The sequence below is a fragment of the Passer domesticus genome, chromosome 6 (assembly GCF_036417665.1).
Source record: "Passer domesticus isolate bPasDom1 chromosome 6, bPasDom1.hap1, whole genome shotgun sequence".
NCBI lineage: Eukaryota > Metazoa > Chordata > Aves > Passeriformes > Passeridae > Passer > Passer domesticus.
Window position 1 is genome coordinate 71,564,465 of NC_087479.1, and position 140,227 is coordinate 71,704,691.

At 50.0% G+C, this 140,227-nt stretch overlaps 2 protein-coding genes and 5 long non-coding RNA genes across 7 annotated transcripts in view; 3 read left to right on the top strand and 4 right to left on the bottom strand.

Moving 5' to 3' along the window:
- Positions 1 to 52,140: 52,140 nt before the first annotated feature.
- On the bottom strand, positions 52,141 to 53,038 carry LOC135302249 (uncharacterized). The gene is made up of 3 exons (XR_010363952.1): positions 52,929 to 53,038; positions 52,629 to 52,818; positions 52,141 to 52,366 (listed from the first exon to the last, which is right to left on the bottom strand). It is a non-coding gene; the product is annotated as an uncharacterized LOC135302249 (long non-coding RNA).
- Positions 53,039 to 58,069: 5,031 nt separating this feature from the next.
- LOC135302250 (uncharacterized) lies at positions 58,070 to 58,927 on the bottom strand. The gene is made up of 3 exons (XR_010363953.1): positions 58,808 to 58,927; positions 58,508 to 58,697; positions 58,070 to 58,245 (listed from the first exon to the last, which is right to left on the bottom strand). It is a non-coding gene; the product is annotated as an uncharacterized LOC135302250 (long non-coding RNA).
- A 5,021-nt stretch (positions 58,928 to 63,948) lies between these two features.
- Positions 63,949 to 64,798, bottom strand: LOC135302251 (uncharacterized). Its single transcript, XR_010363954.1, has 3 exons — positions 64,687 to 64,798; positions 64,387 to 64,576; positions 63,949 to 64,124 (listed from the first exon to the last, which is right to left on the bottom strand). It is a non-coding gene; the product is annotated as an uncharacterized LOC135302251 (long non-coding RNA).
- A 167-nt stretch (positions 64,799 to 64,965) lies between these two features.
- Positions 64,966 to 94,438, top strand: LOC135302359 (hydrocephalus-inducing protein-like). Its single transcript, XM_064422729.1, has 16 exons — positions 64,966 to 65,075; positions 71,965 to 72,081; positions 73,595 to 73,714; positions 75,719 to 75,838; positions 77,602 to 77,735; positions 79,327 to 79,526; positions 83,117 to 83,300; positions 84,380 to 84,479; positions 85,710 to 85,828; positions 86,957 to 87,180; positions 89,107 to 89,174; positions 91,312 to 91,544; positions 92,342 to 92,442; positions 93,688 to 93,823; positions 94,270 to 94,387; positions 94,425 to 94,438. Exons 7-16 carry the CDS (start codon positions 83,166 to 83,168, stop codon positions 94,436 to 94,438), a joined length of 1,248 nt encoding a protein of 415 aa, XP_064278799.1. The 5' UTR covers positions 64,966 to 65,075; positions 71,965 to 72,081; positions 73,595 to 73,714; positions 75,719 to 75,838; positions 77,602 to 77,735; positions 79,327 to 79,526; positions 83,117 to 83,165.
- Positions 94,439 to 94,526: 88 nt separating this feature from the next.
- Positions 94,527 to 97,475, top strand: LOC135302252 (uncharacterized). The gene is made up of 3 exons (XR_010363955.1): positions 94,527 to 95,403; positions 95,909 to 96,071; positions 97,356 to 97,475. It is a non-coding gene; the product is annotated as an uncharacterized LOC135302252 (long non-coding RNA).
- Positions 97,476 to 97,526: 51 nt separating this feature from the next.
- On the top strand, positions 97,527 to 100,573 carry LOC135302253 (neurofilament heavy polypeptide-like). The gene is made up of 2 exons (XM_064422661.1): positions 97,527 to 97,582; positions 99,454 to 100,573. The coding sequence occupies exon 2, from the start codon at positions 99,668 to 99,670 to the stop codon at positions 100,385 to 100,387; it is 720 nt and encodes a 239-aa protein (XP_064278731.1). The 5' UTR covers positions 97,527 to 97,582; positions 99,454 to 99,667; the 3' UTR covers positions 100,388 to 100,573.
- Positions 100,574 to 139,481: 38,908 nt separating this feature from the next.
- Positions 139,482 to 140,227, bottom strand: part of LOC135302254 (uncharacterized) — a 3,903-nt gene continuing 3,157 nt past the window's right edge. Inside the window, exons 2-3 of the long non-coding RNA XR_010363957.1 lie at positions 140,001 to 140,134; positions 139,482 to 139,723 (exon numbers count right to left, since the gene is read on the bottom strand). This is a non-coding gene — a long non-coding RNA (uncharacterized LOC135302254). The remainder of the gene's footprint in view (positions 139,724 to 140,000; positions 140,135 to 140,227) is intronic.

Below are 140,227 nucleotides of genomic sequence, written 5' to 3' on the forward strand. Positions count from 1 at the left end.
ACCTCCACTGGCGCAGCAGTGCTCATCCTGCTGGGATTGGTGCTCCAGAGCAGGCAGCAGGAAAAGGCCAGGCAGCAGCAGCAACAGCTGAGTGCTGACGGGCAGAGCGCAGAGCGAGCGCCAACTGAGCGCTGGCAGCAGGCAGAGTGTCTGCTGTGGTGGTTTCCAGGTGCTGGACGTTCCACCTGGAACGCTGTGGGAGCTGTGATGTCACAGAAGTTTCAGGGCCGCTCCACACTGGGAGATGGGCATGGTGGAATGATGAAATCCTTGAATGGTTTGGCCTGGAAGGGACCCTAAGGATCATCTGGTTCCAAGCTGAGCAGCCTCCCAGCACAGCAGGTTGCTGCGGCCCCTGTCCAAGCTGGCCTTGGATGTTGGTGGGCATGGGGTATGCACAGCCTCTCTGCGCTGGTCCCTGTGTCAGGGACAAGCACCCTGACAGGAAAGAACTTCTTGCCATCATGGAATGGATTCCAGCTCTTGCAGTTTCATCCCATTCCCCCTTGTTCTGTGACTTCAGTTGCTGACAAAGAGTCCTCTCCCACTTCCCTGTGGGTCAGGCTGTTCCTGCAGTGTCACACATGTGGCTGAAGCTGCAGCCAGGAGAGAGAGAAGCCAAGCTGGCAGAGAGAGGAAATGGGGAAAGTGACATGAGAGATGAGAGGAGAAGGAAAAAGTAGAGACATGCAAGGCATTGGGTTGGGTGATTTGTGGCATTCATGCCTTTTATTAGAGGCCAGGTTCTCTGGTGCACTCAATGACTGTGTGATTGCGGCGTGTCCACAGTGAGCCCGTGTGAGCGAGCTGCACTCCCAGAGGCCGGAGCACACTTGCTTCAAGTGCTGATGAATGAGGCCAGAGATGGGTCTTTGTGTGGAACTCCAAACGCTGTGCATTGCCATGAAGAGGGTCCAGGGCCAGAGAGAAAATGAGGCTGGGGTCTGAGGGTTTCATTCGGGGGGGAGAAGGGGTGAAGCCAGGACCAGCAGGGGAGAAGAGAGAGGAGAACATTCTCTGGAGAGTAGATATAAGGAAAAAATGGCAGTTGAAGTGGGTGATAGCAACAAAACCTGCGGATTGCAAGAGGCTGCAAGTGGCCATGGGTGAGAGCCTTGCATTCAGAGGGGTTTCTCTGTTTCACCTTGGTCCCCTTTGCCCTAAGGTATTACAGTTGCAATGAGAGGCCCCTGGGCCTCCACAAGTGCCCCCTTTTTGTTTTCAAGAATGAAGGCTTCTGCCATGGACTTTTGCAAGCGTTGAGCAAAACTGGATAGAATAACCAAGACAATGAATACAAGAAACAAAGCCCACAAAACAGTCTTGACTAAATCACAGAATCACAGAATCATAAGTTTGGAAGAGACCCCTAAGATCATCAAGTCCAACCTATGCCCTAACATCTCAACTAGACTATAGCACCAAGTGGCATGTCCAGTCTTTTTTTAAACACATCCAGTGATGGTGATTCCACCACCTCCCTGGGAAGACAGTTCCAGTGCTTTATTATTCTTTCAGTGAAAATTTTTTTCCTAATATCTAACCTATACCTTCCCTGACGTAGCTTGAGACTGTGTCCCCTTGTTCTGTCAGTTGCTGCCCGGTGGAAGAGACCGACCCCCACCTGTCTACAACCTCCCTTCAGGAAGTTGTAGAGAGCAATAAGGTCACCTCTAAGCCTCCTCTTCTCCAGGCTAAACAACCCCAGCTCCCTCAAATGTTCCTCGTAGGGCTTGTTTTCCAAGCCCCTCACCAGCCTCGTTGCTCTCCTCTGGACACGCTCAAGTATCTCAATATCCTTCCTAAATTGAGGGGCCCAGAACTGGACACAGTACTCAAGATGTGGCCTCACCAGTGCCGAGTACAGGGGGAGAATGACCTCCCTGCTCCTGCTGCTCACACAAGTCCTAATGCAGGCCAGGATGCCGTTGGCCTTCTTGGCCACCAAGGCACATTGCTGGCTCATATCCAATCGGCTGTCAACCAGCACCCCCAGGTCCCTTTCTGCCTGAACACTATCCAGCCACACCGTCCCCAGCCTGTAACGCTGTAGGGGATTTTTGTGGCCAAAATGCAGAACACGGCACTTAGACTTATTAGACTTCATATTGTTGGACGTAAAGATGAAAGCCAGCCTTTCATGCCCCAGTCTTTCAACAGTCCAGTGAGCCAGTCGTTGTTGCCTTTTGTCTGGATCTTATTGATTTGATCTGTGAGCAGCTGGCCGCTCTGGTATACTGAGTCCCTATGTGAGAAGAGGTTGACATGTGTGGCCATGGGCAAGAAATTGTGGCTTGGCTGTGGAACCACCCATGCGAAGGCATGCGGCATAGTTAGGAGCATCCAGCTTCCTGCTGCAGTGGCAAGAAAGGACAGCATCCTTTGACTTTAGCTAATTTACTAGTGGGTGGAGGCTTGGGTGGCCTGAAAGTAAAGAGATAGGGAGATTGCAATGTGAAACTTAAATTCTGGTCCCACTAAACTTTCTCTTCTGTAAGGCAAGGGTTTGAAGTCAGCTTATTAGAAGAATCAAATATCAAGGCTAGAATACAGTTTTTCCAATTGTTAAGCGGTATATCGCAGTTAGTGGTGTCTGAGCTCTCTTGGTGTTGGTCTGTGCGGTCCACACTGCTTAGGAGATCTTCTTCTGTCCTTCTTCTTCTTCTTCTTTTGCAGGCTGCTGCTGTCTCTCTTAGGCTTTTGTTCTGTTTTTCTGATGGTGGCTGTGGTGTTTGCCTGGCCATTGGCAGAAGAGTTTTATGTTTTTTGCTGGGATGCGTCTTGGGCGTGCTGCTGTAGAGACACAAGCATATCCTCCCTCCCAAGTAATGAATGGGAAAGGGCCCATAATTTGTTTGGATTCAGGGTCTTTGATCAAGACAGGTGGCTTTTCTTTTTATTGGGCTGCCAATTAAATATAAAATGCCTGATGACTGGGGGAGTTGTTGAAAAAGTTGAGCACATCAAGGGCCTTGGCCAGGCTCTCAATGGGAGATACTATGTGGACTCCCTGTCTCTGTTGATCAAGGATCCTTTGGATGGAAGAGTGGGCCCTCTGGACTATGGACTGTCCTGTGGCAGAGTGTGGTATGGCTGTGACATGTTTTGTAGCCCACTGGTCAGAAAACGGTTGGAATCAGTGGGAGGTATAAGCAGGACCATGATCAGTTTTAATTTCCTGTGGAACAGGGGAGGTGGAAAAGGCTAAAAAGGAACGTTTTATAGCATCTTTTGATTTTTCAGCAGCATGGGCAGGGGCAGAAACCGCAGCGTTGTCGGTGTGGATTGAGACGGGGATGTATTTTAGTCTCCCAAAAGGGGCTTGGTGTGTGATGTGAGATTGCCCGATCTGGAGAGTCTTTAGTCCTCTTGGATTGAGTGCAGCTCTGACAGAAGCAAAGGCACGTTGCTGACAATTTGGGCAGGTGGCTGCCATGAATCTTGCCTGATCTTGGGTAATTTTAAAGATGCTGAGCGGTGCAGGAATGTTTTGATGGTAGAAGTGGTGGCGGATCCTAGCCTGGTCAGAAAGATTCCGTAGGGAGGTTTGGAGAAGCATTGCTGAGGCATCTGCTCTAGCATTGCCTACTATAAATGCAGGAAGGGTGGTATGAGACCTTGTGTGCATGATATAGTGTGGGTGTTGTCTGTGGGACAGAAGAGAAATGAAAGGGGAAAGCAAATGCTCTAGTTGGGGTTAGAAATGTCTTTGAAAATGGAATTTTCGGCCCGCTGCACTAGGTCATAGACATGTGCCGAATCAGTGATCAAAGGAAGAGGTTCTTTGAAAGTGGAGAAGGTCCTAAGGACTGCAGTCAATTCAGCAATTTGGGCAGGGTGAGGATCCCCTGGCTTGGCTTTTGTCTCTTGAGCAATGCGGGCCCAGGGCAGTGCAGAGCAGGGTGGGAAGCAGAGCCCGGAGCCTTTGGAGGCTGCAAGCCTTAAACATCAGCCCCTGCAGCAGCCCAGATGCAGGTGCCACAGTTGCCAAGGCTGTCAAGGCCTTGAGAGCGGGCAGGTGGATTTTGCATCCCTGTGGGCTGATGGCGGCTCTGGAGCCAGGAGTGGCTGTGGCTGCAGCAGGAAGGGTGGCTGAAAGTTTCCTGCCTTGCTTTGGTGGCATGGCTGCAGGGGCCAGTGCAGTGAGAGCCCCCTCTGTGCTGGTGAGAGCTCAGCTCTTGGGGACGCGGCTGTGCCCCAGCCCAGGAGCAGCAGCAGTGGCCAGCGGCAGCAGTGGTGTCAGTGGGACCCCCTGTGCACAGGGAGCCCCAGCCGCGGGGTGGCCGTGGCAGCAGCCCCAGGGAGCTCCAGCCCCGGGATCCCGGAACAAGTGGAAATCCCAACTGTGCAAACGCTGCCTGTGCCTCTTGGGTTTTCTTTGGTTGAGGGGATTTCGAGGTACGTTAGAAGTCTCTTTTTCTCTAACTTAGCTGTCGAAGGAAGAGTTGAGAAGTATGTGCTTCACTCTCTTAAGGTTGATTTTTATATTTTGTCTAAAACATTTTTTTGCTGGCCTGCTGAGGTTTGTTCAGCAGGTTAGCTTAAGGTACTCTTTTTGCCTCTTGGGTTGGTGTTATCTTTTATATTAAAACCTGACTATACTATGTTTACAAGAATGTTTTAATAGCTATTACTTAAGTTAGATAGTGACTTTCTACTTGAAACCAATATGTGAATGGTAATATCGTCTTTCATATGGATGCTAGCGAGAAGAAAGAGGAAGGACTGGGTACACCCAAATTTTTCTATCTATGTAGATAATACCAAACTCTTTCGTACAAGGTTCAAAACCTCTGTCTACAGTGCTCTAAATGTTTTCCGTTCACTTTGTGATTACTATTACTAGACTATCTAAATTGTTGTGACTTTTAATTCTTGACATAAAGGTGGTAACATGCTTTATGGGTTAAATTCAAAGGCCCAGGGGTCTTTGGCTACATGCCAGGGTCTCTGAACCCCCTGCCAGGGATTTAAAGCCCCCTGGCTGGGGCTGGAATCATTTAGGATGGTCAGGGGGAGGTCCGGGCTTCTGACAGTGCCCAAAGGAATGAGAAAGAGAAGTGAAGTTTTATAAAGAATCATTATTTATTTGCTGAACATCGGCAAACACGAGGATTTACAGAACACATTTCATTACAACAATCCTCATAACAACAACAACAACAATCTACTGCACATATTTCCATGGGATCCTATGGAGTAACAATCTTCAAAACATATTTACAAAGAACTACTAACCTAAGAACATATTTACAAAAATATCCTAACTTTTCAAACATATATACACCGCCGTAATATCTACAGCCATCATCTGCATCAGTCCTGGAAGGAAGAAAGAAGCAAAGCTGGAGTCAGCTGCCAGCACTGGGCCCAGCTGGGCCCCAGGAGCTGGGACAGGGCTGGCAGGGCTGGTGTGGCCCCAGGCAAGTGCAGGGCAGGCCAGGGCTGGTGCTTGTGGCAGCACAATCCAGGCCCCCTGCGGGCAGCGTGTCCCTGAGCGGGGCCATCCAGCCCAGCCCCAGCCTGGCGCCAGGGCAGCCACTGTGTCTGTGGGCAGGGCATGGGGAGCATCTGCCTGTCTTACTTGTGGGGCTCCATCTTCATCCAAGGACCATGGGCTCCTCCTCATCCTTCTCATCCACTTCCATCGCCTCGATGTCATCCTCCTCATCAACTTCCATCTCCTCAACCTGGTCTTCCACGTCCACCTCCATCATCTCTTCCTCATTCAGCACCATGTCCACTTCCATCGCCACCACAGTGTCTCTGTTAGTCTGCAAGAGACAGCACAATCTCACAGTGGGGTTCCTGTCCCACACCATCCATTCCCACATGGCTGCAGCCTGCTCAAGCAGGCTGCCTCCTCCCTGGAATGGCACAGTACCTCCACTGGCGCAGCAGTGCTCATCCTGCTGGGATTGGTGCTCCAGAGCAGGCAGCAGGAAAAGGCCAGGCAGCAGCAGCAACAGCTGAGTGCTGACGGGCAGAGCGCAGAGCGAGCGCCAAATGAGCGCTGGCAGCAGGCAGAGTGTCTGCTGTGGTGGTTTCCAGGTGCTGGACGTTCCACCTGGAACACTGTGGGAGCTGTGATGTCACAGAAGTTTCAGGGCCGCTCCACACTGGGAGGTGGGCATGGTGGAATGATGAAATCCTTGAATGGTTTGGCTTGGAAGGGACCCTAAAGATCATCTGGTTGCAAGCTGAGCAGCCTCCCAGCACAGCAGGTTGCTGCGGCCCCTGTCCAAGCTGGCCTTGGATGTTGGTGGGCATGGGGTATGCACAGCCTCTCTGCGCTGGTCCCTGTGCCAGGGACAAGCACCCTGACAGGAAAGAACTTCTTGCCATCATGGAATGGATTCCAGCTCTTGCAGTTTCATCCCATTCCCCCTTGTTCTGTGACTTCAGTTGCTGACAAAGAGTCCTCTCCCACTTCCCTGTGGGTCAGGCTGTTCCTGCAGTGTCACACATGTGGCTGAAGCTGCAGCCAGGAGAGAGAGAAGCCAAGCTGGCAGAGAGAGGAAATGGGGAAAGTGACATGAGAGATGAGAGGAGAAGGAAAAAGTAGAGACATGCAAGGCATTGGGTTGGGTGATTTGTGGCATTCATGCCTTTTATTAGAGGCCAGGTTCTCTGGTGCACTCAATGACTGTGTGATTGCGGCGTGTCCACAGTGAGCCCGTGTGAGCGAGCTGCACTCCCAGAGGCCGGAGCACACTTGCTTCAAGTGCTGATGAATGAGGCCAGAGATGGGTCTTTGTGTGGAACTCCAAACGCTGTGCATTGCCATGAAGAGGGTCCAGGGCCAGAGAGAAAATGAGACGGGGGTCTGAGGGTTTCATTCGGGGGGGAGAAGGGGTGAAGCCAGGACCAGCAGGGGAGAAGAGAGAGGAGAACATTCTCTGGAGAGTAGATATAAGGAAAAAATGGCAGTTGAAGTGGGTGATAGCAACAAAACCTGCAGATTGCAAGAGGCTGCAAGTGGCCATGGGTGAGAGCCTTGCATTCAGAGGGGTTTCTCTGTTTCACCTTGGTCCCCTTTGCCCTAAGGTATTACAGTTGCAATGAGAGGCCCCTGGGCCTCCACAAGTGCCCCCTTTTTGTTTTCAAGAATGAAGGCTTCTGCCATGGACTTTTGCAAGCGTTGAGCAAAACTGGATAGAATAACCAAGACAATGAATACAAGAAACAAAGCCCACAAAACAGTCTTGACTAAATCACAGAATCACAGAATCATGAGTTTGGAAGAGACCCCTAAGATCATCAAGTCCAACCTATGCCCTAACATCTCAACTAGACTATAGCACCAAGTGGCATGTCCAGTCTTTTTTTAAACACATCCAGTGATGGTGATTCCACCACCTCCCTGGGAAGACAGTTCCAGTGCTTTATTATTCTTTCAGTGAAAATTTTTTTCCTAATATCTAACCTATACCTTCCCTGACGTAGCTTGAGACTGTGTCCCCTTGTTCTGTCAGTTGCTGCCCGGTGGAAGAGACCGACCCCCACCTGTCTACAACCTCCCTTCAGGAAGTTGTAGAGAGCAATAAGGTCACCTCTAAGCCTCCTCTTCTCCAGGCTAAACAACCCCAGCTCCCTCAAATGTTCCTCGTAGGGCTTGTTTTCCAAGCCCCTCACCAGCCTCGTTGCTCTCCTCTGGACACGCTCAAGTATCTCAATATCCTTCCTAAATTGAGGGGCCCAGAACTGGACACAGTACTCAAGATGTGGCCTCACCAGTGCCGAGTACAGGGGGAGAATGACCTCCCTGCTCCTGCTGCTCACACAAGTCCTAATGCAGGCCAGGATGCCGTTGGCCTTCTTGGCCACCAAGGCACATTGCTGGCTCATATCCAATCGGCTGTCAACCAGCACCCCCAGGTCCCTTTCTGCCTGAACACTATCCAGCCACACCGTCCCCAGCCTGTAACGCTGTAGGGGATTTTTGTGGCCAAAATGCAGAACACGGCACTTAGACTTATTAGACTTCATATTGTTGGACGTAAAGATGAAAGCCAGCCTTTCATGCCCCAGTCTTTCAACAGTCCAGTGAGCCAGTCGTTGTTGCCTTTTGTCTGGATCTTATTGATTTGATCTGTGAGCAGCTGGCCGCTCTGGTATACTGAGTCCCTATGTGAGAAGAGGTTGACATGTATGGCCATGGGCAAGAAATTGTGGCTTGGCTGTGGAACCACCCATGCGAAGGCATGCGGCATAGTTAGGAGCATCCAGCTTCCTGCTGCAGTGGCAAGAAAGGACAGCATCCTTTGACTTTAGCTAATTTACTAGTGGGTGGAGGCTTGGGTGGCCTGAAAGTAAAGAGATAGGGAGATTGCAATGTGAAACTTAAATTCTGGTCCCACTAAACTTTCTCTTCTGTAAGGCAAGGGTTTGAAGTCAGCTTATTAGAAGAATCAAATATCAAGGCTAGAATACAGTTTTTCCAATTGTTAAGCGGTATATCGCAGTTAGTGGTGTCTGAGCTCTCTTGGTGTTGGTCTGTGCGGTCCACACTGCTTAGGAGATCTTCTTCTGTCCTTCTTCTTCTTCTTCTTTTGCAGGCTGCTGCTGTCTCTCTTAGGCTTTTGTTCTGTTTTTCTGATGGTGGCTGTGGTGTTTGCCTGGCCATTGGCAGAAGAGTTTTATGTTTTTTGCTGGGATGCGTCTTGGGCGTGCTGCTGTAGAGACACAAGCATATCCTCCCTCCCAAGTAATGAATGGGAAAGGGCCCATAATTTGTTTGGATTCAGGGTCTTTGATCAAGACAGGTGGCTTTTCTTTTTATTGGGCTGCCAATTAAATATAAAATGCCTGATGACTGGGGGAGTTGTTGAAAAAGTTGAGCACATCAAGGGCCTTGGCCAGGCTCTCAATGGGAGATACTATGTGGACTCCCTGTCTCTGTTGATCAAGGATCCTTTGGATGGAAGAGTGGGCCCTCTGGACTATGGACTGTCCTGTGGCAGAGTGTGGTATGGCTGTGACATGTTTTGTAGCCCACTGGTCAGAAAACGGTTGGAATCAGTGGGAGGTATAAGCAGGACCATGATCAGTTTTAATTTCCTGTGGAACAGGGGAGGTGGAAAAGGCTAAAAAGGAACGTTTTATAGCATCTTTTGATTTTTCAGCAGCATGGGCAGGGGCAGAAACCGCAGCGTTGTCGGTGTGGATTGAGACGGGGATGTATTTTAGTCTCCCAAAAGGGGCTTGGTGTGTGATGTGAGATTGCCCGATCTGGAGAGTCTTTAGTCCTCTTGGATTGAGTGCAGCTCTGACAGAAGCAAAGGCACGTTGCTGACAATTTGGGCAGGTGGCTGCCATGAATCTTGCCTGATCTTGGGTAATTTTAAAGATGCTGAGCGGTGCAGGAATGTTTTGATGGTAGAAGTGGTGGCGGATCCTAGCCTGGTCAGAAAGATTCCGTAGGGAGGTTTGGAGAAGCATTGCTGAGGCATCTGCTCTAGCATTGCCTACTATAAATGCAGGAAGGGTGGTATGAGACCTTGTGTGCATGATATAGTGTGGGTGTTGTCTGTGGGACAGAAGAGAAATGAAAGGGGAAAGCAAATGCTCTAGTTGGGGTTAGAAATGTCTTTGAAAATGGAATTTTCGGCCCGCTGCACTAGGTCATAGACATGTGCCGAATCAGTGATCAAAGGAAGAGGTTCTTTGAAAGTGGAGAAGGTCCTAAGGACTGCAGTCAATTCAGCAATTTGGGCAGGGTGAGGATCCCCTGGCTTGGCTTTTGTCTCTTGAGCAATGCGGGCCCAGGGCAGTGCAGAGCAGGGTGGGAAGCAGAGCCCGGAGCCTTTGGAGGCTGCAAGCCTTAAACATCAGCCCCTGCAGCAGCCCAGATGCAGGTGCCACAGTTGCCAAGGCTGTCAAGGCCTTGAGAGCGGGCAGGTGGATTTTGCATCCCTGTGGGCTGATGGCGGCTCTGGAGCCAGGAGTGGCTGTGGCTGCAGCAGGAAGGGTGGCTGAAAGTTTCCTGCCTTGCTTTGGTGGCATGGCTGCAGGGGCCAGTGCAGTGAGAGCCCCCTCTGTGCTGGTGAGAGCTCAGCTCTTGGGGACGCGGCTGTGCCCCAGCCCAGGAGCAGCAGCAGTGGCCAGCGGCAGCAGTGGTGTCAGTGGGACCCCCTGTGCACAGGGAGCCCCAGCCGCGGGGTGGCCGTGGCAGCAGCCCCAGGGAGCTCCAGCCCCGGGATCCCGGAACAAGTGGAAATCCCAACTGTGCAAACGCTGCCTGTGCCTCTTGGGTTTTCTTTGGTTGAGGGGATTTCGAGGTACGTTAGAAGTCTCTTTTTCTCTAACTTAGCTGTCGAAGGAAGAGTTGAGAAGTATGTGCTTCACTCTCTTAAGGTTGATTTTTATATTTTGTCTAAAACATTTTTTTGCTGGCCTGCTGAGGTTTGTTCAGCAGGTCAGCTTAAGGTACTCTTTTTGCCTCTTGGGTTGGTGTTATCTTTTATATTAAAACCTGACTATACTATGTTTACAAGAATGTTTTAATAGCTATTACTTAAGTTAGATAGTGACTTTCTACTTGAAACCAATATGTGAATGGTAATATCGTCTTTCATATGGATGCTAGCGAGAAGAAAGAGGAAGGACTGGGTACACCCAAATTTTTCTATCTATGTAGATAATACCAAACTCTTTCGTACAAGGTTCAAAACCTCTGTCTACAGTGCTCTAAATGTTTTCCGTTCACTTTGTGATTACTATTACTAGACTATCTAAATTGTTGTGACTTTTAATTCTTGACATAAAGGTGGTAACATGCTTTATGGGTTAAATTCAAAGGCCCAGGGGTCTTTGGCTACATGCCAGGGTCTCTGAACCCCCTGCCAGGGATTTAAAGCCCCCTGGCTGGGGCTGGAATCATTTAGGATGGTCAGGGGGAGGTCCGGGCTTCTGACAGTGCCCAAAGGAATGAGAAAGAGAAGTGAAGTTTTATAAAGAATCATTATTTATTTGCTGAACATCGGCAAACACGAGGATTTACAGAACACATTTCATTACAACAATCCTCATAACAACAACAACAACAATCTACTGCACATATTTCCATGGGATCCTATGGAGTAACAATCTTCAAAACATATTTACAAAGAACTACTAACCTAAGAACATATTTACAAAAATATCCTAACTTTTCAAACATATATACACCGCCGTAATATCTACAGCCATCATCTGCATCAGTCCTGGAAGGAAGAAAGAAGCAAAGCTGGAGTCAGCTGCCAGCACTGGGCCCAGCTGGGCCCCAGGAGCTGGGACAGGGCTGGCAGGGCTGGTGTGGCCCCAGGCAAGTGCAGGGCAGGCCAGGGCTGGTGCTTGTGGCAGCACAATCCAGGCCCCCTGCGGGCAGCGTGTCCCTGAGCGGGGCCATCCAGCCCAGCCCCAGCCTGGCGCCAGGGCAGCCACTGTGTCTGTGGGCAGGGCATGGGGAGCATCTGCCTGTCTTACTTGTGGGGCTCCATCTTCATCCAAGGACCATGGGCTCCTCCTCATCCTTCTCATCCACTTCCATCGCCTCGATGTCATCCTCCTCATCAACTTCCATCTCCTCAACCTGGTCTTCCACGTCCACCTCCATCATCTCTTCCTCATTCAGCACCATGTCCACTTCCATCGCCACCACAGTGTCTCTGTTAGTCTGCAAGAGACAGCACAATCTCACAGTGGGGTTCCTGTCCCACACCATCCATTCCCACATGGCTGCAGCCTGCTCAAGCAGGCTGCCTCCTCCCTGGAATGGCACAGTACCTCCACTGGCGCAGCAGTGCTCATCCTGCTGGGATTGGTGCTCCAGAGCAGGCAGCAGGAAAAGGCCAGGCAGCAGCAGCAACAGCTGAGTGCTGACGGGCAGAGCGCAGAGCGAGCGCCAAATGAGCGCTGGCAGCAGGCAGAGTGTCTGCTGTGGTGGTTTCCAGGTGCTGGACGTTCCACCTGGAACACTGTGGGAGCTGTGATGTCACAGAAGTTTCAGGGCCGCTCCACACTGGGAGGTGGGCATGGTGGAATGATGAAATCCTTGAATGGTTTGGCTTGGAAGGGACCCTAAAGATCATCTGGTTGCAAGCTGAGCAGCCTCCCAGCACAGCAGGTTGCTGCGGCCCCTGTCCAAGCTGGCCTTGGATGTTGGTGGGCATGGGGTATGCACAGCCTCTCTGCGCTGGTCCCTGTGCCAGGGACAAGCACCCTGACAGGAAAGAACTTCTTGCCATCATGGAATGGATTCCAGCTCTTGCAGTTTCATCCCATTCCCCCTTGTTCTGTGACTTCAGTTGCTGACAAAGAGTCCTCTCCCACTTCCCTGTGGGTCAGGCTGTTCCTGCAGTGTCACACATGTGGCTGAAGCTGCAGCCAGGAGAGAGAGAAGCCAAGCTGGCAGAGAGAGGAAATGGGGAAAGTGACATGAGAGATGAGAGGAGAAGGAAAAAGTAGAGACATGCAAGGCATTGGGTTGGGTGATTTGTGGCATTCATGCCTTTTATTAGAGGCCAGGTTCTCTGGTGCACTCAATGACTGTGTGATTGCGGCGTGTCCACAGTGAGCCCGTGTGAGCGAGCTGCACTCCCAGAGGCCGGAGCACACTTGCTTCAAGTGCTGATGAATGAGGCCAGAGATGGGTCTTTGTGTGGAACTCCAAACGCTGTGCATTGCCATGAAGAGGGTCCAGGGCCAGAGAGAAAATGAGACGGGGGTCTGAGGGTTTCATTCGGGGGGGAGAAGGGGTGAAGCCAGGACCAGCAGGGGAGAAGAGAGAGGAGAACATTCTCTGGAGAGTAGATATAAGGAAAAAATGGCAGTTGAAGTGGGTGATAGCAACAAAACCTGCAGATTGCAAGAGGCTGCAAGTGGCCATGGGTGAGAGCCTTGCATTCAGAGGGGTTTCTCTGTTTCACCTTGGTCCCCTTTGCCCTAAGGTATTACAGTTGCAATGAGAGGCCCCTGGGCCTCCACAAGTGCCCCCTTTTTGTTTTCAAGAATGAAGGCTTCTGCCATGGACTTTTGCAAGCGTTGAGCAAAACTGGATAGAATAACCAAGACAATGAATACAAGAAACAAAGCCCACAAAACAGTCTTGACTAAATCACAGAATCACAGAATCATGAGTTTGGAAGAGACCCCTAAGATCATCAAGTCCAACCTATGCCCTAACATCTCAACTAGACTATAGCACCAAGTGGCATGTCCAGTCTTTTTTTAAACACATCCAGTGATGGTGATTCCACCACCTCCCTGGGAAGACAGTTCCAGTGCTTTATTATTCTTTCAGTGAAAATTTTTTTCCTAATATCTAACCTATACCTTCCCTGACGTAGCTTGAGACTGTGTCCCCTTGTTCTGTCAGTTGCTGCCCGGTGGAAGAGACCGACCCCCACCTGTCTACAACCTCCCTTCAGGAAGTTGTAGAGAGCAATAAGGTCACCTCTAAGCCTCCTCTTCTCCAGGCTAAACAACCCCAGCTCCCTCAAATGTTCCTCGTAGGGCTTGTTTTCCAAGCCCCTCACCAGCCTCGTTGCTCTCCTCTGGACACGCTCAAGTATCTCAATATCCTTCCTAAATTGAGGGGCCCAGAACTGGACACAGTACTCAAGATGTGGCCTCACCAGTGCCGAGTACAGGGGGAGAATGACCTCCCTGCTCCTGCTGCTCACACAAGTCCTAATGCAGGCCAGGATGCCGTTGGCCTTCTTGGCCACCAAGGCACATTGCTGGCTCATATCCAATCGGCTGTCAACCAGCACCCCCAGGTCCCTTTCTGCCTGAACACTATCCAGCCACACCGTCCCCAGCCTGTAACGCTGTAGGGGATTTTTGTGGCCAAAATGCAGAACACGGCACTTAGACTTATTAGACTTCATATTGTTGGACGTAAAGATGAAAGCCAGCCTTTCATGCCCCAGTCTTTCAACAGTCCAGTGAGCCAGTCGTTGTTGCCTTTTGTCTGGATCTTATTGATTTGATCTGTGAGCAGCTGGCCGCTCTGGTATACTGAGTCCCTATGTGAGAAGAGGTTGACATGTATGGCCATGGGCAAGAAATTGTGGCTTGGCTGTGGAACCACCCATGCGAAGGCATGCGGCATAGTTAGGAGCATCCAGCTTCCTGCTGCAGTGGCAAGAAAGGACAGCATCCTTTGACTTTAGCTAATTTACTAGTGGGTGGAGGCTTGGGTGGCCTGAAAGTAAAGAGATAGGGAGATTGCAATGTGAAACTTAAATTCTGGTCCCACTAAACTTTCTCTTCTGTAAGGCAAGGGTTTGAAGTCAGCTTATTAGAAGAATCAAATATCAAGGCTAGAATACAGTTTTTCCAATTGTTAAGCGGTATATCGCAGTTAGTGGTGTCTGAGCTCTCTTGGTGTTGGTCTGTGCGGTCCACACTGCTTAGGAGATCTTCTTCTGTCCTTCTTCTTCTTCTTCTTTTGCAGGCTGCTGCTGTCTCTCTTAGGCTTTTGTTCTGTTTTTCTGATGGTGGCTGTGGTGTTTGCCTGGCCATTGGCAGAAGAGTTTTATGTTTTTTGCTGGGATGCGTCTTGGGCGTGCTGCTGTAGAGACACAAGCATATCCTCCCTCCCAAGTAATGAATGGGAAAGGGCCCATAATTTCTTTGGATTCAGGGTCTTTGATCAACACAGGTGGCTTTTCTTTTTATTGGGCTGCCAATTAAATATAAAATGCCTGATGACTGGGGGAGTTGTTGAAAAAGTTGAGCACATCAAGGGCCTTGGCCAGGCTCTCAATGGGAGATACTATGTGGACTCCCTGTCTCTGTTGATCAAGGATCCTTTGGATGGAAGAGTGGGCCCTCTGGACTATGGACTGTCCTGTGGCAGAGTGTGGTATGGCTGTGACATGTTTTGTAGCCCACTGGTCAGAAAACGGTTGGAATCAGTGGGAGGTATAAGCAGGACCATGATCAGTTTTAATTTCCTGTGGAACAGGGGAGGTGGAAAAGGCTAAAAAGGAACGTTTTATAGCATCTTTTGATTTTTCAGCAGCATGGGCAGGGGCAGAAACCGCAGCGTTGTCGGTGTGGATTGAGACGGGGATGTATTTTAGTCTCCCAAAAGGGGCTTGGTGTGTGATGTGAGATTGCCCGATCTGGAGAGTCTTTAGTCCTCTTGGATTGAGTGCAGCTCTGACAGAAGCAAAGGCACGTTGCTGACAATTTGGGCAGGTGGCTGCCATGAATCTTGCCTGATCTTGGGTAATTTTAAAGATGCTGAGCGGTGCAGGAATGTTTTGATGGTAGAAGTGGTGGCGGATCCTAGCCTGGTCAGAAAGATTCCGTAGGGAGGTTTGGAGAAGCATTGCTGAGGCATCTGCTCTAGCATTGCCTACTATAAATGCAGGAAGGGTGGTATGAGACCTTGTGTGCATGATATAGTGTGGGTGTTGTCTGTGGGACAGAAGAGAAATGAAAGGGGAAAGCAAATGCTCTAGTTGGGGTTAGAAATGTCTTTGAAAATGGAATTTTCGGCCCGCTGCACTAGGTCATAGACATGTGCCGAATCAGTGATCAAAGGAAGAGGTTCTTTGAAAGTGGAGAAGGTCCTAAGGACTGCAGTCAATTCAGCAATTTGGGCAGGGTGAGGATCCCCTGGCTTGGCTTTTGTCTCTTGAGCAATGCGGGCCCAGGGCAGTGCAGAGCAGGGTGGGAAGCAGAGCCCGGAGCCTTTGGAGGCTGCAAGCCTTAAACATCAGCCCCTGCAGCAGCCCAGATGCAGGTGCCACAGTTGCCAAGGCTGTCAAGGCCTTGAGAGCGGGCAGGTGGATTTTGCATCCCTGTGGGCTGATGGCGGCTCTGGAGCCAGGAGTGGCTGTGGCTGCAGCAGGAAGGGTGGCTGAAAGTTTCCTGCCTTGCTTTGGTGGCATGGCTGCAGGGGCCAGTGCAGTGAGAGCCCCCTCTGTGCTGGTGAGAGCTCAGCTCTTGGGGACGCGGCTGTGCCCCAGCCCAGGAGCAGCAGCAGTGGCCAGCGGCAGCAGTGGTGTCAGTGGGACCCCCTGTGCACAGGGAGCCCCAGCCGCGGGGTGGCCGTGGCAGCAGCCCCAGGGAGCTCCAGCCCCGGGATCCCGGAACAAGTGGAAATCCCAACTGTGCAAACGCTGCCTGTGCCTCTTGGGTTTTCTTTGGTTGAGGGGATTTCGAGGTACGTTAGAAGTCTCTTTTTCTCTAACTTAGCTGTCGAAGGAAGAGTTGAGAAGTATGTGCTTCACTCTCTTAAGGTTGATTTTTATATTTTGTCTAAAACATTTTTTTGCTGGCCTGCTGAGGTTTGTTCAGCAGGTCAGCTTAAGGTACTCTTTTTGCCTCTTGGGTTGGTGTTATCTTTTATATTAAAACCTGACTATACTATGTTTACAAGAATGTTTTAATAGCTATTACTTAAGTTAGATAGTGACTTTCTACTTGAAACCAATATGTGAATGGTAATATCGTCTTTCATATGGATGCTAGCGAGAAGAAAGAGGAAGGACTGGGTACACCCAAATTTTTCTATCTATGTAGATAATACCAAACTCTTTCGTACAAGGTTCAAAACCTCTGTCTACAGTGCTCTAAATGTTTTCCGTTCACTTTGTGATTACTATTACTAGACTATCTAAATTGTTGTGACTTTTAATTCTTGACATAAAGGTGGTAACATGCTTTATGGGTTAAATTCAAAGGCCCAGGGGTCTTTGGCTACATGCCAGGGTCTCTGAACCCCCTGCCAGGGATTTAAAGCCCCCTGGCTGGGGCTGGAATCATTTAGGATGGTCAGGGGGAGGTCCGGGCTTCTGACAGTGCCCAAAGGAATGAGAAAGAGAAGTGAAGTTTTATAAAGAATCATTATTTATTTGCTGAACATCGGCAAACACGAGGATTTACAGAACACATTTCATTACAACAATCCTCATAACAACAACAACAACAATCTACTGCACATATTTCCATGGGATCCTATGGAGTAACAATCTTCAAAACATATTTACAAAGAACTACTAACCTAAGAACATATTTACAAAAATATCCTAACTTTTCAAACATATATACACCGCCGTAATATCTACAGCCATCATCTGCATCAGTCCTGGAAGGAAGAAAGAAGCAAAGCTGGAGTCAGCTGCCAGCACTGGGCCCAGCTGGGCCCCAGGAGCTGGGACAGGGCTGGCAGGGCTGGTGTGGCCCCAGGCAAGTGCAGGGCAGGCCAGGGCTGGTGCTTGTGGCAGCACAATCCAGGCCCCCTGCGGGCAGCGTGTCCCTGAGCGGGGCCATCCAGCCCAGCCCCAGCCTGGCGCCAGGGCAGCCACTGTGTCTGTGGGCAGGGCATGGGGAGCATCTGCCTGTCTTACTTGTGGGGCTCCATCTTCATCCAAGGACCATGGGCTCCTCCTCATCCTTCTCATCCACTTCCATCGCCTCGATGTCATCCTCCTCATCAACTTCCATCTCCTCAACCTGGTCTTCCACGTCCACCTCCATCATCTCTTCCTCATTCAGCACCATGTCCACTTCCATCGCCACCACAGTGTCTCTGTTAGTCTGCAAGAGACAGCACAATCTCACAGTGGGGTTCCTGTCCCACACCATCCATTCCCACATGGCTGCAGCCTGCTCAAGCAGGCTGCCTCCTCCCTGGAATGGCACAGTACCTCCACTGGCGCAGCAGTGCTCATCCTGCTGGGATTGGTGCTCCAGAGCAGGCAGCAGGAAAAGGCCAGGCAGCAGCAGCAACAGCTGAGTGCTGACGGGCAGAGCGCAGAGCGAGCGCCAAATGAGCGCTGGCAGCAGGCAGAGTGTCTGCTGTGGTGGTTTCCAGGTGCTGGACGTTCCACCTGGAACACTGTGGGAGCTGTGATGTCACAGAAGTTTCAGGGCCGCTCCACACTGGGAGGTGGGCATGGTGGAATGATGAAATCCTTGAATGGTTTGGCTTGGAAGGGACCCTAAAGATCATCTGGTTGCAAGCTGAGCAGCCTCCCAGCACAGCAGGTTGCTGCGGCCCCTGTCCAAGCTGGCCTTGGATGTTGGTGGGCATGGGGTATGCACAGCCTCTCTGCGCTGGTCCCTGTGCCAGGGACAAGCACCCTGACAGGAAAGAACTTCTTGCCATCATGGAATGGATTCCAGCTCTTGCAGTTTCATCCCATTCCCCCTTGTTCTGTGACTTCAGTTGCTGACAAAGAGTCCTCTCCCACTTCCCTGTGGGTCAGGCTGTTCCTGCAGTGTCACACATGTGGCTGAAGCTGCAGCCAGGAGAGAGAGAAGCCAAGCTGGCAGAGAGAGGAAATGGGGAAAGTGACATGAGAGATGAGAGGAGAAGGAAAAAGTAGAGACATGCAAGGCATTGGGTTGGGTGATTTGTGGCATTCATGCCTTTTATTAGAGGCCAGGTTCTCTGGTGCACTCAATGACTGTGTGATTGCGGCGTGTCCACAGTGAGCCCGTGTGAGCGAGCTGCACTCCCAGAGGCCGGAGCACACTTGCTTCAAGTGCTGATGAATGAGGCCAGAGATGGGTCTTTGTGTGGAACTCCAAACGCTGTGCATTGCCATGAAGAGGGTCCAGGGCCAGAGAGAAAATGAGACGGGGGTCTGAGGGTTTCATTCGGGGGGGAGAAGGGGTGAAGCCAGGACCAGCAGGGGAGAAGAGAGAGGAGAACATTCTCTGGAGAGTAGATATAAGGAAAAAATGGCAGTTGAAGTGGGTGATAGCAACAAAACCTGCAGATTGCAAGAGGCTGCAAGTGGCCATGGGTGAGAGCCTTGCATTCAGAGGGGTTTCTCTGTTTCACCTTGGTCCCCTTTGCCCTAAGGTATTACAGTTGCAATGAGAGGCCCCTGGGCCTCCACAAGTGCCCCCTTTTTGTTTTCAAGAATGAAGGCTTCTGCCATGGACTTTTGCAAGCGTTGAGCAAAACTGGATAGAATAACCAAGACAATGAATACAAGAAACAAAGCCCACAAAACAGTCTTGACTAAATCACAGAATCACAGAATCATGAGTTTGGAAGAGACCCCTAAGATCATCAAGTCCAACCTATGCCCTAACATCTCAACTAGACTATAGCACCAAGTGGCATGTCCAGTCTTTTTTTAAACACATCCAGTGATGGTGATTCCACCACCTCCCTGGGAAGACAGTTCCAGTGCTTTATTATTCTTTCAGTGAAAATTTTTTTCCTAATATCTAACCTATACCTTCCCTGACGTAGCTTGAGACTGTGTCCCCTTGTTCTGTCAGTTGCTGCCCGGTGGAAGAGACCGACCCCCACCTGTCTACAACCTCCCTTCAGGAAGTTGTAGAGAGCAATAAGGTCACCTCTAAGCCTCCTCTTCTCCAGGCTAAACAACCCCAGCTCCCTCAAATGTTCCTCGTAGGGCTTGTTTTCCAAGCCCCTCACCAGCCTCGTTGCTCTCCTCTGGACACGCTCAAGTATCTCAATATCCTTCCTAAATTGAGGGGCCCAGAACTGGACACAGTACTCAAGATGTGGCCTCACCAGTGCCGAGTACAGGGGGAGAATGACCTCCCTGCTCCTGCTGCTCACACAAGTCCTAATGCAGGCCAGGATGCCGTTGGCCTTCTTGGCCACCAAGGCACATTGCTGGCTCATATCCAATCGGCTGTCAACCAGCACCCCCAGGTCCCTTTCTGCCTGAACACTATCCAGCCACACCGTCCCCAGCCTGTAACGCTGTAGGGGATTTTTGTGGCCAAAATGCAGAACACGGCACTTAGACTTATTAGACTTCATATTGTTGGACGTAAAGATGAAAGCCAGCCTTTCATGCCCCAGTCTTTCAACAGTCCAGTGAGCCAGTCGTTGTTGCCTTTTGTCTGGATCTTATTGATTTGATCTGTGAGCAGCTGGCCGCTCTGGTATACTGAGTCCCTATGTGAGAAGAGGTTGACATGTATGGCCATGGGCAAGAAATTGTGGCTTGGCTGTGGAACCACCCATGCGAAGGCATGCGGCATAGTTAGGAGCATCCAGCTTCCTGCTGCAGTGGCAAGAAAGGACAGCATCCTTTGACTTTAGCTAATTTACTAGTGGGTGGAGGCTTGGGTGGCCTGAAAGTAAAGAGATAGGGAGATTGCAATGTGAAACTTAAATTCTGGTCCCACTAAACTTTCTCTTCTGTAAGGCAAGGGTTTGAAGTCAGCTTATTAGAAGAATCAAATATCAAGGCTAGAATACAGTTTTTCCAATTGTTAAGCGGTATATCGCAGTTAGTGGTGTCTGAGCTCTCTTGGTGTTGGTCTGTGCGGTCCACACTGCTTAGGAGATCTTCTTCTGTCCTTCTTCTTCTTCTTCTTTTGCAGGCTGCTGCTGTCTCTCTTAGGCTTTTGTTCTGTTTTTCTGATGGTGGCTGTGGTGTTTGCCTGGCCATTGGCAGAAGAGTTTTATGTTTTTTGCTGGGATGCGTCTTGGGCGTGCTGCTGTAGAGACACAAGCATATCCTCCCTCCCAAGTAATGAATGGGAAAGGGCCCATAATTTGTTTGGATTCAGGGTCTTTGATCAAGACAGGTGGCTTTTCTTTTTATTGGGCTGCCAATTAAATATAAAATGCCTGATGACTGGGGGAGTTGTTGAAAAAGTTGAGCACATCAAGGGCCTTGGCCAGGCTCTCAATGGGAGATACTATGTGGACTCCCTGTCTCTGTTGATCAAGGATCCTTTGGATGGAAGAGTGGGCCCTCTGGACTATGGACTGTCCTGTGGCAGAGTGTGGTATGGCTGTGACATGTTTTGTAGCCCACTGGTCAGAAAACGGTTGGAATCAGTGGGAGGTATAAGCAGGACCATGATCAGTTTTAATTTCCTGTGGAACAGGGGAGGTGGAAAAGGCTAAAAAGGAACGTTTTATAGCATCTTTTGATTTTTCAGCAGCATGGGCAGGGGCAGAAACCGCAGCGTTGTCGGTGTGGATTGAGACGGGGATGTATTTTAGTCTCCCAAAAGGGGCTTGGTGTGTGATGTGAGATTGCCCGATCTGGAGAGTCTTTAGTCCTCTTGGATTGAGTGCAGCTCTGACAGAAGCAAAGGCACGTTGCTGACAATTTGGGCAGGTGGCTGCCATGAATCTTGCCTGATCTTGGGTAATTTTAAAGATGCTGAGCGGTGCAGGAATGTTTTGATGGTAGAAGTGGTGGCGGATCCTAGCCTGGTCAGAAAGATTCCGTAGGGAGGTTTGGAGAAGCATTGCTGAGGCATCTGCTCTAGCATTGCCTACTATAAATGCAGGAAGGGTGGTATGAGACCTTGTGTGCATGATATAGTGTGGGTGTTGTCTGTGGGACAGAAGAGAAATGAAAGGGGAAAGCAAATGCTCTAGTTGGGGTTAGAAATGTCTTTGAAAATGGAATTTTCGGCCCGCTGCACTAGGTCATAGACATGTGCCGAATCAGTGATCAAAGGAAGAGGTTCTTTGAAAGTGGAGAAGGTCCTAAGGACTGCAGTCAATTCAGCAATTTGGGCAGGGTGAGGATCCCCTGGCTTGGCTTTTGTCTCTTGAGCAATGCGGGCCCAGGGCAGTGCAGAGCAGGGTGGGAAGCAGAGCCCGGAGCCTTTGGAGGCTGCAAGCCTTAAACATCAGCCCCTGCAGCAGCCCAGATGCAGGTGCCACAGTTGCCAAGGCTGTCAAGGCCTTGAGAGCGGGCAGGTGGATTTTGCATCCCTGTGGGCTGATGGCGGCTCTGGAGCCAGGAGTGGCTGTGGCTGCAGCAGGAAGGGTGGCTGAAAGTTTCCTGCCTTGCTTTGGTGGCATGGCTGCAGGGGCCAGTGCAGTGAGAGCCCCCTCTGTGCTGGTGAGAGCTCAGCTCTTGGGGACGCGGCTGTGCCCCAGCCCAGGAGCAGCAGCAGTGGCCAGCGGCAGCAGTGGTGTCAGTGGGACCCCCTGTGCACAGGGAGCCCCAGCCGCGGGGTGGCCGTGGCAGCAGCCCCAGGGAGCTCCAGCCCCGGGATCCCGGAACAAGTGGAAATCCCAACTGTGCAAACGCTGCCTGTGCCTCTTGGGTTTTCTTTGGTTGAGGGGATTTCGAGGTACGTTAGAAGTCTCTTTTTCTCTAACTTAGCTGTCGAAGGAAGAGTTGAGAAGTATGTGCTTCACTCTCTTAAGGTTGATTTTTATATTTTGTCTAAAACATTTTTTTGCTGGCCTGCTGAGGTTTGTTCAGCAGGTCAGCTTAAGGTACTCTTTTTGCCTCTTGGGTTGGTGTTATCTTTTATATTAAAACCTGACTATACTATGTTTACAAGAATGTTTTAATAGCTATTACTTAAGTTAGATAGTGACTTTCTACTTGAAACCAATATGTGAATGGTAATATCGTCTTTCATATGGATGCTAGCGAGAAGAAAGAGGAAGGACTGGGTACACCCAAATTTTTCTATCTATGTAGATAATACCAAACTCTTTCGTACAAGGTTCAAAACCTCTGTCTACAGTGCTCTAAATGTTTTCCGTTCACTTTGTGATTACTATTACTAGACTATCTAAATTGTTGTGACTTTTAATTCTTGACATAAAGGTGGTAACATGCTTTATGGGTTAAATTCAAAGGCCCAGGGGTCTTTGGCTACATGCCAGGGTCTCTGAACCCCCTGCCAGGGATTTAAAGCCCCCTGGCTGGGGCTGGAATCATTTAGGATGGTCAGGGGGAGGTCCGGGGTTCTGACAGTGCCCAAAGGAATGAGAAAGAGAAGTGAAGTTTTGTAAAGAATCATTATTTATTTGCTGAACATCGGCAAACACGAGGATTTACAGAACACATTTCATTACAACAATCCTCATAACAACAACAACAACAATCTACTGCACATATTTCCATGGGATCCTATGGAGTAACAATCTTCAAAACATATTTACAAAGAACTACTAACCTAAGAACATATTTACAAAAATATCCTAACTTTTCAAACATATATACACCGCCGTAATATCTACAGCCATCATCTGCATCAGTCCTGGAAGGAAGAAAGAAGCAAAGCTGGAGTCAGCTGCCAGCACTGGGCCCAGCTGGGCCCCAGGAGCTGGGACAGGGCTGGCAGGGCTGGTGTGGCCCCAGGCAAGTGCAGGGCAGGCCAGGGCTGGTGCTTGTGGCAGCACAATCCAGGCCCCCTGCGGGCAGCGTGTCCCTGAGCGGGGCCATCCAGCCCAGCCCCAGCCTGGCGCCAGGGCAGCCACTGTGTCTGTGGGCAGGGCATGGGGAGCATCTGCCTGTCTTACTTGTGGGGCTCCATCTTCATCCAAGGACCATGGGCTCCTCCTCATCCTTCTCATCCACTTCCATCGCCTCGATGTCATCCTCCTCATCAACTTCCATCTCCTCAACCTGGTCTTCCACGTCCACCTCCATCATCTCTTCCTCATTCAGCACCATGTCCACTTCCATCGCCACCACAGTGTCTCTGTTAGTCTGCAAGAGACAGCACAATCTCACAGTGGGGTTCCTGTCCCACACCATCCATTCCCACATGGCTGCAGCCTGCTCAAGCAGGCTGCCTCCTCCCTGGAATGGCACTGTACCTCCACTGGCGCAGCAGTGCTCATCCTGCTGGGATTGGTGCTCCAGAGCAGGCAGCAGGAAAAGGCCAGGCAGCAGCAGCAACAGCTGAGTGCTGACGGGCAGAGCGCAGAGCGAGCGCCAACTGAGCGCTGGCAGCAGGCAGAGTGTCTGCTGTGGTGGTTTCCAGGTGCTGGACGTTCCACCTGGAACGCTGTGGGAGCTGTGATGTCACAGAAGTTTCAGGGCCGCTCCACACTGGGAGATGGGCATGGTGGAATGATGAAATCCTTGAATGGTTTGGCCTGGAAGGGACCCTAAGGATCATCTGGTTCCAAGCTGAGCAGCCTCCCAGCACAGCAGGTTGCTGCGGCCCCTGTCCAAGCTGGCCTTGGATGTTGGTGGGCATGGGGTATGCACAGCCTCTCTGCGCTGGTCCCTGTGTCAGGGACAAGCACCCTGACAGGAAAGAACTTCTTGCCATCATGGAATGGATTCCAGCTCTTGCAGTTTCATCCCATTCCCCCTTGTTCTGTGACTTCAGTTGCTGACAAAGAGTCCTCTCCCACTTCCCTGTGGGTCAGGCTGTTCCTGCAGTGTCACACATGTGGCTGAAGCTGCAGCCAGGAGAGAGAGAAGCCAAGCTGGCAGAGAGAGGAAATGGGGAAAGTGACATGAGAGATGAGAGGAGAAGGAAAAAGTAGAGACATGCAAGGCATTGGGTTGGGTGATTTGTGGCATTCATGCCTTTTATTAGAGGCCAGGTTCTCTGGTGCACTCAATGACTGTGTGATTGCGGCGTGTCCACAGTGAGCCCGTGTGAGCGAGCTGCACTCCCAGAGGCCGGAGCACACTTGCTTCAAGTGCTGATGAATGAGGCCAGAGATGGGTCTTTGTGTGGAACTCCAAACGCTGTGCATTGCCATGAAGAGGGTCCAGGGCCAGAGAGAAAATGAGACGGGGGTCTGAGGGTTTCATTCGGGGGGGAGAAGGGGTGAAGCCAGGACCAGCAGGGGAGAAGAGAGAGGAGAACATTCTCTGGAGAGTAGATATAAGGAAAAAATGGCAGTTGAAGTGGGTGATAGCAACAAAACCTGCAGATTGCAAGAGGCTGCAAGTGGCCATGGGTGAGAGCCTTGCATTCAGAGGGGTTTCTCTGTTTCACCTTGGTCCCCTTTGCCCTAAGGTATTACAGTTGCAATGAGAGGCCCCTGGGCCTCCACAAGTGCCCCCTTTTTGTTTTCAAGAATGAAGGCTTCTGCCATGGACTTTTGCAAGCGTTGAGCAAAACTGGATAGAATAACCAAGACAATGAATACAAGAAACAAAGCCCACAAAACAGTCTTGACTAAATCACAGAATCACAGAATCATGAGTTTGGAAGAGACCCCTAAGATCATCAAGTCCAACCTATGCCCTAACATCTCAACTAGACTATAGCACCAAGTGGCATGTCCAGTCTTTTTTTAAACACATCCAGTGATGGTGATTCCACCACCTCCCTGGGAAGACAGTTCCAGTGCTTTATTATTCTTTCAGTGAAAATTTTTTTCCTAATATCTAACCTATACCTTCCCTGACGTAGCTTGAGACTGTGTCCCCTTGTTCTGTCAGTTGCTGCCCGGTGGAAGAGACCGACCCCCACCTGTCTACAACCTCCCTTCAGGAAGTTGTAGAGAGCAATAAGGTCACCTCTAAGCCTCCTCTTCTCCAGGCTAAACAACCCCAGCTCCCTCAAATGTTCCTCGTAGGGCTTGTTTTCCAAGCCCCTCACCAGCCTCGTTGCTCTCCTCTGGACACGCTCAAGTATCTCAATATCCTTCCTAAATTGAGGGGCCCAGAACTGGACACAGTACTCAAGATGTGGCCTCACCAGTGCCGAGTACAGGGGGAGAATGACCTCCCTGCTCCTGCTGCTCACACAAGTCCTAATGCAGGCCAGGATGCCGTTGGCCTTCTTGGCCACCAAGGCACATTGCTGGCTCATATCCAATCGGCTGTCAACCAGCACCCCCAGGTCCCTTTCTGCCTGAACACTATCCAGCCACACCGTCCCCAGCCTGTAACGCTGTAGGGGATTTTTGTGGCCAAAATGCAGAACACGGCACTTAGACTTATTAGACTTCATATTGTTGGACGTAAAGATGAAAGCCAGCCTTTCATGCCCCAGTCTTTCAACAGTCCAGTGAGCCAGTCGTTGTTGCCTTTTGTCTGGATCTTATTGATTTGATCTGTGAGCAGCTGGCCGCTCTGGTATACTGAGTCCCTATGTGAGAAGAGGTTGACATGTGTGGCCATGGGCAAGAAATTGTGGCTTGGCTGTGGAACCACCCATGCGAAGGCATGCGGCATAGTTAGGAGCATCCAGCTTCCTGCTGCAGTGGCAAGAAAGGACAGCATCCTTTGACTTTAGCTAATTTACTAGTGGGTGGAGGCTTGGGTGGCCTGAAAGTAAAGAGATAGGGAGATTGCAATGTGAACCTTAAATTCTGGTCCCACTAAACTTTCTCTTCTGTAAGGCAAGGGTTTGAAGTCAGCTTATTAGAAGAATCAAATATCAAGGCTAGAATACAGTTTTTCCAATTGTTAAGCGGTATATCGCAGTTAGTGGTGTCTGAGCTCTCTTGGTGTTGGTCTGTGCGGTCCACACTGCTTAGGAGATCTTCTTCTGTCCTTCTTCTTCTTCTTCTTTTGCAGGCTGCTGCTGTCTCTCTTAGGCTTTTGTTCTGTTTTTCTGATGGTGGCTGTGGTGTTTGCCTGGCCATTGGCAGAAGAGTTTTATGTTTTTTGCTGGGATGCGTCTTGGGCGTGCTGCTGTAGAGACACAAGCATATCCTCCCTCCCAAGTAATGAATGGGAAAGGGCCCATAATTTGTTTGGATTCAGGGTCTTTGATCAAGACAGGTGGCTTTTCTTTTTATTGGGCTGCCAATTAAATATAAAATGCCTGATGACTGGGGGAGTTGTTGAAAAAGTTGAGCACATCAAGGGCCTTGGCCAGGCTCTCAATGGGAGATACTATGTGGACTCCCTGTCTCTGTTGATCAAGGATCCTTTGGATGGAAGAGTGGGCCCTCTGGACTATGGACTGTCCTGTGGCAGAGTGTGGTATGGCTGTGACATGTTTTGTAGCCCACTGGTCAGAAAACGGTTGGAATCAGTGGGAGGTATAAGCAGGACCATGATCAGTTTTAATTTCCTGTGGAACAGGGGAGGTGGAAAAGGCTAAAAAGGAACGTTTTATAGCATCTTTTGATTTTTCAGCAGCATGGGCAGGGGCAGAAACCGCAGCGTTGTCGGTGTGGATTGAGACGGGGATGTATTTTAGTCTCCCAAAAGGGGCTTGGTGTGTGATGTGAGATTGCCCGATCTGGAGAGTCTTTAGTCCTCTTGGATTGAGTGCAGCTCTGACAGAAGCAAAGGCACGTTGCTGACAATTTGGGCAGGTGGCTGCCATGAATCTTGCCTGATCTTGGGTAATTTTAAAGATGCTGAGCGGTGCAGGAATGTTTTGATGGTAGAAGTGGTGGCGGATCCTAGCCTGGTCAGAAAGATTCCGTAGGGAGGTTTGGAGAAGCATTGCTGAGGCATCTGCTCTAGCATTGCCTACTATAAATGCAGGAAGGGTGGTATGAGACCTTGTGTGCATGATATAGTGTGGGTGTTGTCTGTGGGACAGAAGAGAAATGAAAGGGGAAAGCAAATGCTCTAGTTGGGGTTAGAAATGTCTTTGAAAATGGAATTTTCGGCCCGCTGCACTAGGTCATAGACATGTGCCGAATCAGTGATCAAAGGAAGAGGTTCTTTGAAAGTGGAGAAGGTCCTAAGGACTGCAGTCAATTCAGCAATTTGGGCAGGGTGAGGATCCCCTGGCTTGGCTTTTGTCTCTTGAGCAATGCGGGCCCAGGGCAGTGCAGAGCAGGGTGGGAAGCAGAGCCCGGAGCCTTTGGAGGCTGCAAGCCTTAAACATCAGCCCCTGCAGCAGCCCAGATGCAGGTGCCACAGTTGCCAAGGCTGTCAAGGCCTTGAGAGCGGGCAGGTGGATTTTGCATCCCTGTGGGCTGATGGCGGCTCTGGAGCCAGGAGTGGCTGTGGCTGCAGCAGGAAGGGTGGCTGAAAGTTTCCTGCCTTGCTTTGGTGGCATGGCTGCAGGGGCCAGTGCAGTGAGAGCCCCCTCTGTGCTGGTGAGAGCTCAGCTCTTGGGGACGCGGCTGTGCCCCAGCCCAGGAGCAGCAGCAGTGGCCAGCGGCAGCAGTGGTGTCAGTGGGACCCCCTGTGCACAGGGAGCCCCAGCCGCGGGGTGGCCGTGGCAGCAGCCCCAGGGAGCTCCAGCCCCGGGATCCCGGAACAAGTGGAAATCCCAACTGTGCAAACGCTGCCTGTGCCTCTTGGGTTTTCTTTGGTTGAGGGGATTTCGAGGTACGTTAGAAGTCTCTTTTTCTCTAACTTAGCTGTCGAAGGAAGAGTTGAGAAGTATGTGCTTCACTCTCTTAAGGTTGATTTTTATATTTTGTCTAAAACATTTTTTTGCTGGCCTGCTGAGGTTTGTTCAGCAGGTCAGCTTAAGGTACTCTTTTTGCCTCTTGGGTTGGTGTTATCTTTTATATTAAAACCTGACTATACTATGTTTACAAGAATGTTTTAATAGCTATTACTTAAGTTAGATAGTGACTTTCTACTTGAAACCAATATGTGAATGGTAATATCGTCTTTCATATGGATGCTAGTGAGAAGAAAGAGGAAGGACTGGGTACACCCAAATTTTTCTATCTATGTAGATAATACCAAACTCTTTCGTACAAGGTTCAAAACCTCTGTCTACAGTGCTCTAAATGTTTTCCGTTCACTTTGTGATTACTATTACTAGACTATCTAAATTGTTGTGACTTTTAATTCTTGACATAAAGGTGGTAACATGCTTTATGGGTTAAATTCAAAGGCCCAGGGGTCTTTGGCTACATGCCAGGGTCTCTGAACCCCCTGCCAGGGATTTAAAGCCCCCTGGCTGGGGCTGGAATCATTTAGGATGGTCAGGGGGAGGTCCGGGCTTCTGACAGTGCCCAAAGGAATGAGAAAGAGAAGTGAAGTTTTATAAAGAATCATTATTTATTTGCTGAACATCGGCAAACACGAGGATTTACAGAACACATTTCATTACAACAATCCTCATAACAACAACAACAACAATCTACTGCACATATTTCCATGGGATCCTATGGAGTAACAATCTTCAAAACATATTTACAAAGAACTACTAACCTAAGAACATATTTACAAAAATATCCTAACTTTTCAAACATATATACACCGCCGTAATATCTACAGCCATCATCTGCATCAGTCCTGGAAGGAAGAAAGAAGCAAAGCTGGAGTCAGCTGCCAGCACTGGGCCCAGCTGGGCCCCAGGAGCTGGGACAGGGCTGGCAGGGCTGGTGTGGCCCCAGGCAAGTGCAGGGCAGGCCAGGGCTGGTGCTTGTGGCAGCACAATCCAGGCCCCCTGCGGGCAGCGTGTCCCTGAGCGGGGCCATCCAGCCCAGCCCCAGCCTGGCGCCAGGGCAGCCACTGTGTCTGTGGGCAGGGCATGGGGAGCATCTGCCTGTCTTACTTGTGGGGCTCCATCTTCATCCAAGGACCATGGGCTCCTCCTCATCCTTCTCATCCACTTCCATCGCCTCGATGTCATCCTCCTCATCAACTTCCATCTCCTCAACCTGGTCTTCCACGTCCACCTCCATCATCTCTTCCTCATTCAGCACCATGTCCACTTCCATCGCCACCACAGTGTCTCTGTTAGTCTGCAAGAGACAGCACAATCTCACAGTGGGGTTCCTGTCCCACACCATCCATTCCCACATGGCTGCAGCCTGCTCAAGCAGGCTGCCTCCTCCCTGGAATGGCACAGTACCTCCACTGGCGCAGCAGTGCTCATCCTGCTGGGATTGGTGCTCCAGAGCAGGCAGCAGGAAAAGGCCAGGCAGCAGCAGCAACAGCTGAGTGCTGACGGGCAGAGCGCAGAGCGAGCGCCAACTGAGCGCTGGCAGCAGGCAGAGTGTCTGCTGTGGTGGTTTCCAGGTGCTGGACGTTCCACCTGGAACGCTGTGGGAGCTGTGATGTCACAGAAGTTTCAGGGCCGCTCCACACTGGGAGATGGGCATGGTGGAATGATGAAATCCTTGAATGGTTTGGCCTGGAAGGGACCCTAAGGATCATCTGGTTCCAAGCTGAGCAGCCTCCCAGCACAGCAGGTTGCTGCGGCCCCTGTCCAAGCTGGCCTTGGATGTTGGTGGGCATGGGGTATGCACAGCCTCTCTGCGCTGGTCCCTGTGTCAGGGACAAGCACCCTGACAGGAAAGAACTTCTTGCCATCATGGAATGGATTCCAGCTCTTGCAGTTTCATCCCATTCCCCCTTGTTCTGTGACTTCAGTTGCTGACAAAGAGTCCTCTCCCACTTCCCTGTGGGTCAGGCTGTTCCTGCAGTGTCACACATGTGGCTGAAGCTGCAGCCAGGAGAGAGAGAAGCCAAGCTGGCAGAGAGAGGAAATGGGGAAAGTGACATGAGAGATGAGAGGAGAAGGAAAAAGTAGAGACATGCAAGGCATTGGGTTGGGTGATTTGTGGCATTCATGCCTTTTATTAGAGGCCAGGTTCTCTGGTGCACTCAATGACTGTGTGATTGCGGCGTGTCCACAGTGAGCCCGTGTGAGCGAGCTGCACTCCCAGAGGCCGGAGCACACTTGCTTCAAGTGCTGATGAATGAGGCCAGAGATGGGTCTTTGTGTGGAACTCCAAACGCTGTGCATTGCCATGAAGAGGGTCCAGGGCCAGAGAGAAAATGAGACGGGGGTCTGAGGGTTTCATTCGGGGGGGAGAAGGGGTGAAGCCAGGACCAGCAGGGGAGAAGAGAGAGGAGAACATTCTCTGGAGAGTAGATATAAGGAAAAAATGGCAGTTGAAGTGGGTGATAGCAACAAAACCTGCAGATTGCAAGAGGCTGCAAGTGGCCATGGGTGAGAGCCTTGCATTCAGAGGGGTTTCTCTGTTTCACCTTGGTCCCCTTTGCCCTAAGGTATTACAGTTGCAATGAGAGGCCCCTGGGCCTCCACAAGTGCCCCCTTTTTGTTTTCAAGAATGAAGGCTTCTGCCATGGACTTTTGCAAGCGTTGAGCAAAACTGGATAGAATAACCAAGACAATGAATACAAGAAACAAAGCCCACAAAACAGTCTTGACTAAATCACAGAATCACAGAATCATGAGTTTGGAAGAGACCCCTAAGATCATCAAGTCCAACCTATGCCCTAACATCTCAACTAGACTATAGCACCAAGTGGCATGTCCAGTCTTTTTTTAAACACATCCAGTGATGGTGATTCCACCACCTCCCTGGGAAGACAGTTCCAGTGCTTTATTATTCTTTCAGTGAAAATTTTTTTCCTAATATCTAACCTATACCTTCCCTGACGTAGCTTGAGACTGTGTCCCCTTGTTCTGTCAGTTGCTGCCCGGTGGAAGAGACCGACCCCCACCTGTCTACAACCTCCCTTCAGGAAGTTGTAGAGAGCAATAAGGTCACCTCTAAGCCTCCTCTTCTCCAGGCTAAACAACCCCAGCTCCCTCAAATGTTCCTCGTAGGGCTTGTTTTCCAAGCCCCTCACCAGCCTCGTTGCTCTCCTCTGGACACGCTCAAGTATCTCAATATCCTTCCTAAATTGAGGGGCCCAGAACTGGACACAGTACTCAAGATGTGGCCTCACCAGTGCCGAGTACAGGGGGAGAATGACCTCCCTGCTCCTGCTGCTCACACAAGTCCTAATGCAGGCCAGGATGCCGTTGGCCTTCTTGGCCACCAAGGCACATTGCTGGCTCATATCCAATCGGCTGTCAACCAGCACCCCCAGGTCCCTTTCTGCCTGAACACTATCCAGCCACACCGTCCCCAGCCTGTAACGCTGTAGGGGATTTTTGTGGCCAAAATGCAGAACACGGCACTTAGACTTATTAGACTTCATATTGTTGGACGTAAAGATGAAAGCCAGCCTTTCATGCCCCAGTCTTTCAACAGTCCAGTGAGCCAGTCGTTGTTGCCTTTTGTCTGGATCTTATTGATTTGATCTGTGAGCAGCTGGCCGCTCTGGTATACTGAGTCCCTATGTGAGAAGAGGTTGACATGTGTGGCCATGGGCAAGAAATTGTGGCTTGGCTGTGGAACCACCCATGCGAAGGCATGCGGCATAGTTAGGAGCATCCAGCTTCCTGCTGCAGTGGCAAGAAAGGACAGCATCCTTTGACTTTAGCTAATTTACTAGTGGGTGGAGGCTTGGGTGGCCTGAAAGTAAAGAGATAGGGAGATTGCAATGTGAAACTTAAATTCTGGTCCCACTAAACTTTCTCTTCTGTAAGGCAAGGGTTTGAAGTCAGCTTATTAGAAGAATCAAATATCAAGGCTAGAATACAGTTTTTCCAATTGTTAAGCGGTATATCGCAGTTAGTGGTGTCTGAGCTCTCTTGGTGTTGGTCTGTGCGGTCCACACTGCTTAGGAGATCTTCTTCTGTCCTTCTTCTTCTTCTTTTGCAGGCTGCTGCTGTCTCTCTTAGGCTTTTGTTCTGTTTTTCTGATGGTGGCTGTGGTGTTTGCCTGGCCATTGGCAGAAGAGTTTTATGTTTTTTGCTGGGATGCGTCTTGGGCCTGCTGCTGTAGAGACACAAGCATATCCTCCCTCCCAAGTAATGAATGGGAAAGGGCCCATAATTTGTTTGGATTCAGGGTCTTTGATCAACACAGGTGGCTTTTCTTTTTATTGGGCTGCCAATTAAATATAAAATGCCTGATGACTGGGGGAGTTGTTGAAAAAGTTGAGCACATCAAGGGCCTTGGCCAGGCTCTCAATGGGAGATACTATGTGGACTCCCTGTCTCTGTTGATCAAGGATCCTTTGGATGGAAGAGTGGGCCCTCTGGACTATGGACTGTCCTGTGGCAGAGTGTGGTATGGCTGTGACATGTTTTGTAGCCCACTGGTCAGAAAACGGTTGGAATCAGTGGGAGGTATAAGCAGGACCATGATCAGTTTTAATTTCCTGTGGAACAGGGGAGGTGGAAAAGGCTAAAAAGGAACGTTTTATAGCATCTTTTGATTTTTCAGCAGCATGGGCAGGGGCAGAAACCGCAGCGTTGTCGGTGTGGATTGAGACGGGGATGTATTTTAGTCTCCCAAAAGGGGCTTGGTGTGTGATGTGAGATTGCCCGATCTGGAGAGTCTTTAGTCCTCTTGGATTGAGTGCAGCTCTGACAGAAGCAAAGGCACGTTGCTGACAATTTGGGCAGGTGGCTGCCATGAATCTTGCCTGATCTTGGGTAATTTTAAAGATGCTGAGCGGTGCAGGAATGTTTTGATGGTAGAAGTGGTGGCGGATCCTAGCCTGGTCAGAAAGATTCCGTAGGGAGGTTTGGAGAAGCATTGCTGAGGCATCTGCTCTAGCATTGCCTACTATAAATGCAGGAAGGGTGGTATGAGACCTTGTGTGCATGATATAGTGTGGGTGTTGTCTGTGGGACAGAAGAGAAATGAAAGGGGAAAGCAAATGCTCTAGTTGGGGTTAGAAATGTCTTTGAAAATGGAATTTTCGGCCCGCTGCACTAGGTCATAGACATGTGCCGAATCAGTGATCAAAGGAAGAGGTTCTTTGAAAGTGGAGAAGGTCCTAAGGACTGCAGTCAATTCAGCAATTTGGGCAGGGTGAGGATCCCCTGGCTTGGCTTTTGTCTCTTGAGCAATGCGGGCCCAGGGCAGTGCAGAGCAGGGTGGGAAGCAGAGCCCGGAGCCTTTGGAGGCTGCAAGCCTTAAACATCAGCCCCTGCAGCAGCCCAGATGCAGGTGCCACAGTTGCCAAGGCTGTCAAGGCCTTGAGAGCGGGCAGGTGGATTTTGCATCCCTGTGGGCTGATGGCGGCTCTGGAGCCAGGAGTGGCTGTGGCTGCAGCAGGAAGGGTGGCTGAAAGTTTCCTGCCTTGCTTTGGTGGCATGGCTGCAGGGGCCAGTGCAGTGAGAGCCCCCTCTGTGCTGGTGAGAGCTCAGCTCTTGGGGACGCGGCTGTGCCCCAGCCCAGGAGCAGCAGCAGTGGCCAGCGGCAGCAGTGGTGTCAGTGGGACCCCCTGTGCACAGGGACCCCCAGCCGCGGGGTGGCCGTGGCAGCAGCCCCAGGGAGCTCCAGCCCCGGGATCCCGGAACCAGTGGAAATCCCAACTGTGCAAACGCTGCCTGTGCCTCTTGGGTTTTCTTTGGTTGAGGGGATTTCGAGGTACGTTAGAAGTCTCTTTTTCTCTAACTTAGCTGTCGAAGGAAGAGTTGAGAAGTATGTGCTTCACTCTCTTAAGGTTGATTTTTATATTTTGTCTAAAACATTTTTTTGCTGGCCTGCTGAGGTTTGTTCAGCAGGTCAGCTTAAGGTACTCTTTTTGCCTCTTGGGTTGGTGTTATCTTTTATATTAAAACCTGACTATACTATGTTTACAAGAATGTTTTAATAGCTATTACTTAAGTTAGATAGTGACTTTCTACTTGAAACCAATATGTGAATGGTAATATCGTCTTTCATATGGATGCTAGTGAGAAGAAAGAGGAAGGACTGGGTACACCCAAATTTTTCTATCTATGTAGATAATACCAAACTCTTTCGTACAAGGTTCAAAACCTCTGTCTACAGTGCTCTAAATGTTTTCCGTTCACTTTGTGATTACTATTACTAGACTATCTAAATTGTTGTGACTTTTAATTCTTGACATAAAGGTGGTAACATGCTTTATGGGTTAAATTCAAAGGCCCAGGGGTCTTTGGCTACATGCCAGGGTCTCTGAACCCCCTGCCAGGGATTTAAAGCCCCCTGGCTGGGGCTGGAATCATTTAGGATGGTCAGGGGGAGGTCCGGGCTTCTGACAGTGCCCAAAGGAATGAGAAAGAGAAGTGAAGTTTTATAAAGAATCATTATTTATTTGCTGAACATCGGCAAACACGAGGATTTACAGAACACATTTCATTACAACAATCCTCATAACAACAACAACAACAATCTACTGCACATATTTCCATGGGATCCTATGGAGTAACAATCTTCAAAACATATTTACAAAGAACTACTAACCTAAGAACATATTTACAAAAATATCCTAACTTTTCAAACATATATACACCGCCGTAATATCTACAGCCATCATCTGCATCAGTCCTGGAAGGAAGAAAGAAGCAAAGCTGGAGTCAGCTGCCAGCACTGGGCCCAGCTGGGCCCCAGGAGCTGGGACAGGGCTGGCAGGGCTGGTGTGGCCCCAGGCAAGTGCAGGGCAGGCCAGGGCTGGTGCTTGTGGCAGCACAATCCAGGCCCCCTGCGGGCAGCGTGTCCCTGAGCGGGGCCATCCAGCCCAGCCCCAGCCTGGCGCCAGGGCAGCCACTGTGTCTGTGGGCAGGGCATGGGGAGCATCTGCCTGTCTTACTTGTGGGGCTCCATCTTCATCCAAGGACCATGGGCTCCTCCTCATCCTTCTCATCCACTTCCATCGCCTCGATGTCATCCTCCTCATCAACTTCCATCTCCTCAACCTGGTCTTCCACGTCCACCTCCATCATCTCTTCCTCATTCAGCACCATGTCCACTTCCATCGCCACCACAGTGTCTCTGTTAGTCTGCAAGAGACAGCACAATCTCACAGTGGGGTTCCTGTCCCACACCATCCATTGCCACATGGCTGCAGCCTGCTCAAGCAGGCTGCCTCCTCCCTGGAATGGCACAGTACCTCCACTGGCGCAGCAGTGCTCATCCTGCTGGGGTTGGTGCTCCAGAGCAGGCAGCAGGAAAAGCCCAGGCAGCAGCAGCAACAGCTGAGTGCTGACGGGCAGAGCGCAGAGCGAGCGCCAACTGAGTGCTGGCAGCAGGCAGAGTGTCTGCTGTGGTGGTTTCCAGGTGCTGGACGTTCCACCTGGAACGCTGTGGGAGCTGTGATGTCACAGAAGTTTCAGGGCCACTCCACACTGGGAGATGGGCATGGTGGAATGATGAAATCCTTGAATGGTTTGGCCTGGAAGGGACCCTAAGGATCATCTGGTTCCAAGCTGAGCAGCCTCCCAGCACAGCAGGTTGCTGCGGCCCCTGTCCAAGCTGGCCTTGGATGTTGGTGGGCATGGGGTATGCACAGCCTCTCTGCGCTGGTCCCTGTGTCAGGGACAAGCACCCTGACAGGAAAGAACTTCTTGCCATCATGGAATGGATTCCAGCTCTTGCAGTTTCATCCCATTCCCCCTTGTTCTGTGACTTCAGTTGCTGACAAAGAGTCCTCTCCCACTTCCCTGTGGGTCAGGCTGTTCCTGCAGTGTCACACATGTGGCTGAAGCTGCAGCCAGGAGAGAGAGAAGCCAAGCTGGCAGAGAGAGGAAATGGGGAAAGTGACATGAGAGATGAGAGGAGAAGGAAAAAGTAGAGACATGCAAGGCATTGGGTTGGGTGATTTGTGGCATTCATGCCTTTTATTAGAGGCCAGGTTCTCTGGTGCACTCAATGACTGTGTGATTGCGGCGTGTCCACAGTGAGCCCGTGAGAGCGAGCTGCACTCCCAGAGGCCGGAGCACACTTGCTTCAAGTGCTGATGAATGAGGCCAGAGATGGGTCTTTGTGTGGAACTCCAAACGCTGTGCATTGCCATGAAGAGGGTCCAGGGCCAGAGAGAAAATGAGACGGGGGTCTGAGGGTTTCATTCGGGGGGGAGAAGGGGTGAAGCCAGGACCAGCAGGGGAGAAGAGAGAGGAGAACATTCTCTGGAGAGTAGATATAAGGAAAAAATGGCAGTTGAAGTGGGTGATAGCAACAAAACCTGCGGATTGCAAGAGGCTGCAAGTGGCCATGGGTGAGAGCCTTGCATTCAGAGGGGTTTCTCTGTTTCACCTTGGTCCCCTTTGCCCTAAGGTATTACAGTTGCAATGAGAGGCCCCTGGGCCTCCACAAGTGCCCCCTTTTTGTTTTCAAGAATGAAGGCTTCTGCCATGGACTTTTGCAAGCGTTGAGCAAAACTGGATAGAATAACCAAGACAATGAATACAAGAAACAAAGCCCACAAAACAGTCTTGACTAAATCACAGAATCACAGAATCATGAGTTTGGAAGAGACCCCTAAGATCATCAAGTCCAACCTATGCCCTAACATCTCAACTAGACTATAGCACCAAGTGGCATGTCCAGTCTTTTTTTAAACACATCCAGTGATGGTGATTCCACCACCTCCCTGGGAAGACAATTCCAGTGCTTTATTATTCTTTCAGTGAAAATTTTTTTCCTAATATCTAACCTATACCTTCCCTGACGTAGCTTGAGACTGTGTCCCCTTGTTCTGTCAGTTGCTGCCCGGTGGAAGAGACCGACCCCCACCTGTCTACAACCTCCCTTCAGGATGTTGTAGAGAGCAATAAGGTCACCTCTAAGCCTCCTCTTCTCCAGGCTAAACAACCCCAGCTCCCTCAAATGTTCCTCGTAGGGCTTGTTTTCCAAGCCCCTCACCAGCCTCGTTGCTCTCCTCTGGACACGCTCAAGTATCTCAATATCCTTCCTAAATTGAGGGGCCCAGAACTGGACACAGTACTCAAGATGTGGCCTCACCAGTGCCGAGTACAGGGGGAGAATGACCTCCCTGCTCCTGCTGCTCACACATGTCCTAATGCAGGCCAGGATGCCGTTGGCCTTCTTGGCCACCAAGGCACATTGCTGGCTCATATCCAATCGGCTGTCAACCAGCACCCCCAGGTCCCTTTCTGCCTGAACACTATCCAGCCACACCGTCCCCAGCCTGTAACGCTGTAGGGGATTTTTGTGGCCAAAATGCAGAACACGGCACTTAGACTTATTAGACTTCATATTGTTGGACGTAAAGATGAAAGCCAGCCTTTCATGCCCCAGTCTTTCAACAGTCCAGTGAGCCAGTCGTTGTTGCCTTTTGTCTGGATCTTATTGATTTGATCTGTGAGCAGCTGGCCGCTCTGGTATACTGAGTCCCTATGTGAGAAGAGGTTGACATGTGTGGCCATGGGCAAGAAATTGTGGCTTGGCTGTGGAACCACCCATGCGAAGGCATGCGGCATAGTTAGGAGCATCCAGCTTCCTGCTGCAGTGGCAAGAAAGGACAGCATCCTTTGACTTTAGCTAATTTACTAGTGGGTGGAGGCTTGGGTGGCCTGAAAGTAAAGAGATAGGGAGATTGCAATGTGAAACTTAAATTCTGGTCCCACTAAACTTTCTCTTCTGTAAGGCAAGGGTTTGAAGTCAGCTTATTAGAAGAATCAAATATCAAGGCTAGAATACAGTTTTTCCAATTGTTAAGCGGTATATCGCAGTTAGTGGTGTCTGAGCTCTCTTGGTGTTGGTCTGTGCGGTCCACACTGCTTAGGAGATCTTCTTCTGTCCTTCTTCTTCTTCTTTTGCAGGCTGCTGCTGTCTCTCTTAGGCTTTTGTTCTGTTTTTCTGATGGTGGCTGTGGTGTTTGCCTGGCCATTGGCAGAAGAGTTTTATGTTTTTTGCTGGGATGCGTCTTGGGCCTGCTGCTGTAGAGACACAAGCATATCCTCCCTCCCAAGTAATGAATGGGAAAGGGCCCATAATTTGTTTGGATTCAGGGTCTTTGATCAACACAGGTGGCTTTTCTTTTTATTGGGCTGCCAATTAAATATAAAATGCCTGATGACTGGGGGAGTTGTTGAAAAAGTTGAGCACATCAAGGGCCTTGGCCAGGCTCTCAATGGGAGATACTATGTGGACTCCCTGTCTCTGTTGATCAAGGATCCTTTGGATGGAAGAGTGGGCCCTCTGGACTATGGACTGTCCTGTGGCAGAGTGTGGTATGGCTGTGACATGTTTTGTAGCCCACTGGTCAGAAAACGGTTGGAATCAGTGGGAGGTATAAGCAGGACCATGATCAGTTTTAATTTCCTGTGGAACAGGGGAGGTGGAAAAGGCTAAAAAGGAACGTTTTATAGCATCTTTTGATTTTTCAGCAGCATGGGCAGGGGCAGAAACCGCAGCGTTGTCGGTGTGGATTGAGACGGGGATGTATTTTAGTCTCCCAAAAGGGGCTTGGTGTGTGATGTGAGATTGCCCGATCTGGAGAGTCTTTAGTCCTCTTGGATTGAGTGCAGCTCTGACAGAAGCAAAGGCACGTTGCTGACAATTTGGGCAGGTGGCTGCCATGAATCTTGCCTGATCTTGGGTAATTTTAAAGATGCTGAGCGGTGCAGGAATGTTTTGATGGTAGAAGTGGTGGCGGATCCTAGCCTGGTCAGAAAGATTCCGTAGGGAGGTTTGGAGAAGCATTGCTGAGGCATCTGCTCTAGCATTGCCTACTATAAATGCAGGAAGGGTGGTATGAGACCTTGTGTGCATGATATAGTGTGGGTGTTGTCTGTGGGACAGAAGAGAAATGAAAGGGGAAAGCAAATGCTCTAGTTGGGGTTAGAAATGTCTTTGAAAATGGAATTTTCGGCCCGCTGCACTAGGTCATAGACATGTGCCGAATCAGTGATCAAAGGAAGAGGTTCTTTGAAAGTGGAGAAGGTCCTAAGGACTGCAGTCAATTCAGCAATTTGGGCAGGGTGAGGATCCCCTGGCTTGGCTTTTGTCTCTTGAGCAATGCGGGCCCAGGGCAGTGCAGAGCAGGGTGGGAAGCAGAGCCCGGAGCCTTTGGAGGCTGCAAGCCTTAAACATCAGCCCCTGCAGCAGCCCAGATGCAGGTGCCACAGTTGCCAAGGCTGTCAAGGCCTTGAGAGCGGGCAGGTGGATTTTGCATCCCTGTGGGCTGATGGCGGCTCTGGAGCCAGGAGTGGCTGTGGCTGCAGCAGGAAGGGTGGCTGAAAGTTTCCTGCCTTGCTTTGGTGGCATGGCTGCAGGGGCCAGTGCAGTGAGAGCCCCCTCTGTGCTGGTGAGAGCTCAGCTCTTGGGGACGCGGCTGTGCCCCAGCCCAGGAGCAGCAGCAGTGGCCAGCGGCAGCAGTGGTGTCAGTGGGACCCCCTGTGCACAGGGACCCCCAGCCGCGGGGTGGCCGTGGCAGCAGCCCCAGGGAGCTCCAGCCCCGGGATCCCGGAACCAGTGGAAATCCCAACTGTGCAAACGCTGCCTGTGCCTCTTGGGTTTTCTTTGGTTGAGGGGATTTCGAGGTACGTTAGAAGTCTCTTTTTCTCTAACTTAGCTGTCGAAGGAAGAGTTGAGAAGTATGTGCTTCACTCTCTTAAGGTTGATTTTTATATTTTGTCTAAAACATTTTTTTGCTGGCCTGCTGAGGTTTGTTCAGCAGGTCAGCTTAAGGTACTCTTTTTGCCTCTTGGGTTGGTGTTATCTTTTATATTAAAACCTGACTATACTATGTTTACAAGAATGTTTTAATAGCTATTACTTAAGTTAGATAGTGACTTTCTACTTGAAACCAATATGTGAATGGTAATATCGTCTTTCATATGGATGCTAGTGAGAAGAAAGAGGAAGGACTGGGTACACCCAAATTTTTCTATCTATGTAGATAATACCAAACTCTTTCGTACAAGGTTCAAAACCTCTGTCTACAGTGCTCTAAATGTTTTCCGTTCACTTTGTGATTACTATTACTAGACTATCTAAATTGTTGTGACTTTTAATTCTTGACATAAAGGTGGTAACATGCTTTATGGGTTAAATTCAAAGGCCCAGGGGTCTTTGGCTACATGCCAGGGTCTCTGAACCCCCTGCCAGGGATTTAAAGCCCCCTGGCTGGGGCTGGAATCATTTAGGATGGTCAGGGGGAGGTCCGGGCTTCTGACAGTGCCCAAAGGAATGAGAAAGAGAAGTGAAGTTTTATAAAGAATCATTATTTATTTGCTGAACATCGGCAAACACGAGGATTTACAGAACACATTTCATTACAACAATCCTCATAACAACAACAACAACAATCTACTGCACATATTTCCATGGGATCCTATGGAGTAACAATCTTCAAAACATATTTACAAAGAACTACTAACCTAAGAACATATTTACAAAAATATCCTAACTTTTCAAACATATATACACCGCCGTAATATCTACAGCCATCATCTGCATCAGTCCTGGAAGGAAGAAAGAAGCAAAGCTGGAGTCAGCTGCCAGCACTGGGCCCAGCTGGGCCCCAGGAGCTGGGACAGGGCTGGCAGGGCTGGTGTGGCCCCAGGCAAGTGCAGGGCAGGCCAGGGCTGGTGCTTGTGGCAGCACAATCCAGGCCCCCTGCGGGCAGCGTGTCCCTGAGCGGGGCCATCCAGCCCAGCCCCAGCCTGGCGCCAGGGCAGCCACTGTGTCTGTGGGCAGGGCATGGGGAGCATCTGCCTGTCTTACTTGTGGGGCTCCATCTTCATCCAAGGACCATGGGCTCCTCCTCATCCTTCTCATCCACTTCCATCGCCTCGATGTCATCCTCCTCATCAACTTCCATCTCCTCAACCTGGTCTTCCACGTCCACCTCCATCATCTCTTCCTCATTCAGCACCATGTCCACTTCCATCGCCACCACAGTGTCTCTGTTAGTCTGCAAGAGACAGCACAATCTCACAGTGGGGTTCCTGTCCCACACCATCCATTGCCACATGGCTGCAGCCTGCTCAAGCAGGCTGCCTCCTCCCTGGAATGGCACAGTACCTCCACTGGCGCAGCAGTGCTCATCCTGCTGGGGTTGGTGCTCCAGAGCAGGCAGCAGGAAAAGCCCAGGCAGCAGCAGCAACAGCTGAGTGCTGACGGGCAGAGCGCAGAGCGAGCGCCAACTGAGTGCTGGCAGCAGGCAGAGTGTCTGCTGTGGTGGTTTCCAGGTGCTGGACGTTCCACCTGGAACGCTGTGGGAGCTGTGATGTCACAGAAGTTTCAGGGCCACTCCACACTGGGAGATGGGCATGGTGGAATGATGAAATCCTTGAATGGTTTGGCCTGGAAGGGACCCTAAGGATCATCTGGTTCCAAGCTGAGCAGCCTCCCAGCACAGCAGGTTGCTGCGGCCCCTGTCCAAGCTGGCCTTGGATGTTGGTGGGCATGGGGTATGCACAGCCTCTCTGCGCTGGTCCCTGTGTCAGGGACAAGCACCCTGACAGGAAAGAACTTCTTGCCATCATGGAATGGATTCCAGCTCTTGCAGTTTCATCCCATTCCCCCTTGTTCTGTGACTTCAGTTGCTGACAAAGAGTCCTCTCCCACTTCCCTGTGGGTCAGGCTGTTCCTGCAGTGTCACACATGTGGCTGAAGCTGCAGCCAGGAGAGAGAGAAGCCAAGCTGGCAGAGAGAGGAAATGGGGAAAGTGACATGAGAGATGAGAGGAGAAGGAAAAAGTAGAGACATGCAAGGCATTGGGTTGGGTGATTTGTGGCATTCATGCCTTTTATTAGAGGCCAGGTTCTCTGGTGCACTCAATGACTGTGTGATTGCGGCGTGTCCACAGTGAGCCCGTGAGAGCGAGCTGCACTCCCAGAGGCCGGAGCACACTTGCTTCAAGTGCTGATGAATGAGGCCAGAGATGGGTCTTTGTGTGGAACTCCAAACGCTGTGCATTGCCATGAAGAGGGTCCAGGGCCAGAGAGAAAATGAGACGGGGGTCTGAGGGTTTCATTCGGGGGGGAGAAGGGGTGAAGCCAGGACCAGCAGGGGAGAAGAGAGAGGAGAACATTCTCTGGAGAGTAGATATAAGGAAAAAATGGCAGTTGAAGTGGGTGATAGCAACAAAACCTGCGGATTGCAAGAGGCTGCAAGTGGCCATGGGTGAGAGCCTTGCATTCAGAGGGGTTTCTCTGTTTCACCTTGGTCCCCTTTGCCCTAAGGTATTACAGTTGCAATGAGAGGCCCCTGGGCCTCCACAAGTGCCCCCTTTTTGTTTTCAAGAATGAAGGCTTCTGCCATGGACTTTTGCAAGCGTTGAGCAAAACTGGATAGAATAACCAAGACAATGAATACAAGAAACAAAGCCCACAAAACAGTCTTGACTAAATCACAGAATCACAGAATCATGAGTTTGGAAGAGACCCCTAAGATCATCAAGTCCAACCTATGCCCTAACATCTCAACTAGACTATAGCACCAAGTGGCATGTCCAGTCTTTTTTTAAACACATCCAGTGATGGTGATTCCACCACCTCCCTGGGAAGACAATTCCAGTGCTTTATTATTCTTTCAGTGAAAATTTTTTTCCTAATATCTAACCTATACCTTCCCTGACGTAGCTTGAGACTGTGTCCCCTTGTTCTGTCAGTTGCTGCCCGGTGGAAGAGACCGACCCCCACCTGTCTACAACCTCCCTTCAGGATGTTGTAGAGAGCAATAAGGTCACCTCTAAGCCTCCTCTTCTCCAGGCTAAACAACCCCAGCTCCCTCAAATGTTCCTCGTAGGGCTTGTTTTCCAAGCCCCTCACCAGCCTCGTTGCTCTCCTCTGGACACGCTCAAGTATCTCAATATCCTTCCTAAATTGAGGGGCCCAGAACTGGACACAGTACTCAAGATGTGGCCTCACCAGTGCCGAGTACAGGGGGAGAATGACCTCCCTGCTCCTGCTGCTCACACATGTCCTAATGCAGGCCAGGATGCCGTTGGCCTTCTTGGCCACCAAGGCACATTGCTGGCTCATATCCAATCGGCTGTCAACCAGCACCCCCAGGTCCCTTTCTGCCTGAACACTATCCAGCCACACCGTCCCCAGCCTGTAACGCTGTAGGGGATTTTTGTGGCCAAAATGCAGAACACGGCACTTAGACTTATTAGACTTCATATTGTTGGACGTAAAGATGAAAGCCAGCCTTTCATGCCCCAGTCTTTCAACAGTCCAGTGAGCCAGTCGTTGTTGCCTTTTGTCTGGATCTTATTGATTTGATCTGTGAGCAGCTGGCCGCTCTGGTATACTGAGTCCCTATGTGAGAAGAGGTTGACATGTGTGGCCATGGGCAAGAAATTGTGGCTTGGCTGTGGAACCACCCATGCGAAGGCATGCGGCATAGTTAGGAGCATCCAGCTTCCTGCTGCAGTGGCAAGAAAGGACAGCATCCTTTGACTTTAGCTAATTTACTAGTGGGTGGAGGCTTGGGTGGCCTGAAAGTAAAGAGATAGGGAGATTGCAATGTGAAACTTAAATTCTGGTCCCACTAAACTTTCTCTTCTGTAAGGCAAGGGTTTGAAGTCAGCTTATTAGAAGAATCAAATATCAAGGCTAGAATACAGTTTTTCCAATTGTTAAGCGGGATATCGCAGTTAGTGGTGTCTGAGCTCTCTTGGTGTTGGTGTGTGTGGTCCACACTGCTTAGGAGATCTTCTTCTGTCCTTCTTCTTCTTCTTTTCCAGGCTGCTGCTGTCTCTCTTAGGCTTTTGTTCTGTTTTTCTGATGGTGGCTGTGGTGTTTGCCTGGCCATTGGCAGAAGAGTTTTATGTTTTTTGCTGGGATGTGTCTTGGGCCTGCTGCTGTAGAGACACAAGCATATCCTCCCTCCCAAGTAATGAATGGGAAAGGGCCCATAATTTCTTTGGATTCAGGGTCTTTGATCAAGACAGGTGGCTTTTCTTTTTATTGGGCTGCCAATTAAATATAAAATGCCTGATGACTGGGGGAGTTGTTGAAAAAGTTGAGCACATCAAGGGCCTTGGCCAGGCTCTCAATGGGAGATACTATGTGGACTCCCTGTCTCTGTTGATCAAGGATCCTTTGGATGGAAGAGTGGGCCCTCTGGACTATGGACTGTCCTGTGGCAGAGTGTGGTATGGCTGTGACATGTTTTGTAGCCCACTGGTCAGAAAACGTTTGGAATCAGTGGGAGGTATAAGCAGGACCATGATCAGTTTTAATTTCCTGTGGAACAGGGGAGGTGGAAAAGGCTAAAAAGGAACGTTTTATAGCATCTTTTGATTTTTCAGCAGCATGGGCAGGGGCAGAAACCGCAGCGTTGTCGGTGTGGATTGAGACGGGGATGTATTTTAGTCTCCCAAAAGGGGCTTGGTGTGTGATGTGTGATTGCCCGATCTGGAGAGTCTTTAGTCCTCTTGGATTGAGTGCAGCTCTGACAGAAGCAAAGGCACGTTGCTGACAATTTGGGCAGGTGGCTGCCATGAATCTTGCCTGATCTTGGGTAATTTTAAAGATGCTGAGCGGTGCAGGAATGTTTTGATGGTAGAAGTGGTGGCGGATCCTAGCCTGGTCAGAAAGATTCCGTAGGGAGGTTTGGAGAAGCATTGCTGAGGCATCTGCTCTAGCATTGCCTACTATAAATGCAGGAAGGGTGGTATGAAACCTTGTGTGCATGATATAGTGTGGGTGTTGTCTGTGGGACAGAAGAGAAATGAAAGGGGAAAGCAAATGCTCTAGTTGGGGTTAGAAATGTCTTTGAAAATGGAATTTTCGGCCCGCTGCACTAGGTCATAGACATGTGCCGAATCAGTGATCAAAGGAAGAGGTTCTTTGAAAGTGGAGAAGGTCCTAAGGACTGCAGTCAATTCAGCAATTTGGGCAGGGTGAGGATCCCCTGGCTTGGCTTTTGTCTCTTGAGCAATGCGGGCCCAGGGCAGTGCAGAGCAGGGTGGGAAGCAGAGCCCGGAGCCTTTGGAGGCTGCAAGCCTTAAACATCAGCCCCTGCAGCAGCCCAGATGCAGGTGCCACAGTTGCCAAGGCTGTCAAGGCCTTGAGAGCGGGCAGGTGGATTTTGCATCCCTGTGGGCTGATGGCGGCTCTGGAGCCAGGAGTGGCTGTGGCTGCAGCAGGAAGGGTGGCTGAAAGTTTCCTGCCTTGCTTTGGTGGCATGGCTGCAGGGGCCAGTGCAGTGAGAGCCCCCTCTGTGCTGGTGAGAGCTCAGCTCTTGGGGACGCGGCTGTGCCCCAGCCCAGGAGCAGCAGCAGTGGCCAGCGGCAGCAGTGGTGTCAGTGGGACCCCCTGTGCACAGGGAGCCCCAGCCGCGGGGTGGCCGTGGCAGCAGCCCCAGGGAGCTCCAGCCCCGGGATCCCGGAACAAGTGGAAATCCCAACTGTGCAAACGCTGCCTGTGCCTCTTGGGTTTTCTTTGGTTGAGGGGATTTCGAGGTACGTTAGAAGTCTCTTTTTCTCTAACTTAGCTGTCGAAGGAAGAGTTGAGAAGTATGTGCTTCACTCTCTTAAGGTTGATTTTTATATTTTGTCTAAAACATTTTTTTGCTGGCCTGCTGAGGTTTGTTCAGCAGGTCAGCTTAAGGTACTCTTTTTGCCTCTTGGGTTGGTGTTATCTTTTATATTAAAACCTGACTATACTATGTTTACAAGAATGTTTTAATAGCTATTACTTAAGTTAGATAGTGACTTTCTACTTGAAACCAATATGTGAATGGTAATATCGTCTTTCGTATGGATGCTAGCGAGAAGAAAGAGGAAGGACTGGGTACACCCAAATTTTTCTATCTATGTAGATAATACCAAACTCTTTCGTACAAGGTTCAAAACCTCTGTCTACAGTGCTCTAAATGTTTTCCGTTCACTTTGTGATTACTATTACTAGACTATCTAAATTGTTGTGACTTTTAATTCTTGACATAAAGGTGGTAACATGCTTTATGGGTTAAATTCAAAGGCCCAGGGGTCTTTGGCTACATGCCAGGGTCTCTGAACCCCCTGCCAGGGATTTAAAGCCCCCTGGCTGGGGCTGGAATCATTTAGGATGGTCAGGGGGAGGTCCGGGCTTCTGACAGTGCCCAAAGGAATGAGAAAGAGAAGTGAAGTTTTGTAAAGAATCATTATTTATTTGCTGAACATCGGCAAACACGAGGATTTACAGAACACATTTCATTACAACAATCCTCATAACAACAACAACAACAATCTACTGCACATATTTCCATGGGATCCTATGGAGTAACAATCTTCAAAACATATTTACAAAGAACTACTAACCTAAGAACATATTTACAAAAATATCCTAACTTTTCAAACATATATACACCGCCGTAATATCTACAGCCATCATCTGCATCAGTCCTGGAAGGAAGAAAGAAGCAAAGCTGGAGTCAGCTGCCAGCACTGGGCCCAGCTGGGCCCCAGGAGCTGGGACAGGGCTGGCAGGGCTGGTGTGGCCCCAGGCAAGTGCAGGGCAGGCCAGGGCTGGTGCTTGTGGCAGCACAATCCAGGCCCCCTGCGGGCAGCGTGTCCCTAAGCGGGGCCATCCAGCCCAGCCCCAGCCTGGCGCCAGGGCAGCCACTGTGTCTGTGGGCAGGGCATGGGGAGCATCTGCCTGTCTTACTTGTGGGGCTCCATCTTCATCCAAGGACCATGGGCTCCTCCTCATCCTTCTCATCCACTTCCATCGCCTCGATGTCATCCTCCTCATCAACTTCCATCTCCTCAACCTGGTCTTCCACGTCCACCTCCATCATCTCTTCCTCATTCAGCACCATGTCCACTTCCATCGCCACCACAGTGTCTCTGTTAGTCTGCAAGAGACAGCACAATCTCACAGTGGGGTTCCTGTCCCACACCATCCATTCCCACATGGCTGCAGCCTGCTCAAGCAGGCTGCCTCCTCCCTGGAATGGCACAGTACCTCCACTGGCGCAGCAGTGCTCATCCTGCTGGGGTTGGTGCTCCAGAGCAGGCAGCAGGAAAAGGCCAGGCAGCAGCAGCAACAGCTGAGTGCTGACGGGCAGAGCGCAGAGCGAGCGCCAACTGAGCGCTGGCAGCAGGCAGAGTGTCTGCTGTGGTGGTTTCCAGGTGCTGGACGTTCCACCTGGAACGCTGTGGGAGCTGTGATGTCACAGAAGTTTCAGGGCCGCTCCACACTGGGAGATGGGCATGGTGGAATGATGAAATCCTTGAATGGTTTGGCCTGGAAGGGACCCTAAGGATCATCTGGTTCCAAGCTGAGCAGCCTCCCAGCACAGCAGGTTGCTGCGGCCCCTGTCCAAGCTGGCCTTGGATGTTGGTGGGCATGGGGTATGCACAGCCTCTCTGCGCTGGTCCCTGTGTCAGGGACAAGCACCCTGACAGGAAAGAACTTCTTGCCATCATGGAATGGATTCCAGCTCTTGCAGTTTCATCCCATTCCCCCTTGTTCTGTCACTTCAGTTGCTGACAAAGAGTCCTCTCCCACTTCCCGGTGGGTCAGGCTGTTCCTGCAGTGTCACACATGTGGCTGAAGCTGCAGCCAGGAGAGAGAGAAGCCAAGCTGGCAGAGAGAGGAAATGGGGAAAGTGACATGAGAGATGAGAGGAGAAGGAAAAAGTAGAGACATGCAAGGCATTGGGTTGGGTGATTTGTGGCATTCATGCCTTTTATTAGAGGCCAGGTTCTCTGGTGCACTCAATGACTGTGTGATTGCGGCGTGTCCACAGTGAGCCCGTGTGAGCGAGCTGCACTCCCAGAGGCCGGAGCACACTTGCTTCAAGTGCTGATGAATGAGGCCAGAGATGGGTCTTTGTGTGGAACTCCAAACGCTGTGCATTGCCATGAAGAGGGTCCAGGGCCAGAGAGAAAATGAGGCTGGGGTCTGAGGGTTTCATTCGGGGGGGAGAAGGGGTGAAGCCAGGACCAGCAGGGGAGAAGAGAGAGGAGAACATTCTCTGGAGAGTAGATATAAGGAAAAAATGGCAGTTGAAGTGGGTGATAGCAACAAAACCTGCGGATTGCAAGAGGCTGCAAGTGGCCATGGGTGAGAGCCTTGCATTCAGAGGGGTTTCTCTGTTTCACCTTGGTCCCCTTTGCCCTAAGGTATCACAGTTGCAATGAGAGGCCCCTGGGCCTCCACAAGTGCCCCCTTTTTGTTTTCAAGAATGAAGGCTTCTGCCATGGACTTTTGCAAGCGTTGAGCAAAACTGGATAGAATAACCAAGACAATGAATACAAGAAACAAAGCCCACAAAACAGTCTTGACTAAATCACAGAATCACAGAATCATGAGTTTGGAAGAGACCCCTAAGATCATCAAGTCCAACCTATGCCCTAACATCTCAACTAGACTATAGCACCAAGTGGCATGTCCAGTCTTTTTTTAAACACATCCAGTGATGGTGATTCCACCACCTCCCTGGGAAGACAGTTCCAGTGCTTTATTATTCTTTCAGTGAAAATTTTTTTCCTAATATCTAACCTATACCTTCCCTGACGTAGCTTGAGACTGTGTCCCCTTGTTCTGTCAGTTGCTGCCCGGTGGAAGAGACCGACCCCCACCTGTCTACAACCTCCCTTCAGGAAGTTGTAGAGAGCAATAAGGTCACCTCTAAGCCTCCTCTTCTCCAGGCTAAACAACCCCAGCTCCCTCAAATGTTCCTCGTAGGGCTTGTTTTCCAAGCCCCTCACCAGCCTCGTTGCTCTCCTCTGGACACGCTCAAGTATCTCAATATCCTTCCTAAATTGAGGGGCCCAGAACTGGACACAGTACTCAAGATGTGGCCTCACCAGTGCCGAGTACAGGGGGAGAACGACCTCCCTGCTCCTGCTGCTCACACAAGTCCTAATGCAGGCCAGGATGCCGTTGGCCTTCTTGGCCACCAAGGCACATTGCTGGCTCATATCCAATCGGCTGTCAACCAGCACCCCCAGGTCCCTTTCTGCCTGAACACTATCCAGCCACACCGTCCCCAGCCTGTAACGCTGTAGGGGATTTTTGTGGCCAAAATGCAGAACACGGCACTTAGACTTATTAGACTTCATATTATTGGACGTAAAGATGAAAGCCAGCCTTTCATGCCCCAGTCTTTCAACAGTCCAGTGAGCCAGTCGTTGTTGCCTTTTGTCTGGATCTTATTGATTTGATCTGTGAGCAGCTGGCCGCTCTGGTATACTGAGTCCCTATGTGAGAAGAGGTTGACATGCGTGGCCATGGGCAAGAAATTGTGGCTTGGCTGTGGAACCACCCATGCGAAGGCATGCGGCATAGTTAGGAGCATCCAGCTTCCTGCTGCAGTGGCAACAAAGGACAGCATCCTTTGACTTTAGCTAATTTAGTAGTGGGTGGAGGCTTGGGTGGCCTGAAAGTAAAGAGATAGGGAGATTGCAATGTGAACCTTAAATTCTGGTCCCACTAAACTTTCTCTTCTGTAAGGCAAGGGTTTGAAGTCAGCTTATTAGAAGAATCAAATATCAAGGCTAGAATACAGTTTTTCCAATTGTTAAGCGGGATATCGCAGTTAGTGGTGTCTGAGCTCTCTTGGTGTTGGTGTGTGTGGTCCACACTGCTTAGGAGATCTTCTTCTGTCCTTCTTCTTCTTTTGCAGGCTGCTGCTGTCTCTCTTAGGCTTTTGTTCTGTTTTTCTGATGGTGGCTGTGGTGTTTGCCTGGCCATTGGCAGAAGAGTTTTATGTTTTTTGCTGGGATGCGTCTTGGGCCTGCTGCTGTAGAGACACAAGCATATCCTCCCTCCCAAGTAATGAATGGGAAAGGGCCCATAATTTCTTTGGATTCAGGGTCTTTGATCAACACAGGTGGCTTTTCTTTTTATTGGGCTGCCAATTAAATATAAAATGCCTGATGACTGGGGGAGTTGTTCAAAAAGTTGAGCACATCAAGGGCCTTGGCCAGGCTCTCAATGGGAGATACTATGTGGACTCCCTGTCTCTGTTGATCAAGGATCCTTTGGATGGAAGAGTGGGCCCTCTGGACGATGGACTGTCCCGTGGCAGAGTGTGGTATGGCTGTGACATGTTTTGTAGCCCACTGGTCAGAAAATGGTTGGAATCAGTGGGAGGTATTAGCAGGACCATGATCAGTTTTAATTTCCTGTGGAACAGGGAAGGTGGAAAAGGCTAAAAAGGAACGTTTTATAGCATCTTTTGATTTTTCACCAGCATGGGCAGGGGCAGAAAGCGCAGCGTTGTCGGTGTGGATTGAGACGGGGATGTATTTTAGTCTCCCGAAAGGGGCTTGGTGTGTGATGTGTGATTGCCCGATCTGGAGAGTCTTTAGTCCTCTTGGATTGAGTACAGCTCTGACAGAAGCAAAGGCATGTTGCTGACAATTTGGGCAGGTGTTTGCCATGGATCTTGCCTGATCTTGGGTAATTTTAAAGATGCTGAGCGGTGCAGGAATGTTTTGATGGTAGAAGTGGTGGCGGATCCTAGCCTGGTCAGAAACATTCCGTGGGGAGGTTTGGTGAAGCATTGCTGAGGCATCTGCTCTAGCATTGCCTACTATAAATGCAGGAAGGGTGGTATAAGACCTTGTGTGCATGATATAGCGTGGGTGTTGTCTGTGGGACAAAAGAGAAATGAAAGGGGAAAGCAAATGCTCTAGTAGGGGTTAGAAATGTCTTTGAAAATGGAATTTTCGGCCCGCTGCACTAGGTCATAGACATCTGCCGAATCAGTGATCAAATGAAGAGGTTCTTTGAAAGTGGAGAAGGTCCTAAGGACTGCAGTCAATTCAGCAATTTGGGCAGGGTGAGGATGCCCTGGCTTGGCTTTTGTCTCTTGAGCAATGCGGAGCCAGGGCAGTGCAGAGCAGGGTGGGAAGCAGAGCCCGGAGCCTTTGGAGGCTGCAAGCCTTAAACATCAGCCCCTGCAGCAGCCCAGATGCAGGTGCCACAGTTGCCAAGGCTGTCAAGGCCTTGAGAGCGGGCAAGTGGATTTTGCATCCCTGTGGGCTGATGGCGGCTCTGGAGCCAGGAGTGGCTGTGGCTGCAGCAGGAAGGGTGGCTGAAAGTTTCCTGCCTTGCTTTGGTGGCATGGCTGCAGGGGCCAGTGCAGCGAGAGCCCCCTCTGTGCTGGTGACAGCTCAGCTCTTGGGGACGCGGCTGTGCCCCAGCCCAGGAGCAGCAGCAGTGGCCAGCGGCAGCAGTGGTGTCAGTGGGACCCCCTGTGCACAGGGACCCCCAGCCGCGGGGTGGCCGTGGCAGCAGCCCCAGGGAGCTCCAGCCCCGGGATCCCGGAACAAGTGGAAATCCCAACTGTGCAAACGCTGCCTGTGCCTCTTGGGTTTTCTTTGGTTGAGGGGATTTCGAGGTACGTTAGAAGTCTCTTTTTCTCTAACTTAGCTGTCGAAGGAAGAGTTGAGAAGTATGTGCTTCACTCTCTTAAGGTTGATTTTTATATTTTGTCTAAAACATTTTTTTGCTGGCCTGCTGAGGTTTGTTCAGCAGGTCAGCTTAAGGTACTCTTTTTGCCTCTTGGGTTGGTGTTATCTTTTATATTAAAACCTGACTATACTATGTTTACAAGAATGTTTTAATAGCTATTACTTAAGTTAGATAGTGACTTTCTACTTGAAACCAATATGTGAATGGTAATATCGTCTTTCATATGGATGCTAGCGAGAAGAAAGAGGAAGGACTGGGTACACCCAAATTTTTCTATCTATGTAGATAATACCAAACTCTTTCGTACAAGGTTCAAAACCTCTGTGTACAGTGCTCTAAATGTTTTCCGTTCACTTTGTGATTACTATTACTAGACTATCTAAATTGTTGTGACTTTTAATTCTTGACATAAAGGTGGTAACATGCTTTATGGGTTAAATTCAAAGGCCCAGGGGTCTTTGGCTACATGCCAGGGTCTCTGAACCCCCTGCCAGGGATTTAAAGCCCCCTGGCTGGGGCTGGAATCATTTAGGATGGTCAGGGGGAGGTCCGGGGTTCTGACAGTGCCCAAAGGAATGAGAAAGAGAAGTGAAGTTTTATAAAGAATCATTATTTATTTGCTGAACATCGGCAAACACGAGGATTTACAGAACACATTTCATTACAACAATCCTCATAACAACAACAACAACAACAATCTACTGCACATATTTCCATGGGATCCTATGGAGTAACAATCTTCAAAACATATTTACAAAGAACTACTAACCTAAGAACATATTTACAAAAATATCCTAACTTTTCAAACATATATACACCGCCGTAATATCTACAGCCATCATCTGCATCAGTCCTGGAAGGAAGAAAGAAGCAAAGCTGGAGTCAGCTGCCAGCACTGGGCCCAGCTGGGCCCCAGGAGCTGGGACAGGGCTGGCAGGGCTGCTGTGGCCCCAGGCAAGTGCAGGGCAGGCCAGGGCTGGTGCTTGTGGCAGCACAATCCAGGCCCCCTGCGGGCAGCGTGTCCCTGAGCGGGGCCATCCAGCCCAGCCCCAGCCTGGCGCCAGGGCAGCCACTGTGTCTGTGGGCAGGGCATGGGGAGCATCTGCCTGTCTTACTTGTGGGGCTCCATCTTCATCCGAGGACCATGGGCTCCTCCTCATCCTTCTCATCCACTTCCATCGCCTCGATGTCATCCTCCTCATCAACTTCCATCTCCTCAACCTGGTCTTCCACGTCCACCTCCATCATCTCTTCCTCATTCAGCACCATGTCCACTTGCATCGCCACCACAGTGTCTCTGTTAGTCTGCAAGAGACAGCACAATGTCACAGTGGGGTTCCTGTCCCACACCATCCATTCCCACATGGCTGCAGCCTGCTCAAACAGGCTGCCTCCTCCCTGGAATGGCACAGTACCTCCACTGGCGCAGCAGTGCTCATCCTGCTGGGGTTGGTGCTCCAGAGCAGGCAGCAGGAAAAGGCCAGGCAGCAGCAGCAACAGCTGAGTGCTGACGGGCAGAGCGCAGAGCGAGCGCCAACTGAGCGCTGGCAGCAGGCAGAGTGTCTGCTGTGGTGGTTTCCAGGTGCTGGACGTTCCACCTGGAACGCTGTGGGAGCTGTGATGTCACAGAAGTTTCAGGGCCGCTCCACACTGGGAGGTGGGCATGGTGGAATGATGAAATCCTTGAATGGTTTGGCCTGGAAGGGACCCTAAGGATCATCTGGTTCCAAGCTGAGCAGCCTCGCAGCACAGCAGGTTGCTGCGGCCCCTGTCCAAGCTGGCCTTGGATGTTGGTGGGCATGGGGTATGCACAGGCTCTCTGCGCTGGTCCCTGTGTCAGGGACAAGCACCCTGACAGGAAAGAACTTCTTGCCATCATGGAATGGATTCCAGCTCTTGCAGTTTCATCCCATTCCCCCTTGTTCTGTCACTTCAGTTGCTGACAAAGAGTCCTCTCCCACTTCCCGGTGGGTCAGGCTGTTCCTGCAGTGTCACACATGTGGCTGAAGCTGCAGCCAGGAGAGAGAGAAGCCAAGCTGGCAGAGAGAGGAAATGGGGAAAGTGACATGAGAGATGAGAGGAGAAGGAAAAAGTAGAGACATGCAAGGCATTGGGTTGGGTGATTTGTGGCATTCATGCCTTTTATTAGAGGCCAGGTTCTCTGGTGCACTCAATGACTGTGTGATTGCGGCGTGTCCACAGTGAGCCCGTGTGAGCGAGCTGCACTCCCAGAGGCCGGAGCACACTTGCTTCAAGTGCTGATGAATGAGGCCAGAGATGGGTCTTTGTGTGGAACTCCAAACGCTGTGCATTGCCATGAAGAGGGTCCAGGGCCAGAGAGAAAATGAGGCTGGGGTCTGAGGGTTTCATTCGGGGGGGAGAAGGGGTGAAGCCAGGACCAGCAGGGGAGAAGAGAGAGGAGAACATTCTCTGGAGAGTAGATATAAGGAAAAAATGGCAGTTGAAGTGGGTGATAGCAACAAAACCTGCGGATTGCAAGAGGCTGCAAGTGGCCATGGGTGAGAGCCTTGCATTCAGAGGGGTTTCTCTGTTTCACCTTGGTCCCCTTTGCCCTAAGGTATCACAGTTGCAATGAGAGGCCCCTGGGCCTCCACAAGTGCCCCCTTTTTGTTTTCAAGAATGAAGGCTTCTGCCATGGACTTTTGCAAGCGTTGAGCAAAACTGGATAGAATAACCAAGACAATGAATACAAGAAACAAAGCCCACAAAACAGTCTTGACTAAATCACAGAATCACAGAATCATGAGTTTGGAAGAGACCCCTAAGATCATCAAGTCCAACCTATGCCCTAACATCTCAACTAGACTATAGCACCAAGTGGCATGTCCAGTCTTTTTTTAAACACATCCAGTGATGGTGATTCCACCACCTCCCTGGGAAGACAGTTCCAGTGCTTTATTATTCTTTCAGTGAAAATTTTTTTCCTAATATCTAACCTATACCTTCCCTGACGTAGCTTGAGACTGTGTCCCCTTGTTCTGTCAGTTGCTGCCCGGTGGAAGAGACCGACCCCCACCTGTCTACAACCTCCCTTCAGGAAGTTGTAGAGAGCAATAAGGTCACCTCTAAGCCTCCTCTTCTCCAGGCTAAACAACCCCAGCTCCCTCAAATGTTCCTCGTAGGGCTTGTTTTCCAAGCCCCTCACCAGCCTCGTTGCTCTCCTCTGGACACGCTCAAGTATCTCAATATCCTTCCTAAATTGAGGGGCCCAGAACTGGACACAGTACTCAAGATGTGGCCTCACCAGTGCCGAGTACAGGGGGAGAATGACCTCCCTGCTCCTGCTGCTCACACAAGTCCTAATGCAGGCCAGGATGCCGTTGGCCTTCTTGGCCACCAAGGCACATTGCTGGCTCATATCCAATCGGCTGTCAACCAGCACCCCCAGGTCCCTTTCTGCCTGAACACTATCCAGCCACACCGTCCCCAGCCTGTAACGCTGTAGGGGATTTTTGTGGCCAAAATGCAGAACACGGCACTTAGACTTATTAGACTTCATATTGTTGGACGTAAAGATGAAAGCCAGCCTTTCATGCCCCAGTCTTTCAACAGTCCAGTGAGCCAGTCGTTGTTGCCTTTTGTCTGGATCTTATTGATTTGATCTGTGAGCAGCTGGCCGCTCTGGTATACTGAGTCCCTATGTGAGAAGAGGTTGACATGCGTGGCCATGGGCAAGAAATTGTGGCTTGGCTGTGGAACCACCCATGCGAAGGCATGCGGCATAGTGAGGAGCATCCAGCTTCCTGCTGCAGTGGCAACAAAGGACAGCATCCTTTGACTTTAGCTAATTTAGTAGTGGGTGGAGGCTTGGGTGGCCTGAAAGTAAAGAGATAGGGAGATTGCAATGTGAACCTTAAATTCTGGTCCCACTAAACTTTCTCTTCTGTAAGGCAAGGGTTTGAAGTCAGCTTATTAGAAGAATCAAATATCAAGGCTAGAATACAGTTTTTCCAATTGTTAAGCGGGATATCGCAGTTAGTGGTGTCTGAGCTCTCTTGGTGTTGGTGTGTGTGGTCCACACTGCTTAGGAGATCTTCTTCTGTCCTTCTTCTTCTTTTGCAGGCTGCTGCTGTCTCTCTTAGGCTTTTGTTCTGTTTTTCTGATGGTGGCTGTGGTGTTTGCCTGGCCATTGGCAGAAGAGTTTGATGTTTTTTGCTGGGATGCGTCTTGGGCCTGCTGCTGTAGAGACACAAGCATATCCTCCCTCCCAAGTAATGAATGGGAAAGGGCCCATAATTTCTTTGGATTCAGGGTCTTTGATCAACACAGGTGGCTTTTCTTTTTATTGGGCTGCCAATTAAATATAAAATGCCTGATGACTGGGGGAGTTGTTCAAAAAGTTGAGCACATCAAGGGCCTTGGCCAGGCTCTCAATGGGAGATACTATGTGGACTCCCTGTCTCTGTTGATCAAGGATCCTTTGGATGGAAGAGTGGGCCCTCTGGACGATGGACTGTCCTGTGGCAGAGTGTGGTATGGCTGTGACATGTTTTGTAGCCCACTGGTCAGAAAATGGTTGGAATCAGTGGGAGGTATAAGCAGGACCATGATCAGTTTTAATTTCCTGTGGAACAGGGGAGGTGGAAAAGGCTAAAAAGTAACGTTTTATAGCATCTTTTGATTTTTCAGCAGCATGGGCAGGGGCAGAAACCGCAGCGTTGTCGGTGTGGATTGAGACGGGGATGTATTTTAGTCTCCCGAAAGGGGCTTGGTGTGTGATGTGTGATTGCCCGATCTGGAGAGTCTTTAGTCCTCTTGGATTGAGTACAGCTCTGACAGAAGCAAAGGCATGTTGCTGACAATTTGGGCAGGTGTTTGCCATGAATCTTGCCTGATCTTGGGTAATTTTAAAGATGCTGAGCGGTGCAGGAATGTTTTGATGGTAGAAGTGGTGGCGGATCCTAGCCTGGTCAGAAACATTCCGTGGGGAGGTTTGGAGAAGCATTGCTGAGGCATCTGCTCTAGCATTGCCTACTATAAATGCAGGAAGGGTGGTATAAGACCTTGTGTGCATGATATAGCGTGGGTGTTGTCTGTGGGACAAAAGAGAAATGAAAGGGGAAAGCAAATGCTCTAGTAGGGGTTAGAAATGTCTTTGAAAATGGAATTTTCGGCCCGCTGCACTAGGTCATAGACATCTGCCGAATCAGTGATCAAATGAAGAGGTTCTTTGAAAGTGGAGAAGGTCCTAAGGACTGCAGTCAATTCAGCAATTTGGGCAGGGTGAGGATGCCCTGGCTTGGCTTTTGTCTCTTGAGCAATGTGGAGCCAGGGCAGTGCAGAGCAGGGTGGGAAGCAGAGCCCGGAGCCTTTGGAGGCTGCAAGGCTTAAACATCAGCCCCTGCAGCAGCCCAGATGCAGGTGCCACAGTTGCCAAGGCTGTCAAGGCCGTGAGAGCGGGCAGGTGGATTTTGCATCCCTGTGGGCTGATGGCGGCTCTGGAGCCAGGAGTGTCTGTGGCTGCAGCAGGAAGGGTGGCTGAAAGTTTCCTGCCTTGCTTTGGTGGCATGGCTGCAGGGGCCAGTGCAGTGAGAGCCCCCTCTGTGCTGGTGAGAGCTCAGCTCTTGGGGACGCGGCTGTGCCCCAGCCCAGGAGCAGCAGCAGTGGCCAGCGGCAGCAGTGGTGTCAGTGGGACCCCCTGTGCACAGGGACCCCCAGGCGCGGGGTGGCCGTGGCAGCAGCCCCAGGGAGCTCCAGCCCCGGGATCCCGGAACAAGTGGAAATCCCAACTGTGCAAACGCTGCCTGTGCCTCTTGGGTTTTCTTTGGTTGAAGGGATTTCGAGGTACGTTAGAAGTCTCTTTTTCTCTAACTTAGCTGTCGAAGGAAGAGTTGAGAAGTATGTGCTTCACTCTCTTAAGGTTGATTTTTATATTTTGTCTAAAACATTTTTTTGCTGGCCTGCTGAGGTTTGTTCAGCAGGTCAGCTTAAGGTACTCTTTTTGCCTCTTGGGTTGGTGTTATCTTTTATATTAAAACCTGCCTATACTATGTTTACAAGAATGTTTTAATACCTATTACTTAAGTTAGATAGTGACTTTCTACTTGAAACCAATATGTGAATGGTAATATCGTCTTTCATATGGATGCTAGCGAGAAGAAAGAGGAAGGACTGGGTACACCCAAATTTTTCTATCTATGTAGATAATACCAAACTCTTTCGTACAAGGTTCAAAACCTCTGTGTACAGTGCTCTAAATGTTTTCCGTTCACTTTGTGATTACTATTACTAGACTATCTAAATTGTTGTGACTTTTAATTCTTGACATAAAGGTGGTAACTTGCTTTATGGGTTAAATTCAAAGGCCCAGGGGTCTTTGGCTACATGCCAGGGTCTCTGAACCCCCTGCCAGGGATTTAAAGCCCCCTGGCTGGGGCTGGAATCATTTAGGATGGTCAGGGGGAGGTCCGGGGTTCTGACAGTGCCCAAAGGAATGAGAAAGAGAAGTGAAGTTTTATAAAGAATCATTATTTATTTGCTGAACATCGGCAAACACGAGGATTTACAGAACACATTTCATTACAACAATCCTCATAACAACAACAACAACAACAATCTACTGCACATATTTCCATGGGATCCTATGGAGTAACAATCTTCAAAACATATTTACAAAGAACTACTAACCTAAGAACATATTTACAAAAATATCCTAACTTTTCAAACATATATACACCGCCGAAATATCTACAGCCATCATCTGCATCAGTCCTGGAAGGAAGAAAGAAGCAAAGCTGGAGTCAGCTGCCAGCACTGGGCCCAGCTGGGCCCCAAGAGCTGGGACAGGGCTGGCAGGGCTGGTGTGGCCCCAGGCAAGTGCAGGGCAGGCCAGGGCTGGTGCTTGTGGCAGCACAATCCAGGCCCCCTGCGGGCAGCGTGTCCCTGAGCGGGGCCATCCAGCCCAGCCCCAGCCTGGCGTCAGGGCAGCCACTGTGTCTGTGGGCAGGGCATGGGGAGCATCTGCCTGTCTTACTTGTGGGGCTCCATCTTCATCCTAGGACCATGGGCTCCTCCTCATCCTTCTCATCCACTTCCATCGCCTCGATGTCATCCTCCTCATCAACTTCCATCTCCTCAACCTGGTCTTCCACGTCCACCTCCATCATCTCTTCCTCATTCAGCACCATGTCCACTTCCATCGCCACCACAGTGTCTCTGTTAGTCTGCAAGAGACAGCACAATGTCACAGTGGGGTTCCTGTCCCACACCATCCATTGCCACATGGCTGCAGCCTGCTCAAACAGGCTGCCTCCTCCCTGGAATGGCACAGTACCTCCACTGGCGCAGCAGTGCTCATCCTGCTGGGGTTGGTGCTCCAGAGCAGGCAGCAGGAAAAGCCCAGGCAGCAGCAGCAACAGCTGAGTGCTGACGGGCAGAGCGCAGAGCGAGCGCCAACTGAGCGCTGGCAGCAGGCAGAGTGTCTGCTGTGGTGGTTTCCAGGTGCTGGACGTTCCACCTGGAACGCTGTGGGAGCTGTGATGTCACAGAAGTTTCAGGGCCGCTCCACACTGGGAGATGGGCATGGTGGAATGATGAAATCCTTGAATGGTTTGGCCTGGAAGGGACCCTAAGGATCATCTGGTTCCAAGCTGAGCAGCCTCGCAGCACAGCAGGTTGCTGCGGCCCCTGTCCAAGCTGGCCTTGGATGTTGGTGGGCATGGGGTATGCACAGGCTCTCTGCGCTGGTCCCTGTGTCAGGGACAAGCACCCTGACAGGAAAGAACTTCTTGCCATCATGGAATGGATTCCAGCTCTTGCAGTTTCATCCCATTCCCCCTTGTTCTGTCACTTCAGTTGCTGACAAAGAGTCCTCTCCCACTTCCCGGTGGGTCAGGCTGTTCCTGCAGTGTCACACATGTGGCTGAAGCTGCAGCCAGGAGAGAGAGAAGCCAAGCTGGCAGAGAGAGGAAATGGGGAAAGTGACATGAGAGATGAGAGGAGAAGGAAAAAGTAGAGACATGCAAGGCATTGGGTTGGGTGATTTGTGGCATTCATGCCTTTTATTAGAGGCCAGGTTCTCTGGTGCACTCAATGACTGTGTGATTGCGGCGTGTCCACAGTGAGCCCGTGTGAGCGAGCTGCACTCCCAGAGGCCGGAGCACACTTGCTTCAAGTGCTGATGAATGAGGCCAGAGATGGGTCTTTGTGTGGAACTCCAAACGCTGTGCATTGCCATGAAGAGGGTCCAGGGCCAGAGAGAAAATGAGGCTGGGGTCTGAGGGTTTCATTCGGGGGGGAGAAGGGGTGAAGCCAGGACCAGCAGGGGAGAAGAGAGAGGAGAACATTCTCTGGAGAGTAGATATAAGGAAAAAATGGCAGTTGAAGTGGGTGATAGCAACAAAACCTGCGGATTGCAAGAGGCTGCAAGTGGCCATGGGTGAGAGCCTTGCATTCAGAGGGGTTTCTCTGTTTCACCTTGGTCCCCTTTGCCCTAAGGTATCACAGTTGCAATGAGAGGCCCCTGGGCCTCCACAAGTGCCCCCTTTTTGTTTTCAAGAATGAAGGCTTCTGCCATGGACTTTTGCAAGCGTTGAGCAAAACTGGATAGAATAACCAAGACAATGAATACAAGAAACAAAGCCCACAAAACAGTCTTGACTAAATCACAGAATCACAGAATCATGAGTTTGGAAGAGACCCCTAAGATCATCAAGTCCAACCTATGCCCTAACATCTCAACTAGACTATAGCACCAAGTGGCATGTCCAGTCTTTTTTTAAACACATCCAGTGATGGTGATTCCACCACCTCCCTGGGAAGACAGTTCCAGTGCTTTATTATTCTTTCAGTGAAAATTTTTTTCCTAATATCTAACCTATACCTTCCCTGACGTAGCTTGAGACTGTGTCCCCTTGTTCTGTCAGTTGCTGCCCGGTGGAAGAGACCGACCCCCACCTGTCTACAACCTCCCTTCAGGAAGTTGTAGAGAGCAATAAGGTCACCTCTAAGCCTCCTCTTCTCCAGGCTAAACAACCCCAGCTCCCTCAAATGTTCCTCGTAGGGCTTGTTTTCCAAGCCCCTCACCAGCCTCGTTGCTCTCCTCTGGACACGCTCAAGTATCTCAATATCCTTCCTAAATTGAGGGGCCCAGAACTGGACACAGTACTCAAGATGTGGCCTCACCAGTGCCGAGTACAGGGGGAGAATGACCTCCCTGCTCCTGCTGCTCACACAAGTCCTAATGCAGGCCAGGATGCCGTTGGCCTTCTTGGCCACCAAGGCACATTGCTGGCTCATATCCAATCGGCTGTCAACCAGCACCCCCAGGTCCCTTTCTGCCTGAACACTATCCAGCCACACCGTCCCCAGCCTGTAACGCTGTAGGGGATTTTTGTGGCCAAAATGCAGAACACGGCACTTAGACTTATTAGACTTCATATTGTTGGACGTAAAGATGAAAGCCAGCCTTTCATGCCCCAGTCTTTCAACAGTCCAGTGAGCCAGTCGTTGTTGCCTTTTGTCTGGATCTTATTGATTTGATCTGTGAGCAGCTGGCCGCTCTGGTATACTGAGTCCCTATGTGAGAAGAGGTTGACATGCGTGGCCATGGGCAAGAAATTGTGGCTTGGCTGTGGAACCACCCATGCGAAGGCATGCGGCATAGTGAGGAGCATCCAGCTTCCTGCTGCAGTGGCAACAAAGGACAGCATCCTTTGACTTTAGCTAATTTAGTAGTGGGTGGAGGCTTGGGTGGCCTGAAAGTAAAGAGATAGGGAGATTGCAATGTGAACCTTAAATTCTGGTCCCACTAAACTTTCTCTTCTGTAAGGCAAGGGTTTGAAGTCAGCTTATTAGAAGAATCAAATATCAAGGCTAGAATACAGTTTTTCCAATTGTTAAGCGGGATATCGCAGTTAGTGGTGTCTGAGCTCTCTTGGTGTTGGTGTGTGTGGTCCACACTGCTTAGGAGATCTTCTTCTGTCCTTCTTCTTCTTTTGCAGGCTGCTGCTGTCTCTCTTAGGCTTTTGTTCTGTTTTTCTGATGGTGGCTGTGGTGTTTGCCTGGCCATTGGCAGAAGAGTTTGATGTTTTTTGCTGGGATGCGTCTTGGGCCTGCTGCTGTAGAGACACAAGCATATCCTCCCTCCCAAGTAATGAATGGGAAAGGGCCCATAATTTCTTTGGATTCAGGGTCTTTGATCAACACAGGTGGCTTTTCTTTTTATTGGGCTGCCAATTAAATATAAAATGCCTGATGACTGGGGGAGTTGTTCAAAAAGTTGAGCACATCAAGGGCCTTGGCCAGGCTCTCAATGGGAGATACTATGTGGACTCCCTGTCTCTGTTGATCAAGGATCCTTTGGATGGAAGAGTGGGCCCTCTGGACGATGGACTGTCCTGTGGCAGAGTGTGGTATGGCTGTGACATGTTTTGTAGCCCACTGGTCAGAAAATGGTTGGAATCAGTGGGAGGTATAAGCAGGACCATGATCAGTTTTAATTTCCTGTGGAACAGGGGAGGTGGAAAAGGCTAAAAAGTAACGTTTTATAGCATCTTTTGATTTTTCAGCAGCATGGGCAGGGGCAGAAACCGCAGCGTTGTCGGTGTGGATTGAGACGGGGATGTATTTTAGTCTCCCGAAAGGGGCTTGGTGTGTGATGTGTGATTGCCCGATCTGGAGAGTCTTTAGTCCTCTTGGATTGAGTACAGCTCTGACAGAAGCAAAGGCATGTTGCTGACAATTTGGGCAGGTGTTTGCCATGAATCTTGCCTGATCTTGGGTAATTTTAAAGATGCTGAGCGGTGCAGGAATGTTTTGATGGTAGAAGTGGTGGCGGATCCTAGCCTGGTCAGAAACATTCCGTGGGGAGGTTTGGAGAAGCATTGCTGAGGCATCTGCTCTAGCATTGCCTACTATAAATGCAGGAAGGGTGGTATAAGACCTTGTGTGCATGATATAGCGTGGGTGTTGTCTGTGGGACAAAAGAGAAATGAAAGGGGAAAGCAAATGCTCTAGTAGGGGTTAGAAATGTCTTTGAAAATGGAATTTTCGGCCCGCTGCACTAGGTCATAGACATCTGCCGAATCAGTGATCAAATGAAGAGGTTCTTTGAAAGTGGAGAAGGTCCTAAGGACTGCAGTCAATTCAGCAATTTGGGCAGGGTGAGGATGCCCTGGCTTGGCTTTTGTCTCTTGAGCAATGTGGAGCCAGGGCAGTGCAGAGCAGGGTGGGAAGCAGAGCCCGGAGCCTTTGGAGGCTGCAAGGCTTAAACATCAGCCCCTGCAGCAGCCCAGATGCAGGTGCCACAGTTGCCAAGGCTGTCAAGGCCGTGAGAGCGGGCAGGTGGATTTTGCATCCCTGTGGGCTGATGGCGGCTCTGGAGCCAGGAGTGTCTGTGGCTGCAGCAGGAAGGGTGGCTGAAAGTTTCCTGCCTTGCTTTGGTGGCATGGCTGCAGGGGCCAGTGCAGTGAGAGCCCCCTCTGTGCTGGTGAGAGCTCAGCTCTTGGGGACGCGGCTGTGCCCCAGCCCAGGAGCAGCAGCAGTGGCCAGCGGCAGCAGTGGTGTCAGTGGGACCCCCTGTGCACAGGGACCCCCAGGCGCGGGGTGGCCGTGGCAGCAGCCCCAGGGAGCTCCAGCCCCGGGATCCCGGAACAAGTGGAAATCCCAACTGTGCAAACGCTGCCTGTGCCTCTTGGGTTTTCTTTGGTTGAAGGGATTTCGAGGTACGTTAGAAGTCTCTTTTTCTCTAACTTAGCTGTCGAAGGAAGAGTTGAGAAGTATGTGCTTCACTCTCTTAAGGTTGATTTTTATATTTTGTCTAAAACATTTTTTTGCTGGCCTGCTGAGGTTTGTTCAGCAGGTCAGCTTAAGGTACTCTTTTTGCCTCTTGGGTTGGTGTTATCTTTTATATTAAAACCTGCCTATACTATGTTTACAAGAATGTTTTAATACCTATTACTTAAGTTAGATAGTGACTTTCTACTTGAAACCAATATGTGAATGGTAATATCGTCTTTCATATGGATGCTAGCGAGAAGAAAGAGGAAGGACTGGGTACACCCAAATTTTTCTATCTATGTAGATAATACCAAACTCTTTCGTACAAGGTTCAAAACCTCTGTGTACAGTGCTCTAAATGTTTTCCGTTCACTTTGTGATTACTATTACTAGACTATCTAAATTGTTGTGACTTTTAATTCTTGACATAAAGGTGGTAACTTGCTTTATGGGTTAAATTCAAAGGCCCAGGGGTCTTTGGCTACATGCCAGGGTCTCTGAACCCCCTGCCAGGGATTTAAAGCCCCCTGGCTGGGGCTGGAATCATTTAGGATGGTCAGGGGGAGGTCCGGGGTTCTGACAGTGCCCAAAGGAATGAGAAAGAGAAGTGAAGTTTTATAAAGAATCATTATTTATTTGCTGAACATCGGCAAACACGAGGATTTACAGAACACATTTCATTACAACAATCCTCATAACAACAACAACAACAACAATCTACTGCACATATTTCCATGGGATCCTATGGAGTAACAATCTTCAAAACATATTTACAAAGAACTACTAACCTAAGAACATATTTACAAAAATATCCTAACTTTTCAAACATATATACACCGCCGAAATATCTACAGCCATCATCTGCATCAGTCCTGGAAGGAAGAAAGAAGCAAAGCTGGAGTCAGCTGCCAGCACTGGGCCCAGCTGGGCCCCAAGAGCTGGGACAGGGCTGGCAGGGCTGGTGTGGCCCCAGGCAAGTGCAGGGCAGGCCAGGGCTGGTGCTTGTGGCAGCACAATCCAGGCCCCCTGCGGGCAGCGTGTCCCTGAGCGGGGCCATCCAGCCCAGCCCCAGCCTGGCGTCAGGGCAGCCACTGTGTCTGTGGGCAGGGCATGGGGAGCATCTGCCTGTCTTACTTGTGGGGCTCCATCTTCATCCTAGGACCATGGGCTCCTCCTCATCCTTCTCATCCACTTCCATCGCCTCGATGTCATCCTCCTCATCAACTTCCATCTCCTCAACCTGGTCTTCCACGTCCACCTCCATCATCTCTTCCTCATTCAGCACCATGTCCACTTCCATCGCCACCACAGTGTCTCTGTTAGTCTGCAAGAGACAGCACAATGTCACAGTGGGGTTCCTGTCCCACACCATCCATTGCCACATGGCTGCAGCCTGCTCAAACAGGCTGCCTCCTCCCTGGAATGGCACAGTACCTCCACTGGCGCAGCAGTGCTCATCCTGCTGGGGTTGGTGCTCCAGAGCAGGCAGCAGGAAAAGCCCAGGCAGCAGCAGCAACAGCTGAGTGCTGACGGGCAGAGCGCAGAGCGAGCGCCAACTGAGCGCTGGCAGCAGGCAGAGTGTCTGCTGTGGTGGTTTCCAGGTGCTGGACGTTCCACCTGGAACGCTGTGGGAGCTGTGATGTCACAGAAGTTTCAGGGCCGCTCCACACTGGGAGATGGGCATGGTGGAATGATGAAATCCTTGAATGGTTTGGCCTGGAAGGGACCCTAAGGATCATCTGGTTCCAAGCTGAGCAGCCTCGCAGCACAGCAGGTTGCTGCGGCCCCTGTCCAAGCTGGCCTTGGATGTTGGTGGGCATGGGGTATGCACAGGCTCTCTGCGCTGGTCCCTGTGTCAGGGACAAGCACCCTGACAGGAAAGAACTTCTTGCCATCATGGAATGGATTCCAGCTCTTGCAGTTTCATCCCATTCCCCCTTGTTCTGTCACTTCAGTTGCTGACAAAGAGTCCTCTCCCACTTCCCGGTGGGTCAGGCTGTTCCTGCAGTGTCACACATGTGGCTGAAGCTGCAGCCAGGAGAGAGAGAAGCCAAGCTGGCAGAGAGAGGAAATGGGGAAAGTGACATGAGAGATGAGAGGAGAAGGAAAAAGTAGAGACATGCAAGGCATTGGGTTGGGTGATTTGTGGCATTCATGCCTTTTATTAGAGGCCAGGTTCTCTGGTGCACTCAATGACTGTGTGATTGCGGCGTGTCCACAGTGAGCCCGTGTGAGCGAGCTGCACTCCCAGAGGCCGGAGCACACTTGCTTCAAGTGCTGATGAATGAGGCCAGAGATGGGTCTTTGTGTGGAACTCCAAACGCTGTGCATTGCCATGAAGAGGGTCCAGGGCCAGAGAGAAAATGAGGCTGGGGTCTGAGGGTTTCATTCGGGGGGGAGAAGGGGTGAAGCCAGGACCAGCAGGGGAGAAGAGAGAGGAGAACATTCTCTGGAGAGTAGATATAAGGAAAAAATGGCAGTTGAAGTGGGTGATAGCAACAAAACCTGCGGATTGCAAGAGGCTGCAAGTGGCCATGGGTGAGAGCCTTGCATTCAGAGGGGTTTCTCTGTTTCACCTTGGTCCCCTTTGCCCTAAGGTATCACAGTTGCAATGAGAGGCCCCTGGGCCTCCACAAGTGCCCCCTTTTTGTTTTCAAGAATGAAGGCTTCTGCCATGGACTTTTGCAAGCATTGAGCAAAACTGGATAGAATAACCAAGACAATGAATACAAGAAACAAAGCCCACAAAACAGTCTTGACTAAATCACAGAATCACAGAATCATGAGTTTGGAAGAGACCCCTAAGATCATCAAGTCCAACCTATGCCCTAACATCTCAACTAGACTATAGCACCAAGTGGCATGTCCAGTCTTTTTTTAAACACATCCAGTGATGGTGATTCCACCACCTCCCTGGGAAGACAGTTCCAGTGCTTTATTATTCTTTCAGTGAAAATTTTTTTCCTAATATCTAACCTATACCTTCCCTGACGTAGCTTGAGACTGTGTCCCCTTGTTCTGTCAGTTGCTGCCCGGTGGAAGAGACCGACCCCCACCTGTCTACAACCTCCCTTCAGGAAGTTGTAGAGAGCAATAAGGTCACCTCTAAGCCTCCTCTTCTCCAGGCTAAACAACCCCAGCTCCCTCAAATGTTCCTCGTAGGGCTTGTTTTCCAAGCCCCTCACCAGCCTCGTTGCTCTCCTCTGGACACGCTCAAGTATCTCAATATCCTTCCTAAATTGAGGGGCCCAGAACTGGACACAGTACTCAAGATGTGGCCTCACCAGTGCCGAGTACAGGGGGAGAATGACCTCCCTGCTCCTGCTGCTCACACAAGTCCTAATGCAGGCCAGGATGCCGTTGGCCTTCTTGGCCACCAAGGCACATTGCTGGCTCATATCCAATCGGCTGTCAACCAGCACCCCCAGGTCCCTTTCTGCCTGAACACTATCCAGCCACACTGTCCCCAGCCTGTAACGCTGTAGGGGATTTTTGTGGCCAAAATGCAGAACACGGCACTTAGACTTATTAGACTTCATATTGTTGGACGTAAAGATGAAAGCCAGCCTTTCATGCCCCAGTCTTTCAACAGTCCAGTGAGCCAGTCGTTGTTGCCTTTTGTCTGGATCTTATTGATTTGATCTGTGAGCAGCTGGCCGCTCTGGTATACTGAGTCCCTATGTGAGAAGAGGTTGACATGCGTGGCCATGGGCAAGAAATTGTGGCTTGGCTGTGGAACCACCCATGCGAAGGCATGCGGCATAGTGAGGAGCATCCAGGTTCCTGCTGCAGTGGCAAGAAAGGACAGCATCCTTTGACTTCAGCTAATTTCGTAGTGGGAGGAGGCTTGGGTGGCCTGAAAGTATAGAGATAGGGAGATTGCAATGTGAACCTTAAATTCTGGTCCCACTAAACTTTCTCTTCTGTAAGGCAAGGGTTTGAAGTCTTCTTATTAGAAGAATCAAATATCAAGGCTAGAATACAGGTTTTCCAATTGTTAAGCGGTATATCGCAGTTAGTGGTGTCTGAGCTCTCTTGGTGTTGGTGTGTGTGGTCCACACTGCTTAGGAGATCTTCTTCTGTCCTTCTTCTTCTTTTCCAGGCTGCTGCTGTCTCTCATAGGCTCTTTTGTTCTGTTTTTCTGATGGTGGCTCTGGTGTTTGCCTGGCCATTGGCAGAAGGGTTTTATGTTTTTTGCTGGGATCCGTCTTGGGCCTGCTGCTGTAGAGACACAAGCATATCCTCCCTCCCAAGTAATGAATGGGGAAGGGTCCATAATTTGTTTGGATTCAGGGTCTTTGATCAGCACAGGTGGCTTTTCTTTTTATTGGGCTGCCAATTAAATATAAAATGCCTGATGACTGGGGGAGTTGTTCAAAAAGTTGAGCACATCAAGGGCCTTGGCCTCCAATGGGAGATACTATGTGGACTCCCTGTCTCTGTTGATCAAGGATCCTTTGGATGGAAGAGTGGGCCCTCTGGACTATGGACTGTCCTGTGGCAGAGTGTGGTATGGCTGTGACATGTTTTGTAGCCCACTGGTCAGAAAATGGTTGGAATCAGTGGGAGGTATTAGCAGGACCATGATCAGTTTTAATTTCCTGTGGAACAGGGAAGGTGGAAAAGGCTAAAAAGGAACGTTTTATAGCATCTTTTGATTTTTCAGCAGCATGGGCAGGGGCAGAAACCGCAGCGTTGTCGGTGTGGATTGAGACGGGGATGTATTTTAGTCTCCCAAAAGGGGCTTGGTGTGTGATGTGTGATTGCCCGATCTGGAGAGTCTTTAGTCCTCTTGGATTGAGTACAGCTCTGACAGAAGCAAAGGCACGTTCTTGACAATTTGGGCAGGTGATTGCCATGGATCTTGCCTGATCTTGGGTAATTTTAAAGATGCTGAGCGGTGCAGGAATGTTTTGATGGTGGAAGTGGTGGCGGATCCTAGCCTGTTCAAAAACATTCTGTGGGGAGGTTTGGACAACCCTTGCTGGGGCATCTGCTCTAACATTGCCTACTATGAACCCAGGAAGGGTGGTATGAGGCCTTGTGTGCATGATATAGCGTGGGTGTTGTCTGTGGGACAAAAGAGAAATGAATGCTGAAAGCAAATGCTCTAGTTGGGGTTAGAAATGTCTTTGAAAATGGAATTTTCGGCCCGCTGCACTAGGCCATAGGCATCTGCCGAATCAGTGATCAAATGAAGAGGTTCTTTGAAAGTGGAGAAGGTCCTAAGGACTGCAGTCAATTCAGGAATTTGGGCAGGGTGAGGATGCCCTGGCTTGGCTTTTGTCTCTTGAGCAATGCGGAGCCAGGGCAGTGCAGAGCAGGGTGGGAAGCAGAGCCCGGAGCCTTTGGAGGCTGCAAGGCTTAAACATCAGCCCCTGCAGCAGCCCAGATGCAGGTGCCACAGTTGCCAAGGCTGTCAAGGCCTTGAGAGCGGGCAGGTGGATTTTGCATCCCTGTGGGCTGATGGCGGCTCTGGAGCCAGGAGTGTCTGTGGCTGCAGCAGGAAGGGTGGCTGAAAGTTTCCTGCCTTGCTTTGGTGGCATGGCTGCAGGGGCCAGTGCAGTGAGAGCCCCCTCTGTGCTGGTGAGAGCTCAGCTCTTGGGGACGCGGCTGTGCCCCAGCCCAGGAGCAGCAGCAGTGGCCAGCGGCAGCAGTGGTGTCAGTGGGACCCCCTGTGCACAGGGACCCCCAGGCGCGGGGTGGCCGTGGCAGCAGCCCCAGGGAGCTCCAGCCCCGGGATCCCGGAACAAGTGGAAATCCCAACTCTGCAAATGCTGCCTGTACCCAAAGGAATGACAAAGAGAAGTGAGGTTTTAAAAAGAAGCAGTATTTATTTGCCAAAGATCGGCAAACACGAGTATTTACAGAACATCTTTCATTACAACAATCCTTATAACAACAACAATAACAATCTACAGAACATATTTACATGGGATCCTATGGACTAACAATCTTTGAAACATAATTACAGAGAACTTCTAACCGCAGAACATATTTACAGAATTCTTCTACTGTTTCAAACATATTTACAGAGGCGTCACATCGGTGACCATCATCGGCATCAGTCCTGGAAGAAAGGAAGCAGCAAGCTGGACTCTGCTGCTGGCACTAAACCCAGCTGTGCTAGCAGCAGGGCCTCAGGGGCTGGGACAGGGCTGGCAGGGCTGGTGTGGCCCCAGGCAAGTGCAGGGCAGGCCAGGGCTGGTGCTTGTGGCAGCACAATCCAGGCCCCCTGCGGGCAGCGTGTCCCTGAGCGGGGCCATCCAGCCCAGCCCCAGCCTGGCGTCAGGGCAGCCACTGTGTCTGTGGGCAGGGCATGGGGAGCATCCACGCTGAGCCTGCCCTGGCCCAGCCTGTGGCCGTTCCCTCTGCTCCTGTGCCTTTTCCTGGGAGCACAGCCCGAAACCCAGCTGTCCCTCCTGTCAGGGAGTTGTGCAGAGGCAGAAGGGCCCCCTGAGCCTCCTTTTCTCCAGGCTGAGCCCCTTTGCAGCTGCCTCAGCCCCTCCTGGGGCTCCAGCCAGGATAGAATCCTGGTGCTGTACAAAGATTAGTGTACAGACCTGCCATAGGTGCCTTTGTCAGCACATTTTAAACTTTCCTGGCTACAGAAAGGCTCTGTAGCAAACACACGAGTCAAGTCAGCAGGGACAGTGCCAATGTCCTTTGGCAATGCGTGCGGCCCGGCCCGGCCCCGCGCTCGGTGCCGCGGTTGCCTGGTAACCGCGCCCGGGCCCTCAGCGTCTGTGCCGGCGCCGCGGCCTCAGCGCCAGAGCTCGGCCCTGGCTGCTCGTTTGCAGCCTCGGCGCCTTTAGGCGGCTGCACTCGGCCATTGCCACGGCAGTTGTTGGCACAGCATTGGTTTCTGTCAGCCACTGCTGTCAATTGGCAGAGAATTGGTCTCTGTGAGCGACTCCTGAACTCGCAAAGCATTGGTCTTTTTGCGAGGGACTCCGGAACTCTCAGAACATTGGTTTGTGCCAGGGACTCCGGAACTCGCAAAGCATTGGTCTTTGCGAGGGAGTCCTGAATTTCCTTTGAAGGTAAAGATTGACTCAAATTGTACTTTCTGGTTTTGTCCCATCTGTGCTCTGAAAGAGAATGCCACAGGGAGATACAGGATGGTGGCATGTACAGCTGAGGGGATGAACAATAGATGGTCTACTGATGGTGCTTTTTGCTCACTGAACAAATGCAACATTTCCTAAGTACACTAGTTTATAGAGTTTTTCCTGTAGTATTTATTTAAACTACTTATAGGTGAGTGAGTTCTGTTCAAATTTCAGTGGGTTGTTATGATCTGGTTATTAAAATGTTTAAGGAGGTGCCCCTGAATTAAGGTGCAAAATGAGACCATCTGCCAAAGTGGATAGTCTGGATTTTATGTAACAGTAAATGTGAGGAAGAGAGAGGGAGAAAGAAATAGAAAAAGGAGGGGGGGACGGAGGTTGATGGGAAGGGGGCATGAAAGAGAGTGACAGAGACAGATTTAGTAGAAAAGATCACCATTCCATGGATCCCATCCCATCCCATTCAATCCTCTTCTGGTCTTCTCTGTGGTGAGGTTTCGCAAAATGTAAGACTCCAATGGATGAATGCAGATTTGGGCAAGGTGGGACAGCCCAGGTACCTCCCTGGGGAAGGGCAAGTTGGGCTCTGTCTTTTGCTACTTTCAAATAATATACATTGTTAGCACCAGTATATCCTTTGAGTCTGCCACGAATTGGGCAGTGGATTTTCGGATCTGTTGTGTTACTTTGCATGCCATGCAGTCATCTGGTGCAAGGCCTCAGAAATGGCTCTGGGGGCACTTTGGGGGTCTTTGATGGGCTATGACACCCCCTGAGCTGCCCCTGATGGGAATGTCCCCTGGATGTGGCCTTCTGGGGGTGGGGGTTGTAGAGCTGAGCCAGTTTGTGTGAGGGAGGATGGGTGTCCACTGCCCCTTACCAGAGGTTGTGCCACAGACCCAAAATTTCCTCCTGCCCCTCTGTTGATGGGAGGTGTGTGTGCAAACCTGGCCTCAGCAGAGGAGTCTGTGGCTGTGACTTGCCCAGCCTGAAGGCAGACAGAGCTGATTTTCAGGACAGCTGCTGGCTGTGGCTATGGTGTGGATCTATTTTTCTCCCTTGGCCTTGTTCACTTCTCCCGAGACCTGAGCTAATGGGGCAATAGTGTCACCTTTATCTTGCCTCAAGTTCCCATGTGGGCCTTAACTCCCAGTCCCAAGTTCCAGTCAGGAGGCATTTTCAGGGAAGGGTGGGCTTGGGTGCTCTCAGCTTCTTTGTACAGTTTTGTCACAATTGGAAAAAAGTCCTTTGTAGCAATATTTAAGCCATGAGCCATAACATTGCAGTCTCTCCCAAGTCCAGTGAGGAGCAGCTGAGAGAGCAGGGGTTGTTTAGCCTAAAGAAGAGGAGGTCCACTCAAGCTGGTTTTAAGTAATATTTAAGCTACAGCTTTGTCTGTTCTAAGTATTATTAATGTTCAGCTTTTTAGCTCCAGATTTCAGCAAGATCCATTTTTGAATTGCACAAGGGAGCCATCTAGTCCAAATAAAGTCCAACTAGAGGCCTAACAATACTAGCTACTTATGCCAAGCAAGCACTTAGCTACTTTCAAATGATATAAAATGTTTAGCAGCAGTGTATGCCTTGAGTCTGCCACGAATTGGGTTCTGGATTTTCAGAGTTCCATTGTTGCTCCTTCCAGTTTTGCTGAGGCCTTGTTGCTCCTCTGTGACACCCTCCCTTCAGAATGGCTTCTGGATTCCCGAAAAAGACACCGACACCTCGTCTTTTGCTGAGGGAAAGACTGCAGCCTAGCACTGTGAGTAGCCAGTGGGGCTGTGCTCAGGCTGGCAAGTGCCCTGTTGTCCAGCAGCGCTGGGAAGCTGCAGAGCCCCTGCCCAGCTCTTTGTGCCGTGCTGCTGTTGGTGGGGGCTGTCCTGGTGCAGTAGGGAACACTGTGTGATGTTTCAGGGACAGCCCAGCGCCTTGCCTGGCTGTGCCACGGGAGCCAAGTGAAACCAATGTGCAGCTGAAGCCCTCAGCATGTGCTTCTGTGCCTGCCCTTTGCCACTGGAATTCCTTCTGTCAGGCTGGGCACTGCCCTGTGCTGCTGTGACCAACCTGCCCTTGGGCACCTGGGCATGTGGGGGGAGAGCTCAAACTCTGCCCAAAGCCTTGAGAGCCACGGCTGCTCCCAGCCAGAAGAGCTCCCAAAGCAGCAGTTCTCTCTGAGCTCCTGGGTGGGTACAGCTCCAGCCCTGCAGGCAGCACTGCAGTCAGGGCCACAAAGGTCCCTTGATGTCTGGAGCTCACTGGGCTGAAGATGCCCCAGTGCTGAGGCTCTGGCAAGGAGATCCCTGTGTTTTCTTCTCTGGAGGGCTCTGTCAGCCCAGACAGAGAAAACAAATGCTCATTAACAGAGAGAGGAAAAACTTGGACACATTCCTGTGCACCTCCCTCTTGGTACAGCTTTTCTTTCTTGCTTCTCTTGGACTCAGCCAGCAGTGCTGTCTCCTGGCTGTGAGTTATGAGTGTTGTGCAGGGATGGACTTGGGGCAGTTCTGAGAGCTCCTTCCCACTCTCTGAAAAGGGCATTGCCTCAATGCAGAGAAACGTAAGAGGAAACAAATGGCCAAAGAGCAGAAATCCCCAAACATGTCACATCAGATCACAAAGAGTCTAATGGGACACAGCCATGTGGTTGGAGTGTGTGTATTGCACCCTGTATTATTAATTGATTGGTACTAAGTATTTCAGCAAGTAACTTCCAGGGCTTCCAGAACTGCCCAAGTGGCTGTGATCGCAAATTAATTCACCAGAACCACTTGCTCAAGATAAACCCCTCTGAACAAGCACATTTCTGAGCTTCTTTCTTGCTTAAACTGCAACCCCTTGGACGAGGACACGAGGCTTGACTCCATTTTCATCAGAAGGCTGATTTATTATGTTGTATATTATACTAAAATACTACATTACAACTATACTAAAAGAACAGAGAGAAGAAGATCAGAAGGCTACAAAGACAAGAATAGAATAGGAATGAATAACAAAAATCCTGTGACTCTCACAGCCCCGGCACAGGTGGCTGTGATCGGTCACTGATTGAAAACAATCTACATGAACCAATGGAAGATGCACCCGCGGCATTCCACAGCAGCAGATAGCCATTGTTTACATTTCTTTCCTGAGGCCCTCAGCTCCTCAGGACAGGAAAAATCCTAGCAGATGCTTTTTCACTAAAAATCCTGGCAACACTTCTTGCTGTTTTTTGTTTTTGTTATTGTTTTTGGTTTGGTTTTTTGTTTGGTTTTTTTTTGTTTGTTTCCTTTCAGCTGCTTCCCTCTAAGTTCCAGCAGGAGAAGTTTCTCAGCACAAAGAAGGAGGCCAGCACTGGGGGGAGTATTCTGCCCAGAATTGGCCCATGGATAGACCTGAGCAAGAATGGTCCAAAGGTAGCCTTTTCCTGCTCTTTTCCTTTCTGTTTGATAGCAAGTTTGAAGAGGGTGTGTGCTTGTGACAGGCTTGCCTCCAGCAAAACACCTCAGTGTCCAGGTGCTGTTGTCATTGCAAGCTGCTGGCAGTGGTGGACTGGGAGTCCTGATGTGCACTGAGCCAACACAGATAACCTCTGCTGCAGCTGCTGGGCTGTGCTGGAGTGTGGCTGCCATTGCTAAAACAATGGGGGAAGGCTGGGGACACAAAGGCACAACATTGGCATGTGCCATTCTCCTGCTGAAGGAGCCACCTCTTGCTTTGGTGTGGTCACCATCAAACGCTCGGGGTCACAGGATTCCCTGCACAGTGGCAGCGTTGGCCTTGGAAGGCCAAGCACCTGCAGGAATTCCTTCAGATTTAGCAGAACCAATTGCATTCCTGCTTTGGGTTGGAACAATGTGCTGGACCCTGACAGGGTGTTAGATTTTGCAGGCTGCCAGATGTGCAGGGGAGTAGCCCTGGGCAGAGGGGAGTGGATGTGCTTTCTGTGCTCAGTGCCTACTTAGAGGTGTGTTTCAAGCTGCTTTTGTGGCAGGACTGGCTCAGTAGAAAGCACAGTCCAAAGGGGCAGGTGAGCCAGGTGGGCTGTTGAGCAGGAAATTGGCAGCAAGAGACATGGAACACACTGGTTCAGGACTGGCCTGGAGAGGGGCCTTGGGAACACCCCAGGGAAGGGCACAAGTAAGGGACAGTGTGCTGCAGGCACTCCCTTCAGCAGGCTGTGTCTGCCCTGGAGTCACAGGAGAGCTGCTGGTGTCTCTGCAGTGACAGCAGTGTGGCTGCAGAAGGCAGACAAAGCAGGGCAGAGTCTTCTCCAAGCAGTGTCTCTGCTCCAGAAGCATTTGCTGCTGTTGTGTCATTCCAGACGTGCCTCTACAATGGCATTAAATAAGATAGCAAGAATGACAAGAAAGCCCCCAGTTAAAGCTCATGGGAAAAGGAGATACCAACTCCACTTTTACCCAAGTTGCTGAGGAAATAACTGAACCTTATCCACATTCAGCATTCACCTAATTTGTCCTTTTCCTGACTTCTGTTGTACTTTGTTTTTGCCTTTACCTCTGTTAGAAAGGCAGTAACTTTTAAATGCACAGAAAGAGGAAAAAATCATCAAAGCAAAAGAAAACTGTTTATTAGTAACAATTCACTTGAGCCGTGTGTGTCTCCTTGCCCCTGGAGAGGAGCAAACACAGCCTCCAACAAAATGGCAATCTTTGTATCCCCTTTGTACCCGGCCGGGACAGTCCCTGTCCCCTTTCCCCTTGGAGAGGCACTCAGGAACTTCCCTTCTCTCTGACCACCAACTTTTGTGTCCCCTCCCCTCTCATCCTCCTTCCTTTTGGTCAGGTCTTCAACCCCGTCCCTCTGCCAGCTCACAGCAACACCCAACAAACCAACCTGAACAAATCCAACCCACAAACAACACACAGAACCAACAAATTCCATCCTTTCACTTCATAACCTTTTGGCTTCATCCAAATGTCACCTCATCTCTGACACCTCCTCTGGTACTGTTCTCGTCATCCTGAGGCCTAAGTTCTAGATCCAAACAGAAATTTTCAGTTGTGTGGGCCTCAGTTTCCCTGTCTCAGAGTAAAGGACATCCCAGAATTGTTTCTCCTAGAGTCTGATGTAAATTTGTGGGTTTTACTTACTGCATGAGTGCTCAGGCCGTGCCTCAGGGGGCACAGGGCTGTGCTTAAGGAAAGTGCTGCCTGGCATTGTGGAGAAGGAAAGCTGGAGAAATCAAAAGAGTAGCTTGGCTTGAACCTGCTGGAAGCTGACCAAGCAGTTCTTGATCAGCTCAGAGCAGAGGTGGGTGAGCCACTGTTTTCCCAGTGTGTCCTGGGCAGATGTGCTCCCCCAGAGTCTGCACTTCACTGGGGGTCAGTGTAAGATTGTCCTTCATGAGCCTTCCTCCCAGCAGCTGAAGCTGTCCCTGCTCTCTCTCGCCTCTCCAGCTGCCGTCAGCTGCCCCGAAACAGAGCTTGTTTCAGGTTTCCCCACCAGAGATGGTGTTTCAGAACTTCGTGGCTCGGGAGGTCTCTGAAATGGTGCTGTCTGTGACGAATAAGGACAAGGTAAGTGCTGGCACCTGGAGCTTGAATCCTGTGCTAGAAGAGGAGAGTGCTGTCATTGCCCGAGTGGGCAGCAAAGCAAGTTATCTGCTGCAGCACATGCAGGAGAAAATGTCTCAGCCCCTTGTTCTGCAAGATGATGGGAATCTTCGAGTGCTGGGAATTGTGCCCTGATTTTGTCCATGCATTGATGGTGTCTATCCCAAAGGAGTTTCCTTCTTTTGAAAGCTGTGGATTGATAGGAATGTTGAGGCCTGTACAGTTCTGACCTGCTCTCAAGCTTTGCCTTGAGTCTATAGCACCTCCTGTGTCTCCTTGATTAATCTTGGCTCCTGGTAGGAATCTCTGCTGCTCTCAGCCTGTTGGGCTCCCTTTGTGCAGCTCACAGTCAGAGCTCAGGGGCTGAGTCTGCTCCACTTGATGCTGGAATCACTTCTCATTAAGGGCATTGGCACTGCAGGAAACGTGTTCTGGAACAGCCCTGGAATCAGAGTGATGTAGCAGAAGCAGTGGGAGCCCTTTAGGTGCCACTTGAGGCTCCTGCTAAGCTTCATCCCGCTCTGCTCAGCTTTTCCAAGAGCAACACGGTGCTCTGCTTTCCCTTTGGAGAGCCACAGCACATGCAAAGCCATGTGCTCCTGGAGGTTTCCACCTTCACTTGAAGAAATTGTGATGGTTTTGCAATTTCCCAAGAGAGTTGAGAGGGGAAAAGTTGAAAAATGTCAGCAGTTGTGTTCCAGTGTAACGAGGAAAACAGAGACCATTGGAATTTCAGTCAGGGCAACTTTTTCTTAGATAAGCCTTGTGCCAAGGGTAGGCTGGTGGGAACAGAAAGGAGGGAGTCCAAATCATCTGGTTTAGACTTGTTGAGATTATTTTGGTGCTCAGTGTGCTAGAAAATGCATGTTTGCTGTGTCTGTGAATGCCAGAGGGCAGACCCTGGCCTGTGGCTGCAGGCAGCAATGCCCAGCAGCCCAGCTTGCCTGCACAGGCAGCAAGAAGCCCTGGAGAGCCAAGATTGGCTTTTCATACTGGAAGCACAGTGTCAGTCAGTGCTGGTCATGTTTCTCCAGGCAGAAAATGCCTTTGAAGCCCACAGTCCATAGGCACAGCCTGTCTGTGTTTCTGTCACTTTTGACAAGATGATTGCTCTCATGGTTTTATGACTCTTCCTTGCTGCTTTACTGCCCATTTAAATTCTCTTTGCCATCTCCTTGTTTTAGGGATTGTCTTGTTGTTCCTTTGGCTTTTCAGGTTTGCTTTTATTCCCAGTAAGGCCACAGTGTTTGGTCTCCTCTCTTGCTGGTGTGCCTGCATGACTGTATCCCCAGAATGTGCCTACCCAAACGTGATCTGCTAGAAGGGAATTTCTTCCTTCCCCCAGGAGAATGTGCTGGTTTGCTTTCAGGGAGCACATTCCCCCTCTGGAAGATGACTGCATGGCTGAGTGCAGGCAGGAGCCAGCAGGTTTTTTGGCCTTGTTGAATGTACAGATGACTTGGTTCAGGTGCTCTGTCTCCATCCTGCTGGTGCTGACCTGCTTGGCCCTTCCTTGCCACCAGGCCCTGCCCCGCTGGCCCTGGCCAAAATGCTGGAGCCAGAGAGAAGGGACTCCAGCTGACCCTTGTGAATGATGTGCCTGCACCTGCTCAGCTGCAAGGGCTTTGGAAAAGGGGTCAAGGAGGGATGTCAGCAGGGCAGGGACAGGTCTCCTGTCGTCCTGTTTGCACAAGTGTCAAAATCATCATTTGATGTCTTTGCTGCAGATTCCTCGGCTGGTGAAGGTGTGCATGGAGAGCTGCCCTTATTTCCAGCTGGCGTGCCCCAGGGGTGTGTACCACACGGTGCCAGCAGGCGCCTCTGCCCCGTGCGCATCCACTTCAGCCCCTAGGAGAACAAGGTGAGCCTGGAGGAGCCCGAGCATAGAATTCTCTGCAAAGCCATTGTTTTCCCTGCACTCTGGGTGCAGCCCATTCCATGCTGGGAGCTTGGCTCCAGGCCGTGGGCAGGCAGCCTGCAGCCAGTCCCAGCTTGGCACGGGCTGCCAGGCACTGCAGCCAGGCCTGACAGGCTCTGCTTCCCCTCCCTGCACATCCCTGAGCATTGCCAAGGGAAGATGCACAGGGAACAGGATGAAAATGACAGAGGGCTGTTGATAGATGTTGGGCCATCTCTAGGTACAGCGGAAGGGGGTTCATGATGATGAGGAACAAAGAGGTCAGAGAGCTTTCCTCCTTCCCGGCTGGCAAGAGCTTCCCTGCCTCCCCCTGGGCTGGAGCAAGGACGGTGCTTTTTCCCAGCCTCTGCTCTGCAGCCTTGCAGCTGTGCTGTGCCAGAGCGCAAGTGAGCATGGTGCAGCTGCAGGGCCAGGGCAGAGGATGTGCTGTGCCCGTGAGCCCGGCCTGGCACAGGCACAGGCACACTGTTGCCAGGTTTTTAGAAGGTTTTTGGCAGGTTTGTAGAAGGTTTTTGGCGGGTTTTTAGAAGGTTTTTGGTTGGTTTTTAGAAGGTTTTTGGCAGGTTTTCTGAATATTTTGCCAAGTTTTTAGTAGGTTTTTGCCAGGTTTTTTTTTTGCTGGGTGCCCTTGGTCAGCAGGAGGTTGCTGAGCTGCAGGGGACTTGGACACCTGCCTGCAGGAGCTGGTGTAGGGCAGGTCCAAGCTGCAGGCAGAGCTGTGAGCCCAGAGCCCATGGCAGTGACGCTGCTGTGCCTCTGTCTTCATGCCTGTCCCTGTGCTTGCTCTGTCAGCTGGCACCCATTGCGTGCCAAAGGTGCTTTTGTGTGCAGGTTTGAACAGCAGTGCTGAGGCCCTGGCAAGTCTGATCTCAGTGCTGGGATCTGGGGGGTCAGTGTTGTGATCTGGGGGCTTGTTCATACAGAAGGGTTGAGGACATGGCATGGAAGGGAGGAAGCCTTGCAGGGAAACAAAGAGAGGCTCTTTCCAACAGCATGCTAGAAAGCAATGTTAGCACTGTTACCACTGTTCTCCTCCTGACTTGGTTGGAGAGGCAAAGTTGGAGGGGAGTTCTGAGCCAACTATGTTTCTACACCAAGCCAGAGGTGCAGGAGCTCTTTGGGTGCAGCTGTTTTCTCATCTTTTTTTTTTTGCTGCTTTGAGTCAGTTTAACTTTGTCCTATTCTCAAACAGTGGGAATATAGAAAGCTAAAGAGGAATGTCCTGTGTTCCCTAGCTCCATGTTCCTTAGAAGGGACTTAGGAATTACTGAACATCATTAAAATTTAGAGTAAAAATGATGGTGGCCTAGGGCAGTTCTCTGGATGACCAAGTGACAGAAGAGCTTAATGCCACTGAGACAGGTTTTGCAAAGTGCGCTAGTGCCTCTAAAATGTGACATATTAGTAGAGCTTAATGTTCATTTAGGGTGGGATAGGTAAATTGATGCCCTTGAAGAGTTATAGGAAATGGTTTTTCTTCTGCCATGGGGACGGCACTAAATGCCCTGTGCTGAGGCAGTTTCTTTTCCTGCAGGATTATTCCCACGAGCTCACCTGCATCACTACAAGGGGAAGGATAGTGGTGCCAATTCGGGCCATTGCTGCCCGAGCTGTCCTGGACTTCCCTGAGCAGCTGGACTTCTCCAGGTGTCCAGTCAAGAGCAGCAGCCAGAAGACTCTGCTGCTCCACAACTCTGGGAACCTGGAAGCTCGTTTCCAGCTGAGCACCCAGAGGTGAGGATCTGTCCTTGTGCAAAACACCTTTGAGTGATAACAGGGCTGGGAAAGAGCAACAAAAGGAGCCTGAGCATCCCTGCAGCCCTGGCTGGAAGGGAGCAGGATGGATGGCAGCTGCTCTTGCCTTCAGTGTTCTTAGCAGGATGCAGCCTTTGAGCTTTCTCTGTCCCAGCTTTCCTGGAGGCTGCTGGAACATGTTGGCAGCTGGCTTGCACCCTGCTGAGCACAAGCAGCTCCTGAAATGCTTTCTCAGCACTGTCAGCCAAACAGAGCCATTCTCTGGGAGGCCACAGGCACGTGGCCTTGCAGGGGTCCCTGCATCAGATGCCCAACATGAGCTGTGCTGCAGGCAGCCCGTGCAGTTCCTGTTCCTGAAGCTGATCTGATTTCCCTTGTCAGCGGAGGGCATCAGTCACCTCTTGTGTTCCATGATGAACCTTTGAAAGCCAGTTTAAAATTTCAAACAGAGATTTAAATCTCTGAATAAGGTTGTGCCCCCTTTTCCTTGAGATTTCTTTTTGAATACTCTGAAGTTCCTGTGTTTCTGCTGGTTTTTTCATTTTGGTTTAAGTGTTTGCCAAAAGATCATGAATTCTTCCTTGGGAACTTTCATGAAGGTCGAGCTCCTCTAATGCCTATCAATATACCACATGCCCATGGGTACTTGCACATGGTGTGTAGGAAATATGAGACATTTAGTGAATATTTGAAAAGCAATTGGGCTGATTTAGAAGATAAAAGTATAGAATAACTTTTGGAGGGGACCTCTGGCAATCATCTGAGCAGACACACTGCTCAAAGCAAGAGCAGTGTCTGGGGATTGCCAGGTGCCATTGGGAGATCTGGACCTGCCTTTAGATGCCGTGCAAGGAAACAAACATACAAAGGGCCCTAGTTAAACAGCAGAAGAAAACAACCTATTAAACCCCTCTCCATACCTTATCTTTTTTGCCTGTCAGTAGTGCGGTAGTGCCTGTCAGGGTGCAGTAGTGATTCATTGAAAGGGTAGATGTAACAGGATGAGAACTATCTTAAGGAACAGCTCACAATTCACAGATAAAAGGCCAAAAATTTAGCTTGCCAGCCCCATCTATTGGCACTGGTATTTTCATTTGGTTATTACAATGTCAGGGATGTCTCCTTCACGGCTCTTCTATCTGTGGGCTCAGGCAACAGCTTAGTGATGTTGGCTGAAATTCAGAGGAGTTAAGTTCAGCTGTAGAGCTTGTGTCCTTGGGTCTTGGGGAGCCAGGTCTGTGTGAGAGATGACTGCTACAGCAGGAACAGAGGAGTCTGGTGGGTACAGCCCGGGGTGAGATGTAGGAGATGCAGGGGCTGATTTGCACTTGGTTTTTCAGTCCTGAAAACTGAGTCCTGAACTGGGCTGGATCCTCTTCTCATAATAATTTGAAAAGAAGAAGATCCCTTCTTTCTCAGGCAACCCCTGAAGTCTCCCCCAGGAGTGTTATTGCCATCCTGACATCTGAGGGCAGGAGCATGTAACATGGGGCAGCAGTGGGAATGGAATGGAATGGAATGGAATGGAATGGAATGGAATGGAATGGAATGGAATGGAATGGAATGGAATGGGATGGAATGTAGTGCTGAAGTGTGGCCAGGGATTCCCTTAACTGGCAGCTTCTCTGTTCCAGTGAAATTTTTGGCAGAAGAATAAGAACAGAATGCTGTGCCTTGCCCAGAGCAGGCACTGATCCCCGAGCCCCAGCAGAGAGCGGCAGCAGCCCTGGCATCACCCCTGGAGCACATGCAGGAGCTCTGGGGCTGCTGGGGCCTTGTCTTTCCACCCCTCTCTCCAAAGCCTCACATCCAGCACATAAGCACTGCTGTCCTAAGGCTTCTCCCTCAGCCAGCAGGGATGTTCTCACCAGTGGTAATGGGAACTGGTCAGGCCCATCATTGCAGCAATAGGTCCTTCATGAGCTGAACCTGAAGCAAGTTCATCACTGCTGACGTGAACAAAGTTCAGCTTGGCAGATGTTCTCTTTATTTTTGTGTGTGATGCATTCATCACCAAAGTCCCCAGAAGACACTTGGAAGTGACAGATTGAGCAGCAGCAAAGCACCAAGGCCAGGAACTTTTGTTTCCTCAGTGGGGCTGTACAAAAGCACAAAGGCCAGCAGCTGCTGGGCAGAAGCACATTTCCCCTGAGCTCTCCCTGAGCATCAAAGCAGAGAGTCTTGTGTTTGTCAGGCAAGAGCTCTTCACCTGGTGACCAATCCTGATTGCTGCTGTTAAATCCAAAGTGCACCAACACATCTGCATAATTATTTCCAACACATTGCACAGAGTTTCTCTGCTGGGCCAAGCAAACAGTTACCAGTGTGGGTGACAACCCATAGTCCAGACTGCATTGCTGGTAAATACATAGAAACCTCCTGTTCTGCTTCCTTGATGTGCTCCTGTTCATGGTGCTTCATTGAGCTGGGATTGGATCCTTCAGACTGGAAATGGCATCCTCCTTTTGGGTTTCCATGTCACTGTATTGCTCTAATGTGCATTTGCACTCTTTCAGAGTTTTGACTGCTCCCTTTCTTAGCGTAGCTTTCATTGAAGTACTGCTAAAATGTGCCCTTTTTAGGCTCAATCAGGATGTTTTCAAGGTAAAACACACCAAAGAACCACACTGCAAATTCAACAGTTATTATTCCTTGGTCTGTAAAAAAGGACTAATACAACATCACTTTCCAACATTACACATATAGTATTAATTTTACTATTTGCAAAAAGCCAATAATATAATAGGCATTTTTCACAGTGCTGGTAACACGGAGCTGCAACCCAGCTCTGTCTCCCCTTCCCAGGGAAGTCCTGCTCCATAATCTTTATCTGCCTCCCCCAGCAGCTCAGTGGGAGGAAAAGCCACTTGAAGTGGCTGGTGGATTCTCTTCAGTTTTAGCAGAGGCTTTGAGCCAGGAGGTTCCCTTGAGGGATTCTGGCTTTGGAAACCTCTCCTGAGCCTGCAGGTGTGGAGTAAAACTACCTGCTGTGCCAGTGAACAGCAAGTTATCCTGTGATCCCTCTGAGACCCGCAGGGCTTGGGGTCAGCCCTTGCTGGGGAGCGGCTGCTTGTGAGAAATAGCCACTCACTTTTCCTCAGTTTAGAAAGGTTGATTAAACCTTATCAAAAATACAACAGAAGACTGGATGGAGAAGATGTTATGGAAGGATTTTCCCCAGGTGTGCTCACCCACACAATGGAGGTTTTGCCTTTTAACCCTTTAGCCTCTCCCAAAATTCTGTCCATTGACCCCTTCTTCGCTGTCCTGTGGTGGAGTTCACTTCCTCCAATCTTGATTGGAGGTCAGATGTCACCATGGTGACAAGCCGACCCTCCCAAATATCCCAACCCCAGCTGTCCCTTGATAACAACTCAGGGGGTAAAAAACCTTTTCTTAACCTATAGACATGATATTTGTCTGTTAGTGGTGAGAGTCAGTCGTGGCATTGCTCATCTGTCACACTGCTGCTCCTCCCCAGGTGCTTTGCTCTCCTGCACTCACACTTCTCTCTGCAAATCTGTGGCTTATTAAATGACCTGCTGGCTTTGTCTCTCCTCTGGCTGCAGGCAGAGTCTTTTTGGGCAGTCACAGAGAGAGCTGTGCCTGGAAAAATTAATGGAGGAGAAAGAAACAGGGAAGGAGAAGGGCTCTTGTGAAGATCGTGCTGCCCTCCTGAGAGCCTCGGGGGAGATGGCAAAGGTGCACCAGGACCCCATGTTCTCTGATGACGTTTCTTTCATTAAGCCAATGGTAAGTGATAGCTGAGAACCTCACTTTCCTCCTCTTCCTCCTCTCCCTCTTTCTCCTCCCACCCACTCCAACCCTGGCTGTGGTCACTTGGCAGATCCTCAGCTGGCCCCACATGCTGGGAGGGAGGGCATCAAGTTTCTGGTGCAGCTGCAGAGCTCACCTAAAAATGCTAAAATGCTCAAAGCATTTCTGGCCTGCAGGCTCAAGGCAGGGCTGGGAGCCTGACAAAGCCGAGCTCTGCTGCCAGGGCTGGAGCTCAGGGCACTCTGCGCGTGTCCTTGCAGTGTCACAGGGAGCAGTTCTTGTAGGCAGGGGCTGCCCCCACACGTGGGGCTCAGCAGAGGCTGTTGCAGCACTGCCAGCTCACACACTGACCTGAAGCTGGCAATGGCTGGCTGGAAAAAGGAGGCCAAACTCAGCCCAAGGTTAATCCCAGAAATGCCAATGGCCTCCTGTAACCAGCCTTGCACTATTTCTGAGTCTGCCTTCCAGTGCCATCTGTGAGCCTGGACACAAGGCTGGAAGGTTTCACTGGGCCTTTTGAGTTCTCCTGAACACAGGGACAGAAAACCTTTTCCTTTTCTGTTTGTGCAAGCAAACTGCCACGTGCTGCCAGCAGCCAGAGCCCTGATTCTGAGCACTGGCATTGTGAGAGATGATGAATGCCTGGTGTCTGCACAGTGCAAAATCCCTTCTCCCCTTGGAGTAAAGCCCAGAATAATCCCAACCTCTGCTTTCTTTCAAAACAGGTTAAACTAATATTTTTATTTCTGGGGGAGGGGATCATGATCTCTCCTTGTGAAGAGCCACCAGTGCACATTGGCAGTTACTTCCCACTGCAGCTGACAGCAGCATGATGTGAGCAAGAGCTTGTGTCAGAGCAGTAGGAAATTGTGGAGAGTGGGACCTGACCAGCATTGAGAGCTTCCAGCACTGTGTTGAGCTGCCTTTGCAGGGTTTCCTTGGGCTCCTTGTGTTGTTCACTCATCACTGATGCTCTAAACAAAGGCTGACAGGACTATGATTGAAAACAAGAAATGTGAAGTTTGAAGAGAAATGTTTTGCTGTTTCTGTTGTAGGAGGGAGAAATCGAGCCGGATGGTTTGGCCAAAATTAAGATGACTTTCAAACCCCTGGAAGCAGTGGAGTATCAAAGTGTGGCTTGTTGCAGCATCTCAGGTGCAGCTCCTTTGCCCTGCTTCTCTCCCCCTCAGTGCAGCCATGGTGCAAGCCTGAGCCCACTGGGCTGCCCTGGCAGTGCTGGGAAGAGTCCCTGGCCAGCAGGGCAGTGCTGGCACATCCCCAGTGGCCCTGCAGCTCCCAGGGAGTGTCCCGTGCAAGGCCAGGGCTCAGAGTGCTGTGTCTGGGTTCCTGATCCCAGCACAGCCCAGGCAGTGCAGGGAGAGGTTTTCATGCCATGCCTTTGCTGGCATTTCCTCAAAGGCCAGAGAGCTGCAGAGCAGAGCAGCTTTAGTGAACAAGCACTAAGCCCCTGCAGGCCCCTGGCCTCCAGGATGGCTCCACTGGACATGGATCCATCATCAGGTGGCAGGAGCTGGGTTAGAAATGTGCTCCCTGAGCCTGGATCAGCTCCCACTGGCCAGACACCAGCAGAGCAGAGGTGGCTGAGCCCCACTGAGCCCAGGCTGTTGGTAGAAGGAGCAGCCTTGGCCAGCAGCTGCTTCTCTCCCTGTGTGGGAGCTGTCACCTTGCAGCTCTCAGTCTGTGGAAACAGAGCCCAGTGCTGAGGGTCAGAAGGTGAGGACTTGGGCAACAAAGTCCTGTGCTGCTGGGCCAGGTAGTTTGGTAATTGCCCAGCTCTGGATGAGCTTTGTGCCTTCACTGAATGGATTTCCAAGCTCCTCTAGGTGCAGGGGAAGGAAAGCACAGAATCCTAGGATGTTAAGGATGGAGTGGACCTTAAAGATCATCTAGTGCCAAGGCCCCTGCCATGGGCAGGGACACCTCCCCCTAGAGCAGGTAGCTGCAAGCCCCATCCAGCCTGGCTTTGAACACTTGCAGGGCTGGGACTTGCACAACTTCCCTGGGGAACCTGCTCCAGTGTCTCACCACCCTCACAGGAAAAAATATCATCCCAAATATCTAACCTAAATTTCCTTTCCTTCAATTTCTACCCATTACTGCTTGGTCTGCCCCTCCAGGACCCCTGAGATGTTTGAAACTCAGCAAACTGGTGGCTCCAATTGGAAACCAGCCCGAGGAATGGGTTAGGAATTAGAAGTCAGCCCCAAGGGATATCTGTTGAGGGAAGAGAAGGGTCCATATCTTGTCCTGCAGCATCAGGAGCTGGTGGCATCCAGCTCAGAGTCAGGGACTAGCACTGAGGCAGCCTGGAAAAGACAGTGTGACAGAGGGAATGCTTGTACTGAAATGGACATCTCTCCCCAGGCCGTGAGAGCAGGCTGCCCCTGCACCTCAGAGGGGAAGGCCAAGGACCCTTGGTTGAGCTCAGCTGTGACACTCTGGACCTTGGGGACATTTTTGTCAATACCCCCCATGTCTGTGAGGTGAGCAGCAGGGCTTAGGATGGATGCTGATGGCTCCTGAGGCAGCAGCAAGCCTGGTGGAGCTGTGGAATTCCTGCCAAGCTGGGCAGTTGTGAGCAGGGAATATTTGATGTGCTAGTCCAGTCTGGGGGGTCAGAAAGGTGTGTCTGTTGTTCATGAAGGCCCAGCCCCTGCTTTTGGGCAGCCTTCCTTAGGGATCAGCTGGGAGGCTTCCTGCAAAACAAGCCCTTGGCAGGTGCAACCAGCACTGGGTGCAAAAGCTGCATGTTCAGAGGCTTTTGTGGCAGTGCCAGACACAAGGCACCTTTGGACTGGGCTCTGCAGAAGCAGCTGGAACCAACTGGCTGCCTTTGAGCTTCAGTCCACTGCCAACAGCTTCCAGTCAAGGGTCTCCTGCTCATTCCTGGAAGTCCCAGGAAAGCCTTGGGAGTTCTGTCCCTTGCTGACCAGTCCCACACTTCAGCCTTGGTGCATCTCTGGCTCTGGAAAGAGAAAAGTGTTCCTGGGAAAAAAGCAAAGGATTTTTCTACCTATTTGCGTCCACCCCCCAGTAGTGTCAAGCTTGTAAAAAACTCATGAAAGAGCAACTGAAAAGAGGCAGGAAATGAGGCACTGCATCAGGGCAAACACTTTCAAAAGCTTGACTGTAGAAGAGAAAGACACCACGAGTTTTCTATACCAAAAGATGGTGCTGTGTGTACATTTTGCTGCTGATGCCTCATTATAAATGTCTTGTTTCCATGGTGTGGGAAAAGGTGAATGAGGTGATGGTGCTGTTGGAGCTGTGCAGGCTGGGGCAGCAGCAGCTCAGTGCTGATTCACTAGGCAGCTGCAATCACCCCACGTTGCTCTCAGGGCCAGGTCTCCATGAGCTGGGTGATGCTGCCCAGAGGTGCACTGCTCTGTGTCCATGGGATAACCCCAGGCTGACTGCAGGTCTGTGCAGCTGCCACTGCTTTGCATGAAAACCCAAAGGCAGAACTTGTCCTCTTGTATCTTCTGACTTCTGCCATTCAGCAGCACAAAGCATCTTCTGCCTTTTGTGGCTGTTCATTGCATCCTTAGACAATAACTCCCAAGAAGGGAAGATTCCACACGAATTTCCACTTTGCTTTCTTGCTGCTGCAGGTGAACCTGATCAACCAAGGAGCTCTTGATGCTCCCTTCAGCTACATCCCTTCGGCCACAAAGGTGGGCTTGGGCTTCAAGTTGGCACCCCAGGAGGGCATCATTGCAGCAGGTGGGAGCCAGACTCTCCAGATCTCCTTCAGTGCCACCGTGTTGGGGAGGTTTGAGGAAGAATTCCGGTTCAGTCTGGCTGGATCTCCTACGCCTGCCATCCTGACCATCAAGTAAGGACCCTGGGAGCTTGGTGGGCACATCTGCAGCTGTCTCTGGGACATGCCCCACCTGCCTCCTGTTGGGGTGGAGCAGAGAGAAAAGGTGTTTGCTGAGGTCTTCATCTCAGCTCTGATGCTGGCATTGCTTTAGTGGGAGGATGCCTCCTGCCCTGTGTGGTACCTGGAGCTGGAATGACTCCTCCCTGCAGGGATCTCCCTCTGCCCTGGGCCATGGCAGGCAGTGGGATGGATCAGCTTTGGGCAGCAGCTGCTCTGGGATGTCCCAGCTGAACAGCCAGCAAGGCCCCCAGGGCTTTGGAGATGGGCCAGCCTGGGGCATTCTGCAGCAGCAGCAGTGCTTTTAAAAACTTCTGTTAATAATCCATCCCAGATGGGCAGCAGCAGCCTCACCTCCCCTCTCATGGCCATGCTGTGGGGGACAAGCTGTGCTCCCTGCTGCTGTGCCCAGAGGGCTCTGGTGCCTCCTGTGCACAGCCAGGCAAGGGCTGATGTGGGAGTCAGGGAACTGTGCAGCAGGAACTGTGCCAAGGACTTGGGCATCATCCCCTGGGCTGGTGCCATGGCAAGAGATCATCCTGGCCCAGCACAAGGGACAAGGGGTGATGATAGGGGAGGCAGAGCTCAGTGCTCAGCACCACAGCAGCGCGAGGCCCTGTCCCTGCCAGCCTGAGCCATGTGCTGCTAGGATAATGCAGTGGGAGCAGGAGAGCTGATGCTGGCTGCTCTGCAGCTTTGGAGCTGGGCTGCTGCTCTTGGGAGGCACTGGGGCAAGGCAGTGAAGAAATGAAAGCAATCTGCACTGGATTATGACAATAAGATAAGGGAGATGGATGAACAAGAACAAGGAAGTTATTACTTAGCAAGAGCAAAGTGGTGAGTAGGTCTGCCCCCAGTGGAGAAAGAATGATGATGGCTTTGTTCTTGGAGGAAAAGTGCTGCTTTTTTATTTTGGAGATCAAGAGGGAACCTTCCACCATCCAATAATTGATTCTCCTCTGTCCCTCCCCTAACTGGTGATGGGATGTTTGTGCATCAGCAGCTTTCTCCTTGAGCAAGGGCAGGTGTCTCTTGTTGAGATGTGTGGAGCAGAGCCAGGGGCAGTGCTGTGAATCCAACAGAAGGCACAGGTCACTGGGCCTGGATTTTTAACCACAAGGCAGAGTGGGCATGAATTGGCATCAGCCATGAAATCAACTGGGGAGTGTTGTGCAGCTCCAAGTGCTGCTTTCAGTGGGTGTTGGTGACTTTTGCAGTGTGTCTGCTGATTTCAAGGACAGGTGAGGTGCTGTGCTAGATTCAGGACCCCCTTGTTTGGTTGTTGAAGCTGTTGCTCTTGGCTGTGCCAGCTGGTGCACTGCTGGCAAGCTGGTCCTTTCCTCTAGGATTCATCTGTCCCCTGTGTAGAAGTGTTGCTGCTCTTTTCAGAGGATGTTTGGGGCTGCCCTGGGTTCATGGCTCAGAACTGTGTCTGTAATGATGGTGTGGGTCAAACTCTGCTGAGAAAGCTCCTCCATGGGAACAGCAGTTCCAGCTAAGAAGTAGCAAAGCAGGAACCTGTGGCTGGCAGGGCTGGTTACAGAAGTTTGTGGGGACACCTTGATGTCCATGCCATTGCAGATGGGGAAACTGAGGCCCGGAGCCATGTCTGGCTGTGTGTTCAGGGTCCTTCATGGGACCAGCAGCATCCCGGGGGCTTTTCCTGCCTGCCCTGTGCCCAGAGCCCATCAGTGGCTGCTGGCTGCTGGCCACTTGGCTTTAGCTGCCTCCTGTGCCCAGGGGCACTGTGCTGAGCACATGGTGTGTGCTGGTTTGAAAGGCACGGTGCCCTGACACCAGGTTTGTGCCCCCGAGCCACGACAGCCGGAGCTTTGCAATTCCTTGAACCAAGGCATTTCCTGCTCTGTCCTCGCCATGCAGGGGCAGCGTCACTGGACCCAGTTTGCACTTCGACCTCCCTGAGCTCGACTTTGGGGACATCTCCTTTGGTGAGTGCTGCCTGGGCTGGGACACAGCGGGAGGGATCTGTGCCTTCCAAGGGAAAAGCATCCCTCCCTCCTGCTCTGCCCCAGCAGCCTCTTCAGGGTGGGAACTGCAGGGCTGCTGGTGCTGCAGGGAGCATTTGGCCATTGTCAGATCAAACAGAAGCAAGGCATAGAAAGTCAGGATTTTCTGGTGTCTGTCCTGCTTGAAAAGACAGATGTCTGCCAAGGAAGGTGGGAATCTTCCTGGAATGGAAAGATGAGCCCCTCCCTCCAAATGATGATACCTTTGAAATTACAGAGCTCAAACGATGGGGAAAGGAATAACAGTTCTTTCCTAGACTATATCAGGAGAGCCCAGAGAACAAGAGCAGATGTTTGCCAGCTGCCAAGTCCCGTTTTTTCCCTTTGGTGCAGTGAGGATCCCAGCAGGAGGAGCTGTGGGCTCTGGCAGGGCAGTGATCCCCTGCCAGCCGGCAGCGGCAGGGAAGGAGGGAAGGAGGGAAATGCTCCTTTTGCAGAGGGACAGAGGGCAGGGGGATGTGGGCAGTGCCTGAGAGCAGCAGGCAGCAGCGGGGAAGGCAGGCAGGGTGGGTGCCAGGCTGAGTTGCAACCAGGGCAGTGCCGGGGCCAAGCACACAACCTCCCGCAGCAGCACGTGGCCGAGCTCCCATCCCCGAGCGGGAGGAAGGGAAGCTCCGCTCCCTGCCCAGCCTCAGCTCCCACTGCACAGCGCCCACGGCATCACGCCACAGCTGCCAAAAACCCCCAAGGGAAAAGCCCACCCCCAGGGCCAAAACCCCCAAAACCCCTATCCCCCTTCCCAGACCAAGGGGAGCATTCACTACCAAGCCTGAACCCAGAACAAGGAAGGTCATGGACTTTTTAAGGAAACTACTTGCCTTTCCTGAGCTGCTTCTGTCCCCCCCTGCATCACCATGGAGGCACTTGTCAAGTTGCCTTCTTGAAGAAACGAAACAAGAAAGGCAACCAATGGAACTATGGTTCTGAACCAGGAGATTGATCCTGCTGGATCTGCTTTCATTCCTAAGGTCTCTTCAGCTGAAGGCAGCTGTTGTATCTTTGCTTCTTTGGAACTGTTGACTGTTGTCTGCATGCCGTGAGCTCAGTCTCATTGGAGGTTTTGCCATCTGCGTTTGTCCTTGTTGTGCCTCTCTTGCCTCCCTGCTGGAGTCACTGCTGGAGCTGGCAGTGCTCATGGGATGGGCACAGAGCAGCTCTGGGCTGCACCTGCAGTTGTTTTTTCTCCCCATCTGTGTTCCAGTGCCTCTTGGTGAGCAGGCCTGGGGAGAAATCTCCTCCCCACAGAGCTGCCAGCCCAGCCAGATGTCCACTGCAGAGCAGCTTGTGGCTGCTCTCCGGGCTCTGCAGGACATCCCCACCATGAGTGGCTGCATCTCTGGCTTTCCAGCATGGAAAGCAAATCCCAGAGCTCCAGTGGGGTAAAGCCTTGCAGGCAGCAATCCCAGTGAGCAGCATGGGTGTGATGTCCCCGTTTGTTGGGTGAGGTGGGACCTGGTTCCTCATTGCCAATCTCCAAGCAAGGCTTGGTGTGCCCCCAGTTGAGTGGGCTCTGAGCTGTCTCGTGCTCAGTCTGTTTGGCCCAAACCAAGAGATGCCTTAAAGATCCTGCAGAGAGAAGCTGCATTGGGCTGCTTTGCCTCACGTTCTAGTTCCTGATTCCATCCTCACTTTCTTTTGCTGTAGCTTCTTCTCAATGCTGACTCACTGTTTATCTATCTTGAAAAGGGTGGGAGTGTTGGCAGGCTGAACAGGGAATTTGACAGCTTGAATTCTCAGAGGAAATGCTCGGTCTGGGTGCACACTCATCACTGGGAGATCACTGGTGCTGGTTTGGGGCAGGTGAGGCAGCTCCTCCCCATCGCCAAGAGAGAAGCTTGCAGTGTTCAGCAGGGCTAGGAGTGGGCATTTTCAAGGCTGCAGTCTGCAATCTGTGTCAGAGGGAACTGAGTGACGATTCATTCCTCATGCAGCTTCTGGCTGAGCTGTAGTTCAGATAATCCAGAGCTAAACTCCAGTCCCACTTTCATCGTGCCAGGCCATTCCCAGCAGGAGTCATGCCACAGTGGGAGCCTCAATGGATGTTGGTGTCCTTTCCTAGGCTTTCCCTACACCCAGCGCTGCCGGCTCACTAACAGCTCCCCGGTGCCCGTGACGTTCCAGCTCCGCATGTCGTTCGATGGCACGCAGCCGGCCGTGGACAGCGTCGATCAGATCCGCTGCCACAGTGACCCAGCCTGGAGGAAGGGCATTCACTTGTATGTGGAGCCCCGGGAGTTTACAATCACTCCCAGCCGAGGGACCATCCTGCCCCAGGGACACCAGGACATCCAGGTACGGGCAGAGTCCAGCCAGAGACGCTTCAGCACCAGGGCTGCAGCTGCACTGCAGTGTGGGAGGGCTTTAGCTCTGCTGCAGCTTTGAGCATGGTGTGAGTGAGAGATCTGCACTGCTCTGAGGCCTCTGCCAGCTGCCTTACTCGGGGTGTTCCTCAAGGAGCACTGTTTTCTTTCCAAAATCATATGCTGAGGTCACATACCATATGGTCAAGGCCAGAAGTCACTCTTGTGTTCTTGAGAGCCATTTATTTGATTGCAAGTGGGCAGAGCAAAGATGAGGGCAGAAGGTGGTTGTTAGAGGGATGTCATTGTAGAAAGCAGTTAGCTTTTCTTCTTGGTGTGATTTCCCCTCTCCTGGGGAGCAGAAGGATTTGTGTTCACTGCAGGAATCTCCAGTGGAGACAAAAAACTCTGCAGCCATGAACTGCCCAGCACCTGCTGGGCCACACTTTGCCCTCAGCTTCCTGCTGTAAAGCTGAACTTGTTGTGTTCAAGTCAGATTTCTTCTGCATTTATGTCATTGTAGTCAGATGAGAAATTGGGGCCTTAATTTGAATACAGTGGTGTGTAGAGCTTTAGTCTAATGTTTTAATGTAGCTGAGCTATGCCCTGATAGCAAGGTGTGTTTAACACATCTGCTATTGCCAGAAGGCTTTTGTTGCTTTGAGACTGTGCTCTACACATGGAGCAGCAGCAGAATTAAGACAAAATCTTCCCTCAAGGACTGGAGGATATCACACGTGGATAATGAGCTTTTGTAAGGAAGAATTTCCTGTTCTTCTCTTCCACCAGGTGACCCTGTGTTCCAACTCGGTGATGGAGTTCTACAGGAAGATGCTGGTGGATCTGGAGGGTTTTGGCAAGGGAGTGGCATCATTGGTCATCACAGCCAGGTACCAGCCCTTCCCTGGCCTCCCCCAGCCCCTGCCTTGCCCAGGCTTTGCTGGCTGCAGCTGCCAAGGAGAAGTGCTGGTTCACGAGCTCATGTTGTGCCAGCTGGGCATGAGAAGAGCAGAGCTTGGACAGCAGCCTGTGGTGAAAAGCAGCCCTGCTCCCAGCCCAGCAGGGTCCTGGGCCCTTTTCTGAAGGCACCAGGAATGAGATCATTTCTTGGCCTGGCTTTTGGTGCTTGAGGTGGAACAAATTTCCCCAGGGCCTCCTCTCCTTCTTGCTGCAAGAGGTGGAGTTGTGCTGGGTGCGAGCACCGTGCATTGGTTTGGGGCACAGCAAGCAGCCTGCTGAGAGCCAGGCTCTGGTTCTGTTCATGAGGGCACGTGGCAGGGGGGAAGTGGCTGCCAGCAAGAGTGCTGAGGGCAAGGTCTCAGGAGGGGAAAGCAGCCCTTGATGTGGCAGCTCAGCTCTAGATTTTCTCCTTCCCTCTGCTTCCCACTCTGAGCTTGAATGTTCTCAGGGTTGAGAGCAAAAGTGGTTGTTGCTGCAGCAGAATTCCATCCTGCTGTGCTGCTGTGGGTGTCAGTGGAATGCCAGGAGGGATGCAGTTCCCTGGGACTGTTCCCTCTCCCAGGCAGAGCCATCCAGGCAGTGCCTGGGCTGCCATTTTGTCAAGCAGGTGGGCTGGGGACAGTCAGTGCCTGGAGCTGTGGAGGGAAGGAGCCAGGGAGCTGTAGGGCCTGGGAGGGGCTGATCAGCCACTCTGGAGGGCAGCTGGTGTCTCGTGCCCTCCAAGGCTGGGGCAAGCAGCTGAGTTCCCAGGCAGGGCAACAGCACCATGGCAGAGAAGGGAGTCATTTTTCCTGGGCACTGGAGTTGTGTGTTCCTTGAGCCTTAGTGAGCTCTGTTCCTTGTTGGGAAGGCTCCCCTAGAGCTCATGGATCACTGGGACTGTTACAGGAGTCCTTGCAAGCCTTCCTGGGGAAAGGAGGGGCTGAGGCAGCTGTGGGACAAAGTGCTCTGCCTGGGGCACTTGGCAGCCTCTGGGTGCTGCCTCTCAGGGTTTGCCCCTCCTTGACAAGACCTGTTGGAGTGGGAAGATGTAGAAGGCAATTTATCACTGCAGGGCTGTTCAATGTCCATTTGACAGTGACCAGTGTGTTATGCTCCATCTCACAATCTTTGAGGGTAAATGTTCTCCATTCTCTCAGTATCTCTAATTCCCCTGGGCTCATCTCTTTGTCCAGATGTCTCGTTCCCAAGCTGCAAGTGTCCCCCCACGTGCTGCAGTATGATGAGTGCCTCCTGAAGGTGCCATATGAGAAGAAGTTCCTGATTAGGAATCCCAGCCACCTGCCTGGCTGCTACGGGCTCATTGAACAGGTTTGGCATCCCATCCACCTCCCCCTGTCAAATATTATTGAGGAGCTTATTAGGGGAAAAAAGGATTTGGACATGACCTTGCTGGTTTCTATTCAGTCTTAAAGATTTGCTGAGAACAGGATCCTACCCGAATGTAAACTTGAGGATGCAGTTTAACCTGCTGAGGGAACAGCTTATGTTCTAGTCTTCAGGGTGTTTTCTTGTGGGAGATCTTAGAGGGTTGTGAAAGCTGCTGCATCCACAGACACCAGTGCCTGTGCTGGCAGCCTCCTTGCAGGATCCCCTGGGAATGCTAAGCCTACAATTCTTGCATCTTGTTTGTGCCTTTTACCTTTGTCCTGGGCATTTTTAAACACGTGTGTCAGTTGCTGTTGCGGTGGATGTTAGGGAGTGTAAAGTTTCTTCAGAGGTGCCTCTGAAGCTGCATTTCATTGTGTCTCTTGCAGAAACGCAAGGAGGACGCTGCTGTGCTCTACTCCAGCCCCAGGCCCTGTGGGATTGTCCAGCCTCACAGCACTGCAGAGATCCCAGTGCTGGTGGAAGTGCAGGCGCTGGGCACGCATCGCACCAATGTTCTCATCGGCGTGTTTGGGGATGAGAGAAACCCACTGGTGAGTGCAGGGGAGATGTGTGCCTCTGTGCAGCTGCTCCTGGCAGGCTGCAAAGGGCACAGGGATTCTGCCGGGGAAAACAGGCACAGGCTGCTGTGGAGAAGGCCAGGAGGGATGGGTGGCACAAACAGCTCGTGCCTCACGGGTGGTAATCTCAGTGTCTGGCACAGAATGTCGTTGGTCTGAGCTGGAATCCAGGGTCACTTTAGTGCATTACTCTTGAAAATGCTGTTAACTTTGGAAACATCTGTTTGGAAATGACATCTCTCTGAGCACAAAAGGGGATGTCAGAATACTTCTGGCAACCTTGAGCTTTCTGTCAACGAAAGGAAAGCTGGCATTTGAAGAGTGGGTGCAAGGATTGAAACTTACATTAAAACATAAGGAAATGACAATGCCAAATTCCCTGAATGGCACCAAACATCTGAACCTGGGCCATTGTGGCACTGCATGTAAATCAGTGAAGAGGAAGGACAGGCAAGGCAGGCTGTGCCAGGGAGCCTGAGGTTTGACAGAACAGTTGCTTTCAACTCTCAGACTGCTTACCTTAAAGAGGAGGGCTTCTCCCCACCAGAGGAACCAGTTGTTTAACTGTCAGCCTGGTCTGAACTAGAGATTTCTTGCAAAGCTTTTACCTTTGGGACAATAATTTGTTGTTTGAAAGGTTCTCTTACCTTGATCCTTTTAAATTTGGAGGTGAACATGTAATTATCTTTTCCTTTTTTCTCCAAAAGCCCAGCATTTCAGCTGGAGAGTGGTAGCTGTCCCTAAAGAAATAACTAGAGCAGGGTTGAGCTGTTGAAGGATTTTTAGGTTTCCCTGTTGTGGTTTGCTTTGGGTTTTTTTAAAAATGTTTCTTGCCTGCTTCCTGGGACAGAGAAAACAGTTATGGAGCTCTGGACAGCTGGCAGAAACCTCCCCAAGCCCAAGGCTGATGGAGTCTGGCAGGATCCCAGCACTACAGCCTATGTATGTATGTCTGTATGCATGGAGAATGCCACCTGAGTCCCCTGGGAGTGTTGGAAAATGTCAGCCAAGCCCCCAGCAGTGTCAGGGAAACATTCCTGATAAATACCTGGTGGAGCTGCAGAGTTTCTGCTGTTGGGCCCTGGGGGGGCTGTGCTGGCTGTCACTGCCTGGGTCTGCCCCGGATGTCTCAAATCTGCCCTTTTTGCTTGCCTTCTCTGTCTTTTCCTCTCCCACTGTGCTTTCTGCATGCCCACAGGGTGTTCATCCCTGTCCTCTGCAGTTCCTCAGTGCAAGCAGTTGCAGCTGCTGCAGCAGCTCAGTGTCATCCCTGGGCTGCCTTTAGAGCAGACCTGCTCCAGCCTGGATTGGGAAGGGCTGGATCAAAGCATTTCTCAGTTCAAGGTGCCAGCAGCCAGCCAGGGGCTGCATCCTGAGCAGGAGCTGCTGGTGCAGGTGTCCCTCCCTCCCACTGCAGGTCCCTGTTCACAGTTATCTTCTTTTCCAGAGATGAGCTTCACCCACCTCAATTCACTCCCCATCCACCAAAGGAGATGAGAACATGTTTGGATTGCCCAGCGTCTCGATGGAGGCACTTCAAGGCTGGAAAGCAGGAGGCAGCCACAGCCCTGACTGAAGAGCAGGATTTGACCCAGTCTTCAGGAGCAGAGGTAGATTTTCTTGTACACCTACTGCTTGTGCTGCCTCCCCAGCCTGCCACCAGCAAGTCATGCTCCTGCTGAGCTCCCTTTTTGCTGCCCTGCTGTCCTGTGCCCTGACAGTGGCTGGGCAGCAGGGCCAGTGGCTGGACATGGGGGAGTGGGAGGGAGAAATAGGAGAGTTTTCCTTGGAGAAGCTCACTCAGATCCTACAGGCCTGTGCTGAGTGTGGCATTTTTTGCCTTGTTGCCTTCCCAATGCAAGATGAGGCTTTCATCTGCATCATGATGGGAAGAGCTGCAGCTTCCTTGGCAGAGCAAGTTGGGATGAGTCCTGATCTCCATGTGCCCTCTTCCCAGCCCAGCCAGACTCCCTGTTTGCAGCTCTCTGCTGTCACCCGAGAGCTGCTCTTGCACTGCTGGCCCTGAAGCTGTCTTACAAACTGGGACTTGGCAAAGTGGCTGTCTCTTCCTGCAGGCATAGGGAATGGCTTGTTTTTCAGGTGCCACCACAAGCTCCTGCAAGCCCTCACCTCCCAGCAGGCCTGGAGGGATTCAGGTGCTGCGTGGACGCACCGCACACTGCCCTGGAAGCGGAGAAGGGAAGAGGGAATCTGTCTCCCTTGCACACTGTCAGTGTGGCAAGCAGGGCTGGAGCTGCCAGTGCCACTGGTGGCCCTGAGCATTGGCCACAGAGGGGCCTCCCATCCCTGCAGGCCCAGCACAAAGTGCTGCTGGAGCAGCTGGGTGTTGGAGAGGCCGTGCAGGACACGTTGTGGGGCTGCCCAAGGATGCTGTGCAGCCCCTATGGAGGGCACTGCTCCCCCTGCAACTCCTCAGGTGGTCCAGAGGAAGGTTTTGCAGGAGCTTTTGCTGTAGCACCTTGAGGGAGCAGCATTTAAATCAGAGAAAGAGGGGAAGAGCCTCAGGAGTCAGATGAGCTGGGCTGGGAGTCCTTTGCTCAGCTCTCACTCTGAGTCTCCTCCTTTTCTAAAAGCAGTAAGTTTTGAAACTTTTTCAAGGCAAGTTGTGCATCAGAGAGAATTTCTAGTGCCAGGAGACATCCCAGTTCACTTTCATGTCATGTACTCATGAATGCATTGACCCGTGAGGATGGGAGAAGATTTTCCCCATGGTCCCTGCACTGGTCAGTGGCATGGATGCAGGATGAGATCAGGGTGATTCTGGCAGTGTTTGGGGAATAGGCCCCTCTGGCTGCAGCTGCACTTTGCTCCAAGCTGCTCTTCTGCATCCATTTCCATGCTCAACACCTCCATCTCTCCTGTCTTCCATGCAGGCTTCCAGTATCCTGCCAGTGTCAGGTGTGCTGCAGCCAGGAGAGAGCCAGCAGGTCTCCTTGCCCTTCTCTGGCCACCTCAACAGCATCTCCAGTGCCACGGCGCTGTGCCACGTGGAGGGAGGCCCCAGCTGCGAGGTGCTGGTGCCCGGGGAGGCCTCACGTGCCAGCTGCTCCCCGAGCCCCCAGGAGATCAACTGTGGCTCTGGGGCACCTCTCAGGGAGAGGTGAGTAAGCCTTCCATGGGTTCCTGCTCTCCATGGCTTACTGTCCCTGCAGGGCTTCCCTGCTCCAAGGACTCTGAGCTCAGAGGTGCTGCATAGCAAAGGCCAGAAGCAGCACAGGGATGGCCACTCTTGGCTCCCTGGCTCCCAAGAGAGGAAGCACCTTCTTCTGTTGGGACAGAGCATCTTCTTCTCTAGTTTAGTGGTGAGCCCTCCTGGCTCAGATGCTGCCTGCAGGGAGCTGGGCTCTGGCCCTGCCTTGGCACTGCCTCTAGAGGTGTCTTTAGCTCCATGGTGTTGAGTTGCATCTTCTTCAGCATCTCCCTTCTTCACCAAAACAGTGGCATTGTGGTGTGGGCAGGCGTGGGGCACAGACCAAACCTTGGTTTGGGTGCTGGTGCTGCCACAGATGAAGTCCTTGCAGTGCTGATCTGCCAGGGTTCTCCTGATGGTGGGGCAGCAGCCATAAAAGCTCCTGTCCTTGGGGCTCCCCTTCAGCTGCAGCAGTGGGCAAGCACAGGAGAAGCTCTGCTCCAGCAGGGCAGCCCAGCTCAGGACACACAGGCAAAGTGTGAGCTGGGAGTGGAGGCTGCTTAAAGCAAGCCTGTGCATCAGGACTTCCTTCAGGCCAGGCTGAAGTTGGTTTCATGGGGAGGAGAGGGACGAGGCTGCTTCAGATGGTTTCCATGGCAGACAGCAGCAGCTGGCTTGGTCACAGCTGGCTTCCAGCAGGAAATCTGGCTGACAAGAGCCTGTCTTGCAGGAGAGCAGTTCCTGCAGCCTTTGCTTTCTGACTGATGGGATTATTCTCATTTAGGATCAGGCTATGAGTTGTTAAAACCGAGGCTCACGAACAGTGACTCTCTAACTCGTTAAAGTTAGAAAGTGGTATGTTTATTAACCCTGGCGGGCGGCACCAGAGTCGTCCCTACAAGGCGTGACCGCGCTGTACAAGGTTCTTTGCCCTCTCTTTATTTCCCAGGATCTTACACACAATACATGTGCACAACCCCAGCACCTCCCCTCCCCACTCTGTATTAAAATGAGGTCATTAGTCCTTCACACCTGTGCAATTCTTCTCTGGAATTGGGTCGGTGGTCTCCAATTGGGCCAGTGGTCTCAAGGGATGAAGTCAGGAATGTCTTCATCAGGTCTCTGTGACCCTCTGGCACCATCCAAGGTCCCCTGCTTAGTGACTGATTGACATCAAGCCCAGGTGCTAACCATTGTTCTGCTGGTTTCAAGATGTTCTTCTAACAGTTCACTTACTCCACTTCCTTCTATCAAGAAGCTCATCATGGTAAGCAATACAACAATCAGCTCTGGCTGAAGCATCTCATCATCATTAACCTATGGTCTACCTGTCTAACTGACATCCTGATCAATGTGAATTGCTTCTAAGCCTCAGGTGAAATCCAAACTCATTGAAATCCTGCTTCAGCTCTGCCCAGGGAGAAGGGAGCTGAATGAGCTGAGTAAGAATTGCAGGAGAGATCAGCAGACGTTGGCACTCTGTGCTCTGCTTGAAACTGGGAAGTCCAGAGACAAAGGGCGTTTTCAGGCACAGCGCAGAGAGCTGGTGGATCAGCCTTTGGCAGTGGGCTGGAGGTGTCTGGCTGTGCCTGGAGAGGGAGCTTGCACAGTCAAGCCCTTCTGATGGCAAGGCTCAGGCTTGGCTGGTCCTGGAGGTGCCCTTCCACCACTGCCCTCCCTTGGGATGTTCCCAACCTCTGTGGGTTGAGGAGAATTCACGGAAATGGTCTAGCGCTGCTGCCTGGCCTCAGGGTCAAGGAATGAAGTGCAGGGCCAGCCAGGACGAGTGAGCCCAAGGTTCTGGTGGTGACTCTCAGCCATGTTTTCTGTTTTGTCTGCAGAAGGGAGCTGAAGCGGCCGGCTCCAAAGCTTGAGGAGGAGACAAAAGCCTTGGAGGAGGAAGAGAGGCAGAAGGAGAAAGAGAAGCAGAAGAAAGAAAAGAAGGGTGTCTCTGTGGGGAAGGAACCTCCAAAAGCAGAGAAGGGGAAAACCAAACCCCCAGAGAAGAAGGAAAGCAAGGCCCCAGAGAAGAAGGATACCAAAATCCCAGAGCGGATGGAAACCAAAGCCCCAGACAAGATAGAAACCAAACTCCCAGAAAAGAAAAACAAACATCCAGAAAAGAAGGAAACTAAATTCCCAGAGAGGAAGGAAAGCAAGGCCCCAGAGAAGAAGGACACCAAAGCATTATTAGAGAAGAAGGAAAATAAATTCCTAGAGAAGAAGGAAACCAAAGCTCCAGAGAAGATTGAAAACAAACTCCCAGAAAAGAAATACAAACCTCCAGAAAAGAGGGAATCCAAATTCCCAGAGAAGAAGGAAACCAAAGCTCCAGAGAAGATTGAAAACAAACTCCCAGAAAAGAAATACAAACCTCCAGAAAAGAGGGAATCCAAATTCCCAGAGAAGAAGGAAACCAAAGCTCCAGAGAAGATTGAAAACAAACTACCAGAAAAGAAATACAAACCTCCAGAAAAGAGGGAAATCAAAATCCCAGAGAGGAAGGAAAGCAAAGCACCAGAGAGGAAGGAAGTGAAAATCCTAAAGAAGGAAAGCAAATCTCCAGAGAAGAGAAGCAAACCTCCAGAAAAGAAGGAAACCAAATGCCCAGAGAGGAAGGAAATCAAAATCCCAGAGAAGGAAAGCAAGGCACCAAAAAAGAAGGAACCCAAAGCCCCAAAGAAGGGGGAAGCCAAAGTGCCAGAGAAGAGAGAGACCAAAGCCCCAAAGAAGAAGGAACCCAAAGCCCCAAAGAAGGGGGAAGCCAAAGCCTGAAAGAAGGGAGGAACCAAAATCCCAGAGAACCCAGCTGAGCTGGAGAAGAACTCTTTTTTTTATTCACACAACTTATTTTATACAGTTTGACAAACCTAATGTGCCACTTTAGTTAGTAGATTTCTTATTATTAGTTATGCCAGTTATTCTGTTGGATAATAAAATATATTCTACTTGTGCATCAAATCTCTCTGTTGTATTGTTTGTATTGTTACCTATTCTCTTCACTGATTCTCATGGGACAAATCCCTTGTTCTTGCAGGTGCATTTGTTTTTCACCCTCAGAACAGATTGTTCACCAAATCTCATTCTCAAAATAACTTCACATGGGAACTTGTGACTGCTTAGCTGCCCTTAGAAGAGATGACAAGCCAGTTGTTAATATAGCAGAACAAGGCCTGGTTTCATCAGGCCTTTCTTTTATCATTATTCTACCTGTCTCTGACATCTCCCCCTTTTTGTTCATTTAAAAAAGGCTCCTATGTTCTGATGTTGAAACAGCTCACTCTTGGGAGGGTATGATCTCATGAAGGTTATCACTGGTTATCTGTTAGATGTGAGATAAGATACATGAAAGAGCAATTACAATCAACAAAACTTACCCAATTCTGTCAAGTCATTGACACAGGGTTTTGCAGCATGAGCAAACAAAAGAATAATGTCCAATATCTCTTAGGGAACTGGAAAGAAATGGCCATTGTTTCCAATTAGCTGAGAAGTAGGAGAAGGTCCATTAGCTGGAAATGTTGATCTTGGACATCACTGAATGTCCTCCTGGAGCTGGAACAGGGAAGGACTGAAGAAGGTTGGGAGGAGCACTGTCCCATGATGATGCCATGAGGCTTTTGTTGGCCAATTGCCTCTGTCAGTTTCCAGGCACAGCTGTGTCTTGGCAGTCCTACTCCTGTTCCTGTTCTGGCCACAAAGGCTGCAAGGGGATGAGGTTATTTCTCTTTCCACTGGGCCTCATTGCTTCAGAGCTGATCAGTATCTGATGGAATGAACAGGTGACTGCTTTGAGCTGTTGCTGATAAAACACAGGCATCTCTTCTCCTGAAGTTAATGAATCAATTAGGCTTCCCTGTGGGACACTCCATTGGGATTTAGATGGGATGATCTTTTTTCCAAGTTTCTAATGTAAATATTGCATGATTCAAAATGATTAGTCATCCAAATTTCTCATGTACATATTGCATTATTTGAATGTTCTTAAGGCATTCATTCCTCTTTTTTTTTTTTAATGAGATGTATGTCTTTTGTTATGAGTATGAGGAAACATCGTAGCAAAATAATACATGTAGTGGACAAGAAACTTACAGCAATTAGGAATAATTTGGATACAACGATCAGGAATATTTCTAATAGCAGACAAAACTAACAACATAGGTGGAATGAAATAAATAGAAATCTCTGAAATAATGTACCATCATCCCAGAGTCTGCAAACAGCTGACAAACCTCGATTCAGTGGGGACTTGGATAATTATTTCCAGATCATAATTCCCAAGCTCCCTTTAAAAATAGTTCTACTGTCATGTATAGAGGGTCAAATTGCAACGTCAAAGCAACTCAAATCTAGTTTTGATGCAGAAAACATCTGGGTCTGTTGGCAAATTCCCGTCTAGGCAGAGCTAAGGCCTGGCCACCACCCAAGCTCTAAGTGGGAGAGAATTCCCTAAATGTAATTTTAAACAAGGCTCCTAAGAATAGCACTTAGGAGTAAAGGTCTAGGGGTGAAAGACTAATGAACCATCCAATAGCTGTCTCCTCCAGAATTTCCTCAGCATGGAGATGCTTTAAACACAGCAAACTGTTGGAGTGGTTCTGTAATAATAATTGGGACTGCATCTGATTGCTTAGAGTAGATGTCACAATACCATCAGTTTAGAGAAGACTTCTGACAAAGCTGAGATATCATTTCCTGGAACTCTGAAAAATACTTGAAAATCATGAGGCAGCACTGGGTCAAACCATGGAGCCCCAGTGCAGAGCCCAGCTAGAGGGGTAGTCTGGTCTAAGAGATACATGAGCAGCTGGAGAACAAAAGAAGGATCCTGAAATGACACCTGTCTTGTAGATAATTACACCAAAAGATGGTAAAACATATGAAAAGCTGGCTATAAAAACAGGAATACAAACATGAATGTATTTATGACACAAAAAATGCAACAAAGGAAACACTGAACAGCTCACTCATAAAATTTATGATATCTCAGATTAAATAACACTCAAACCTGATATAAATTCCTTTCAACATCAATAGAACTTAACAAGATGCACTCAATAAAACCCAGCCCTAAAAGGATTTCAAATTAATAAACATAATTTCATTATCACCTTAGTAGAACAAAAAGCACTCTCAAGAGAACTCAATCACTATTAATACTGAACATAACTGGATCCATAAAAAGCTGGAATAGATCATTGTTCAAACTAAGTAAAACTGAAACTTAACATTTATAAAATCTACCAAAATTTACTTAATAAAACTTAGCCTTATTCAAGAAGGTAACTGAGCATTACAATATTTGGGCCTTAATTTAACAGAATTCAAATGAACATTCTTAAAAGTTATAGATATGACATGATTTAACTCAGTCTAAGGTTATTAACACAAAAAGACAACTTAAAGGTGAAGAAGTTGTAAGTGAAATAACAGCATGATGGTCTGCTGGAGAAAGTAGCTTCAATGGTCTCCAGACAGTCATGGATCACTGGCTCTCCCATACTCCCACTGAGGAAGGAAGCTGAATTCACAATGTGAGTTACCACAATTTCAACATCATCTTGTTCTACTAGTATAGCTTGGTACATCAGAAACCTCTGTGGGGAGAGCCAATGTCCCCCTTTTGCCTCAAGGACTGCAGACACCGTGTGGGATACCAGCACAGTCATTTTCTGGCCCAGGGTGAATTTGTGTGCTTCCTGGATGTTCACTGCCACTGCTGCAACAGCTCTGAGACACCCTGGCCATCCTTTAGCTGCCGTGTCCAGCTGTTTGGAGAGATAGGCCACTGCTCTCTGATACGGGCCTAAGTTCTGTGCTAATATTCCCAGAGCAATCCCTTGTTTTTCGTGGGAAAACAGGAAAAATGGTTCACTCACGTCTGGAAGTCCTAGAGCTGGAGATGACATGAGGGCCTTCTTTAGTTGGTCGGAGGCTTGGGTTGCTTCTTTTGTCCACTGAAGATCTCTGCTCCCTTCCCTGATCAGGGCATATAGAGGTTTAACAAGTAACCCATAGTTAGAAATCCATAGGCTGCACCACCCTGTCATGCCTGAAAAGGTTCTCAGTTCCTTCAGTGTCTGAGGTCTCGGGGTCTGGCATATTGCTTCTTTGCCACCCTGCCCCAAGGTCCTTTGACCAGCACTCACCTCATAACCCAGGTAAATGACTGTTTGCCTCACCATCTGGCCTTTCTTCTGGGATACTCCATAGCCCTGCAGGCCCAAACAGTTTAGGAGGCTTACCGTCCAGTGCACGCGTGTCTCCTGGGTCTGGGTGGCTGTTAGGAGGTCATCCACGTGCTGGAGCAACTGCCCTTCTCCTGGTGGAGGTTCCCAACACTTTAAATCCTTGGCAAGTTGCTCCCCAGATACAGTGGGGGAGTTCTTGTACCCCTGTGGTAATACACACCATGTGAGCTGCTTCCTCCATCCAGTTTGGGGTTCTCCCATTTGAATGCAAAAATTTTCTTTCTGGCTTCATGGAGAGGGAGGCAAAAGAAGGCATCCTTCAAATCTAAAATGGTAAACCAGGTTAGTTCAGGTGAAAAATGAGTTAAAAAGGTATAAGGGTTAGCAACTACTGGATACAATTCTTCAGTTACTTTGTGAACAGCCTTAGGTCTTGTACTAACCTCTATGACCCATCAGGCTTCTTTACTGGCAAAATGGGGGTATTGAAATCAGACTGACACTCTCTTAACAGTCCTATTTGCAAAAAGTTTTCTATGTTTTTGCTAGTCCCTTCTCTGTCTTCCTTCTTTAGGAGGTATCTTTTAACCCTTACTGGTCGTTCCCCTTCCTTGAGCTTAATTTGTATGGGCAATGCATTCTTTGCTCTCCCTGGTATATTAGAAGCCCATACCCCAGGGAATACTTGATCCATTATCTTCTTGAAGTTTTTCTCTTCTTCACTTACAGTTTCAATTTCTTTGGTTATTAACATTAGGCTCAACAGCTCCACATGTTGTTGGTCCTTTACCTCCAAACTAATTTCTCCATTTTTCAATATTGTTTTTGCATCCAGCTGCTCTAGCAGATCCCTGCCCAAAAGTGCAGATGGAGCATTCGGCATATATAAAATCGATGAATCTCCCATTGCTTTCCCAATTAATACTTTAATGGTTTGCAGAAATATGCTCTTTCAGATTGACCAGTAGCCCCCTTTACCATAACATAATCATTTGTTAGAGGTATTAGGGCTTTATTCAACACTAACAATGTTGCCCCTGTCTCCACTACAAATTCCACTTCCTTTTCCTTGTTCCCCAGTTTAACTACAACCAGAGGGTCCCCTAGGGTAGGGCCCTCCTGTCCTCCTCAGTCCTCCTTCACATGAGCAACCACCCTTTCCCTCCACCCCCAACTGCTTTTTCTCTGTTCATCACCTCTTCTTCATTCTGGGCACTGGTTTTTCCAGTGTCCAAATTTCTTGCAAATTGCACATTGATCTTTTCCCAGTCGGGGTGGTCCTTGTCTTGGCAGGTCTTGCTCACGTTTCTCCTTTTCTCCCTCCCTTACTACTGCTACTAATTTCTTCATCTCTGGTTTATATCCTCCCTCCCGATTACTAAACACTCTCCATGCTTCATCCAATAGAGTCTCCAAGTCTCAGCTATTTGGGCTCTGGATCTTCTGAAGTTTCCACCTGATATCTCCTGTGGATTGTCTGAAAAATAAATTTATTAGTTGTTGTATTCCTTCATCCCATCCAGAGTCCAGGGTGGTATATCCCTGCACCGCGTCCCGCAGGTGATCCAAAAATTCAGAAGGTGTTTGAGAGGGACCTTCTTCAACAGCATATAAGGCTGACCAATTTATGGTTGTAGGAATTGCTCGTTCTAGTCCTTTCACTAAAAAGTCTTGGTATCTCTTAAGCTGTGCCCATTCATCGGGTTCATTGGGATCCCACATCGGATCCTGAAGGGGAAATACATCTCTGATATCCTATTGTGCTGGTGCACAAGCATCTTCAGCTAAATCCTTGGCTACCTTCAAAGCCAACTGCTTCTCTGTTTCTGTTAAGGCATCAAGTAGTAACTTCATGTCTGCCCAATCAGGTAAATGCTGCTTAGCCATAAACTTTACCCTTTTAGCAACCCCTGTTGGGTCACTCTGATAACCCTTAGCAGTCTTTTCCCAAGCCTCAAAATCCATTGAGAAAAAGGGGACCTTAATCACCCTTGGTTCCCCGTTAGAGGTTATAGCCTGCCTTAAGGGTGCTTGTATGACTCCTTTAGTTTGCTTTCTAGTTGTTTGTGGGGGTGGGTTAAGTCTGGTTTACCTTCTGGCCCTTGATGCTATTGGACCTTGCAGGGAAGGCTCAGGACTTGGTTCAGATTCATCCCATTCCCTATCACTACTAGGCAACGGTGGGTAAAGCCTCCATGGTTCCCTTAATTCAGGAGTTGGTGGGGAAACCCCTCCCTCAATTACTGTTTTTCCCAGGGCAGATGAACCAGAAGTTAGGGGAGGCTAAAGTTGGTGAGGGTTCCAATTTTACTCGTTCCTCTACCCTGCCTCCTTCCTGCTTTCTAGGGGGTGCTAAAAGTGCCTCTACTGTCCCTTGTTCTAAGATCTCTGTTGCATGGAGCACGTGCTACAACACCGTTTCAGCTTTTCCCTGTTAGCTTTATTATCCTTCTCAAGAGCCAATACCAGTGGATCAAATGGAGGCCTAATCCCACAATCCCTTTGCCACCCAGGGTGATTTCAAAGGGTGAAAAACATATCAGCATAAGTCACCTCTTGCCACTTCTGTTCCCGCCTAAGGAAAAGCATGAACTGTAATAGAGTCTCATAGTCCAGTGTACCATTTGCTGGCCACTTCACTCCTCCATCAAGTCTATAGAGTGGCCACAACTAAGTGGAAAGTTTGACAAGTTCCCTTTTAGGTTCACTACCACTACAGCCCACCAGCTCTTTCCAGAGTGTTAAGATACACCCTAAAGGGCTTCCTCTGGGAATCACTTTGCTCTCATTTGCCCCCATGTTTAGGATTTTTCCACAACATCTTTTGATCTTATTCCAATTTTTAAGTTTCAATTGGTATACAAAAATATACTGGCCACACTCAATCTAAGAATTTCCACTGCTTTCTTTAAGGTTCCTGAAACCCCGTTTTCCAACAACTCAAATATTTTACTGCTATCCCGTAACTCTTGACCAATTGCCAACAAAATTGGTATAGTTATCTAGGTAGCCTTTTGTTCCTTTTTATAACAGAGAGACAAATTCCAGCCTTAGGTATTAACCACCTGTACCCTTGCCAGACCCACGAGTCCTGACAGACTGCACACCGAAACACGATCCACAGATCACAGCAGCAATCTTTCCTTGGGCAGGGGAATACCCCTGAACCAGGTTCTCGATTCCTGTGCCTCCTGTTCCTGCTCATATAGTTGCGCTAGCAAACAAAAGGGATAAAACAGCTTGTTAATTAATTTTCTTCTTTCCTCTAAAGAAAGAAAGGATTAGCAGTCCTTCAAATGTAGGGTTCAGAGCAGCAGCTGTTAGGGAAAGAACTTGTAGTTCTACAAAAAAGGGGTGGGAAAACTCCTTTTGATTCAATCTAATGAAACCACACCATGTTGTTAGGTACTCCACCCAAGTTGAAGGTTACTAATAATTTATTAAATCAGGTCCTCTGTTATGCTTTGCTCCGGGTATATTACTATTAAAATACATTAAAAAATTGTAAGCAACTTTTCATACACCATAGCAAATGTGCAGCTGAAAGCAAAGCGTATCTCTTGTCATGCTGTAACCAAAGGACAGATGGAAACCTTGCAAAGTATCAGTCGAGTTTTGGCAGAAATCTGACAATTCCACGCTGCACCAAGAGCTGTGTGAGTCACTACTATAACCCATTCCGAAGCTTTTTGGACTGCTAACCAAATTTCTCTCACCCTTTGATGGAAAATGTTACAGAACATGGAGTTCAGCTGCGTATCAGGGCACCAAAGAAGTCTCTCGGCTACCTCTGCCAGCACTACTTCTGGGCTCTCTGTTTTCTGCATACAACCAAAGCCGCTAAACTGAATTTCCCTTTTCTTGCAGAGACCTGACTCCTAACACTAATAGTTTAGGCTCACAAAAAAGAAACAGACAGGGGTTTTTCACGACCCCAAACACACTCAACAAAAGTTTTAAGAAGGTCCTGCTGAAAATCACACAAACATCGGCCAGGGCACAGCACAAATCCCTCCACAAGAACTAGGGGGGGGGGGGGGGGGGGGTAAACCATCAGCAGTTTAAAATATTACCACACACAAAAGTGTCAGTGTCCCTCTGCAAGCAGGCAGGGATTTCAAAGATCTTTTACAACTTTAAGCTTACGAAACTCCCAAAAAGACTTACAAACGTTAATAACACAGGCCATATCACTCAAATTATAATGCTCACAACACAAACTCCCACAAACCACAACAAATACAGTGCATCTACAACCTAAACACACAAAATCACCAAACAAACACGGATCCGATTACAACACACACACACACACACACAACGCTGGGGGCACAACCAGGATTGTCTGCCACCCACAATGGGACCCTTTGCAGCCCAAAAATTTGAACTAACCACCCAAATGATGAGTCACTGAGGTGCCCCTTTAAACTACAAACTGAAACCAGAGCCACCCCTGCTCCAATCCCAATTCACAACACCACAGCCATTGTCTCCACTAGGAGACACGGACTACCAGAGCCCTGGTCCCCACTGCGGCACACGGGTTACCAGACCACTGAGGCGGGACGAATCCCGCGTCCTATTAACTGCTGATATCATAAGGTACCTTTCCCTAAAGAGAAACATACCTTTTGTCCGTGGTTCCAGCAGGTCCTGGTCTTTCCCCACGTAGGCAGCAGGATCACAGCATCCCCCTTCCCAGAAATTCCTGGGTGGGCGCCCAGAGGGGTCCCGGACCCCCACTGGCCACACGGCCAGAGAGTGCAGTATGTCCTGCTGCAGTCACCAAAGTGATTTATTAAAAAAATATGGATATTGATCTAGCACCGATATCCAACTGTGACAGACAAAAACTCTCTAAACAGTTTAAAGTTAGAAAGTGTATGTTTATTGCGATGCCGGGCGGCGTGTGGGATAGCTCCCAAATACACACTGCAATTTACAGGTGATTACAGAGTCCTGTCATCCATACAACTACTGAATACCCAAAGTACAAACACATATTCATAATTTTGGTACATCCCATTCCCTGTTTCATATGCTAATTAGTTCAAAATCTATTAAGCATGCGTAGTGTGTTCTTTGAAATGGATCGGGGTCCCTTTCATGGGGAGGATCCCAAAATGAGGAAGTAAATGAAGTCTTCCTCATTCTGACCTTTCTACCTTTTCAATGCAAATATGACAAATGAACCCTTGGTAGAACTCCCATTCTCTGTCTTCAATTGGTTTCAGAACACAGGAGGCCCACAACTGTCTTATGTTCCTAAAAGCTATCTGTCAGTTTCTATATTCTTCATTATAAACCCAGCTAACCAAACATTGTGTTGACAAGCAAGCCGTTATTAGTTAATTACTAACTCTTAACTTCATCAAGACCTACCTGTTTATTTTCATTAACTCCAATAAAGCTTATCTCTAACTAAAATCTTAGCTCCTCTAAAATGTCTAACTTCCTTAAATTTATGTTTCAAACCTGGCCTCTTGAATTGGTGCTCTTGGGTCTTCCTCTTTAAGATGGGGGTCCCACAAGGTGTGGCCATCGGGGGGTGACTTACGGGGTGCCGGTCGTGCTGTCCTGTCTTGGTTTGGAAAGCCAGGTGTCTGCTAAGGAAGGCAGGAACCTCCCCTGAAATGGAAACACTAAACCCCCTCCCTCTGAATTGCTATAATTCTGACTTAAGGGGCTCTCAGGCAAAGCTATGGAAATACGAGTTCCTTTTTAGGAAAAATGAAAAATATAAATGCAATAGCACAAACCGAAAAAAAAAAAAAACCACTGACAAAGTCAGAATACAACCTGACACCCTGTGGGTCAGGGTGTTGGCAGCAGTCCCATTGAATGGTGGCTGCAGCCCTCCTGCAGTGACAGGTGTGGCTCTGTTGGAGCAGGGATCCTGGAGAAGGGTGGAGTTTTCCTCTGAAGGTGCAGTGGTGGTGTAGAAGGGCCTGGTCTTCCTCTGGCAATCCAGTGGGAAAAGGTTGATCCTCTGGCAATCCAGTGGGAAAAGGTTGATCCTCTGGCAATCCAGTGGGAAAAGGCTGCTGCAATGTTCCAAACTCAGATTCTATCCAGGAAGAAATGCTTGGCTCCTCCCGCTGGGCAGAGCATCTCCCAGTGGCATGATGTCATTTTATCAGCCATGCAGTAGCACTCAATGGCCCATTAACAGAAGGTAATTAATAATTATTGACAGAAGCTATCTCCTGGAGGGAGGATTGGTTGTGGAAGAGATAAACTGCCCAATGTACAGAAGATAAGTGCCCCACCTCTGACAGATGGCAAACAGAACACACACTTAGCTTGCAATCCAGGACCTGCCCTCACTGGCTGCCCCCAGTCTCCAGAGTCCATGGTGCCCAGGGAGGCTGCAGCTGCCGGTGCCGGGAGCAAACGAGACGGGTCTTGGTTTCAGAAAGCTCCAGAATCCATTTCTTACCCCAAAAGACAGGGAGAAGGCAGGGCCGGGGGGGTTTTATAGGATATCCCAAAGGTGGAGCTGGGGTTTAGGTCAAGGGAGGAGTTCATAGCAACACAAGAAGGGTGAAATCAAATTCCTGCCTCTTAGCAACAGGGGCACTCCACACAGCATGTGTCCCCAAATCCTAAATTGCTCCTCAAACACCTCTGCAATGGTGGGACTATAGACATTTTTAATCAGTTTCTTGCATTTAACCCAGTTTGGGCTGTTTTTAAGGGATAAAGATGAATCAGAAGAAAATCAAGGCCAAACCAAAAGGACAAGCAGCCAGGTGTGTTCCCAAGAGGGAATGTGGGTCACCAGGGCTGTGCCCAGCATGGCTCCTGCAGTGGGGGATGGAGCTGGAGCAGCGCACGAAGCTCTTCCCGCGCTCGGGGCACTCGCAGGCCTTCCCTCACCGGTGCCTCTGTTGGTGTTGGGTCAAGTGAGAGCTCCTGGAGAAGCTCTTCCCACACTGGGGACACTCGTAGGGCCTCTCCCCAGTGTGGATGCGCCGGTGGGTGACGAGGTGGGAGTTGTGCCTGAATCCCTTCCCGCAGTCGGGGCAGCAGAAGGGCCTCTCCTCTGTGTGACTCTGATAGTGCCGGAGGAGATGGGAGCGGATCCAAAACCCCTTCCCACACTTGGAACATTCGTAGGGCCTCTCCCCAGTGTGGATCTTTTGGTGGACAATCAGGCTGGAGAGATGTCTGAATCTCTTCCCACACTCCCCACACTCGTAGGGCCATTCCCCAGTGTGGATCCTCTGGTGCTGGATCAGGGTGGAGCTCTGCCTGAAGCTCTTCCCACATTCCTCACACTCGTGGGGCCTCTCCCCAGTGTGGATGTGCCGGTGCTTGACAAGATGGGAGTTCTGCCTGAAGCCCTGCCCGCAGTCGGGGCAGCGGAAGGGCCTCTCCTCTGTGTGCGTGCGCTGGTGCCTGAGGAGATCAGAGCTGCTCGGAAACCTCTTCCTGCACTGATCACACTCGTAGGGCCATTCTCCAGTGTGGCTCCTCTGGTGCCTGATCAGTTCAGAGTTCCTCCTGAAGCTCTTCCCACACTCCAAGCACTTGTGAGGCTTCTCCCCATCAGCAACCTCCTCACGGACCACCAGCTCCGAGCTCTGGCTCCATCTCCGTCCGCCTTCCCGGCCCAGGCTGGCTCTTTCCCCCTCAGATCCCCGCCATCTGCGTTTGCAGCCCCTCCTCGTGCGGCATCTCCGGGGCTTTTCCTCCCTGTTGGGTTCCTGCGCCGTGGAGCCGCTCAAAACGGCCTCTGCCACGAGGTTCTGCTGTGCTGGGCTGGGAGATGGAGCAGGAGAGAGGGAGGAAGGGGCACTGACTTCCTCCTCACCTGCCTCAGTGTCCAGGGACATCTTCCTCTTCCTCACTGCCTCACAAGAACTGGCAATGGGAAATCCTGATTTGGGAAAAACAAGGGATGAGCACGTTGAGGTTGAAGGTCTCTCTGCCCAAGTCCATCTCTACAAGTCACCAGCGACCTAGGCTCCAGAAAAACCTCCCAAACACCAAGATTCAGCCGTGAAAAAGCCTCCCAGGAGTTCCCCACCCCTGCTCCCTCCCCTTTGGTGTTCAGGGTTCCCCCTGTCCCAGCTGCTGGGGTCACGCTTGCATTGGGGGTCCCCCTTCTCCTCGGTGCCCGCCCTCCCCAGCCTGCTGGCAGTCCCAGCAATCCCAAAAGCTGCCCCCTCTTCGCTCCCCATTCAGGGATGCCGGGGCTTTTTGGGCTCCCTTTTGGGCTCCCTGCTCCCCTCATTCTCTGCTCCGTGCTGCAGGGGCTCCAAGGAGTCCCCCCTGCCCCTCTCCAGCCTCTGCAGGCTCCCGCCAACGGCGGCGCTCCCCCCTCTCTGGGCTCCCCACTTTGGGCTCCTGGGGGACACAGGGCTCTGCTCCTCCAGGCTGCCTCTGCCGCCAGCCGCCACCGCCACCCCCCGATGTCCCCCCGAGGGGCCTTTTCCGCTCAGCCTTGCACTTCTTCATTCTCCTAACATCCCCCCAAAACATCCCAGCCCAGGGACCCCCCGGGATATCTGGGCCGAGCTCCCCCTCCCCGCTCACCTGTGCCATGGGGGGCGATGATCCCACAGGTGGGGGCTGCGAATGCACGGAGGGCTCGACCGTGTGCTTCCTGCTGCTCAGCCTTGATCTGCCTCTGTCCCTCCTTTTCCTCTTCCTGCCCCTCCTCCTATCCCATCCCCCCGCCTCCTCCTAATCCTTCTCCTCCCTAACCACACCTCCTTCTCCTTCTGTGGCTGATCTCTCTCCGCCTTCCCCCTCCTCTTCCATCTCCCCTCCCACCCTCCTCCTCCCTAATCCCGCCTCCTCCTTCATCCCTGCCCTTGGCTCCCTCCTCCTCCTCCCGCAGCAGCAGCGACCCCCTCGCTGCCCCGTTCCCGGAGCCCTCGCAGCCCGCGGCAGGAGCGGGGCTGGAGCCGGCACAGCTCGGCACGGGCAGCGCGGGGCTCTCGACTGCTCCTGGCCGCTGCGGAGAAGGGGTGAAGCCGGCCCGGGCAAAAGGAGAGGCAAACTGCGACAACTGGGGGCCCCACATCCAAACTGGGCCTTGCTGGGGAGCCTGCCTGGCCACTGCCAGCCCTTGGGGCTCCTCTCGGCACATCCGGGAGGGGGGAACGCACAGAGGGCTGCGGGATCCCAGCGCTGGCAGCACTGCCAGGGACTGGGCTCTGCTGGGATCATACTGGGATCATACTGGGAGTGACTGGGACTGTACTGGGCTTGTTCTGGGATCATACTGGAGTCATACTGGGAGTGAGCAGGAGCCTGCAGAGGCAATTGAGACCATGGTAGGGGCAAATGGGATCTACTGGGAGTGACTGGGATTATGCTGAGGGTGACTGGGAGCAGCTGGGAGCAACTGGGATCATGCCAGGAGCAACTGGGAGTGGCTGGCTGCATGCTGGGAGTGACTGGAAACAACTGGGCTTCTACTGGGATCAACTGGGATCACGCTGGAGGTGACTGGGATCATCCTGGCAGTGAGTGCCACTGCACTGAGGCTGACTGGGAGTGCTTGGCAGCAAATGGGATCATACTGGGGAATAATGGGAGGGACTGGCAACATGCTGGATGGGACTGGCATACACTGGGAGATACTGGGAGTGACTGGAACCAAAGGGAGGGTGAAAGAGAGCCACTGGAACCATGTGGAGCACAACCGGTTCATACCGGCAGGGACTGGGAGCACACTGGGCTCATCTCTGGATCATACTGGGAGGGACTGGACCGATACTGGGAGAATCTGAGAGCGACTGGGAACACATCCTGCACATCATCCCCCATACTGGGCCTGACTGGGAGCAACTGGGATTATACTGGGACCACACTGGGAGGGCTGGCATGTGACTGGGATCCAACTGGAGCTTACTGGGATCATAGTGGGGTCGAAAGGGAGTGACTGGGATCACACTTTGGGCTACTGGGAGCACCTGAGAGAAACTGGGATCACGCTGCAAGCAAACTGGAGGAACTGGGCAGGACTGGATGCATGCTGGAGGCAGCTGGGATATTCTGGGCATGACTGGGGGATCACACTGGGAGAACTGACACCTTCCTGGGGCACTGGCAGCGCCTGGAAATGACGGCAGACATGCTGGGACAAGGTGGGAAATGTTGGGGGGTTTGTGGATTTTGGGGGGTTTGGATTTTGGGGGTTTTATTGGCGCTTTGGGGGGGGGTGTTCTTCTGGGGGTGTTTGGGGGTTTATTGAATTTTTTTTTTATTTTGGAAGGTTTTACTGAGATTTTGTTGGGGATTTTTTGGGATTCTCAGTAATTCTGGGGGTTTATTGGGATTTCTAGGAGATTTTGAGGCATTTCACTGGAATTGTGGGGGCTTTTAGTGGGATTCATTGGGGATTTGGGGTTTTTTGAGAATTTTGGTAGCCTTTTTGGGGTTTTGTGGGGTTTTTTGGGTGTTGTCATGATTTCTTTGGGTCTTCGGGGGAGATTTTGTGGGATTTTTATGGTTTTTGGGACATTTTTGGGGGGATTTGCAGGGTTTAATTGGGATTTTCAGGGTTATTGGGATTTCAAAAGATTTTGTGGGCTGTTATTGGGATTCTAGGGTGTTCTAATGAGATTTAGTGATATTTATTTCGGATTTCATTAGTTTTATTGGGACTTTTGGGGCTTTTAAGGAGATTTTAATGCCTCTCAGCCCTTCCGCAAACCCTGGGACAACCCCAAAGGCCCCAGACCCCCAAATCCCCCACAAATTCCACTAAAAATCCCAAATTCCTCAAGAAATTACAATAAGATCCTCCAAAAGCCCAGAGAATCCCACAAAATCCCAGGGAAACCCACTAAATCTCAAAAAAACTCCCCAAAATTTCATTAAACCCCCTGAAAACCAAGCCCCAATAAAATCCCCAAAATCCAAAACTCCCCAAATCCACAAAACCCCCAAAATCCCATAACCCCCCAAAACCCAATAATTCTCTCCAAAACCTCTATAATTCCCCTTAAACTTCCATCAAGTACCCAATAAAGCCCTAAAGAAGCCCCAAGATTATCCCCAAAAACCCTCCTAAAATTCATCAAAATTGCCCCAAAATCCCAAAAATGCCCCCAGAACCTCCCAGACTCTCTGGGGCCGTCCTGGGTCGGGGGCACCGGCCGGTGGAACAGGAGCCACCTCAGGGGCCCTCGGAGCTCTGTGGGGAGGATGCCAGGATGATCCCAGTCACCTCCAGTGTGATCCCAGCTGATCCCAGTAGATGCCCAGTTGTTTCCAGTCACTCCCAGCATGCCGCCAGCCACTCCCAGTTGCTCCTGTCATGATCCCAGTTGCTCCCAGCTGCTCCCAGTCACCCTCAGCATAATCCCAGTCACTCCCAGTAGATCCCATTTGCCCCTAACATGGTCTCAATTGCCTCTGCAGGCTCCTGCTCACTACCAGTATGATCCCAGAATGATATCAGTACAAAGCCAGTACAGTCCAAGTATGATTCCAGTATCATCGTCCCAGAACAAACCCAGTAGAGTCCCAGTCACTCCCAGTATGATCCCAGTATGGTCCCAGCAGAGCCCAGTCCCTGGCAGTGCTGCCAGCGCTGGGATCCCGCAGCCCTCTGTGCGTTCCCCGCTCCCGGCTGTGCCGAGAGGAGCCCCAAGGGCTGGCAGTGGCCAGGCAGGCTCCCCAGCAAGGCCCAGTTTGGATGTGGGGCCCCCAGTTGTCGCAGTTTGCCTCTCCTTTTGCCCGGGCCGGCTTCCCCCCTTCTCCGCAGCGGCCGGGAGCAGCCGAGAGCCCCGCGCTGCCCGTGCCGAGCTGTGCCGGCTCCAGCCCCGCTCCTGCTGCGGGCTGCGAGGGCTCCGGGAACGGGGCAGCGAGGGGGTCGCTGCTGCTGCGGGAGGAGGAGGAGGGAGCCAAGGGGAGGGATGAAGGAGGAGGAGGAGGCGGGATTAGGGAGGAGGAGGGTGGGAGGGGAGATGGAAGAGGAGGGGGAAGGCGGAGAGAGAGCAGCCACAGAAGGAGAAGGAGGTGTGGTTAGGGAGGAGAAGGATTAGGAGGAGGCGGGGGGATGGGATAGGAGGAGGGGCAGGAAGAGGAAAAGGAGGGACAGAGGCAGATCAAGGCTGAGCAGCAGGAAGCACGCGGTCGAGCCTTCCATGCATTCGCAGCCCCCACCTGTGGTATCATCGCCCCCATCGCGCAGGTGAGCGGGGAGTGTTATGAATAGAAAATTGTATTTTTTTAGTTTCAGAGTTAAAAAAAAAAAAAAGCAAGTTAAACAGGTCAGACTTCTTTAGGTGTGCTGCCGAAGAAAAGCTCTTCGAATACCTGTTAATGGCCGGTGATTAACTGATTGTTTCCCTGATGCTAGCCGTATGCCAAGGAGATACCAAGGGAAACCCTCCAGGGTAAAGAGAATGAACAGTGACACCAGAGACAACATGCAAATGAGAAATGCAGTGCAACCTGGGTTTTTACAGTTTTACAGTTTTTATAAGAAAAACCCCTAAAATCACGAGCCAATAAGTGACTTAAAGTGGCGTCTAAGGATGAGAGCATTGCCCCGTACCTGCTTAAACCTTTTTATTTCTCACCCTAACCTGAAAAGAAACTGATTAAAGAGACCCCCCCGGGTTTCTAAACCAACAAACGAAGGACTCAACGACTCTCCCGTGAGGACAGAGTCCCCAGTTCTGTCTGCAGACCAGCGGACAAAACTGCATCATCCTCCTGCTTCGTGCCACGCCTGGGAGCAGCGGCGGCGAAGGCGCAACCCGTCGATTTCTCCCCGCCTGAGCTGATTCTTCTTAATAAAGGCATTAAAAAGGAGAAAGATCTCCTGCCCATTTATTTCAGCTTGGGGGACTTGTCCAGGATAGCCACGCCTGAAGAGGACACCAGGACTGGGACGGCCGCCCACCCTGCACCTGCAGGACAGCTGGCTATCAGGACCAGAGAAGATCGGCTTGGGACAGTGACACGGAGCAGCGCTGCATAGGTGAGAATATCCGGCGGCGGGAGAGGGAGGCGAGTGAGTGTGTGTGAGTGAGACGAGAGCCGGCAGCTCGGCCCCTCGAAGCGAGTGAGGACCCCTGAGTACCGCGGTTCCGCACCCCCGCGAGGGGGCCGGCCGGGAACAGGGGGAAGCGAGTGGAACTGGTGATTGAGGCGCCTCCAGAGGGGTAAAGAGGACCCCCCTCCGGGCGTGCGGAGGAAATAGCTGTGTGAGTGGCATGCACCCCACAGGACCCCCCTCCGGGCGTGCGGAGGAAATAGCTGTGTGAGTGGCACGCACCCCAAAGGCTCTGATACAGGTCCTAACGAAGGAAGTTAGGATTTAGGATATCAGGCAGTTTGGCTCTGACAGAGGAGGTCAGGCACCCCTCAGAAACCAGGGTTTCGAGGTTTGACTGTTTGAGCCTTGGCAAGGGAAGGCCAAGGTCTCTCTAAGTCCTGACGAAGGAGGTCAGGCAAACCTCAGAGGTCAAGACCTCGAGGATGTTTTTTTTGTATTTTGGTTGTTTGTTGAGTCTTGGCAAGAAAGCCAAGGTCTTAACAAAGTCCTGACGAAAAGGGTCAGTGAAATTGGAGTTTTGGCAGGAGGTCGAGACTTCTTAAATAAGATATATTTCCTTTAGAGAAAAAGACATCTTGTGATTTGTTTAGAGGCAGAAAATAATGGGAGGGTGCGGTAGTAAGAAAAGTGGCCAAAGATTGAAGAATATACCTCCCCACAGTCCCCTAGGTGAACTATTAGAGAAATGGGACTTTATAGAAGGCACAGAAAGATTAGATAAAGTTAAGATGATACATTACTGTTCAGAAGTGTGGCCAGAATTAGAGGTGCAAGGAGGATGGCCATGGTGTGGGACGAAAGACAAGTGGATGTGTCAGCAGCTGAGTAACTATCTGACGGCCCGAGAAAATAGAGAAGAAGAAAAAGCAAAGGCCAAAGCTAGGATCATGGTTGCTATAGCCAGAGAAAGTGTGGGAGCAAAAAACTCTTTCCTACAGTACGAGGCCACAAAAGAGTGGGGGGGTCCACCACCAGGAGCAGGCAAGGATAGGCCAGTACTGTCAGGGACAGGAGGCATGGAGAGGCCTCGAGTCCCTTTGAGTGAAAGCTGCTGCTATTACTGTGGAGCAACTGGACCCCCCCCAGACTGTTTAGCCTAAAGTTGTGAAACCTTTGCTAGCTGATCAAGATAGCAAAGGAAGCAGCTTTAAGACCAGAAGATCTGGTAAAAAGTTTTTTTAAGCAGAAACCACACCCGAGTAGGGAAAAAGAAAAAAAGAACTCATATTTTGTGAAATTTAAAGTTACATCAAGGGATATGGGGGAGTGGTTAATATCTGACGGACAGGTGTTTCTAAACAAAGCACTTGCTAGGATGGTGCTAACAGAACTACATAAATTAACCCACTGGGGAGTCCAAGGACTATGTGATTATTTCCTAAGAAATAACCTGTGCATAAGCGGATATGACGTAGCAAAAACAATTATAAAAGAGTGTTTAACTTGCCAAAAAAGTGAACCAGAATGAAATAGTGAATACCTTAGACTCAGACTGAGGTCCAAATTTTGTGGCCCAAACATTGCAAATTATAATTGAAGCTTCAGGAATAAAGTGGAGATTGCATACTCTGTGGCACCCCCAGAGTTCTGGGAGGGTGGAACAAATGAACAAAATTCTCAAAAATAAATTGGCTAAAGTGTTTACCCCTAGCGCTCTTGCGCATCAAAACAAAACCCCGGTCTGATATAAGGATTTCACCTTATAAAATGATTTTTGGACTGCCATTCTTGTTAACACCCTATAGCACAGGAGACTACCTGGAAGGAGAAGAAGCTACAAGGAAATATTTAGAAGTAATTGGAAGAACTCTAGAAGGACTTAGAAAAAGAGGATACCTCCCCCAAACCTCCCCTCTTGATACAAAAGCACACGACATCAACCCAGGAGATTGGATTTTAATAAAATCCTGGAATTATAGACCATTAATGCCTAAATTTGAAGGCCCCTTTCAGGTACTCCTCATCGCTAATTCGGCCGTGCGAACCAGAGAAAAAGGTTGGACTCACATTACGAGAATTAAAGGGCCAGTCCCACCCCCGAGTATTGGACAAGATTCTTCAGTGTCTCCCTCTGGTATTGGACCAGATTCTACACCACCCTCACACTCTAACTCAGGACAAGATTCAACTGCATCAGGAGTTAATTCAGCTGAGTATACTATTATAAAAGGACCAAATGACTTAAAATTGACATTCAAAAAGACTGATGAACTGCGTAAGAAAAAAGTTTAGAATCATAACATGTCTTGAAGTGTTTTAAGAAATTTGTAAAAGTTAAAAATTGTTAATAAGTAATTCTGGTTAAGTCGGCCCAACTTGGTACCAAAGACCCCAGGTTAATCTTCTGCAGAGTGCTCCCCTAGGAGGGACCAAATTAGCAGGGACAGATCAAGAGAGGTTTAACCAGAGGAACCAGAGACTCTAAAGAACTTGGAGACTTCTTCTCAGTAAAATCCTCAAGAGGCAAGGCCGGGTGGGCAGGCTGTGCAGGATGACCCATACCGGACTCTTGGGAAGGGTAGTAGTGCTGGCTCTGATTGCTGGTGGTGCTCTGGAGAGCCCAGGAGAGCTGTGCAATGAGTACTACCAACCTTTCTATGAGAAAGAAGTAAGCTCCTTGCTGAGAGTCCACAACAATTGTGTTAACCTCTCCCAATTGATCTTTTATCAAGAGAATAAGAAAATATATTGGATGACCCGGAACACCGCCACCTTTAGGCAGCCACTCCTGGGAGAGGACCCTGTAGGAGAAACCTGGTGGTGCTTTGAACGTGATGCTACTGAAGCAAACCCGGTAAATCTAGTAAAAAGAAAAAGTATTTTTAAATATTGGGAGGGCACGACAAAAATTAATATCTTTCAGGAAACCCCTAAACACCTGTTTTGGGTCAATGGTACCACAACATCCACTGAATTGCCAAGAGGCTGGTCTAGTGGTAGCATCATTAAAATTATAAAACAAACTGTCTTTATAATACACAAAGAATCTGGATCAAGTTTAAGAGTTCCTATATATGAGGATTTGAGAAAAACAAAACTGAAGAAACAAGATATGTTAAACAAAATTTTGAAACTACAATCAGAATTAGAAGTAATATCTAATCAGACCGCATTGGCTCTTAATCATATTAATGACCAACTCAACCAAACCAAAACAGTAGTTTATCAAATCAAATTAATTGTAGCAGTCATTAGAAACATTTTAAATGAAATAAAAGAACTAGCATATTTACGAAATCAAAAGACTCCTACACTTGATTCCAGTTGGTGGGATAATCTATGGATTTTCAAAAAAAGTTGGAAAACTATAACCTTCACTGTGGGTACACTTGTTAGTATGTTCTTATTTCCATGTTTAACAAAAATAGTGACATCTGCTGTACAGAATAACCTAAGGATCTCTAAAGGAATTAACCTGAAAAAACCAAAAAGGGTAATGAAGTTTAGTAAATATCATCACCCGAGTGCTGAAGAAATGTATTATCAATACAAAAAATATAGGAAATTCTATGTTAATGAGCCAAAAATTATAAGTTGATGCAAGCTTAAGCTTAAGCCTGATCAAAGAAAAAAAAGGGGGGAGCTGTTATGAATAGAAAATTGTATTTTTTTTTAGTTTCAGAGTTAAAAAAAGCAAGTCAAACCGGTCAGACTTCTTTAGGTGTGCTGCCAAAGAAAAGCCCTTAATCACCCGTTAATGGCCGGTGATTAACTGATTGTTTCCCTGATGCTGGCCACTTGCCAAAAAAAAAGACACCAGGACAGACCCCTCTGAGGTAAAGAAAATAGGAGTGACATCGGATCCATTATGCAAATAAGAAATGCAGTGCACCTTGGGTTTTTACAGTTTTACAGTTTTTACAAGAAAAACCCCTAAAATCACGAGCCAACAAGTGACTTAAGTGACGTCTAAGGATGGGAGCATAGTCCCGTACCTGCTTGGACCTTTTTATTTCTCACCCTAACCTGAAAAGAAACTGATTAAAGAGACCCCCCCCGGCGTTTAAAACCAACAAACCAAGGACTCAACGACTCTCCCGTGAGGACAGAGTCCCCAGCTCTGTCTGCAGACCAGCGGACAAAGCTGCATCATCCTCCTCCTTCGTGCCACGCCTGGGAGCAGCGGCGGCGAGGGCGCAACCCGTCGATTTCTCCCCACCTGAGCTGATTCTTCTTAATAAAGGCATTAAAAAAGAGAAAGATCTCCTGCCCATTTATTTCAAGGTGGGTTAGGCCCGGACGGGCCCTCTCTTCCTGCAGTGCAGCTGCACAGGCGCAGCTGCAGCAGTGCTGCTGCCTCCCCTCATGGCATTTGCAGGAGAGGAGGGAGACGTGTGTGTGTGGTATAAAGCCCTGGAAATTGCTGGCAGCTTGTGGCAGGGCAGTGGTGTTGGCAGGGGCAGCCAGGCCTCCTGCAGCTCTGGGGCTCTGGGGCAGCTGCGGCCTTTGGAGCAGGCGCGGCAGGGCCCCGGCTCACATTGCTCCGAGACAGCCCAAAATGGGGAAAGGCATCTGTGGTTTTCTTTTCAAAATTATCCTGCTAGTCAGGTGTATCAGGCCTGGCATGCATCCTTGGCACAAGTTGTTGTCTGTCCTACTACTGAATTTCAACTTGTTAGCAATTTACTGCTTGTCAATATTAATCTCAGGGTGGTTTGAAGGAACTGATTCCGATGTGGAGGGAGTTTTTGTCATCCAATAAGAACCAGACCTTCAGGCCCAGAGGAGCAGAAGCATTGGTGTGAGAGTGTTGGCAAGTGGCATCTATTGTTCTCATTGCCACTTCATCTTGGATTTCTATCATGAGCTTGATAAACCTCACACCTGCTGATTTGAGAGAGAAGGGAATGAAGAAGGCTTGACTCCCATCAGTGGCTTTAAGCATTAATGAGTTTTGGCCTCCTGAGGAGCTGATGTGCTTTGAGTATTTCTTCTTGTAGTTTCTGACTTGTCTAGAGTTTGTTTTTATGGCTTTGTTTTCTTTTGTGTGTTAGAAATGCCTCAGTTCCCAGGTCAGTGATGTAACTGCTGTCCACTAGAAGAATCAAATATTATCATTAACTCTGCTTGCCCTTAGACAAGCAAGAATGTAGCTCAAAAGTCCAACTCTGTGCACTCAACTCCATAAATACATTCCTTTACAAAAATATTTTGCAGATGAATTTTTGCAGTCATATGTAACTTAATTAAGGTTTTCCAGCATAGGAAGAGATTATAATTTAGTTATGTTTCTTCTCTTCATGAAGCTGCTGTGTTTGTTTTTCCTTTGACATTTGAAATGAGGACACATAATTTCTAAATGTGCTCCTGCTCATGAAGGAAACCTCTACAATATAAGCGATGAGTAACTAGAAATGGGCCACATAGAAATGTGGCAGATTCCCAGAGTTACCTGACTACATTCTCTTGATGCACATGAGCTTGAAAGTAGAAACTGTCTGTCCCAGAGCCACTGACTCAAAGCTTGGGTGTCTGTGTTTGACATTACCCTGTGCTTGGTGTCAAATTATATGTGTGTTTTATGGAATTGAAACACACTCAAATGTTCTCTTAGAGTTCACTCAGAGAAAAATGGTCTCATTTTGTCCTTTAGAAAATACGGAGCCATTGTCTCCTTGGAGCAACGCCAGCGCTACAAGGACGACTTCAATGCAGAGTATGAGGAATATCGGAATTTATATTTTAAGATTGACAAGATCATCAAGAAATTCAGACAATTTCAGGAGCAATGGAAGTCTCTGACTCCAGGCTCCAAAGCTTATCAGGTAAAGAAGGATAAAACCATGAAGCTTTATCATATCAGAGTTTTGGATTCCCTGGAGCTGCTCAGTGAGACAGAGGGAAACTGTGGAACTGGCAAATATGCTCAGACACTGCTTGGGCTGGGTCTGATTTTGGCAAGACCCTGCCCAAAAGCCCCGGTTTGAGCTGTCTATGAAGAAACAGTTGTCCACGAGAGGTGTCCCAAGCAGAGTCTTAGAGCATGGGCTGCTTCTGTTGCCTATGGAGAGGCTTAATTACAGATCTTGGGTGATGCTGGGAGATGGAGATTTGTTTCGCAAACCTCCCAGAAGAGTGGTGGCTCACAGAGAAGAAAATCTCTAGAGTCAGACTGAGTGTGCTTTTACTGTTTTACCAAAGTTTGCATTTTAAGGTGGTAGTGAAACATTCTGATTGGTTTTTTTGGTTGTGGTTTTTTTTTTTTCTTGAAGATGCTGTGTCATCGAATCCTAGCAGATTATCAGCAGTTACAACAGGTACGTGTGACACCAGACCTGCAGGGCCATGGCAACTGCTGAGTCTGCCTCAGGGCTTTCTTAAAGCAAAGGACATCAGATTCTAAACTCTGCAGAAGTGTTTGCATGCCCTGATTTTCTTTTGCTTTCTCCTTCACAGGCTAGCCCCAGCTACTCTGAAATGAGGAGCAGGTGCCAGTACCTCCACAAGAAGCTGGCCCATATTCAGAGCCGCATTTCTGAATTGGACCAGCAGTGAGTGGAGTACTGGCACCAGACATCTGCTTCAGCCTGGTGAAATCTGTGACATCTGGATTTTTTATTTCAATGAGAATATTAGGTTTTTAGGATTATTTAAGTTAGTACAGATTCATAGGCTATGTTAGCACTTTGGAGTAGATTATTTCTTAAAAATGTAGGATTAGTTCAAAGAAGTTTAGTAAGTTTAAGAAGTTGAAAGATGATAGTATTGACTATTAACAATAAAGAAATGTCACTATTGGTAATTCCTTCTCTCATTGTTGCTTGTATCATATTTGGATTGGGTTTCTTCTGGTCACTTGTTTTCTTCAAGTCCTAACTTTGTTCATTGAAATAAATTGATCAGTAGAGGGCACTACCTCTACTATGAAGTTGTGCTCATTTTAAGAAAAGATTGTGGCAAATGGACATTCTTTATGATATTATAGAATTCTTTATGGATCTTGTTAATTCAAACTCCTTACCTAAAGTGGTGGGAAGTCTAGAAGTTTGTACAACCCTGTCCCCAAATGACCTTGTTGTGGAGGGTTGCAGAGGAGCTCACATGGGCTGCTCTAAGCTGTCAGCTGAAGCAGCTCCCAGGACTGCTTGTAAATCATGGCCTCCCCTTGCCAGTGAGCAGAGGAATATCCAGTTCTTTTGCGAGTGGTATGTTAAACACATTTACAAGTGTTGGAGGCAAGGTCCTTCAATGGCTTTTAAAGAGAAGTTGGGTTCAAATGTCCCTATGTAAACACTGTCCCTTGTTTAGCACTTTCGAAACTAGTCTGTAACACCAGTCTTTCTAGAGAGATACAGATGTTGACTCCTGCACAGACCTATGGGGATTTTGAAGACTAGTCCTTTTCCTAAGTTTCCTGCCATTTAATTATTTATTCAGCAGACAAGGTGAAGATGTTACCAACAATGCCATAACCTTGTTTTATGGAGAGATATGAAATTGTCTGAGAGAGGATAATATTTGGGAACAGTCAAAGGTGGCTGGGAATGCCCCTTTCTTCCTTGCAGAGCATTCTACAAATTCCTCTATTGTCTCCAAGCCAACGATGTTGAGTCCCTGTACCTGAGAGCCCTTGGGGTGTTTTGTGATTGAACACCTGAGCTGTTGTTGCCCTTCTGCTCTCCTTCAAGCCAAGTTCAAGAAATGTCACCTCCTAAACCCTGAGACTTGGGTCCATTTTTGCCTGGCTCAGGGGTGCTCCTCCAGCTCTGCAGTGCAGCAGCCCCAGGGACGCTGCCGTGGGGGGCATGGGGTGAATTGTGCTGGGGTGCCTCCCCTGGGCCTGCTGCCTGCTGCTGCTTGACAGAGCGTGCCAGAGTGCTGCTGCCCAGGGTGGGCTGGCACTGAGGACTTTTCATAGTTACCCCTTCATGACATATCTTTCCCTTGATGGGATTTCTTCTAACTCACTCTAGACTGCATTAGAAAGTTTTATTTCCATGCTTAACAAATTGAGGCTTCAAATTCTCATCTATATTTTCCCTCCAGTCCCTTATGTGTTGGGGCTGGCTTCCCTTGGGGGCAGGTGTATCAATGTATTGATCCCATCCCCTTTTATTGCTGCAGGAGTGCTTAGGAACACTTCAAATGGTCCTTTCCACTTTTCTTTAAGTGCCTTTTTACTCTGCTTTCTGACATAAGACACAGTTCCCAGGTTGATGAGGAAGTGCCTGAGACACTAGGGATGGTCAGAAATTTGTGGAAAGATGAGAGCACTTTCCACAAAGATGATAAAAAGGGACTGAAATTATTCCTATCATAAGACTTTCTCTAGAAAGGATTGGAATTTGTAGTGCCTTCCATAGAGCATTTCCTATGGGCTCACTTTTTTCTTTAGAAGCCACTGGAATTCTGAACCTCAAGAGAGCAAGGGGAAGCACTGGTGGCTATTTCAGTGTGTTTCCCTGGCCACTTTTACTCATTTCTGCTTTTAGACTCTGATTTGTTCTCTCAGCCTTGCTGCTGGGAATGACCTCCAGGGGCTGAGTAGGTCCCATTTAACTGGGAGTGTTTTACATAACTTTTGCAGTTTCAGCTCTGAAATGAGAATCTGTATCTGATGACATTCCAAAAGGACTCAAGGAATCCCAAATCTTAGTAGTTTTTCTTTTATTATTACTTGAGCTAATTATTTAGGCTTCTTGTTTTTGTTGTTGTTGTTGTTTTGGGGGGTTTTTGTGGGTTTTTTTTTTTGTGACAAGGAAAAGCCTCTGACCTTGCAGAAAATGGGTCCACTAAACTGTAAAAGGATTGCTGGCTGAACGATGTCATGACATTGTCCTGTGGGAATTGGACAACCTGGCCTGCAGTTTACAGAGTTACTCTGTACTGTCCCCAGAACAAGACAGACCATGTGCTGTCCTCGAACAGATACATCAAGGAAGAAGGAGCATTGTGCCCAGATGAAACCAAATGCCAAGCACATCGTGGGAACCCCTGCAGAGGCTCCGGCTTGGTGGCAGAGGCTGTCACAGCACTGCCAACAGCAACTGTGCAGCCAGAGCTGCAGAATTTGTCACTGCTGGCCTGAAAGTGCCAGCCCTGGATGGAAATGTCAGCAGGAGCTCATGCTCTGCCTCCCCGTGCTGACAAATCCCTGCAATCCCTCCTGCTGTGCTCTGTGGCAGCACTGCCAGAGGAGGCAGAGGATGTGACACATCCTCAGGGACACCTCGGGCTGGCTCTGGGCAGCAGGACCTTCCCTTGGCCCATGCTCACTTCTGCAGACAGCTATGGCCATGAGCCTCAAACACTCCTTGCTTTTTGGGGCAAATCCCTTCAGCTTTGCTCATTTAAGGCTCTGCAAGGGGCCAAAGACTCAACCCTCTTTTTCTGAAAAAGCAGATGGTGGGCAGTTCTTCAGCCCACGGAATTAAAAATAAATTCTTTTGGCCCAAGTAGCCTCCAAGCACATATTTTGGGAAGGAATTACTTTCCCACACATAGTGCACTTTCCCTCTTTTACTGCTAACAAAATCCCAGTGTTTGATGCAAACAGCCCCAGGATATGTTCATGAACAGCCCATCAAATAGCTCACAATCAGCCCCTTGAGAAAAGCAAAGTGTGTTTTCTAATGTAACCAGTTAGTTTGAGTTTTGAATGTTTTGCATTTGCAACTGAGGCCCTGTAAGCAATTCTAATTGTTGTCAGTAGGTGAGATACTTCTGAACAAAGAAATCACTTTTACCTGGCATTTCCTAATGGATAATAGTCATACAAAAGAATGGATGTTTGGAGAGTGTTTTTATAATGTCATATGTTCAAGGTGGGATACACACAGAGTGTACAACATCTCTCCTTTATACTTTTCTTTTATAAATACATAGTTCCAAGAATTTATAATTTTTACTTGGCGGGAAAGGTCAAAGAATCAGTAGTAAACACCTAGTCAAGCCTCCGTTCTGGCCATCCACAGTCATAGGGTGCTACTTCAAATTATTTTTTTCAGTCAACAGTAGCAGACATAAGCCCCAAGGCACCAACGTGCCCCCTTTCTGTATCATCAGCAATAGAAATCAGTTTTAAATTATCAGAATTTCCAATTCCCAAATATCAAAAATTATGTATTTTCGCATGCAAACTATGATGACTTTTGCTGATGTTTGTAACATTTCACAGGGCCAAAGATGATTTGGATTTCTGAAGTTTTACAAAATAGAGATACAAATGTCATAGAAAGCACAGCAAGGATGAAGGTTTAATCACCCTGAAAAACCCTCTCTTATTGAAGTGTCCATAGAATCACAGCTTGATCCAGAGGGCACTGATAGCACCTTACCCTGTCCATGAGCCATCCTGGAAATGCAGAGCATGACAGCTCCAAGTCTGGTTCTAGTGCCCATTCTTATGCACAATTGTCTCCAAAATCTGCAGCAGCACAAGCCAAGGTGAGGGCAAAGCCCATTCTGAGGATGCCTTGGGGACCCTCTACGCCTGTTCCGAGCGCAAGGGGACAGCAGGTTCTGCCACAGCAGCAGAAATTACATTATGTGTTAGTAAATGCAGCACTTAGAGCAGCAACTAAATAGTCGTATCTCAGAGTTAAATGTTCAATGCAGTACCTAAACCAGTTAACTCCCACCTACACCCCAGACATCCACTTATACCTGCTTGTGTAAATTGTATTTTCCACTCCACTGCCTAGCCCTTCTCTCAGCACAGCCCTCAAGCCCTCAACCAGGCACAAGCCAACTTCTCACCTGGCTGTTAGTAATCACCTCCCCCACCCACAGCAGCTGTGCAGGTCCCTGACTGCTGGGAGAACAGGCTTGAAATGCAGACCCCACCCACCACTACCACAAAAAAAAAAAAAAAAAAAAAAAAAAAAAAAAAAAAAAAAAAATTACAACCTTTCTGAACAATTTCAGACTAGTAAAAGATCAGGACATAGAGAGACTTGTTTATTCCCTTCAGGCCAATCAAGAAAAATGTTATATCCTTCTCTGTGAAGGGAAGTCATGGCTTTTTTTTGAAGCAGAAGCATGTTGTATCAGCCCATGTTTGTCCCTGCTCCCCACGAGGCCACTCACTAGGCATATATAGAAATACCTGTGTCTGAAAACACATCTACATGAGTGCATGACTTGCACTGCAGCAGTTGAAGGCGTTGTTTTTATTGCACAAAGATCACAAACCTGTTTTAGAAGAACTGCAGGGTTCTTACTAAGGAGCTGTAAGAACCCTGCCAGCACATCTGCTGCTAAAGCAACAATTCCAGCTTTGCAGTGGCTTAAGCGGGCTGAGACAGAAGTGTTGCTCCATCAATGCATAAACCACAACAAAGCAGTGGTGACAAGCCTTTGTTCCAAGTTTGACTGAAGCTTCGGGAAGCAGGTTTGCCTGCAGAGGGCACACAGAAGCATGACACCTTTGCCTGCTGTGCACCTACAATTTCTACACCATCATTATCACTGCTCGGGTGACTGAGCAAGCTGACAGTGTGTGACAGATTGTCTGTCGTGTACAGAAAGTCACAGAAAGAAGAAGGGAGGGAGAAAACACAGAAGATCACAATGCAAAAGATGTTGAAGGAGTGTGGCAAGGATTGAGGATTAAGAGACAGAAATAAGAAGAGACCATACCCCTAAACTGTCAAGTGCTGAGGGGAAACTGCAAGTACTTGCATATTTGAGCTCACCACCTGGACTTGCATGCCTTGTCCACATTACCATTATTTCAATAATTTTTCTTCCTGGACAAGCTGCCAGGTCCCCAGTACCAGTCCTACCTCCCTTCCAGCAGTCTCTCTCTGGGCAGAGTCGAAAATAGATCAGGGATTACCTTTTACTCCATAAACATTCAAGACAGCCAAAGAGCTTCCAGGAAAAAGGCCATAGTGAGTGCCCAGGACAAAGAGATTTTAAGCAAGTGGAAGAAGGAGGTATTGATTGAGGATCACACTTATCTTGAGGTTTAACTTTTCAAAGGTTTGTTGCTTTTGAAAGAGAGATTTTTGGAGCTCCCTTGAGTTAGCAATATGAATTAAGCATTTAAATTTTAGCTTGCAGAATTATGTGTTGAATTTTAACCTATAACTTAAGAAACCTCTTTCATAGTACAAAAAGAATAGAAAAATGCAAATATCAGAAGCTTCTTGCATAAAGAACAATACTGGGAGAAGACCAAGAATGCAGAAACCCAGATAAAGGGGCTCCTCTGTCTCCAAGCTCATCAAGACCAACAGACATACTCAGAGAAGCACCAAGGGACCAAAGCACACGCGCAAAGGAGAAAAGTTGAAAAGTTCAGCCATAAGGATGACCACAATCTTTGGCCTCAGAGACCACCAAAGACTGCTATGTGACCCCCACCATGAACAAGGCATGCTCAGAAGGGCATGGATCTAATTACCATGCCAGGCGAGGACAGGCGGGGCCAGGGGTTGAATATGCATGAAAAGGTTGAGCAATGTCATCTATATGGAGCACCTTTGTGAGTAAAAGATGGGGCTCAGACCAGGGCTCAAGGCACAAGTTTTCAGGAGAGCTATCTTGCTTGTGCCGGGTGCTGACAATACAGACCCACTTCATAACTACATCAGGTTGTGGAGTCTATTTATTCCACCTATGGCTTCACTTTTCTACTGAAAACTGCAGGTGAGAAAGCCAGGCAGAAAAGGGAAGGAGAAGCCACGTAAACAAACCCATAGCTCTATACAAGGACAGAAGCAGATTTCATCTTCACCAGGCTCAAGAGACTTGAATTTGCTCTGGCATTCTTCACATTCATTCTCCTGTGGAAGAGCGCGGGGCTCCCACTACCTGAGAGGAAACGCGCTCTGATCCTGGCTCAGGCACGGGCTGTACAACCTGCGGCCAGTCCCGTGCTGGTGTGGCTGGAACAGCTGCGCTGTGCTGTGAGCTCAGGAGAATGGAGCTGTAGCTGCTGCCACCCTTGGCTGTGTTTGGGAAGCAGAAGGTAGGAACATCAGTCATCTGTTGTGTTTGACTTTATTGTTATTTAAGTTTGTAGGAAATACTGAGCATGAACTGGGGTCCAGATTGTAATTGCACCTACCTCACTGGGGGCTCCTGGGGAAGCAGCTTCCTTGAGAATCAAGCTCCTCTCCTCCAAAGGCACTTCCCCAAATGTCTGCATTTCCCAGAGAACACCAACACAACACTTAAGAAACCCTGGCAAGGCTGAATTACTTGTGCTTCTTGCAGCACAGGCACTCCAGCTCGAGCTCATCTTCCTTCCTCTGGCTCTGTGTCGCTTCCTTCCCCACGCCCACGTGTCGCTTTGGGCGCGCAGCCCCGGCCCCTACAAACACGAGCTGCCGCTGCCTCTGCACGTGCCTGAACTCCTGCCTGCGCTCACGGCAGCAAAACCAGGCTGTTCCCAGCCAGGGAGCGGAGCCCTGTTCCCGCAGGAGGCTCTGCTCAGCCCCTTGCAGGACGCTCTGCTGTGCACGCAGCACTTCTCCTGCCTGCTCAGAACGCTCCTGGCACAGCAGAGCACAAGCTGGCCGGCTCTGGGCTCAGCACTCCCCAAACACAGGCACAGGAAGACACAGCGGCTGTTTTGCAGCCATGCCCAAGACAGCTGGGAAGGGTCCCCTGCCTCTGGTCTCACTTGGTTGGCTTTCTGACTGGGCCTGAGGCAGGGGCTGCGATTCCTCACTTGTGGGGAGAGCAGAGCTGACAGAAGCGCACCCAGCCTGCAGGCACTGCCTGACAGCGCTGCGGCCACTGGAACGCTCGCGCCTCTGAGTCACAGCCACTGCACTGCTGCTGCTGCTTCATTTGCTTTGAGGCACACCCAAAGCTCACTGTCAGGCCACCATGGTCTCTGGTTCTGCCCTCTTCCTGTCCCTGTGCATGCATGGAGCATTGCTGTGCTTTCAGCAAGCTCTCGGGGAGAACTTCCAGCATCACAAGCTCCTCTGCCCTCGGTGGATGTTTGCCATGGAAGAGCATACTCAGGCTGGCTCTTCTAAAACCCAGGGTTCTTGTTCCCTTCAGCGTACTCAGCACGACCTTCAACTCCATGGTGCTGTGCAACTGGAGCAGCAGGACAGGGACCTTTGCAGCCTGAGCTGCCCTTGTTCCTCTCTGTCTGTGCACAGACAACGGCATGGAAGAGAACAGCAGCAGGGCCCTGCGTGTCCCCGGGCTCAGGATTTGTGCTGCTTCAGCTCCATGGACAGATCCACGAGTCAAATGAAAAAGACAAACTGTTTAATAAGGGAAGGCAAAGCGAAGGGGTGAGCTGGAGGGAAAAAAGTGGATGGGCAGGGCCTGTGGGCTGGAGGGAGGGAGCTGCCAACAGGGAGGGAGATGGCAGGAGCTCCTGGAGCTTGCCACAGGCTCAGCCATGACAGGCAAGAGCTGGGCCTGGAGCTGCAGCTGGTCCCCTCTGCTCTGCAGGTGGTCCCATCTTCAGTGGGAACTGGAGGTGGCCAAAGGACACCAGTTCTTCTGATCCTGCAGATGAAGTTTGGCAGATCTCCTGGACAGGGACAGCAGATGGGACATGTGGGAAGCAAAGGGAACACTGAGTCAGAATGGGGACGTTTCCCTTGGCAGCAGCTGCACTTCCATCAGGGAAGAGGAAATGTCAGAGCCTCCCCAGGAGGGTCAGAAGGAAAAACAGCCGAGCGGGCCAGGCTGTGCTGAGCTGTTCACTTCTTTCAGGCATCCCAGTTGCCCTGGGGGAACTCCCTCATGTCACGTTATTGAACCACCTCTGCACTTACCAAGACTGTGGCCCCCAAATCAAGCAGTATTTCTGTCTCCAGCTGCTTGCACCAATGACAGGGAACGTCCTCTGACAGCGCTGGGGCACAAAGTTACCTTCCACAGCTCATCTGACAGGGCCTTGCTCTTCCTCTGCTTCCTGTCTTTCTCCTTATCTTCCACTTGGAATTTTTGCAGCATTTCTTTTTCTTTCCCCTTGATCAGTGCTAAAATGAATATTTCTCTTCCAAGCTTGAGTTTGTTCAGTGATCCTGTGGAGTGTTTTCTCAGAACCCCTTGTCATGGAATTAAATGTTAATTTCAGCAATTCTGGTGATGTTCTGTGTGACTTATGCAAGTCTCCAGTTCATTAGGGCACCACTTAGGAAGGTAAAAAGATAAGAAGGATGTTTCTGTATGTCAGTTCACTAGTAGAATATTCATGGATAGAGAGAGTGATTAGCTGCATTTTACATGTACTCCTAACCTGAAAGTGCAACAGGTAACTTGGGAAGAAATCAAAGCCAGATCTCTCCTTCTACCAGCCTGTATTCAAATGTAAAAGAAATAGAGCAGGGTGAGAATGTTAGTGTTGAGTTCCTAATGTGCCTTATTAAGGTGTTCTTAAAATAATGCAGATAAAATCTGGGTTGGCATTCCTAATCTCCAGACACTCCTTGTCAGTTTCATTGACTCTGAAAACAGCAGAGATGTGCCCATCCTACCTTATCAATCGATTTGGGGAGGTTTTAGGTTCAGATTCTCTGACGCTTTAGCTTTTAGATTTCTAGACAATGCTCCCAGGAATCTAAATGGCTTTCAGAAATTAAACTTCGATCCTTTTTTCCTCAGTCTGGTGCACTTGTGTGCACCAGAAACCTTCAGTGAATGGATTCCACTCTAATACAACTCCAAGCTGAATCTCTCAGCTGTGTTTACACTGGTGCTTTGTGCGTCTCTTCTGCACAGTACAATTTTAAAACCTTCATTCCTTTTTATCTCTGCCTTTCTTTTTCTGTTTTAGCCTGCAAATGCATGCAGATGTATCAGAAATTATACATTTCATTTCTGATACATCACTTCCTGTCTAGTAATTTCATTTTATCCTTTTCTGATGTTATGCTAGCCTCGTATGTTTTATTCTAAGTACACTGCTGTTTTCTTGAATGTAGAAGTTTTATAATGCAATGCTCTCATACACTTCCTTTCACAAAACCCTTCACTAACATCAGCAGAAGTAACTGTGTGGTTCCTTTCTGCTTTGTAGAAGATTTGGGAAACTCAAGTCGTGCTCAGCTACAAAAAACATTTGTGGTGCTTGGTAATTGTCCTAAGAACTGAAGTTAATGGTAAAGCAATGGCAGCTGCTTTTTCACATGACAGAAATTGGGAGAAAACATGCTGCAGATTCTGAGGAATGCAGTGCAAGGATGATGGGCATCCCTCAGTTATCCCAGCAGATTGATATCACTGGCAAAATTCCCTCTTTTCCAAGGGTTTTCATTTGCTTTGGCTGTACTTTGTATGGCTGCAGGTCACATTTCCCTTGATTTCAGGAAGTATCTTGGAAGTTATCCTTGGTAATAAACCTTGCTAATTGCCTCCTTGGAGGAATTACTTAGTTCTGCAGTCCTCATTATATGCCCTGTTTTAAAAGACTTTTATGCTGTTTTCCCTCTCTTGGTGTCTTCACACTTGTTCAACAAGGTTCTCTTTCTAAGGCTATTAATCACAATATCCCAAAGGATTAAAAATGCTTGGGTATTTGTTCCCTAAGTACTTACAAAACAACAATAAGAAACATCTGTATAAATGCTGGATGTAAAATGCAAATAAAAATAAACTTGAGAGTTCTCCCAAAAACTTTATGAAAAAGCCCCAGTGTATTCTATAAATCCTGATAATTTGTCTACAGAATACAAAAAGGGACATGTCCTAGAAGAGAAAATCTGTACCACAGTGCTGCACAGAATTCTATGCTTTCACGCTTTTTGCACTTCAGGGGCAGTATCATTCTCTGCACTGCAGTGCTCTGAGCATGTTCTGCTCACCGTGGCAGCTTTCTGCTCTCCCCTGGTACAGATGATCCTCCCAGCCAAGGCTGAGTGCAGCCACCACAGCTCGCAGCACCTTCCCGCACAGCAAGAGCCGAGCGAGAGCTCGGCTTGTGCTCCCGTTTGGCAGTTCTGTCCTGTGTAACCTGTCCTTGCCTCTCTTAATAAATTTGCTGGACTTTGCACTGCAGAAGAGCCTCCTCTGCCTCCTTCACTCGGTGCTCGTGGCTCCTCCAGGGTCTCTACTGCTGGGCTGGCTTAGAGGTTCTGGCTCAGGCAAAACCGCCATCTAGCCACTTCCCTGCTCTCACCATTGCCCCTGGAGCATCACAGAGCTAGCCAGGGCTCCGGAGGACAGTGGCAATGACCCATGCCCTGGCATGTCCCAGCCCCCAGAGCCACACCTGCCAGGCCACGAGCCCCAGCCTTGGTCCCCACTGCCAGCCTCAGTGGCTCCTAGCCATCCTCACCCTGAGTGCAAAGCCAGCCCCAGGAGCCCCCCAGGGTGCTCTGGATCCAGGCTGAGACACCCTCAAGCCATCACTGAAAGGGACATGGATGGGGACTGCAGCTGGATCTTCCAGTGCTCACCACCCCTGACTGTGCTCCAGGTGAGCCCAAACCTCAGCAGCTGCACCTTGAGCGCATTGACACTTCTTGCCCATCCTGGAACATGGTGTTCCCACATCATACACGAGCCCTTTGCAGGGAGTGACCAGCTCCCAGCTGATCTGCTACCTTGGCATTCTTTTGTGTTTCCCAGCAATGAACTTCATGGATCCACTCATGAGAATCCCAGCACATCATTTGCTTCTCAGGAGCTCTTAGGAAAAAACCTCCACTCATCACTAGTTTTTGCACAGAGAAGGAGGTGCTGACAAGCATAAGGCACAGATAGGGCCCTGACATAAGAATTCCTGAGCCATTGGATTCTACACATTGCTGATGCCAGCTGCTTGGTTCATATTTCATAGCCAGTTGTGGATGGGGGTTGCTGCTGACAGGGTAGGAGAATTTGGAGAAATGAAGGTGCAGAAGACAAGCAAAACCAAGAAGCAAGAGGGAAGACACTTAGAAATACAGAGCACAAGAGAAGACCTTGGAGATGGCTCAATAGAAAATGCCAGCAGCAGCGCCCAGAGCCCGGAGCTGCTCACTGCCACCACAGGGGCTCCTCAGTGCCCTGCTGGTTTGTGTCTGATCCCTGCTGGGCTCCCTCTGCCCCTCCAGCAGACACAGCCCTGCCTGCAAAGGGCTCCGTGCTCTGGTGTTCTCAGCTTGCTGCAGGCTACATTCTTAGCAGCGCTGAAAGAGGAGGTGAAACAAAGAGCCCTTTTCTGTGCTGCCTGCAGCTCGGAGTGCCCGGAGCCCGGGCCCGTGAAGAGCTGCTCCTGGCGCTGGCTGTGCTCAGCCCGCTGTGCCGAGCAGCCGCGGCCATGGAGACACAGGCGGGAGCTCTGCCCGAGGCCGGCAGCGGCCAGGCCCGGCTCGCAGCTGCGAGGATGCCGGCAGCCTGTGCCTGAGCCGAGGCCATGCGGGGGGTTTGCAGGCAGGGCTTTTGCGAGCCGGCCGGAATGTGCCGCCTCCCGTGTGGGCCCGGCTGCGGCAGAGGCAGCGGGAGCGCGGCGGGGCTGGCAGCGGCGGGCAGAGGCCGCGGAGAGCAGCAGCCCGGCCGGGCCCGCTGCGGACCGGCACGGAGCTCCCGGGCAGCCCTCGGCCGTGTCTGTGCCCGCCGGGCAGGAGCCGCGGCAGGAGCCGGCCATAGCGGCAGCCCGCCGTGCCCGGGGCCGCGGCCGCAGCTCTCCCCGCCCGGCCGCAGCAGCAGCCGCTCGCCTCCGAGGCTCCGGCGCTTCCCGAAGAGGACGGGCCCGGCCCCCGGGACGCGCTGGAGCCCCGCAGCGAGAGGAGCCGCCGGCGCCGCAAACGGCAGCGCGGATGGCGCGGCCTGAGGAGGAGCAGATGAGGCTCTTGCTGGGCCACGCTGTGGCAGCTCTGCCCTCTCGCCTTCGCCTTGAGCCCGTTGCTGCTTTTCCCTGAGCCCTGATCCCCCATCCTTGGCCAAGGGCTCCCGGAGCCCTTTCCAGGGCTGCAGGGAAAGCTCCCTCAGTCACAGAATCACAGAATCACTGGGTTGGAAGACACCTTCAAGATCATGGAGTCCAGCCCATGCCCTAACACCTCAACTAAACCACGGCACCTAGTGCCACATCCAGTCTTTTTTTAAGCACTTGCAGGGATGGTGACTTCACCAGCTGTCTGGAGGGGTCTGTTCCAGGAAGAACCAAGATAGCACTGGGGCCTTCTACCTCCCCCCCAGTAGTGCTTGGAGCTCTGGAAGTTTGTCTTTCTGCTTAGGGAAAGGCCATGGAAAAGTACTGGGAAAACTAGTCACTAATAGAGTAGCTTACAGAGCTACAAATATATGTGCAAAGAATACAGAAAACATAGAAAAGAAAAATGGCAAAACCCAAACAGCATGAGCGTGGTCTTGGGCATGATCACATAGATCCAAATGGTCTTCTCAGCCCTATATCTGTGTATTTCTGAGAACCAAAGGAATCCTGCTGGAGCCTGTGGGGAGATGGGTTTGGGAGGTACAAGTTCATTCATTTTTTTTCTCCTTGGGGCAGCTCCTGTTCCTAACATCAGCCGAGCCTGTCTCCAGCCTGATGCCTCTGATGGTTGCAGCCAAGCAATTCATGGCAGGCAGAAGACATGACTTTCTCCAGTGCTATCTGTGAGTGGGAGTCAGAATAAAAACTACAGAACCCACAGCTCCATTGGAAAATTCCCTTCCTTTTAATTCTGTAAATAAGTTCTGTGTCCACTTCTGAATTGTCAGTTGTTTGTTAAGGATGGGAAGTTCTCTTTTACAAATTTTTTAATGTGGTTTGGAATTGGATAAGGGTCTCCTTCCTTCACAAACTCCAGCCCAAACTGCCTTTGGAATATGGCCCACTGGGCAGTTTTTGCCAAGCCATGGTATGTCTGGATAAGAAAGCAAGGGCAATGGTATTTGCAGCTAAAAGCCAACAAAGCCTGGGACAGCCAAAGCATCCTGTGGAGATCCAGGCCTCCAGCTGTTACTAGAAATCAGCAGAGTTCCAGCCAAATGGTTCTGTGTCACTAAGTGCAATCTCTTTGCCTGGATCAGAGCCTTGCTCAACTGAAAAAGCAGAAAGATCAGCAAGGGTGATCCCAAAGGCCCACAACAGCATTGTTATGTTGTTATTTTGCTCATCTTGTTTAAGTTTGCAACTAAATGTTGAGCTGATGGGGGGGGGGGGGGGGTTGGGGGGGTGGGTAAGAAAAGAAAAGAGGCTTATGACAGGGCCATGACATTCTACAAGAGGAATCACTGGTGTGCCTGGTGTGCATTTCCTGGACCTGTCTCAATTCCATTAAAGAATTGTAGCCCTGATTTAAAGCAGACAGGTAGGAAACGACCTTTGAGAGCCAGAGGCTAAAATGGCTTGTGGATTTTTTTTAAGAACGAGGACATAAAAATTACCAATTGCAATAAATAAAGAGTTAAAAAAGAAGTATTTTGGTATATGAATAATTAGAAACACAAAATGTGGAGATGGGAATGCATGTTTTCATGAAAATAATGACATTATAGACAAAAAACACAGGGCTGTTGACATTTCTCTCTCCTCCTGTGGCATTCTTGAGTGCTCTAACCACATCTCCAAAAGACCTAGAAACAAAAGAGAAGCAGTGAAATGAGAAGCTGTTTAGCTCTTGGAGTGAAAGCCAGCCCACACAGGAGATGTCTCCTGCAAATGCCCAGAACCTGCAGGATGCAGGAGGGCTCTGCCAGAAGGCAGATGATGCATTTTCCTCTCAAGTGCATGGGCACTGCGCCTGTTCCTGAAGCACTGGGGTTCACTGCCTCAGCTCCTAAAGGGAGTTTGTTCTTTCATCTTGGGTTTCAGTTTCTAAACTGTGTGGTTCCTATCCTAACCACAGATTATTTCCTTCAGCAAACCATGGGAAAGAAATGTTCCTGAGAACTGTTATCTGACAGCTTTGATAAGGGGGTTGCCCTTTCAGGCAAGCAAGATTCTTCTTTTTTCATTAGTGTGTCAGTATGATTGTGAGACATACAGAAATGCTAAAGAAATTAACACAGAGCTGTCCCACACTTGAGAGACAAGGAGATCTTCCAGGTCCTGCTCCTTGATGCAGGCAAGACCTCGGCAGCATGAAGATGTCTCTGACAAAGCACTCTGAGCACACTCACAAATTCTGAGCAGCACTGAGAGATGGGACAATCTATCCCCAGTGTGTGAAGACGTTTCCAGCTGGCCTGACTTCATGCTGGGTAGACATTTCCACCAGAAAAACTCCTGGCCCATGGTTGTGCAGAAGTAACTGCGTTTGGACTCACCCGCTGCCAATACGTCCCCTTTCTGTGTATTTAATCACAGGGTTTTCCATGGTCACCATTCTCTCCGAGGGAAACAAAATAGAAGATGCTCAGTTTTAAGCAGAGATCCGAGCTTCCAGGAGATACAAAAGGCAGCCCCACTGTCAGGGACTGTGAGCCCTTTGTGGTCAGCTGGGTAACAATAGTAACAACCACAATAGCAAAAACAAACCAAAAGAAAACAAACAAACAAACCCCACAAAAATAAGCAAAACAAAACAACAACCCTTCCCCCCAACCAAAATGACAAAAATAAATCCCCAGCCAAAAAGACAAAACTCCAAAACCAGTCAACTTCTGTGAGGTTTGTTTGCTCTGATGACTATTTGGGAGTCAGGAATCTAAGGAGAATTTAAGAAGCTAAAAATTGTGTTCAGTTTGGCCACTAGCACACAGGACTTGTCCAGATGATTTGCTAGTCCACAGCCTTCATCTGGTTCAAGAACAATTGCTGCTTCAGCCTTTAGCAGAGAGGGAAGCTCAGGCAAAGCCAAGCCAGTCCAAGCTGCCCTCAGAGGCAGCAGGAACACCCAGAGCGCTCCCTCGCTGCCTCAGAGCACAGCACTTCCTCTGGGGAGTCCTGAATGTCCCCAGTGGGACACCAGACTCAGGAGGAGCATTTAGTACAGCTCTGCTGACACCTGCACAGAGTACACGGTCCCTCAGACAAGAAATACGCCAGACTTACCCAGTATCTCCAGGTACTTCTCAATCTCCGGTTTCGGAGCAGCCATGCTGCTGTCAGACCTGGAGATGAACAAACTGCCCCAGCTCGAATTCCCAGGTTCAACAGAATAGATTCCCCCAGGTAACGCTGCTGCAGCAGCAGGTTTAGTGCCAGAGCCCATGGAGGCGTGCTGAACCTGTAGCACTTCTGGTGGGGACAGTTCCTGTGCCTCACACCAACCTTGGGGCCCTTCATTGCCAGTTGTTTTCTGGAAGTCTTTGTGGTCTGCCAGGTGAGATGTCAACACTTGCACCTCAAGTCAAAGAGAACAAAGCAATCAGAGACTACAGCTTGTCCCTATCAGCCAAGAGTCATTGACTGTGAGCAAAGGGAAAGAACAGATTTACAAGGGATACAGACAGCTTGTTTCAGTCCTCCATCTGGGTCACCATGTTCCCCTGTAAAGAAACAGAGAGAGCAGGAACATGCCAGCAGGAATCAATTTGGATGATTGCTGGCCAAAAGCCAAAGAACAAGTCCCACTGTCCAGGGCAGCATTTGAGATCCAGCACAGCAGGAAATGTCCTTCAGAGTAACTGTGATCCACACTAGAGCAGGATGGCACTCAGAGGCATGGCCCCACTCCCTGCTGCTCTGCACTGAAAGGCAAGAAGGGCAGAAAGCATCAGTTTGGTGACTGCAGTGGCTGTCCCTCCTTCACTCCCTTGCTTTTGTAGAGCCTGAGGGAGGTGATTAACTTTCTCTCTGATGATTTTCATTTCTTCTTCCAGCCTCTTCTCCCTTGCCTTGTTCCTAGCCTCAGATTCCTGCAGCTCTGCCTGCACATCTTCCTTGATGGTTTGTAAACAACAATGGAGAGGAAGTTTCATGAGTGGAGTGGCTGCCATTCTTTCTCTCACCTGGTTTTGTTGATCGCCCCTGTGCTGATGGAGATTCATCTCCTCTTGAATTCTTCTCATGTCTTCCTTGTTCTTTCTCTTCACTGCCATGATGGCACTCTGAGCTTCGGGCAGCTCTGCTTGTGGCTCTGCCTTGATGTTCTGTACACACAAATGCAGAGCAAGTGACTGGGAGCTGCCATCAGGCTCAGCTTTTTCCTCTTGCAGCCTCAAAAGCACATCTATTCAGCCACGTCTTTCTGCTTCCCTATCCACCTCTGCTTCCACTGCAAACCTCCTGTCCCAGTGCTGATCTCTGCAGATTCCAAGGCTCTGTGCTTTCAGTGCCTGTGGGACTCCTGGCCTCCTCAGTCCCAAGAGCTCAATTTTATGCCCCTCTTCCTGCCCTTCCCTCTGTCACCTGGCCAGTCAGGCTTACCTGGCCATTCTGCTGTGGCTCTTCCACCTGCTGCCTGAGCTGCTCTTCCTGCTCTCGGGCTGGGAACAGCTCTCCCTGAGCCTGGCATGGCATCTTTGATAAGCAGTCTGCTCCTGCTCTTTCTGTACAAGAACCTGCACAGAAAGCAAGAGACGATGGGTTTCGACTTCCTGTGTGATATTTGTGAGCCAAGACTCAAAGGCTGATGGGCTCACACATTCCCAAGG

Bases quoted from the DNA above. Each gene is read 5' to 3' on its own strand.
- LOC135302359 (XM_064422729.1), top strand. From the start codon at position 83,166: ATGGAGGAGAAAGAAACAGGGAAGGAGAAGGGCTCTTGTGAAGATCGT. The intron at 87,181-89,106 runs GTAAGGACCCTG...CTCGCCATGCAG, and splicing joins CCTGCCATCCTGACCATCAA to GGGCAGCGTCACTGGACCCA. The intron at 91,545-92,341 runs GTACGGGCAGAG...CTCTTCCACCAG, and splicing joins AGGGACACCAGGACATCCAG to GTGACCCTGTGTTCCAACTC.
- LOC135302253 (XM_064422661.1), top strand. From the start codon at position 99,668: ATGGAAACCAAAGCCCCAGACAAGATAGAAACCAAACTCCCAGAAAAG.